This window comes from Oryctolagus cuniculus, chromosome 9, assembly GCF_051225735.1.
Source record: "Oryctolagus cuniculus isolate XC-2025 breed Fujian yellow rabbit chromosome 9, ASM5122573v1, whole genome shotgun sequence".
NCBI classification, from domain to species: Eukaryota; Metazoa; Chordata; class Mammalia; order Lagomorpha; family Leporidae; genus Oryctolagus; species Oryctolagus cuniculus.
Window position 1 is genome coordinate 105,127,448 of NC_142875.1, and position 143,257 is coordinate 105,270,704.

The 143,257-nt window shown below is 44.8% G+C and overlaps 3 protein-coding genes across 18 annotated transcripts; 2 read left to right on the top strand and 1 right to left on the bottom strand.

Moving 5' to 3' along the window:
- Positions 1–6,920: 6,920 nt before the first annotated feature.
- On the bottom strand, positions 6,921–27,009 carry RAD51AP1 (RAD51 associated protein 1). Of its 3 annotated transcripts, none has more exons than XM_008259692.5 (9): positions 26,828–27,009; positions 22,320–22,369; positions 20,697–20,845; positions 16,303–16,412; positions 15,104–15,190; positions 14,510–14,659; positions 11,755–11,916; positions 8,302–8,451; positions 6,921–7,735 (listed from the first exon to the last, which is right to left on the bottom strand). In XM_008259692.5, the coding sequence occupies exons 3-9, from the start codon at positions 20,750–20,752 to the stop codon at positions 7,599–7,601; spliced, it is 852 nt and encodes a 283-aa protein (XP_008257914.1). In that variant the 5' UTR covers positions 20,753–20,845; positions 22,320–22,369; positions 26,828–27,009; the 3' UTR covers positions 6,921–7,598. The 3 variants fall into 3 exon arrangements, 2 of the variants coding, with proteins under 2 accessions (XP_008257914.1, XP_002712873.1); XR_016212965.1 differs by having other exon boundaries at positions 7,400–7,735; positions 11,813–11,916; positions 20,704–20,845; XM_002712827.6 differs by having other exon boundaries at positions 7,400–7,735; positions 20,704–20,845.
- Positions 27,010–27,180: 171 nt separating this feature from the next.
- FERRY3 (FERRY endosomal RAB5 effector complex subunit 3) lies at positions 27,181–73,654 on the top strand. Of its 14 annotated transcripts, none has more exons than XM_051850209.2 (15): positions 27,244–27,364; positions 29,206–29,296; positions 30,552–30,746; positions 34,188–34,362; positions 39,195–39,376; positions 44,654–44,753; positions 44,848–44,969; positions 50,484–50,590; positions 50,932–51,129; positions 52,658–52,786; positions 59,288–59,362; positions 64,143–64,345; positions 71,777–71,834; positions 72,435–72,502; positions 73,110–73,654. In XM_051850209.2, exons 3-15 carry the CDS (start codon positions 30,640–30,642, stop codon positions 73,200–73,202), a joined length of 1,617 nt encoding a protein of 538 aa, XP_051706169.1. In that variant the 5' UTR covers positions 27,244–27,364; positions 29,206–29,296; positions 30,552–30,639; the 3' UTR covers positions 73,203–73,654. The 14 variants fall into 14 exon arrangements, with proteins under 14 accessions (XP_051706171.1, XP_051706166.1, XP_008257912.1 ...); XM_008259689.5 differs by having other exon boundaries at positions 34,217–34,362; XM_089303759.1 differs by having other exon boundaries at positions 27,305–27,579; positions 34,217–34,362.
- A 44,008-nt stretch (positions 73,655–117,662) lies between these two features.
- On the top strand, positions 117,663–133,147 carry FGF6 (fibroblast growth factor 6). The gene is made up of 3 exons (XM_002712836.6): positions 117,663–118,408; positions 119,220–119,323; positions 128,833–133,147. Exons 1-3 carry the CDS (start codon positions 118,063–118,065, stop codon positions 129,007–129,009), a joined length of 627 nt encoding a protein of 208 aa, XP_002712882.2. The 5' UTR covers positions 117,663–118,062; the 3' UTR covers positions 129,010–133,147.
- The last annotated feature ends 10,110 nt before the right edge of the window (positions 133,148–143,257 follow it).

Consider the following 143,257-nt stretch of genomic DNA (forward strand, 5'->3'; position numbering starts at 1 on the left):
GGTGACTAAACCAACTCTGCCAAGAGAGCTGCAGAGGTCTTCACACTTGAGCAGAGAAGAACCATCCTTGAAGAATGTGCAGGACAGGCACGGAGTCAGGGGCAGATGAATGAGGCTGCACAAAGAACAAAAGTATGAAACAGCATTGCCTTTTCCAGAAGTCAGAAGAGGTGATGAGGGCCTCAACCAAGGTAATGATACCGAGGACAGCAGAGAATCAAGGACAAATCTGGGAATTAACTGGGAGACCACACAGCTAGAATTTTGGCCATCAACTAAACATGGGGCTGTGCCACTGTAACACCAGGGGAAGATGAATGCAGATTTCCCTGCTAAGACTGTGCATCAAGAGCTGCCTGCTGCTACTTCCCAGGGCCATGGTAGACTATAAAAGTCAAGGTGCATTTCTCCAAACAGTGGGAACTCGTTCCTCTGTTCAGTTCTGGCAGCTCTATAGGTAAAGAGAAGAAGCAAGCACTGAGAACATGCTGAGTCTTGGAGTGGTCCAGTCTCAGGGCTGCCCGACAAATACTGCCATGGCTTTGAATGAGTCAGTTGTTTTCTCTGTACTGTTTTCCCATTTGCAAAATGCTAAGAATGGACCAGATAATCTGTAAAGTCCCTTCCGTTTATAAATTTCATTCTAATTCTGTGGAAAGATTGTGATAGCTGGGAAAATATTACTCTGCTGGGACTGAATCCGTAATTTCCCTGTCTTGGCTAATTCTATGGTTATCAAAAACTCTGCTGTGTGTCTTTACGCATTCAATCTGGCTTCCAACAATAATATTTAACCCCTACTCAACATCTTGCAAATGCTTATCCTTTACATGTAGTAAACTACATAAGAAAAAATTGAAATATTTCATATTGCTTGTATCTTGTTGCATGAATGAACATAAATAATAAGTCTAGCTCAGAGCTACCGTCAGTGTTGCTTTGGAGAACTAAAATGAACTAAAAATTCAGAAAGCTCATTTTATCTTACATGCAGTTCAGTTCCCACAGCTCTCAACACTGAACTCGACCCACTGGAATCCCACAGCATTTTTGTCTCTTGAGCTCATTTTGCCAGTCAACAGTTTCAGTGTTAATTATCTTGGATGCATGTATTTTTGTCTCATCTTGATTTTAAGTCTCTTGGGGACACGGATGGCAAGTTTGCTTTGAAATTATCCTTTAAGTTACTCAAACACTAGTCTACAATCAAAAACTTGAAATTGTAGTTTTTAGAGTAATTTTGGGAAGTTGACTGATAAACTGGTCGGTTTGCAATCCCCAGGTTCAATTTATATTCAATGTTTGTACTGTATTATTATCAAAAACTTAATACATTTTCATTTCTGTAGTCTGACACAGAGATGAGGCTATACAGTATTTCCCAGCCCTAAGAATATCCTGTGGTTCAAATCTCCTTCCAAGCATTGTCCTTCCCTGTGATGGGTTATGACTAACATTTAACCATGACCTGATGGACTGAGGTCTGGAGGCCCAGCTTACTGGGCAGATCATCAACAGTTAAAGAGCAGACCTGTCTTTTTGCAGAAACCAATCTGATTGGTTTCTGGTTTCTTGGATTGTCATGTGAGCTTTTTTTTTTTTTTTTAATTCCTCATAAGAGTGAGGACAGTGAATTGTTTTGTACAAATCTACTGAAGAAAGAGATCTGAGATAGTTTAGGCTGACCAAAAAATTTCAGAGAATGAACCATATGCCAACTACCGTGCTGAGTACAGATTCAAAGATAAATAGAATAATCTTTGTTTCCAAGAAGCTTGAAGTCTGGAGGGCAAGGCAGACACGTAACAGTGCCACCGTGACTGTGTTGCCTATATTTAAACAGATGCCCTACCCAATCCAGAAAGGAAGTATGTCTCTGAGATTTATCTACTATGATTTCATATTTCTAGGGAAATTCAGTGGTTTGATTTTTATAACATTGGAGGCTGCTTTTGAGGCAGAAAGTGTGACATGGGGGCACCCTTTGCACATCTGTGCACAGGAGGTCATGTATTCAATGTAGGTAAATTATTCCCACAGCTGCTAATAAGAATTCTGGGGCCCCTTTGCACATAGTTTTGAAACTCTTGAGAATTCACAGACTCACAGACTCCTAAGAGCGCAAGAGGTGTTAGAGACCATGTCACTCATTTTCCCGCTGAAGGTGGCAGTGTTCTCTATAGCATCCTGAGAATTCACTCCAGCTGTGCAGAAATACTTCTGCAACAGAATGTGCTGTTTTTCCAGGCAACCCATTATTGTACACTTCACTATTAACTTACGTATAGTTGGTGCTTGGTAAATATTTGATCGAAGACTAAATTATATTGAGCTTGCTTATCTTCTGCAATGAGGAACAAATCTACCCTCTTTCCTACACAAGTGTTCTTGAACGTTCAAACCTTAACTAGCAAAAAAGCTTGTTTCCCTCCCTTGCACCTGCTCATCTTACAGGCATTCTGAGTTGTCTTTGCTTATTTTTGTTTGTTTAAAGATTTTATTTATTTATTTGAGAGGCATAGTTACAGAGTGAGAAGGAGAGACAGAGAAAGGTCTTCCTTCTGTTGGTTCACTCCCCAGATGGCCACAACGGCCAGGGCTGCTCCAATCCGAGCTAGGAGCCAGGAGCTTCTTCCTGTTCTCCCACACGGGTGCAGGGGCCCAAGAACTTGGGCCATCTTCTACTACTTTCTCAGGCCATAGCAGAGAGCTGAATTGGAAGAGGGGCAGCCGGGACTAGAACTGGCGCCCATATGGGATGCTGGCTACACAGGTAGAGTACTAACCTACTGCGCCACGGAGCTGGCCCCTAATGGTTATTTTTCAAACCTTCCTTCCATGAGAGAATGTCCAGGCATGACAGAGGGCCAGTGTTGTGGTCATTTCTATTTTTAATTTCTTTTAACGATTTCTCTTAAAGTAGCTTCAGTTTTCTAAAGTCTAGATTATGTTCTAATCATTGCTAAGTCTGCCAGTAAGAACTCAACATCCCTTGACATAGTCTATTAGCTATTATTAACTATTAATTATCTATTAATATTAATTATAAATCTATTATTAACCATTATAGTTAACTATTAATTATCTATTCATTATTATTTCTATTAATCACAGTCTACATCAGCACTTGCCCTTTATCAGCATTGTCCCACAACACGCTCATGTTGAGTCCGAGGCACCGGATCCTCTGCGAGTTTGAGAAGTGAGCATTTAGCCTGTTTGCCAGAATATGGAGCTGGAGAGGGCCAGCAAGGTAGGCGAGCCTGGCAGACTGCCAGACAGATGGATTCCTGGTTCATCTCATGCTCTTGATGGGGGCTAAAACAGAAGGGAACTAGCCGGCTTCAGTGACACAGCCACCAGGAGGGATCACCCTGGTTTGAAGGATCCCTCGGAACGCCAGGATTCTACTTACCACCCGTTAGTTTCGGCTTTTCCGTCTAAGTGGGTGTGACCTTTTGCCAAGTCTCCACTTAAGCCCCAAGAGTAGGGCTGGAGTTAAGACTGGTGATGTTGTCAGTTATTTCAAATGTCACAGGAGTCTCGTGTGTCTGAAGCCCTGACAGACTGCTCAGGTTTTGCAGTGTCTATATTTGTTTAGGGGAAAAAATTGCTGGTCCTAGGAACGCCCTAGAGTGCGTGGCCCGGGGTGTGAAACAAGCACACCTCAGCGTGCTTTGTTACTTGGCTGAGCACGCAGGTGCCCGGGCACAGGGTGTCCACGGCCTCACCCCCCAGGGCATGGTCGTGGGACCCGCTTGCGAATGCCAAGCGGCCTGGTGGTGAAGGCGCAAACGACAGGAAGTTTCACACCCCCGGTGTTGGCTTTGGCTGGAAGCACGGGTTCAGGGCAGGTCTCAGAGTTCCCTAGAACGGCTTTGGCCCCGGCGGCCCCCTGCAGGCGCGGGCTAAGTGACATTCTATTAACAGGGCAGTGCTCGGAGGACGGAGGACGCGGCACCCGAGGGTGAGCGTTAAGGCAGCCCAGTCCCTCTGTGAACTCACACTTCATTGCGGGAGCTTTCATATCCCCGGCCTCAAGGGCTCCATGGGCCCCGATGGCTAAGACTGGAACACCCGACCCATCCAAGCCCCCTCCCACTCCCAGGTCCTTACTTTGTTCCTGTGGGGGTCGGGGGTGGGAGGAGCTGCATGAGGCTAGCTGAGCGCCCACCCTGGGGCGCCACAAGTCACCTGCCCGGTCCGCGGGGGGCCACACCCCTCTGTTGGTCGCCATGGCAACAACGTCCGCCCTTTTTGTGACTCTGGAGCAGAAAAGGGCTTAGGTTCTGGTCCAGTCCCAAATAAATCAGCTTAAACATCAGCCTAAAGAGCTTGTCTTCTCCTACTTCTGTTCTCTTGCTTCGATCCTTTTCCTCACCCACGTTACTGAAGGCCAAAGACAAATGTCCTATCCACTGGTTCACTCCCCAAATGCCCACAACAGTGGGAACTGAGCCAGGCAGAATCCAGAAGCTTGAAACTCAATCTGGGTGTCCCCACATGGGTGGCAGGAACCCAAATACTTAGGCTATCATCCACTGCATCCCAAGAAGTTAGTCGGGAATCGGAGGAGCCAGAACTCAAACAAGGGCACTTGGGCTTGGGCTGTGGAAGTCCCGAGTGTGGCTGCTGCACCACAGAGCCCACCCCATCCCCTCACTCCCCAGTCTTTAGGGTAAGAAACCACACGAAATCCCAGGACAGACAGATTGACTCAAGTTGGCTAAGCAGACAAGTGGAGTTATCCCCATTCTCTTTTCATAAACAACTATGTGACCATCAGAAGCACTTAGCAAAAATTGTTCATATAAATTTATTTGCTCTCAGATGAACACTTTTGGGCACAGACTCTGCACCAGATTTTCAGGAAGCACAAAAAGGAAGCAAAGTTACAGGTGAATGGCAGTAGCTTGGCTTGGAGTGCACAGCTGACCCAGAGAGCAAACAGACATCCAAGGGAAGCTTTTTGAAAGAGCTGAGTTGAATTATAGTATGCAATAACAAGTAGCAGTTAGCCATGTTAGAAAGCAAGAAAGAACAAATCTGCAGAGCTAGTACCAAGAAAGCTTGGTATCATTGGTGCCAGCACTCAGTTTGGTGGGACAGGGGTCAAAGGTGCACATGGGCAGATGAGACCAGGCTGAAGAAGCAGGTAGGGGCCAGAAGGACAGAGTGTAGCTTGTGAACTACACAGGCTAAGGTGAATGTGCATGGACTGCAAGCAGGGGGTGTTCATGCTCAGGTTTAAACTCTTGATGGCAACCCCAGTATAATGGTGGGCCAGAGTAGGTTAAGAATCAAGGCAAGGATGTCAGAAGTGACAATGTTTCAGAATCAGGAAAGGAAAATGGAAGAGCAGTTTTCAGAAATTTAAGATATAGAATAGAATGTAGTATCTGGAAACAGGGTGAAAGAACAGACTAAATCTCAGGATCATACACCCTGGGCATCTGTGTTGATAGGGGTACCATCTACTAACAGAAAATACAGGAAGATGTTAGGGGCAGTGGAATATGAATTAGTGACCCACTTACTACATCAAATTGTCAATGAACCAGGCAATGGGTCCCATGTCAAAAGCAAGATGTGGTTAAAGACCCTAACTTGAGGGGCTGGCGCTGTGACGTAGCAGGTAAAGCCACTGCTTGCAGTGCAACATCCCATGTGAGCACTGGTTCAAATCCCGGCTGGTCCACTTCCGATCCAGCTCTCGCGTTGGCCTGGGAAAGCAGTAGAAGATGGCCCAAGTCCTTATGCATGAGAGACCCAGAAGACGCTCCTGGCTCCTGATTGTTGTGACCATCTAGGGAATGAACCAGTGGATGGAAGACCTGTCTCTCTCTCTCTGCCTCTCCTTCTCTCTCTCTCTGTGTAACTCTGACTTTCAAATAAATAAATAAATAAATCTTAAAAAAAAAAACAAAAAAAAAAACCCTAACTTGAGAGTTCCTATCACGTAAGTAGGCACTGGAGCTTGAAGTCGCCTAAACTCAAACAAGCTGGGGCGGAGAGGAAGCAGGGGAAGAGAATGGAACTATACACTACGTGCTCCTGCAGTGAGAGAATCGGAGCAGGTGACAGGAGAGATTAGAAAGCAGCAAACTAACGAAGAGTAGGCAGGGAGATGGGGAGAAAAATCAGACAGTGGCTTGTGACCCAAGAAAACAGAATGCCTCAACCACGGTTTGATGAACAGGGCTCATCAGATCAGGCGAAAACCAACAACACTGGGCTTGGCACCATGAAGGCCATTGCTCCTGCAGCCAGGCCAGTCTGAGGTAAGTTTCAGACAGGAAGAAACGATGAATATGAAACAACACAGCAAAAACAGGGTCTCAAGCTGGTGCCAGGTGATTAGTCAATGGTATCAGTACCTTACAGCCTCTTAATGTTTATTGCTGACATGGACCACAGACAGTACCTCAGCACTATGTGACTAGAAAATATGGCTTCAAAAGCTGGGTGATTGGGTAGCTGAGGTGGCAAATAAAATACACTCGATAAGGGGAAAAATGTACAATATCAATATACAAAGGAGAACTTTTAATCATAACTTGAAATTACTTATTTTCAGGTTAAGACAAATGTTTCCATAAAGCAAGAGCTAAGTATTAATGTCTTTAAATGGTTAACATGATTTGAAAATTTTTATTAAAAAGTGACCATTCTTATCATAAAATACTCATTACTGTTTTTACTCAAAATAAATTCAGACAGAGCTGAGTTTCCTGAAAATCTGTATTCTCTAATAGAATAATCAGGATGACCGAGTACTTGACAGCTGTTCTCCAGAGTACTGGCTGAACATACAGTCATTATGAAACTGCTTCTCCCTGGTTATACTTACAAGGTTAATGTTCCTTGCAAGGCTCTCATCTTATCATGAAACGTACACAATCAGAGAAAGATAGAAGAAATAGGGAAAAGAACATTTTCACTTTTATTAAAGGCTTTTGATAATGAAGACTTCATAAAATGTCATTAAATTGTTTGCTATACAATAACCATCTATTTCCAAGTAGGAGACATAACTATTAATCACTTTGATATGTAAAATAATTCTGAATTCTTACTATAAAATGATTTGGGTAAAATATGAAACATTTTTGCAATAAAACTGACAGTTAATATTGCTTAAGTAGCAATATTAATAGTAAGGTTTCAGAAATGTCTCCTGAAAGAAATGGAAATGATTCCCCCAGCCAGATAAAAGCTCTGAACAGTTAAAGCTAAGGTGTCATAAACTAGACAAGGCTAGAGAAGAACAGCACAGTACTAGAACAGCATGTGACATGGACTTCCTCCCTGTCACACTGGCAACCAGGTAATGACAGTGACTTATGATGCATAAGAAGACAGAACACACTCTTCAGAAGGAAATCACATGAGAAGATAATCCATATAAATAAACCTTTTACTGAAGTCTTGAATAGCTTCAGAGGGAACAGAATCACCAAATGGGTAGAGTCCATTTACACAACATGACACGATACATTTCAATGTCCCCCATCAAATATGCATATAAACACAAAGCAAACAGAAACATGCTTGAGACACTGTGATTCTCTCAGTCACACATTCCTTTGCCACCACACTCAGCCAGTAGTGGCACTTGGATGCAAAGGTTTAACTCGTGCTAATCTGGACAAGCCAAGGCGGAGACTCTGATTTGGAGACTTAACTGTCGCTCCTGCCAGGGGGCTGCTCCTGGAGCTGCTACTTCCAGATGCCGCTGAAAGAAAAAATGAAGTGATGCTGATTATGTCTGAAATCTCTTAATATACATTAATGTTTAAAGTAGCAGAAGAAAAAAGCTAGGTAAGCACCATTCTGCTTTCCAGGGTCCATTAACCAATAAACTTGATCTACACAATGACAGTACTAAAGAGCAGAAAGGCTGTGCCGTTGCCTATTTTCAAACATTCCTGGAAGCCAAGGTAATGACATCAAAACTTTAACCATGAAAGGTGAAACAGGAAGCTGGGAGCAAACAACACTGGTTATAAAGACATAAAATCTTACACTAGCTTCATTTATACTATCACCTTATCATAGCAATTCTTTCTGCCTAGCATTAAATTTCAAAATTTGAAACACTGAGAAAAAAAATTAAACAACTTGGATAACAATAAGGGAATGGCTAAATAAATGAGGAATAAATATAGCAACTTAAAACTTGGTTTTCAAGAATATTAATACAGGGAAATGCTCAGATATTTCCTTTGCATCTAGGACAAAAAAATCTACCAGTGGTAACCTTCTAAGCCCTTGCCCTTGATCATACATAACGTGCAGTACCTGGTGGGACCCACTTGGGCCTCTTGCTTTCAGCTGAAGGGCTGCATATCTGTAACGGTTTCCTAGCGGCCTCTGAAGACAAGGAAACCTGTTTTGGTGAGGGCTGAGGTTCTGATTTGACAGCAGCTGGAGTAGAGTCTACTGACGTCACTTATTTGAAAAATACACATAAAAGAGCTTGTCAAATAGAAGAATCTAGTATGTATTTATAAAAATTATAGTTACATAATCTTACACAAAATTAAAAAGGCAGTATCACAAATGTGGAAACATTTATTGAGCACCCAAGAATAACCATCCTTGAAAGGCATTTACTTATATGCCAGCCAGTGTGTTAAACATACCACATACATTGCCTTTAATCCTTTATGACAATTCTGATACACATATTACTGTCCCCTCTGTCAGCTAAGGCAATGGAAAGGCTAAGTAATCTGCCTGTAGTTTGATAGCTAGTAAGTGTCTGAGCCAGGATTAGAAACCACATTTGACTTCAAAGTCCATCCTTGAACAATTATGTGACAGTGTCTCACCAGTAGGTGTCAGCGAGGCAATGTATTAGGTACTAGAGGAACACAGAATAACTCAGGAACTCATGGATCCAACTCCCAAGATTATGGTTCAGTCACTCAACTCCAGTGGGAAGGACAACAAAATAGAAAGATGTGTCTAATGCAGTGTTAAGGGAAATGACAGACTCTAGAGGCATGCCTAGCAGCACAGGAAGTTATAGCCTAGTATGCACGTCTACAGCACAGGGCAGGAGGTGAGGAGGTGAGGATGGTTTGAACCAAGGCTGAAGAGTAGATGAGCTGTGGAAGTTTTCCAGAAGTAGAGCATGCAGAACTGGAGAATGAGACAAGTTCCAGAACCAGTACTGATTTGGTGTGGCTGGAGCAAGAATCTCAAGAAAAGAAAGAGGGGTGTGTGTGTGTGTGTGTGTGTGTGTGTATGTGTGTGTGTCTGAGAGTGAGAGAGAGAGAGGATGCAATCACTTGTGATGAGCTGTGCAGACCAAGAAAAGGAGTGTGTGCTGGTCACAATCAGACCTAAGTTTTATTTTCACAAGTGACCAGCAGTTTACAAACATCTTTATGGTGGCAGTGTAGAGCAAGCAGACTGTCCTGCAGGCCACTGTAGGAATCCAGGAAACAAGTGCTGAGAGCCTGAACTAAAGTGAAGACGGGAAGAGAAAGCAGTACATTAGTTTTATAATGTTTAGTTTAAATGGAGATGAAGAAACGATCCATGACTTGCAATGGCTCCATGGTGCCATTACCTACGGAATGGCCGGCCACAAGGATGAGAGGAGATATAAGAGGACAAGAGAGGAGCACAGGTGGAATATAAATTCACTTCCAGACAATGCTTGCTTTGAGATTCCTAAGGGGCATCCAAATGCATATGAACCTGAGCATTTTTACTACATACTCAACAGTGGTAGGTGCTCTGGGAATCTGCTCAAAAATGCAGGACATTCTGGGATGGGTGTCCAGTTGAGCAGTTACGCCACCAATTGGGATGCCAGTGGGAATACCACATCCCACACTACAACGCCTGGGTTTGAGTCCTGGTTCCACTCTTGACTCCAGCTTCCTCCTAGTGTGCACCCTGGGAAGCAACAGATGATGGCTCATGTACTGGAGTCCCTGCCACCAATGTGGGTTATCCAAATGGAGTTTCTGGCTCCTGGCTTCAGCCTGGCCCAATCCAGCTATTGGTGGGCATTTGAGAAGTGAAAAAGCAAATGACAGTTCCGTCTTGCAAATGAATAAATAAGAATCTTTAAAACAAAACAAAAAAAAGAACCAAAACATCCAAAAACCTCTAAAACCTCTAAACCTCATTAATTCAGAATCTAGCAGAGAAAGGACTATAACTCAATCAGTCTTTAAATCTTAGTGAGTGCCATGCTACTATTTAAGGTAACAACAATTCTTCCTATTAAAAAAGGAAGTCTGAAAAATGTCAAATAGCATTTGTATTAAACATGACAGAACCATGAGAGTATTTCAGGCATGAAAAGCCAAGACACTGAGGCAAAAAAAAAAAAAAAAAAAAAAAAACTAAATGAAAGTTCTCTGTGAGTGAGATCCCAGCGGAAAGAACGGGCCATCAAAAAAGGAGGTACCTTTCTCTGAAGGGAGGAGAGAACTTCCACTTTGACTATGATCTTGTCTAAATAAGATTGGAGTTGGCACACTCAAAAGGCTTCCATAGCCTTGGCAACTAATGACAGGAGCCTAGGGTGATTTCTGACACCATAAACAAGAGTGTCAATTGTTAAATCAACAACAGGAGTCACTGTGCACTTACTCCCCATGTAGGATCTCTGTCCTTAATGTGTTGTACTATGTGAATTAACAATATAACTAGTACTCAAACAGTACTTTACACTTTGTGTTTCTGTGTGGGTGCAAACTGCTGAAATCTTTACCTAGTATATACTAAATTGATCTTCTGTATATAAAGATAATTGAAAATGAATCTTTCGGCCGCAGCGGCCATTGGAGGGTGAACCAACGGCAAAAGGAAGACCTTTCTCTCTGTCTCTCTCTCTCACTGTCCACTCTGCCTGTCAAAAAAAAAAAAAAAAAAAAAGAATCTTGATGTGAATGGGATGGGAGAGGCAGTAGGAGATGGGATGGTTGCAGATGGGAGGGAGGTTATGGGGAAAAAAGCCACTGTAATCCAACCAAAAGCTGTACTTTGGAAATTTATATTTATTAAATAAAAGTTAAAAAAAACCATGACATAAAATAGGTATCAATAAATCAAGAAAATTCAGTTAACAGAAGTTGTATTTTACAATAATCTATCATATGTTACAAACTAAAAAATATCCTAACCTCTTTTACATAAGCAGCAGGTATTTCATGCTCAAGCAGTCTCAAATTTTGGAAATTTTATTGTAAAAATGGTTTTTACTGAATCTGGGGCAAAGAAAAACAAAAAGGTGCCCTACACATGTGGCAAAAGAGTTGTCAAATCAGAGATGAGGTCAAGCACAACAGCAAGGCATTAACACCATGCAAGCATCCTTGTTTAATTACCCAGAGAAAATGTGGCCCAGTGGATTGAGCTTGCCACTAAATGACACACTGGGTTCAAATACCAGCCGCTGCCCCTTCCCCTGTTAGATGTAAAATTCCCCAGTTATTTAACTTCTCAGCGCTTTGTTTTCCTCCCTGTACAATGCAGGTGACCCAGCTACCGTAAAGGGTGGCCGTGAGGCCTGAGGCAGGCGAATGCATGCTAACCGCTAGCAGAGCTCAGGCTTGTCTGCGTTCCTCCCTTGCCCAGCCCTGCCCTGCTTTCTTGTACGTATTTTAACCAGAAATGAACACTGGTAAGATGTGAAGGAGAACAAAGGTAAAGGTCAGAAAAATATAGCCAATAAACCAAACAAATAAACTGCCTTGAGAAAATGAAAATATTTTGGACCAAGCTTACCCAAAGCATTACATTTGGATTTAGATTTCTTCTCTTTCTTTTCTACTGGGGATTTTACCTTCACTTCTTTCTTTTTAATTTCTTTAACTTTACTTTTTCTCATAGTGAAGTCTTCATCATCTTCACTCTCTCCATAATCAGAATCATCTGCAGAATCTTCACCTACAGCACAAGAGCACATACTTCACCTCCGTTCTAGAAACTGGGTTCTGATGCTCCAACTTTACCCACAGCTTTTGCACCACATTCCTGGACACCTCTGCTGGCAGCAGAACGCCGCGAAGGCTGACTCTGTGGGTACCAGGTCTGAATCCCAGCCCCTACACTTTCACACTGTGTAACCTCAGACAGATCCCCTAACCGCACTGTACCTCAGTTTTCTCATATCAAAAAGGGGGTAACTATAAAATCCAAGTTACAAGGTTGTTGTGCAGATTAACTCAACCTACATAAAGTATTTAGAATAACAACTAGTGTATGGCAAAAAAAATTTATAACTGCTGTTACCATGAGTATGATCACTTTCCCATCAGAAATCATTACTTTAGGAGCCAGCACTGTGGCTCAGCAGGTTAAAGCTGCGGCCTGCAGTGCTAGCATCCCATACGGGTGACAGTTTGAGACCTGGCTGCTCCACTATCAATCCAGCTCCCTGTTAACGCGCCTGGGAAAGCAGAGGAAGATGGCTTAAGTTCTTGGGCCCCTGCACCCACATGGGAGGCCTGGAAGAAGCTCCTGGCCTCCTCCTGGCCTTGTCCAATTCCTCATGGCCATATGGAGAGTAAACCAGTGGATGGAAGAGCTCTTTCTCTCTCCCCTCTGTGTTAACTCTGCCTTTCAAATAATAAATAAATTTTTAAAAAGGAAATCATTATTTTAGATTTTACCAGTTTAACTTGGTAACTTCTAAAAAAAAATGGTAGGGTATAACAATAAGTCTTTCAAAACATTTATGGTAATATCTGTATACCGTAATCCCATAAAGTTCAACATTCTAGAATAGAGGTCCATTGGGAATTGAGAAGAGACTAATCACGCCACAACAATCCTCACTGACAGCCTATGAGACATACCTCGATCTCCCACAGGCTCTCCTCTGTGTAATATGGGATGGCATAGGCCAGTGATGTGAGAGAGCAGCTGCTCTGAAAAAAAGCTTTGTCCACTCTGAGAGGTAAGCAATGATCTATTCTGGGGAGGTTTACATCAGAAAACCAAGTCCTGTAGATAATGAACTCTTGAAAGTAAGTGTGAAGGGTTAGTCTTCTATTTACACAAACTTTTTTTTCATTTAAAATTTTGTATACATGCTTATTCAGAAAATTTTCAGTAAAATGAAAAGTAACAAAGCATACTTCAGGAAGTTCATGGGAAACAGAAATTTATTTTGGTGCAAAAAATTTTTAAATCAGTGCATACAAGGAATATTCAGAAAATTCATGGAAAATGTCTATTATGAAAAAGCTATGCATAGACTTCAAATTTCTTTTTCACCAAAATAAACTTATCTTTTAATTACATTTTCCATGAACATTTTGAAGTACCTTCATACTTATTATAAAAAAAAATGCAGGTCTGTGTTGTGGCACACTGGGTTAAGCTGCTGCCTGTAACACTGGCATCCTATATTTGTACCATTTCAAGATCCAGCCTTTCCACTTCCAACCCAGCTCCCTGCTAATATGACTGGAAAAGTAGTGGAAAATGGCCCAAATATTTGGAACCCTGCCTTCTACTTGTAAGACTGGACTAGATTTCAGGCTCCTGGCATTAGTCTGGGCCAGCCCAGGCTGTTGCAGCTATCTGGGGAATGAACCAGCAGATAATCTCTTTCTTGCTCTGTCTCTTCCTCTCTCTGTAACCCTGCCATTCAAATAGATAATAAAATCTGAAAGCAAGCAAGCAAGCAAAAGAGAGGGAGGGAGGGAGGGGAAATTAGGCCATATTTTTTAGAAAGTATTAAAAAGGAAAATTCCGGGTCAGCACTGTGACATAGTAGGTTAAGCCTCCACCTGTAGCGCTGGCATCCCATATAGGTGCCAGTTCGTGTCCTGGCTGCTCCACTTCCAACCCAGCTCCCTGCTAATGGCCTGGGAAAGCAGTAGAAGATGGCCCAAGTGCTTGGGCCCCTGCACCCACATGGGAGAACCAGAAGAAGCTCTTGGCTCCTGGCTTTGGCCTAGCCCAGCCCTGGCCATTGGGAATATTTGGGGAGTGAACCAGCAGATGGGAGGGCTTTCTGTAACTTCTTCAAATAAATAAATCTAAAAAAAGAAAATTCACTCTAATCTTACTACTTGAAGATAACCTTTGCTGTCCTCACATATTAATACTCACCTATCTATCTGACAGAATATATTTTATATAAAAAAGAATACTTCAAACCTACAAAATAGATAATAATATAATAAAACACCACCCAGATTCGATGATTATCAATATTTCGTTACAAGGGCTGGTGCTGTGGCGTAGCGGGTAAAGCAGCCGCCTCCCATGTCAGCATCCCATAAAGGTCAGAAACGCTATTCCATCCTTGCAGTCGGCCTAAATGCTGCTCATTTTATAATGCTTGGCTTAAAGGTTACCTCCTACTCAAAGCTTTTTCCCTAAATGCCATAGCTAATTCAACTGTCCTGTGTGTTCCTCAAGTCTGCATACCCAGAGATGCAGCACAGTGCTCTGAATACATAACTGGCCTCCAAGACCGTTTTACTGGATTCCCTCTGAATTCATTTTTCAGCAGGCTGTAACTCACTGGTTGCAAAGTCCGGGTCAGTGTCATCAGCAGTGTCGCCATCACTTCCTTCCCGAGAAGTCTTCCTCTGCTGCAGCTGAGCTTTGGACGCTGCCTTTCGCTTCCTGTTAGCCCCACAAACACCATCTTCCTCCGTGATCTTATCCAAATCTTCAGAAGATGAATAAAAGTCAGTGGAAGACCTCTTCCAACAGCAAATATTTTGGGAATAGCAGAATGGACACTGTTACATCTGTTGCTTTTATCTGCCCAGGTTTGTCCCTCCCCTGCTTCTAATAATAGATTTTGTAGTCCAATCTGGGTCAAATACCGTACATCAGTACCCTGGCAACAGAAGCATTAGCTCAAGACCCAAACTGAGTTTTTGCCTAAGAATTTTCAAACTGCAACTGGGAAGACGCAGTTTGTTCTGGGGTCAATTACTGAAGGCCAGAAGTGGATGAGAACAAGACTAGAAACAAAGACACAAAGGCGAGGAGGTGAAGAGGGTCTTTCACAAATTTAAATACCTTGGTTCTAGCTAGTTTCAGGAATTTAAACAAAAGTCAGAAAAACAGCGTTGTTGAGAAGAAATCATTAATATAAAAAACTTACCTAAATAATCACTGGTCACACTGCAATTAGAGATATGAGGAGACTTTTTCATTGTTTCTGTTTCACTACTGCCATATTTTTCAATGCCTAAAAACAAAGAATAAAAAAGGAAACTCAGGCTTTACCTTAACCATTATCTAGAACTGGGGTGGGGAACATCTGGCCCTCAGGCTGCATGAGGCCTGCAAAAATCATTCAGTCTGCCCTGACAAGGCAACGGCAGGTGGGACTTGAAATCCAATAAATCTACAGCAAGCTAATTTTTAAGCTGTTAATTTCGTATGGTCCATGAATGACGTTATAAATATCCAAATGGCTCTTGGCAGAAAAAAAGGTTCCCCACCCTTAATCTAGAAGTTAGAAGATTAACATTAAAATATAATTGCATCTAGATAGAGACACATGATCCCACACACAGACTAGCTCAGGGACGGCCTGGAGAGGTTAGCATACGAGCATTCTGGGCTCTGAAATCACTTAGGTCCAGATTCAGGCTCCCACGTAAACTGGCCACGTGACAACAGGCAAGTTGCTTACCTTTGCTAAAACTTAATTTCCTCAGCTATAACATGGAGATAAAAATAGTCACGTAGGTTATTATGGGAGATTAAATATTGATCTCATGTGGAAATTGCTAATTATGGTGCCTAACACACAAGAAATAGATACTAAATTTTAACAGTCACTTCTGTGTAGGCAAATTTATGCTTTTTTTGGAACATAAGGATTCCCCAATTATTATAATAACTTTAAAATAAACTAAAGCATTTTAAGAAGGCTTTAAGTCATGATAATTGGTACTAAATGCCAATGCCAAAAAGTACATCATCCACTGAGTAGTGACACCACTAGGTTATTAACCGATTTGGATTTGGAGAAAGAGCAGCAGATTGTTAGGACTGGATAGATCAATTCATTTGATCAAGAAATTAAATTTTCACTCTATACCAAGATGGACTTTGAACATGTAGGCTCATAGTCCACATCCTCGAGCTCTGAGTGTTAAGCAGAGATGCTTGTATGTTTGTATGAATTTTATGAAGCTGAATAAAGAATTAAATCCAACTGTATGCTTGGCAAATTGATTATTTACAGTTCCAAGTCTTCAAAGCTTGTTCTTTCCCTTGTGAAAACTCATCCAAAGAAATGGTTACAAGAGCAATAAGAAAGCTTTCAAGGTTAATATATAGGAAATTTACTTTTGTCTTGAGACGTCCGCACATCAGTGGTGACTGTCGGATGTTCCTTCACTGATAAGGCTAGTGCAACTTCTAAGTCTCTCTGGTACAGCTTATCATCTAAAGCCATCCTAAAATAGGAATAAAAATAATGAGTTTTCAAAAACATCAAGCTAACTAAATAGCAAAGTTTGAGATTTTCCTAAATAACTATTTAAGAGTTGCTAATTTCATTAAAATTTTTTCTATAAATTTATTTATTTATTTGAAAGGCACAGCAACAGAGAAGGAGAGACAGAGAGCTCTTTCAATCCCTGGTTCATTACCCAAATGGCTGCAAAAGCCAGGGTTGGGACAGGCAAATGCGGGGAGCCAGGAACTCCATCCCGGTCTCCCACATGTATGGCAGAGACCCAAAGACTTAGGTCATCTTCTACTGCCTTCCCAGTCACATTACCAGGAAGCTGGATCACAAATGTAACAGCTGGGACTTGAAATGCACTCTAACATGGAATGGCAGTGTTGCAAGCGGTGCCAGCACCTCACAAAAATGTTTTTATAGATTAATTATTATTAATTGATCTTTTATGGTAAGACTCCTAAAATATACCAACAATGTTCTATATATAGTATAACAGGAGCAGCATGTACCTTCCCCCTTACTATTCCCATTAATTGTAATCTCTCTCCTTAACCACCAGTTCCATCCATGTGGGAAGCACCTGCTCAAACTAAACCAGACTTGCTTCAGATTTCAGTTTCACTTAGGCCTCCTCTGACCTCTCCAGTATCCCTTTAGTTAAGTCTCTTATAAATACTTTAGAAAAAGTGTAAAGAATCATTTGGCCAGCGCCGCGGCTCAATAGGCTAATCCTCTGCCTGCGGACCCGGCACACCGGGTTCTAGTCCTGGTTGGGGTGCCGGGTACTACTCCCAGTTGCTCCTCTTCCAGTCCAGCTCTCTGCTGTGGCCCAGGAAGGCAGTGGAGGATGGCCCAAGTCCTTGGGCCCTGTACCCCATGGGAGACCAGGAGAAGCACCTGGCTCCTGGCTTTGGATCAGCGCGGTGTGCCGGCTGCAGCGCACCGGCCGCGGCGGCCATTGGAGGGTGAACCAACGGCAAAGGAAGACCTTTCTCTTTGTCTCTCTCTCTCTCACTGTCCACTCTATCAAAAACAAAAACAAAAAAAGTGTAGAGAATCAAATGGTGGTTATTAGGGACTACGAAGAGTCGGGGGAGGGAGTATGAGATCACTACCAAAATACAGTGAAATGGCAGGAGAAAGTTTTAGTGTTCTACAGCACAGAAGGGTGATTGGTTTGTAACAACTTCATAAAAATATTTTTAATTTATTTGAAGGGCACTTTTTTAAAGATTTATTTATTTATTTGAAAGGCAGAGTTAGAGAGAGAGACTCTTCCATCTGATAATTTGTTACATGGGTACAATAATGATAATCAAATCAGAGTAGTGAGCATGTATCTCCTTTTCAAAGATTTTACTCTTCTTTTTGTTGGGAACCTTTAAATTCCTCCCTTCTACTTATTTATAAAATACACAAAAATTGTTATAAACCAGGGCTGGTTAAGCCTCCTCTTACAATGCCAGCATCACCTGTGGGTGCCGGTTCACAATCCAGCTGCTCCACTTCTGATGCGCCTGGGAAAGCAGAAGTTGGCCCAACTGCTCAGACCCTTGCACCCACATGGGAGACCTGGAAGAAGCTCCAGGCTCCTAGCTTCAGCCTGGTCCATTTGGGGAGTGAACCAGTAGATAAAAGACCTCTCTCTCTGTGTCTCTACCTCTCTAACTCTTTCAAATAAGTAAAATAAAATCCTTAAAAAAGAAATTCATTCCTTTAAAGTTTACAATACAGTTTTTAGTGTATTCTAAGTCATGAAAAATCACAGATACCAAATTTCAGAACATTTTCACTATCCCCAAAAGAAACCACATAACCATCAACAGTCACCCCCCACTGTCCACATCTCCAGTTCCTGGCAATCATTAACCTATTCTCTATCTGTAGGGATTTGCCTATTCTGAATATTACCTATAAATAGGATAACATACTATGTGATCTTTTGTGTCTGGCTTGTTTCCTCAGTATGCTTTCATGTCTTTTTATGGCTGAGTAATATTCCATTGTACAGACACCCAATTTTGTTTTCCCATTCATGAGCTGATACATTTGGACTCTTCCACTTTGGCTGTTGTGAATAATGCTGATCTCAACACTCATGTGCAAGCTTTGGTGTGGGCATGTTTACATTCCTCTTGGGTTTATTTCTAGGCTGGTCACAGAACAACCCTACGCTTAACACTTTGAGAAACAGCTGAATTGTTTTCCAATTTGTTTGCACCTTTCTATATCCATTCTCATCAGCCATGAATGAGGACTCCAATTTCTCCACATCCTCATCAGTACTTGTTATTCTCTTTTTCACTATAATCACTGAATGGGTATGAAGTACTTCACTGTGGTTTTGATTTGAATTTCCCTGATTGCTAATGATGTTGCATTTGGGTGTCTCCTTTGGAGAAATGTCCATTCAGATCTCTTGTGCAAATCTCTTTTTACTGTTGAGTTCTAAGTTCTTTTAGGGGCCAGCGCTGTGACACAGCAGGTAAAGCCCTGCCTGTAGTGCCAGCAACCCGTATAAGCACCTGTTCGAGTCCTGGCTGCTCCACTTTCAGTCCAGCTCTCTGCTATGGCTTGGAAAAACAGTACAAGATGGCCCAAGTCTTTGGGCACCTGAACCTGCGTGGGAGACCTGGAGGAGGCTCCTGGCTTCGGATCAGCCCAGCTCCAGCCATTGTGGCCACTTGGGGAGTGAACCAGTGAATGAAGACCTCTCTCTCTCTCTCTCTCTCTGCCTCTGCAACTCCATCTTCAAATAAACAAATGAATCTTTGAAGAAAAAAAAAGAGTTGTTTTATATTCTGGATACAATTCTCATATCAGTTATATTATCTGCAAGTATTTTCTTTTACCCATGGATTGTTTTCTCCTTATATTCAAAGTATAGTACAAGAAATTTTAAAAACATAAGAGAAAAAGTAAACAACATGACATGGGGTAAATTTTTCTATGTTGGCCGGGGCCACGGCTCACTAGGCTAATCCTCCGCCTGCAGCGCCAGCACACCAGGTTCTAGTCCCAGTCAGAGTGCCGGATTCTGTCTCGGTTGCTCCTCTTCCAATCCACAGCTCTTTGCTGTGGCCCAGAAGTGCAGTGGAGGATGGCCCAAGCGCTTGGGCCCTGCCCCTGCACGGGAAACCAGGAGAAGCACCTGGCTCCTGGCTTCAGATCAGCGTGGTGCACCGGCTGCAGCACGCTGGCCACAGTGGCCATTGGAGGGCGAACCAGTAGAAAAAGGAGGACCTTTCTCTCTGTCTCTCTCACTGTCCACTCTGCGTGTCAAAATAAATAAATAAATAAAAATCTAAAAAAAGTTTCTCTATGTTAATTAGAGCAACTTGTAGCAATAATATGCTGTTTACTGATATTCCATCTTTTAATATTCCTCTTTTGCCCATCTCCTCTCCCTGCTACAAATTTGGGATCTCTTAGGACTTCACTCACTCTTAACTCCCTCATAGGAATTAAAATAGAATTACAGGTCTAGTCTAGAAACCACAGGACCTTCTCACTGCCAGACAAATGTGGACAAGATAAGGAAAAATATCTTTTATCTACAGGAAAACAGATGTTTTAAACTCTCCAAAACAGTTCTTAAAAATTATAATTTTGAACAGAGTAGAGAGTCTTGTAAGATTTCAGGACTTCAGAGACAGGTATGTGGTCTTATAACAGCCACCCATCACTTCTACACTTTGTAATTATTATTGTTTTAATATTTAAATATGTATCTCATAATTGTAATTTTCTTTTTTTAACTCAACTGGTTAGAAGGGAATCATGGGCCAGCACCGTCGCTCACTTGACTAATCCTCCACCTGCGGCACCAGCGCCCTGGGTTCTAGTCCCGGTCGGGGCGCCGGATTCTGTCCCGGCTGCTCCTCTTCCAGTCCAGCTCTCTGCTGTGGCCCAGGAGGGCAGTGGAGGATGGCCCAAGTGCTTGAGTCCCTGCACCCGCATGGGAGACCAGGAGGAAGCACCCGGCTCCTGGCTTTGGATCAGCGCAGCACGAGCCGTAGTGGCCATTAGGGGAGTGAATCAACAGAAGGAAGACCTTTCTCTCTGTCTCTCTCTCACTGTCTGTAACTCTACCTGTCAAATAAAAACAATAAAAAAAAAAAAAAAGAAGGGAATCATGGTATATCCTTGTTATCCTACATGCACTAAATAAGATGTATGATTCTCTATGAGTTCTAACTTAAACCACAAGAGTATGAATCTGTGTCTGTTTTAAATGAACACATCTATGTCATATACTTACTGTCTGTCTTACCTCTCACCTTTTTTTAGGGGTTTTCTCTTGGAGTGGGATGTCTTGTTTCTGGACATTCTTCAAGTTAGATTTTGGTTTATCTTGTTTTAACTCCTTTGGTGTTGTTCTGGATTTCTTGTTTAAAGGTACAGTTGCCGAAACAAAATCATCTATTTATGTAGGAATTAAAAATAAATAAAATTAATTTCTTGGCAGTTGAAATTCATTACAGTGGATGTTCAAGTTTTCTACAATTTAAAAATCATGGGTGGTATTCTTCTTGTCTTTATTCTAACTCTGCTGTTTTAACTCCTCTTTGCTTTTGTAGCCTTTATTTTTACATACTAATCCATCAAAAACCAATTTACTTTAAAAACGGCAAAGGCAATTAAGGTAGCATCTAAATGTAAAACATATGCTTCATAAAAAACCTATAAAGCCATTAAGAAAATTGTAGAATTTTATCATACTGAAAATGAAAGGAAATTATTTTTATGTCAACTACACACTGCAGTCAAATGTCTGCTTTCAAAGGCCCATTACCTTTTCCTTCTACATGAACCAAGCTATTAAAGTAAGAAGCATCATGAGGAAAGGGACAGACGCTCCTATTCCACAATAGCTGTATTTTCTCTGTCAATTACCATATCGATCTCCCCATGTTCCTACCAAAGTAACTTCTGGTAAAGAGATGTTCCTTTCTAGGTGATTACTGTTTCTTCTAGTTTTGTTTTGTTGTCCTACTAATCCTCAGAACTATTGCAGTTCTTCTCTGGACACTCAACATAAAACTGCTGCTGTGGCTTTTAAACATATATATGACACCTGTATACATACCATACCTTCAGGGCCAATGTAGTTTTAATAATATACTCTAGCATTTATTAATACATGCTGCCTCTTACATGGGTTTCCTATCTAGGGACATATGTTACTTATGACTTTCTGTGCCCTTAAGCTATGCACAGCACCCAGAACATAAATAGCAGTTTATAAATATTTGGTGACTGATGGTGGTAACAAAAAGTTCAGTTACACTCTGCACTATTTTCTCCCACATTGTAGGCATACGTACATAAGTCTGTGACCAAGGCAAAATCAGATTCCTTCAAACCTAGGAATTATTATTTTACATACAGAAAACTCTGGAGGTCTGAGAAAGAAATATACAACTTACTTCAAAGTATAGTGTAATCTGATACAAAGTTTTTCAAAATTCTCAAAGTGCTCTTACAGCAGAGACAAGTAAATACACAATCAATATGGCATAGCTTAAGGCCAACCTTTCTTCTAGGTCTTATTTTATATTGCAATTAATGGAAATTTTTATATAATACCCTGTAATATATTTGCATCACAAAAAAAATGTTTCTTCTTTGGGAAATAGAGGAGACAAAACCTGATCTCAGAAACAGAGAGCAGCTAAGTCCTAAAGTACCACTTATCACTTCATATGTTCATGTATCATTCACCTACACCATTCCTATCAGTGTAATTATCAGCATTAATTATTCAAAATCCTTAGGAAATTCTTTTTCCAACTAACTTCAAATGCAATTGGAGGATATGTTAAATATATGAGCTGTAAATGGCATGTAAATAAATTTGTACATCTGTAAAACAAATGTAAGAAGCTCTACTTACCATCACTGTCGGAGTCCTCAAACTGTGAGTAATTGACTGGTTTCTTATGTCTATGATCAAGACAGAAATGTTTCATTAACACTTGTCAATTTCTCATCCGCATTCCTTAAGACTATTAACAATCTTGAATAAAAATGTGTTTGGATTCTCTTAAAAATACTTAAATCTAAATACTATCTGCATTTCTACAACAGGGATTTAGCATTAACTGAAATAGTTCAAAGGGTACCTTTTTTTTAAAGATCTATTTTACTTATTTGAAAGACAGAGTTACAGAGAGAGGCAGAGACAGAGAGAGAGGTCTTCTATCCACTGGTTCACTCCCCAGATGACCATAATGGCCAGAGCTGTGCCTATCCAAAGCCAGGAGCCAGGAGCTTCCTCTGGGTCTCCCACATGGGTGCAGGGTCCCAAGGACTCGGGCCATCCTCCACTGCTATCCTAGGCCATAGTAGAGAGCTGGATCGAAAAAGGAGCAGCCGGGACTAGAACCGGTGCACATATACATATGGGATGCCAGCGCCTCAGGCCAGGCGCCATGGCTCAACAGGCTAATCCTCCGCCTGCAGCACCGCCCCCCACCCCAGTCCCGGTTGGGGCGCCGTATTCTGTCCCAGTTGCTCCTCTTCCAATCCAGCTCTCTGCTGTGGCCCAGGAGGGCAGAGGAGGATGGCCCAAGTACTTGGGTCCCTGCACCCGCATGGGAGACCAAGAAAAAGTACCCAGCTCCTGGCTTCAGATCGGTGCAGCACTGGCCATAGCGGCCATTAGGGGAGTGAACCAACGGAAGGAAGACCTTTCTCTCTGTCTCTCACTGTCTATAACTCTCTCTCTGTCTCTCTCTCACTGTAACTCTGCCTGGCAAAAAAAAAAAAAAAAGTTCATGTAGGGCCAGTGCTGTAGCATAGCAAGTAAAGCCACCACCTGCAGCGCTGGCATCCAATATGGGCACCTGTTCGAGTCCCTGCTGCTCCACTTCCAATCCAGCTCTCCGCAATGGCCTGGGAAAGCAGTAGAAGATGGCCCAAGTGCTTGAGCCCCTGCACTCGCATGGAAGCCTCGAAGAAACTCCTGGCTCCTGCACCCAGTTGAGAGACCCAGAAGAAGCTCCTGACCTTGGATCAGCCCAGCTTCAGCCACTGGAGCCATCTGGGGAGTGAACTAGCAGACGGAAGATCTCTCTTTCTCTGCCTCTGCCTCTCTGTAACTGTCTTTCAAATAAATCAATAAATCTTTTTTTAAAAAGTTCATAGAAAATGGAGTTAAAGACAAGTTTATTTTGGTGTAAAAAGAAAATTTAAATCTTTTCAGTTTTTTCATAATTTGCATTTTCCACAAACTTTCTGAAGGTACCTGTATAATTATACCTGATTTACTTGATATGGAAAAATTTCAGATAACTTGTAAGAATAACCCACATAATTAACAATTACAATTTATATGCTGTTTAACTGCTATTGGACATTTGTAAGTTCCTCTTGTATGACCTTTTTTGTTTTGTATGTGCATTCTATCTTTCTTAATAGATTACATCTTTAAAAAAAAAAAGATTTTTACAGAGAGAGAGAGAGAGAGAGAGATCGAGAGATCCCCAAATGGCCACCACAACAGCCAGGCTGAAGCCAGCAGCCAGGAGCTTCATCTGAGTTTCCCACGTGGATGCAGGGGCCCAAAGATCTGGGCCATCTTCTACTGCTTTCCCAGGCTATTAGCAGGGAGCTGGATCAAAAGCAGAGCAGCCAGGCCGGCGCCGCGGCTCACTAGGCTAATCCTCCGCCTAGCGGCGCCGGCACACCGGGTTCTAGTCCCGGTCGGGGCGCCGGATTCTGTCCCGGTTGCCCCTCTTCCAGGCCAGCCCTCTGCTGTGGCCAGGGAGTGCAGTGGAGGATGGCCCAGGTGCTTGGGCCCTGCACCCCATGGGAGACCAGGAAAAGCACCTGGCTCCTGGCTCCTGCCATTGGATCAGCGCGGTGCGCCGGTCGCAGCGTGCCGGCCGTGGCGGCCATTGGAGGGTGAACCAACGGCAAAGGAAGACCTTTCTCTCTGTCTCTCTCTCTCACTGTCCACTCTGCCTGTCAAAAAAAAAAAAAAAAAAAAAAAAAGCAGAGCAGCCAGGACTCAAACCGTGCCCACATGGTTTGCTGGCATTGCAGGTGGAGCTTAACTTGTTATGTTAATGCCAAGTCAGCCCTGGTTAGAAACTTCTTGATACTACAATCCATCCTTTTTGATCTCTCCACAATACGAAATAATGTTTTTTATGCAATGGGCTCTTTAACAATGGTGAGTGACCTTGTTCCTGCCACCTGAAATGAATCTTTAAGCTACATGAGGACATTAGAAGAAAATCAAAAGGAAAAAAATAGCATTTCCTTCTTTGTGCCTCTAAGCACTGAATGATACAAATGGTCTTCTAGTCTTGGCTTCTATCTTCTTTCTGTCAAACATCCCAGTGGAACTGCTAGTTGGTCAGTTGGCTGTTCTTTCAAGCAAAAATGACGTCCCATGAAAAAGAAACAAATTCCACTGACAATTCGAATTCACAAATGCTTTTCCTTGAGATAAGCACCCACATTTCAGCATGTAGAATGTAGGTGTAATGCCCACTTCCTCATACCCAATCTTCAAAAAGTGTACTCATGTTACTCTCCTACTCTTCAGTTTTAAAGAATTTCAGAGCTGAATAAAACATAGGACCTCCATCCGTAAAAATCCCAAGATTCAGTAATAGTAAAAGGAAATTGAAAGCCTATTTGAAAAAGAGAGTACACTCAAGGGCTGAGGTACAATGAATACAGTAACTCTTACTGCTTTATCAAGAATATTCTTAAATGAAGCTGAGATTTTGTCCCCACTCTGAATGGTTCGCAGTAAAGAACGCGACCACTGGGAGCAGCCTGACGCCACTGTCTCCACGCGGGCTGAGGTGCCCGCAAGCTTTCTAATCTCTGCCGTGCAAATGACAGAACAGTGAAAAGGGCAAATAAAGTCTTAGGACTGTTAGGAAAATAGCTTTCACTTTGAAGACTGGAGACAGTTTCAGGGACCCCATGAGGTAGCAGATATTTTTTCCTTTTTTTATGAAAGCGAATCTAAGCTTTCATGATATTGACACACAAATGCCTTGAAGTTTAAAGGATTATTTGGTAAATTGTGGGTTTTCTGCTTTTTTATTTTTTTTCCAAAGAATCCTTTTATTTAAGGACTACACACTTCATGCATTTCCTAAGTACAACTTGAGGAATATAGTGATTCTTCCCACCATACCTGCCCTCCCACCACTCCTCCTCCTCCATCTCCCATTCCCAGTCCCATTCTCCACTAAGATCCATTTTCAATTACTTTTATACACAGAAGACCAATTCTATACTAAGTAAAGAGTTCAACAATTTGCACAAAGGAAAAAAAAAAAAAAAACCTGTTCCTCAACAGTCGAGACAACGGCTGGCAGAACATACTTTAACAATCTTTCTTCCCAACAAAGAGACTATCTCTTTGCTACGTGGATGCTTGAAACCCACTTCAAGTTGAGCATGTCTCTAATTCCCCACATGTCATTTTTCTGGTGTTTCCCCTATCACTCAATACAAAAGACATCCATTCAGTGGCTCAGAAATATCAGGGAGTCATCCTTGACTTCTTTTTTACCACTTCATCACAGGGATCATGCTCATGCACTTCATTAGCAAGTTCCACCAGCAGACTATATCCCAGCTTCATCTTCCATTCTGTGTCGACTAATAACACCCCAGGCCAAACCACCGCCCAGTGACCTCACTGGGTCGCTCTACCTGGAGTGCCCCCTACTCTTAGGAGACTAGCTCCTTCTCTTGGCTCGTGTCTATCACACGTCTTCTTCCTGGGAAAGCACGACCTCGCCATCCTACTTCCCTCTTTCCCACTCCATCACATGGCCATGTTTATTTTCGGCGCCCTAACCTCCCCTCCAGCACCCGGTATGGTATAGAAAAAGCAAGTCTCTTCAATAACGCTTTTGCATGAATGGCTGACTGGGGCTTCCAAAAGCACTGGCGTGCATCGAAGCGGAGGAAGACTTTCAAGAATATAATGGAAAGCACAGTACAACGGTCTGGGGTCCGATGATTCAGGGTTGCGCACTGCGCCACCTGCAAGCTGTGTGACCCAGGTAAATTGGCCCAGCTAGTTTGCAATCGGTAAGAGAGGAAGATCTACGCCTCCTGTATGAGAATCGCAGAGAGGAGCAAATGAAAACAACACACAAGCGGGCGTGCGGGGAAATGGGAAGCGCTGTTCACACGCTAGCAGACGGCCTCGTTCGGGTGCGGTGAGCAAAAGGAACAGCAACAGCTGCAAAGGGAGGCAAACGGCGGGGACGCCTCCCTCCGGGCAACCGGAGCTCCTCCCGGGGACTAGCGAGGTCCAACAACCGCCCATTCCACCCTCTCACCCGGCCCTTTCCCTCCATCCGGTGCCGACGCGGTCTACACCGTTCTCCCCACCCCGGCTGGGCGTCAGAAACCACCCACCTCACAGGCCGCACCATGGTCGCTCTCAACGCTGGAAATCCCGCGGCTCTCAGGTTCTTCTAGTCCGCCGCGACGGTTTCAATTCCCGCCCAAAATCAGACATCCCGCACTCCGCCCCGCTGCCAGCAGCCTTCCAATCACCACCAGCCACCCCGCGGCGGCGCATGCGCCCTAAGAAGAGCGCGTGACCTCACGGCCTTCCCCGGGCATCGCCCTAGCATCCGGCTAGCCGGAACCGAGTTTGTGTATTCCCTCAGCACTTTCGTCACGCTGAGGGGCTCCTGCGCTCTTTCTGATATGCACAGTAACGGTAGAAATACACATTATTGCACCTTTCAAATGATTAAACCTGAGAATACTGGAACAAAAGGGGACTTGGACTGAGGATTCTTCTGCAAAGTGCCAGAGAAATGGAACAGACGTGAGTGAATCTGCCGTGGCGGATCTGCTGGCTATAAAAACAAGAGTAAGTCAGCTGACGTTTCTGGTGCCCAGGCTCTCTGACAGCTCGGAGTGAGCGAGCCGCTTCGGAATTAGGTGAGGTGAGCCCTCAGCCAAAAGCTAGGAATACCTTTCCGACTGAAACTCTGTTCCCTCCGTTGGCTGGAGCCCCTGGGCCGGGCAGGCTGCCATCTCGTTCCTTGACCGACCCGAGCCGCAGACTCCGCTCTTGGGCTTATGTGAGCTGAGTCTGGCCCGCCTTCTATTCCAATTTTGTATCTTCTATGATATCACGGCTGCTAAAAAGTGAGGTAAGGGCTTCAAGGTAGACAGACGTAACTAAAATGTGCGTTTTGGAACAGGTGTCTAAACGTTGAATCGGCTGAAGCCGGAGCTAATGATTGGTACCGAAAGCAATGCTTCTGAACTAGTCAGACCAAAAGCCCTTATTTCTGCAAATTTCAATGCCCAGCAGCAGTGTTCTTTTGCTGCTCTGATTTTCTTGTGAGTATTCAATTAGTAACCTGCGGATTTTTTGCTGATGTGTTCCTAGTGTATTTTATTGTTACTGCCTTCCGCGTATTGATCTTACGTTGGTCGGATGCTTTGTGTTCGTTGTTTGACTCGTGTAACAGATCTGCGAGGTACATGACATTATCTCCAACTGATAGTTGTTGAGACGGCGACCGAACGGTGGAGTCAGAATTTGAACTCCTTGAATGACAGTCAGGGACCTGTTCTCCGATCGCGACACTGCCCTTTGTCAGTAAACATTTGCCTGGGGTCCGTGTGCACCCTGGTTCATACGAAGCTGGAGTTGTCGGTAGGGGTTAGATCCTGCGGGGGGCCTTGGATGCCAGGTCAAGGAGTGTTGGGAGGAGGTAGGGCGGGGTTTTAAGTGGAGGGAATCTAAAATATGGAGAGGTGGGGTTGTGTTTCCACTGGCCACAGGGAGTTCTGTTTGGCTGCTTAATTAATCCAGACCAGGTGGTGGTGCTGATGCTACACATGAAGTCAGTGGGATGTTATCTTTTTGTATCATATTCTCCCCTCACTGGCTGAGCTCAGAACTTCTGATGGCACATAGCTCTGGATTCTGCACATTAGTCAGCTTTCAGTTTTAACCATCAGAAAGATTTTTAATGTAAGACCCTTACTTTTCAGTACATGTACATTGCACTTAATAGAATCATACATTTTAACTTTTTAAAAATTGTGTTTTCACGTGTTGCATCATCTTTGAGAATTTACATTTCCCAGAGGTAAAATCTATTTCTTCAGTATAAGAAAGTGTTTTCTCTCCTTCTCTGTCACCCCCACCTTGCCTTTTAAGGTTTATTATTTATTTATTTGACAGGCAGAATGACAGAAGGAGGGAGACAGAGACACCTTCTATCTTCTGGTTCATTCAATGAATGGCTGCAATAGCTAGGTCTGGACCAGGCCAAAACCAGGAGCCAGGAACTCTATCTGGACCGCCACGTGGGTGGCAGGTACCTAAGTACTTGGACCATCCTCCACTACCTTCCTGGGTGCATTAGCAGGTAGCTAGATCAGAAGTGGAGCAGCTGGGACTCTTACAGGCACTCCAGTATGGGATGCCAGTGACACAAGTGGCAGCTTAACCTTCTGTGCCACAATGCTGGCCCCTGGAATGGAGTTTCTGCATCATTGAACATACTGGCTACTGTTGGTAGCTACTGTCAGTTTTATAGAATTGTTGTACATATTTCCATTGCTTTATATTTAATAAATGGGGGTGAACCCATTCTGTGAGTAAAACATACATACTCATTCTTTGTATTAGTATGAAATAGACAAAATTTTTACATTTTTACTTAAAAATTTTATGTATGCATATTTGAAAATATAGTCTGGATAATTCATCAAATGCCTCCCTCAAAAACTCCTTTGTCTGAGTTATTTTTATATTTCAGGTGACCTCTTCTTAAAGAAAAATACGAATAATTGTTAACTTCGTTTCTCCCAGTGAGAACCAGAAAATCAAAACATTGTACAATTCAGCAAGTATGTATAACCATTATATTTCCAACAGCCTGCCTGGCACATGAAATAGAAGAAGAAAGAATTCCTTCCACTGGAAATATATGGTTCTAGCAAGCATGAGAAATAGAGTACCGTAGGAGCCATGATTCCGATACTCACAGGCTCATACTATGAGAGCCTATAATGGGGACCCTATACAGCTTTAGAAAGTTGAAGAAGGCTTCTTGGGGGCTGTCTGAGCTGAAACCTGAAGAATAACTGTTTGTTGTCCAAGAGAAATAAGATGAGTGAAAGTGCTCTAAAGGAAAAGTCCGAAAGCTGGGAGTGGAAAGGGAAGTTTGGTGTTGACAGAAGTTGAATGTGGCTGGCACATAAAGTCTGTGAATCTGTGTGTTGGAGAAGAGGGCTGCAGATGGTGGGAGAAGAGTTTGGAGATTCGGGGAGGGACATTGTCTGCTGGGTTAAGGAGTTTGGATTTTATCCTGAGAGCAATGGAATGTCATTGAAAGATTTTAAGTAGATGAGCAATGTGATGAGATGACTGTATTTAATTTTTTTTAGAAAGATGACTGTGAGTTCACTGTAGAAAATAGTTGAGAGCTGATTTGATGGAAGAATGCCTAGCCACAGGGAGTCCCGCTCGGAGGCTGATGACTACATCTGTAATTGGTGTTGGATCTTACTCCCTTTACCTAGGTTGTCTTTCTGAACAGTGTCCAGTTTGCCTTGTGGAAGGCATCCTGTACTTTGTTTTTCTGAATATCTCCTACTCATTACTCTCCTATGTGGAAGTCTTTCTAGCACTTTCTTACCTGCCCTTTACCAATCAGATCTCAAGACCACAGCTCTAAGACCCTCAAGATCAGGGATTCATTTCTTGGACTTTGTTTTCACCATATTTTCATAAGCTTGGTGTCTGCCTCACCCCTGCACCTCTTCCTAACAATCCTCTTTGCTTTCCTCTCCATGTTCCTTCCATAGTATTGAGCACTCTACTTAAGAATACAAAGTAAGTTATGGGCATGTTTTTTTCTTAAATGAAGTTTGAAAGAAACAGTGTTTTTATTAAAAAGAAGAAGAGGAAGAACTTTGTTTTTATCACAAAGATGAAAATACAGGCATAAGCACTTGGAAAAAACTAGGATAATTGGGTCAGAGCCCCACATATAAAATCTACCAGTGGTAAAACGTTGTCTTAGAATTGATGTAGCAATAATGAAACATGGTGGTTCTTTTATGTATTTATAACCCATTGCTTTTTTTTGTTAATTTATAGAAGTCCTGGCAAAGACTATGAAGAAAAACAGAGAAAGAGTGTGCCACAAAGAAAGGGAATTCGTGTATAAATTCAAAGTAGGACGAGAATGCTTAGAACTGAAGGTGCCCCTCCAATTTCCAGTTCAAGAGAACGTCAGTCATCTGCATGGGCGTCTGATGCCGTTGCACAATCTGCCGTGCTTTGTAGAAAATGGTGAGGACTGGGTTTCTTTAATTAATGCCATGTTATTATTTTCCTATAGTCTCTTTCATTAGACATTTCCTGTTAGAAAGCTTACTCCTGGCCGACGCTGCGGCTCACTAAGCTAATCCTCCACCTTGTGGCGCCGGCACACCGGGTTCTAGTCCTGGTCGGGGCGCCGGATTCTGTCCCGGTTGCCCCTCTTCCAGGCCAGCTCTCTGCTGTGGCCAGGGAGTGCAGTGGAGGATGGCCCAAGTGCTTGGGCCCTGCACCCCATGGGAGACCAGGAGAAGCACCTGGCTCCTGCCATCAGATCAGCGCGGTGCGCCGGCTGCAGCGGCCATTGGAGGGTGAACCAACGGCAAAAGGAAGACCTTTCTCTCTATCTCTCTCACTGTCCACTCTGCCTGTCAAAAAAAAAAAAAAAAAAAAAAAAGCTTACTTCTAAGAAACATTAGAAAGAGCCATGAAATATGAATTGTTCAACTGCTTCTATGAACAAGAAAGGTTCCCCAGACCTTTGTTTTATTGAGTGTTTTCCCTCTAACCCTTGTAGGTCTTTATAAAGCAACTGAGGATAAAAATTACATAATGAAAAATGAGCTACAAAGTCTAGATTGAAACTCTTAACCTCTGAATTTAGTTGGGTGGATTCTTGAGACATTTCAGTTCTGACTAATTTAATCGTAATAGAATTTTATTGTTAAATTGGTTGACTTTTCAATGGTCTGGTCATCAGTTTCTGAGATGACATGGAAGAGTATGTCTTTGCTTTCCGAAATTATTTCTGTAAAGCAATCTGTGGTAAACCATTTTGAAAGGTCTGTGTTCTATCTCACAGACTAGGAAAAATTTTAAATTGAGAATATGTTGGATTATAGAAAGTTAGAAGGGAACCTAGAAACTTTCTAGGATTATCACACCATACAAAGAAGGGAGCTAGATCATGAAGAGGTTAAATTGTTCACCTGAGGCAGGAGTTCTCAAAATGTGGTCCCCTCATCAGCAGAAACAGTATCATCTGAGAACCTGTCAGAAGTGCCAGTTCTGGGGCCAGTGTTGTGGTGAGTGGGTAAAGCTGTCGCCTGCAATGCCAGCATCCTGTGTGGATGCCAGTTCCTGTCCTGGTTGCTCCACTTCCAATCCAGCTCCATGCTAATGGCCTGGGGAAAGCAAAGGAAGATGGCTCAAGTGTTTGGGCCCCTACCACCCCCTTGGGAGATCCAGATGAAACTCTGGCTCCTTGCTTCCATGTGGCCCAGCACTGGCAGTTATGGTCATCTGGGAGGTGAACCAGTGGGCGGAAGGTCTATCTCTCCCTTTCTGTTTCCGTAATTGTGCCTTTCAAATAAATAAATAATCTTTAAGAAGAAACAAAAACAAAAAGGAAGAACTGCCAGTTCTGAATCCCTTCTCATTCCAGCTCAGTCTGGGGGTGGCACTGCATTCTGGTATTTTTTTTTTAAAGATTTATTTATTTATTTGAAAGTCAGAGTTACACAGAGAGAGAAGGAGAGACAGAGAGAGAAAGTCTTCCATCCTCTGGTTCACTCTCCAGATGGCCACAACGGCTGGAGCTGGGCTGATCCGAAGCCAGGAGCCAGGTGCTTCTTCCAGGTCTCCCACACCAGCACAGGGGCCCAAGGACTTGGGCCAGCTTCTACTGCTTTCCCAGGCCGTAGCAAAGAGCTACATCAGAAGAGGAGCAGCCGGGACTCAAACCGCTACCCAAATGGGATGCTGGCACTGCAGATTGTGGCTTTACCTGCTATACCACAGTGCCAGCCCCTTGCACTCTGTTTTAAAAAACACCAAGTGTTGGTTGGCACCACGGCTCACTAGGCTAATCCTCCACCTCCGGCGCCGGCACACTGGGTTCTAGTCCTGGTCAGGCGGCGGATTCTGTCCCGGTTGCTCCTTTTCCAGTCCAGCTCTCTGCTGTAGCCCGGGGCGCTGGATTCTGTCCTGGTTGCTCCTCTTCCAGGCCAGCTCTCTGCTGTGGCCAGGGAGTGCAGTGGAGGATGGCCTAAGTCCTTGAGCTCTGCACCTGCATGGGAGACCAGGAGAAGCACCTGGCTCCTGGCTTCGGATCAGCGAGGTGTGCCAGCCGCAGCGCACTGGCCACAGCGGCCATTGGAGGGTAAACCAATTGTAAAGGAAGACCTTTCTCTCTCTCTCTCTCTCTCTCTCTCTCTCTCTTTCTCTCTCTCTCTCTCACTGTCCACTCTGCCTGTCAAAAAAAAAAAAAAAAACCTCCAAATGTTAAATCCCTCTAGGGGATCTGATTGCTGTACATGGAAAGTTGTGAACTACTTACTTATCCAAAGTCAAGAGAGGTAGTGACAGAGCCAAGGCCAGAACCCAGGAATTAGGACTTCTGTTTCAGTGCTCTTTCCATTATATATGATCTCGAAGAAGTGCCTCTGAGATTGAAATCATAGATCATTTGAATTAAATACATTTTAATATGCTGGTCAGTTTCTCACGCAAAATCAAAAGATGTGGCAACACACCCTTTAGAGTTATACAGGAAACTCTTTCACTTCAATACAGACTCTCAAAATCTATAGATTTTCCTTTATGTGCTTGTACCCTCAAAATCTGTAGGTTTTCCTTTATGTGCTTGTACCTACTGAGTTTTAAACTGAAGTATCAGACTTAGATATTAACATTACTTAATTAGCCATCAACTGATGACTAGATAAAGAAATTATGGTAGATATACACCATGGAATACTACTCAGCTGTAAAATAAAGAATGAAATCCTGTCTTTTGCAACAAGATGGTCACAACTGGAAACCATTATGCTTAGTGAAATAAGCCAGTCCCCAAAAGACAGATATCATGTGTTTTCCCTGATCGGAGGCGATGAATAGAGTACCTGAAATGTATTGAAATGAAATAGATATTTTGATAATCAATGATGGTTTATAGCCCTTGTCTCTTTCATTGAGGAACTGTGTTTTGTTTTGTTTTGTTTTGTTTTCTCTTTGTACTATTTGTTGAACTCTTTTACTTAGGGTAGTGTTAACTATATGAGCATTAAGTGTACAAAAAAGAAGATCATTGCAAAAATTAAGAGTGTAATATGAGAGGAAGGAGAAGAAAGGTTTGGAGCGTGAGTGGGAGGGAGGGTGGGGGAGTACCACTATGTTCCTGTAACAGTATAAAGGAAATATATGAAACTTGTATAACTTAAATAAAATATATATCAAAGAAAAAACATTGCTTAATTAGAATCAGGTTATACATAAGAGTAAAGAATTTTGACCTTTCTCCATGTGATAACTTACAAGAGTAAGGAAAAATAGTTGTGAAATTAGTTAAATGATCCCATAAGCGGATCTTATATTATCTAGAGATTCTTCTATGAGTATAATCTTAACAAAACGAAATTTCATATTGGATTGCTTAGCTAGGTAAAATGTCCTCTACTTATTTCTGGATTTCAGTAACGATGGCTTTGTTGACCCTGTGACAGACCTAAAAGAAGCTCTGAGCCAGTTTATAGAGGAAGAATCCCTGAGAGAATATGACAAAGAGGCGGAAGCCTCCCTGGAAGCTGTGAAGTCAGGGGAAGTGGACTTGCACCAGCTGGCAAGTGTGTGGGCCAGAGCTTACGCTGAGGTGAGCACATGGGTCAGACTGGACATTTCAAGGGTATTCTGGGCTTGGATGAGGGTTGTTGTTTTTTTTTTTTTCTTAAAGAGTTATTTATTTATTTTAAAGGCAGAGTTACAGAGAGGCAGAGGCAGAGAGAGAGGTCTTCCATCCGTTGGTCCACTTCTCAGATGGCTGGGCCATTCTGAAGCCAGGAGCCAGGAGCTTCTTCTGGGTCTCCCATGCAGGTGCAGGAGTCCAAGAACTTGGGCCATCTTCCACTGCTTTCCCAGGCCGTAACAGAGAGCTGGATCAGAAGTGGAGCAGCCGGAAATCTAACTGGCACCCATATGGGATACTGGCACTGCAGGCAGTGGCTTTACCCACTACACTACAGCACTGGCCCCTGGATGAGGATTTTTTAATAGTTAAGATAATACTCAATGGTAATGGAATCTTTTTTCTCCACATACCAGTAATGGACAATCCAGGTTGGAGCTTCTGTGCCTCCTTCCTAGATCAGGGTGAGCAGCTGAGACAGCGTGCGTCTGAGGTAACACCCGTGTAAAGTGGGAGGCTACCTTTGTCTTTGTAGCCAGCACAGATCACCAAATTTATTCACTAAAAACACAGAACACTAAGTTAGATTAGAATTTCAGACAAATGAAGTTTTTTAGTATAAGTATGCTCCACAAATCATGCTTTTCTGAAATTCTAATTTAACCAGATGTCCTCTGTTTTATCCAGCAACCCTAAACCAGCAACAGTAATTTATTTTAAACTTCTGGTTACTTTCATCCATTCACTTATCTTCATTGTTATTATTGTTTATATAATATCATTATTCTTCTGTCTAAATATATACCCTCTTTCATAGAGTCTAAGATGCCGTGATTGTAAAACTCATCACTATTTTATTTATTAAAAAAGAACATTACCAAATAGACTATGATAGAATGCCAAGAGGTCACCAGGTGTAAGATGCAAAATAAAGATTCAAAAACATCAATTTTGTTTATCAAGTAATACTATCTGTGGTGGGATTAGGGTCAATTTCCATGGAATGGTGGGTGCAGAAACTAGATTTCAATGATCCTAAGAATGTGTGGGTATGTGGAAATAGGAAGAATGAGTATAGATAATTCAGGAAGTCTGGCTGTAGAAAGGAGAAAGATGGGGTACTTGCTACATGCCCACCAAGGAACAGAGGTTTGTTTTTGTCTTTAATATGGTACAGTTGAAGACTGTGAGGGATTGAGTCTAAAACTAAAGTGGAGAATTAATCATTTTTTATTTATTTTATTCTATTTTTTTAAGATTCATTTATTTATTTGAAAAGCAGAGTTTTAGAGAGGCAAAGGCAGAGGCAGAGAGAGAGAGAGAGAGAGAGAGAGAGAGGGAGGGAGGGAGGAGGAGGGAGGAGGAAAAGAGGTCCTCTGTCCACTGGTTCATTCCCCAGATGGCTGCAGCAGCTGGAGCTGTGCCTATCTGAAGCCAGGAGCCAGGAGCTAGGAGCTTCTTCCAGATCTACCACATGGGTACAGGGGCCCAAGGACTTGAGCCATCTTCTAATGCTTTCCCAGGCCATAGCAGAGAGTTAGATTGGAAGTGGAGCAGCCAGGACTCGAACCAGCACCTATATAGTATGCCAGCACTACAGGCATTGCTTAACCTACTACAACACTTCACCAGACCCAAGAATTAATCTTAGCTTAGCTTCTTCCATTATAGCAGAAGAGAATTGAGAAAGGTTGGATATAAATTCAGGAAGTTTTACTAATTTAGTAGCAAGAAGTGGACCGTATTCTCTCATTGTTTCAGCTTTCTCTGAGAAATAGGAAAGGCAGATTGTTGAAATGAGGTGGGGTTGGGTAATGATATAATTGGGTGTTTACGGAGATAACTGAGTAAGGAGTTACAGAGTTACAGGCAGAGTTACAGAGAGCGAGGGACAGTCATGATCTCGGCAGGCAGATAGGATTAAACCAATTAGACTCATACACTGGAAGACCACCCCCTTTTCATGATCTCATGTCCCTACCTGACTTTACCTGTACACCCACCTGTCAATCAGACTACGTAACCACTCCCCTTTTGGAAGCAGATAAAAAGCATGGAGCTCTTGGACCTCACTCTCTGCTTTCCTGAATTGTCAGAATTGTCAGACATCTTTGAAGGGTAATGGTGGAGTGACATCAGTTTGCCACCATAAACTGTGGTGTTTTGTAGTTTTTTTCTGCTGCAGTTCTCTACAACCTATCTGTAGACATAGAGAAAAAGATGAAGTTTAGGGTTTTTGGTAAGTGGATAAGAGAAAAAAACATCAATCAAGGGAAATGAGGATATTGGCAGGATGTTGTCCCATAAGGAAGGAAGTGGAGCTAGGCAGGAGCTGATGGCTGATAAGAAATGATAAGGTGGGAGAGTTTGTGGAGGTTCTGATGAGGTTTGAGAACCAGTTGCCTAGGAGTCATTGAGAAGTCTTGCTGGAGGTTTACACAGAGACTTGACCTGTTCCTAGGGAGGATACTGAGTAGGTGGCTGAGGTAGCATGGAGAACTTACTGAAGATCTGAGTTCAGGAAAGAAAGAAGGCAGTCCATTGGCTAGGTTGTCCACGTGGACATCCAAGTGACCCAGGTTGTTGACAGGATGTGGGGCAGAGAGGAAAGCCATAAAGTTGATGCTGAAGCTTTTATTTTTAATACTATGTTGTTTAGTTTCTTTATTTTCAGTTATTTGAGAGGCAGGGAGACAGAGAGAGTACTCTCATCCCCTGGTTCACTCTCCAAGATGCCAAGATAACCTCAGTTTTGTTTTTTTAAGATTTATTTATTTATTTGAAAGGCAGAGTTACCTAGAGGCAGAGGGAGAGAGAAAGAAAGATCTTCCATCTGCTGGTTCACTCGCCAAATGGCTGCAATGTCCAGAGCTGAGCCAATCCGAAGCCAGGAGCCAGTAGCTTCTTCTGGATCTCTTACGTGGGTACAAGGGCCCAGGTGCTTGGGCCGTCCTCCACTGCTTCCCCAGGCACATTAGCAGGGAGCTGGATTGTAAGTGGAGCAGCCAGGACTCGAACTGGCACCCATTTGGGATGCTGGCACTGCAGGCTACAGCTTTACCTACTACACCATGATGCCATCCCCAGGTAACTTCATTTCTAGGTATACAAGGGGTCTTCAAAAAGTTTGTGGGGTATACATCTGATGAAAAAGCACTGTGTGGTTTCAAAATTTTTCACACCCAAATAAACATACTTTAAATGTTTTGAAATTCCTTCATGTACTAAAGCCAGTATTGTGGTACAGTGGATTAAGCCACTGCTTACAACACCAGCATCTCATACTGGAGTGCTGATTTGAGTCCTGGCTACTCCACTTCCAATCCAGCTTCCTACAAATGTGTGTGGGAAGGCGGCCGAATGTGGCCCAAGTTCCTGGGCCCCTGCCATCCATATGGGAAACCAGGATGGAGTTCCTGGCTCCTGGCCTTTTCCTGGACAGCCCTGGTTTTGGCTACTGGGGGAGTGAAACAGTAGATGGAAGTTCTCTTTGTCTCTACCTCTCCCTCTTTCTATGGCTCTTTCTTTCTTTTTTTTTATTAAAGATTTATTTTATTTATTTGAAAGACAGGGTTACAGAAAGAAGTAGAGACAGAGAGAAAGAGATCTTCCATCTGCTGGTTCACCCCCAAGATGGCCACAGTGGCTGGAGCTGCGCCGATCCAAAGGCAGGAGCCAGAAGCCAGGAGCATCTTCCAGGTCTCCCACGTGGGTGCAGGGGCCAAAGGATCTGGGCCATCTTCCACTGCTTTCCCAGGCCACAGCAGAGAGGTGGATCGGTAGAGGAGCAGCCAGGACTAGAACCAGTGCCCATCAGGGATGCCAGTGCCTCAGGCCAAGGCTTCATCCTGTTGCACCACAGCGCCGGCCCCTCTATGGCTCTTTCAAATAAATAAATAAATAAACCTTTAAAAAATTCTATCATATAACCTGTAAACACTTTTCAGCAGTAAATTTTTTATAAGGAAAAGTTTTTCTGATTATGTGATTTGTATGTGAAATTGATTGTGTTATATGTTAGAATATAAAGAAAATAAAGATCATCAGAATTCCCATTGTCCACTGTCCCTAAATAGGCACCATTAGCATTTTGTGGATCATCCCTTTGTTTGTATGTCTCTGTGTGTGTGTGTGTGTGCGTGTGTTATTTCATAGAAATAGCATAATAAGCCGGCGCTGTGGCTCACTTGGCTAATACTCCGCCTGCGGCGCCGGCACACTGGGTTCTAGTCTCGGTCGTGGTGCCGGATTCTGTCCTGGTTGCTCCTCTTCCAGTCCAGCTCTCTGCTGTGGCCCGGGAGGGCAGTGGAAGATGGCCCAAGTGCTTGGGCTCTGCACCCACATGGGAGACCAGGAGGAAGCACCTGGCTCCTGGCTTCAGATTGGCGCAGTGCACTAGCCATGGCAGCCATTTGGGGCATGAACCAACAGAAGGAAAACCTTTCCCTCTGTCTCTCTCTCTCACTGTCTCACTCTGCCTGTCATAAAAAAATTTTTCAAAAAAAGAAATAGCATAATAGCATACTTATTTTTTTAATTGTGAGCAGTTCTGTTCTTCCTCCACATTAATACTTCTGCCTCACCCCTGTCCCTGGGTAACTTATATTAACTTACTTTATATTCCACCCAATTTTTTTCTGTACACAGACCATCCCATATATCAAATATACATATGTATAAATAGTCTTTCTGTCCTTGTTTGACATACAAAAATGGAATCACAACATACATATTTTCTGCTAGTATGTTAAATAAAAATGCCGTGTCATAATTTAAAATGCTTGTGTATCATTCTGCAGACAACATTGGAGCATGCAAGGCCGGAAGAGCCCAGCTGGGATGAAGATTTTGCAGACGTGTACCACGACCTCATTCACTCTCCTGCCTCTGAAACACTCCTAAATCTGGAACACAATTATTTTGTTAGCATCTCAGAACTAATTGGTGAAAGAGATGTGGAACTAAAAAAATTAAGAGAGAGGTATTTCAAATTTCTTGCATTATAACTCAGTGTTATGTTGTCAAAGGTGATGGGTTACAGAATAACTTGTTTTAATTTATTATAAAATTAAAGGGTAAGATACAAAAAGTTCTTTAGTATTAGAACCTAACTTCCTTGCACTTTTAAATGTGTCATTTCAAGCCGGCGCCGCGGCTCACTAGGCTAATCCTCCGCCTTGCGGCGCCGGCACACCGGGTTCTAGTCCCGGTCGGGGCGCCGGATTCTGTCCCGGTTGCCCCTCTTCCAGGCCAGCTCTCTGCTATGGCCAGGGAGTGCAGTGGAGGATGGCCCAGGTGCTTGGGCCCTGCACCCCATGGGAGACCAGGAAAAGCACCTGGCTCCTGGCTCCTGCCATCGGATCAGCGCTGTGCGCCGGCCGCAGCGCGCCGGCCGTGGCGGCCATTGGAGGGTGAACCAACGGCAAAGGAAGACCTTTCTCTCTGTCTCTCTCTCTCACTGTCCACTCTGCCTGTCAAAAAAAAAAAAAAAAAAAAGTGTCATTTCAGCTGGGAGGGTCCTCATGGGATTAGAGAACTTCTCAAGCAATTAGCCTAGATAAATTATGCTGCCGTTACGTAGTCTTGTCTCATCTCAGATAGAGCGACTAGATGGCCACTGTTGAAGGCTGGCTTTGTTCCAGGTGCTGTGTGGACTGCTGCGGGTGCCCTGTCTCATTTGATCTTTCCTGTAATCCTGTTTCTACTGCAGATGAGGAAACTTTGGATAAATAAGTTAGCTAGTCCATTGGAAGCTGGAATTTGAAACTCAGGAAGTCTGACTCCAAAAACAAAATTTTTTTTTTGACAGGCAGAGTGGACAGTGAGAGAGAGAGAGACAGAGAGAAAGGTCTTCCTTTGCCATTGGTTCACCCTCCAATGGCCGCCGCAGCCGGCGCGCTGTGGCCTGCGCATCACGCTGATCCGAAGGCAGGAGCCAGGTGCTTCTCCTGGTCTCCCATGAGGTGCAGGGCCCAAGCACTTGGGCCATCCTCCACTGCACTCCCAGGCCATAGCAGAGAGCTGGCCTGGAAGAGGGGCAACCGGGACAGAATCCGGCACCCCGACCGGGATTAGAACCCCGTGTGCTGGCGCTGCAGGCGGAGGATTAGCCTATTGAGCCGTGGCGTCGGCCCTTTTTTTTGACTCCAAAATTATTAACCACCATTTATTGTTAAATGTTAGAACAGTCTGTTTCACAAAGTACGTGGTATTGTGAGAGGTTGGCACTCCTACAGGTTTGAGTTGTTGACCAGCTGTATTGAGATAGTTTCTGTGTCTTGAAGCTGTGTCCAGGAGGAAAATAAAAACTTGATTTTGTTTCTATTCTTTTTTTATTTATTTGAGAGGTAGAGTTACAGAAAGTGAGAGGGAGAGACAGACAGAAAGGTCTTCTGTCTGTTGGTTCACTCCCCAAATGGCCGCAACAGCTGGAGCTGCGCCGATCAGGAGCCAGGAGCTTCTTCCCGGTCTCCCATGTGGCACAGGGGCCCAAGGACTTGGGCCATCTTCTACTGCATTCCCAGGCCATTGCAGAGAGCTGGATTGGAAGAGGAGTAGCCGGGACTAGAACTGGCACCCATCTGGAATGCGGGTGCCACAGGCAGAGGATTAACCTACTGCGCCACAGCACCAGCCCCTTGTTTCTATTCTTTTTTATGTGACAAATAAAATTGTGAAAGTATTTTTAAAAAAAAGAAAATGAAAAACTAGATTCTTAAAAATATGTGAATAAATACTTTTGTAGACTTAAGTACTTTCTATTAAATTTCATTTGTTTTATTTTCCTACTAGGCTTCAAATAATTTAACCTTCAATTCGTTCTGAACCTGTTCTCTGATCTCAGGTTTTCTGAGCCTTGCACTCCATTCTGCCTACTTGAGTGTGTAGATAAATGCCCATCTCGGCTACCTGGACTTCCTTTACCAGTACTTTCATCAGCTGGTGAACTTCTCTAAGTTGGAGTAGACTTTGCAGCCTACTCCCTACTTTTAGAAAACTCCAAGTCTATAATGGTTCTTTTGCTAAATCAGAGAAAGATTCCTGTTCCTTCTGACTGTTCACCTATTAGAAAACTGAATTAACTAATTATCTGCATTTATCAGCACTTAATTCTTTTTTTAAAAAAAAAGACTTATTTTATTTATTTGAAATGTAGAATGACAGAGAAAGGGAGAGACAGAGAGAGAAAGTGATCTTCTATCTCCTGATTCACTCTCCAAATGTCTGCAACAACTGAGGCTGGACCAAGCCAAAGCCAGGAGCCTGGAACTCCATCCAGGTCTCCCACGTGGGTGGCAGGGGCCCCAGTACTTGGGCCTGTCTTCTATTGCTTCCCCAGGTACATTAGCAGGAAGCTGGATTGGAAGTAGAGCATCTGGGGATTGGCGTCACAAGCCATCATTTGACTCACTGTACCACAGCAGCAGCCCCTAGCACTTAATTCTTTCTCTTTCTATTATCAAAAATTGTTTTGTAGGGATTTGTTTTGGTTTGTAAGTGTCCTTCAGCCAAATTTCTTGGTGGAGATTTGCCTTTTCCCCCCATATCCAGACATATAAATAATTTACAAATGCATCTATTTTTAAAAGATTTTTGTAATTTATTTTTCATATGTCTGACTTATTAGTTTGACAAGAAAAAATGAGCTATATTCTTCAGGCAGGAACTATTTACTGCAAAGGTTATCATTCCTCAAGGTAGTGAAATTCACAGGTGTCCATGAATGCTGACTCGGAATTTTGGTGGTTAATTTGCTTATGTAATTCATGACCACAAGTGACACCTTTTCTTCTTTCTCCTTCCATCTTAATGCCATTTTACATCTTTAAAGGACAGTTTCTTGTCATAGCATCAGCATAATATAATGTTCTTTTTTCTCTAAGTGTTTTCAAGGTAAACCAGTTGCCAAGTCTGATATACTGAGCCGACCTATACCAGTATTTCATCTGAAATACAATAAAATTTGCTTTGGCCTTAATCAGAAGAAATATTTATATCTTTAACTGTGTCTTTTAGCTACTTGCATTTTGGACACATTAAATGTTCATGAAACTTTATTTGTTGGATTCTTAATTTGTCTTTTTTTTCTTTCACGCAAGAAATTTGCTTTTTTCAGCAAACCAGAAAACCAGATTCTAAAATTTTCTTTAAATTTAAAAATGGCAATGATACTTTTTATCCACTAGAGGGAACATGTGTAATGTACAATATTAATATATATTTATATCTGTTTTTATTTATAAGTGTTTAGCAGTAATTTCAATTTGTAAGTCAAAATTTCACTTGCAACAGTAATCTTCACCTGAGCTGTGGTAGTTATTAAACAGTTAGCAGAATCATCCATATTAGAACTAAGTGGATTAAGTGGTACTGAATATTTAAGCTCAGAAGGTGTATTTAGAAATGTGTATATAACTTGTATGAATCTATTTCATTTTTTGTATATATGAACATCTTTGCTACAAATAAAAATTCACTTTTAAGAACAATTAAGTTTTAACTAGAATGATAGTAAAATTCTTTTAGTCTTTGTCTGCATTTTATTCTTCCCCAGTTTGTTTGAAATATATTTTAGAACAAACTTTTTGCATACATTTATATTAGAACATAATTTTTAATTTTTAAATGAACTTTTTCATACAGAAAAGGCAACAAACTGTGGGTGTCCAGGTCAGTTTTCACAAAGTAAGAACGTACATGTAACCGTCACCTAGGTCAAGACATAGAATATTTGCAGAATATTGCAGAAGTCTCCCTCAAGCCTTCCTAGTCACTACACCTGTTCCTCCCTAAATAATCATTATCTGTACTTTTCACATCATTAATTAGCTCTTCCTGTAGAGAAAACTAATTTAAATTTCTGCATATTATTTTTTGGGATAAATGAAGAATGAAGGACAATAGCATATGTCAGACTATACATTCCTCTGTAAAGGTCATTTTTTGACTTTAAACTTAACCCACTGTACTACAACACCAGCCCCTAGCACTTAATTCTTTTCCTTTCCATCATCAAAAATTATTTTGTAGGGATTTGTAACAATTTGACTTACAGAACCAAACTGACAATTTCTGGATATAACATAAACTAATATTCATAAGTTTAAGTCACTTCATATACAAATAAGGTGAAAATCTATTTAAGCTATAGTTGCAGAGTATCTTTGAGGAAATTTGCAGATGAAAATAGGTCTGGACTTTTAAATATTAGCTATAATATTTGGAAGGTCACTTAGATTATGACTGTTTTCATTTATGCATTAAATTTTGATTAAAATGTAGCTATATGGGGGCCAGCATGTTGCAGCAGGGTAAGCTGCCACTAATAATGCCAGCATCTCAAATGAGTACAGATTCAAGTCTTGGCTGCTCCACTTTTGATCCAGCTACCTGCTAATGCACATGGGAAAGCAGCAGAAGATGGTCCCAAATCCTTGGGCCTCTGCCACCCACATGGGAGACCAGCCCTGGTCATTGCAGCCATTGGGGAGGTGAGCCAGAAGATAGAAGGTTTCTTGCTCTCTCTCCTTCATTCTCCCTCTCTCTCTGTAACTCTGGCTTTCAAATAAATAAAATCTTTTTTTTTTAACTTTTATTTAATGAATATAAATTTCCAAAGTACGACTTATGGATTACAATGGCTTCCCCCCCATACCGTCCCTCCCACCCACAACCCTCCCCTTTCCCACTCCCTCTCCCCTTCCATTCACATCAAGATTCATTTTCGATTATCTTAATATACAGAAGATCAGCTTAGTATACATTAAGTAAGGATTCAACAGTTTGCTCCCACACATTAACATAAAGTGAAAAATAATAGATGATTTTTTTAAATGATGATGAAATCAGATCAGACCTATTGTCATGTTTAATCCCAGTGAGAGTCAAGTTGGGAATTGATAATTTCTTTTTTTTTTTTTTTTACAGAAGATCAGTTTAGTATGCATTAAGTAAAGATTTCAACAGTTTGCACCCCCATAGAAACACAAAGTGAAATATATTGTTTGAGTACTCGTTATAGCATTAAATCTCAATAAAATCTTTTTTAAAAATTTAGCTGTACAAATGTTGATGTTATATGACATCATTGTCATCTCCATGTCTCCACTTCTAAGAGTTCCAAGTGCTTTCCAGGTATTATAATGCCTAGAAAATAAAAGTTTTAGTTTTACTTTGTAGGGATTGTTCAACAGCTCTGAAGTGGTCCTATACTTGGAAAGTTTGATAAATATGTCTGATTTGCTTGTTTATTTTTTAGACAAGGTATTGAAATGGAAAAGGTGATGCAAGAACTGGGAAAATCACTCACAGATCAAGATGTGAATTCGCTGGCTGCTCAGCATTTTGAATCCCAGCAAGTAAGTGACATGCAGTGACTTGTAGATACACAGTGCATTTTCTTTTATTTATTTTTGTGAAACGGTTAATCATTTGTCACATTGTCTCTTTTAGGACTTAGAGAATAAATGGTCAAATGAGTTAAAACAGTCAACTGCCATCCAAAAACAAGAGTATCAGGAATGGGTGATAAAACTTCACCAAGACCTAAAAAACCCCAACAACAGCTCCCTCAGGTAGAATCAGTCATGTTTTGCTCTTATTCATATAAAAGTCCATGTAAATAATAGTGTAGTTATTGAAAAATTGAACCTTCTTAGTTGAGTATATTTCTAAGTTTCCAATTAAAATTCTAAATAATCGTATGCTTCTTTTAACACCTTTCCTCTTACTGGTTTTATGTGGATTATTTTGATGGGAGGGGTTTGGTTACTTTAAAATCCCTCCCTAGAACTTCAGCTGTATAAATCTCTTAGATATGCATACCTAAACACCTAAGTATCATCTCTTAGTTCTTTCAATTGGTGTCTGTTCAGTGCAATAAATATAAGTGGAACACCAAACATTCTCTAAGCAGAAAAACAAAAATGATACTTCCCCATGTGGAGCTTATATTCTAGAAAGAGAATGGGGGCCGTCGCCGCGGTTCACTAGGCTAATCCTCCGCCTGCAGCACCGGCACCCCGGGTTCTAGTCCCAGTTGGGGCACCAGATTCTGTCCCGGTTGCTCCTCTTCCAGTCCAGCTCTCTGCTGTGGCCCGGGAAGGCAGTGGAGGATGGCCCGAGTGCTTGCGCCCTGCACCCGCATGGAGACCAGGAGGAAGCACCTGGCTCCTGGCTTTGGATCGGCACGGTGAGCTGGCTGCCATGCGCTGGCCATAGTGGCCATTTGAGGGGTGAACCAAAGGAAGGAAGACCTTTCTCTCTGCAAATAAAATAATACTATATAGAGTGATATGTACAATAAGAGAAACAGGTAGGAGGTAGAGAATAGTATAGAGGATTTGTTGTAATTCATAACCTGTATGACACCATATGAGTTGAATACATAGTATTTTGCATATTGCCTTGGAATGTGACCGTGCTTATATTACTTCCTGGATATATATGTGTATTATTGAGAATTTCTATTTTCTTTTAAATCATAAAGTGTATTCAATTACAAATAACAATGAGTACGGTGTAGTAGACCTATTTGCAGGGTATACTAGTATATGTTCTAAACATTTTTAAAGTGGCATTTTATTTGTGTAATTTGATCCTTTCCATTAGACTTGCCTTGAAAGTAAGAATCATGTCTGGAATGTCTGGGTTTTTACCTCTGCCTCCCCAGCTCCTTCTAAAGTATTTAGCTCTTGATGCTGGCATTTATGCATGGTCAGCAAATATTTATGGGGCGGGTGAGTGGATTGTTGTTAAACTCCTCATTTGATCTATATCACCTTTTATCTAAATAATGTAACCTTTCAATTGCCTCTTTTTAACTTTTTTTTTTAATTTATTTTATTTGAAAGAGTTACAGAGAGAGATAGAGACAGTGGGAGAGAGGTCTTCCATCCGCTGGTTCACTTCCCAGATGGCCCCAACGGCCGGAGCTGTGCCAATCCAAAGCCAGGAGCCAGGAGCTTCTTCCAAGTCTCCCACATGGGTGCAGGGGCCCAAGAACTTGGGCCATCTTCTACTGCTAATCCCAGGCCATAGCAGAGAGCTGGATCGGAAGAGGAGCAGCTGGGACTAGAACCGGCAGCCATATGGGATGCCGGCACTTTAGGCCAGGGCTTTAACTTGCTGCGACACAGTGCCAGCCCCTGCCTTAGTATTTTCTACAAACTGTTGTTTGCAGCATGCTAGGGACCATTCTAGATCCTTTACTCTACAACCAATCTTTAGAAAGAACAATAAAATGATAGGATAGGATAGGATAGGATAGGATAGGATAGGATAGGATAGGATAGGATAGGATAGGACAGGACAGGATAAAACAATACTAGACTGCATCATGCATGAATCTTTCTATAAATGAATGTGTGTATTGAGCCAGAATGTAAAGAATATGCTGTATGGAGCAGTCAAAAAAGAAAGTCACTGACTTAAGGAAGCTGAGAAAGCCCCTTTTACAAAAGTTATCTCTCACTTTGCTACTATAGTTTTAGAAAGTTATTCCAAAGAAGTGGCTACTTCTTTTAAAAACCAAATATTATTATGAACGAATGTTTTGCAGTGACTTTTTTTGCTTTCCATTTTGATGTGTTTTCCATGAGCAGTGGAAGCCTATGTTCAGCACGGCTGTATACAAAACCCCATATGAGACTGATAACAGACATTTTGTTTTTATTGGTTTGTTTTTTGCTTTGTCTTTTTTAAAGTCAGATATATTGCAGGACAAACTATATTATGCAAAATATGCCTTAGTTATATTGCTTGATGAATTTTGACAAACTTGGTTACAAATTATCACCACAATCAAGATTCAGCATTTCTTTTTTATATTCCACAGTCAATCCACTTTTGCCTTGCCCAGCCCCTGTCAACCTGTCAGATTTCTGTCCCTGAAGTTTGCTTTTCTCAAAATATTATATAAATGGAATGAAACTGGCTCTAGCAGTTTGCATCTGCTTATTTAGCTTGGCATGGTACTTTTGAGATTCAGTTGATGATGTTCCATGTGTCAGTGGTTCTTTTTACTACTCTGTTACACCTTTGTCTGTCTATTGACTTGGTGATGGACAGTTGAGCTATTTCTAGATTTGGGTAATTATAAAAAAAATAAGCTGTTATAAACATTCATGTAGAGGCCTTTATATATAGACATGTGTTTTTTATTTCTTTTTTTAAGATTTATTTTATTTATTTGAAAGGCAGAGTTAGAGAGGAAAGAAAGAGAGAGAGGTTTTCTATACGCTGGTTCACTCCCCAAATGACTACAACAACTGGGGCTGGGCCAGGCCAAAGCCAGGAGCCAAGAGCTTCATCCAGGTCTCCCATGTGGGTGCAGGGGCCCAAACACTTGGGCCATCTTCCACTGATTTCCCAGGCACATTAGCAGGAAGCTGGATCAGAAATGGAGTAGCCAGGACTCAAACCGGTACCCATATTGGATGGCAGTGCTGCAGACGGCCGCTTACCCTGCTACACCACAGTTCATCCTATATGGGCGCTGGTAATCATAACCATCTGAAGTCCCTAGTTTATCTTGGGGTTCACTTGTTGTAAGATAGATTTACTTATTTGTTTGTCTTTTTTTTTTTTTTTTTTGAAAGAATGATAGAGGGAGAGAGAGAAGGGGAGGGAGGGAGATCTTTCATCCACTAGTTCACTCCCCAAATACCTACAACCACTGGGACTGGACCAGACTGAAGCTGGAAGCCAGGAACTCCATCAAATGTCTCACATGGGTTTCAGGTACCCAAGAACTTGGGCCATCACCTACTGCTTCTCAGGAGCATTAGCAAGGAGCCAGATCAGCAGCAGAGTTGCTTGCCTTTTCCACTAGATCTTTCAGCATTTTAATAGCTGTTTGGAAGTCCGTTTCTTGAAGTCCACATCAGTCACCTTAAAGTCTCTTTCTCTTGACTACCTTATCTCTTGATCTTGTCAGGTTTTTTTCCTTTTCGAATATCTCTTCCCCTCTTGTCCTTCTTTGTCCGTCCTTCCTTCCTTCCCTCCTTCCTTTCTTCCTTCTCTCTTTTCCTGTTTCTTCCCTCTCTCCTTTTTTTCTCCAACTTCCTTCTTCCTTCTGTTTTTAACTAAGTTCTGGAATTGTGGTATTAGAAGAGTCTGAGATGTTATTTGTATCCAGAGAGGAATAGGCCAGTAATGTGACAGTTGTACAGATTTTTGCAGCACTTGAGCTGAACTTGGTTTTGGTATGTCTATCCATACCTTCAGGATACCTCGGGCTTCATTATCTACTCTCTGATGCTCCTTGGTACTTAGAGTGAGATGTGGGTTTCCAGAGGGTTTTCTCTGTCACTCTTCTCCATCTGCAGCTTCCAGCAGCCTTGGCATGCCTGCTGCAGATGGAGTCTCCTTCTCTGCTGTTTCTCATCCTCCCGGTAACGACTGCTTGTTACTTGGTTTTAGACGGGTCACATTGTCTAGCTATCGTGCAGCTCTGTTGTCTTGGGCAAGCCACATCTAGGCCCCAAATATGAGGCATACACAGCAGTTCTGCCTGTGGCCCCAAGAGAACTCTCTTGCCTTCTTCACAAATCTTTTCTTGGAAACACCTGGTGGATGCCACCAGAAAAGATTTTGCCAGTGATGCATCTGTGATACTAACTACTCTAAATTGACAGACTAGTCCATGTTTGGCCTTTAAGAATCCATTAAAATGTTAACATTTCTTCTTATCCCCTTGTACAACAGCAACCTGTTTCAACCACGCTATGACAGAGATGAAACTTTGTGGGTCCTATCCGTTCTTGGAGGGGGGGTGTCCCCATTGGAATTCCATTTACTCTGTTGCCTTTATTACCTCGAACCTCTTTTGGGCTCCAGAAAAATCCTGAATTAGTAATTATCTGGCTTTTTCTTTTTGTTATGTGGGAACAGTATTCTCCTGAGGCTGACTACATCCTAACATGAGGACGTTTTATTAATATAAATTTATTTTTAAGTTTAAATTTATCATATCACTAATGAAGCCAGTTAGTGAAACTAAAGAGGCTGTTTGGATTCACCTCTCCAAAATGTAGTCAGTGGAATGGATGACTGTTACAGTTTATTATCTTCAGCATACCATGAAATCTGAATTGAATAGTTGTATGGTTTTGACTCCTCTGGGGAGACCTTTACAGGAAATATAAAGAGCAAAATAAACTGAGAAGTCATTTAGTGGGAGGAGAGTGTTAGTGGTAAAAAAAAAAAAAAGGGGGAGGAGGGAGTGGTAAAAATAGAGGATGCATATACATCAAAATAGAAATCATCCTTTTTTTCCATTTATTTTATTTAACTTTTTAAATTCTCCTTTTTTTAATTTTTTTTTTTTTTTTGGACAGGCAGAGTGGACAGTGAGAGAGAGAGACAGAGAGAAAGGTCTTCCTTTGCCATTGGTTCACCCTCCAATGGCCGCCGCGGCTGGCGCACTGCGGCCGGCACCCTGCGCTGATCCGAAGGCAGGAGCCAGGTGCTTATCCGGGTCTCCCATGGGGTGCAGGGCCCAAGCACTTGGGCCATCCTCTACTGCACTCCCTGGCCACAGCAGAGAGCTGGCCTGGAAGAGGGGCAACCGGGACAGAATCCGGCGCCCCGACCGGGACTAGAACCCGGTGTGCCAGTGCCACAAGGTGGAGGATTAGCCTATTGAGCCGCGGCGCCAGCCTAAATTCTCCTTGTTATAATTTCACTTCTTTTCTGATTTTGCCTAGAGCTAGCCCTGGTATAGTTATATATTACATATTTTATAGCACATATAACTGATTTTAAAGTAATATGTTAGTCATTTTATATAATCATTCTCTTAGGCCACTAAAAATATTATATAGTAATCTAATGATTTATAATGTAACTACTAAAACGAATACTCTGCATTATCTACTGTGGGGAACTGAAAGAACGAGTAGGAATTTTAGAATCTTGTTACTTATAGTCTTACTTGTCACCATGGATTAAGGATAAGTTTAGGAATCTATTAAGTACTACTTTCAAACTTCATTTTTCTCTCATTTTACTAAAAATCTTGCTTTCCTTCAAGAAAAGTTTTTCACAAACATGCAAACAAAGCATATCAATAATTTCATTAATTCCAGTGAAGAAATTAAAGTTCAGCCAAGTCAGTTCAGAGAATCAGCAGAAACAATTGGAAGGATTTATGAGGAACAAAGAAAACTAGAAGAAAGTTTCACCATTCATTTAGGTAAGTGTATTCATTTTTTAAAGTTTTAATTTATGGTAAAATCTTCTGATTTATGTTATAATGGAAAAATCCCTAGCATCTGAGTGTACCCATGTCTTTTTACCTTTTGTTCCAACAAAGCCTATAGTTTGTTGGCTTTAAGTTCCCCATTTTAGTTTACATATCTTTTTTTGTAGATAGATAAATTGATAATTGCTATTAAAATGGGAAGTTATAAGGCCGATCTTTAATTATTATGTGTAGCACAGATTTATCTGTGTTCTTGCCATAGACTTGCATGCTATTGTACTGAATTTTTGCAGAAGTTTAAGTATCTTTCTGGGACTGTTGCTTACCCCCAGGAGCCCAGCTGAAGACCATGCATAATTTGAGATTGCTCAGAGCAGATATGCTGGACTTCTGTAAACATAAAAGAAATCATCGAAGTGGTGTGAAACTCCATCGGCTTCAGACAGCGCTATCACTTTATTCCACGTCTCTTTGTGGCCTGGTTTTACTAGTAGATAATCGAATTAATTCTTACAGTGGTATTAAAAGAGGTAAGTTAACATTATATGTATTTTTTTAAATATTTATGTATCTATTAGAGGTAGAGTTACAGAGAGAGAAAGAGAGACAGATAGAAATCTTCCATCCACTGGTTTACTCCCCAAATCACTGCAACAACCAGGGCTGAGACAGGCCTAAGCCAGGAGCCAGGAGCTTCATCCAGGTCTCACGTGGGTACAGGAGCCCAAATACTTGGGCCATCCTCTGCTGCTTCCCCAGGCTCATTAGCAGGAAGCTAGATCCAAAGTAGAGCAACTGAGACTCGAACTGGTGCCCATATGGGATGCCAGAGCTGCAGGCCACAGCTTTAAACCACTGAGCCACAGCAACAGCCCCCACATTATTCATATTTATTTCCTTAAATTTATCCTGGCCGGCGCCACGGCTCACTAGGCTAATCCTCCGCCTTGCGGCGCCAGCACACCGGGTTCTAGTCCCGGTCGGGGCGCCGGATTCTGTCCCGGTTGCCCCTCTTCCAGGCCTGCTCTCTGCTGTGGCCCGGGAAGGCAGTGGAGGATGGCCCAAGTGCTTGGGCCCTGCACCCCATGGGAGACCAGGAGAAGCACCTGGCTCCTGCCTTCGGATCAGCGTGGTGCGCCAGCCGTGGCGGCTATTGGAGGGTGAACCAATGGCAAAGGAAGACCTTTCTCTCTGTCTCTCTCTCTCACTGTCCACTCCTGCCTGTCAAAAAAATTAAAAAAATAAAATAAAATAAAATAAAATAAAATAAAATAAAATAAAATAAAATAAAATTTATCCTCCTGATGCCATTCTTACAAATAAAAGAAGTATGGAAAAACTGAAAAAAATTTAATCACTCCAAGTATTCAAGTAGACCAAAAATAGTTGTATCCGCCATAGCTATTTCATACTTAAGCATTTTTAGTGTGTTTCATAATATTTAATTTTTCTTAAATTTCTGTTGTATTACAAAATCCATTCTATAAGGTTCTTATGTCAGTATAAGGAAAAAGTAATCAACATATAAATATACTTTTCAATTTAGAAGCAGATTCTGGCTCAGTGAATTTTAGTTCATGCATTTTTCTTTTTTTTCTAATAAACTACCTCTTAAATATGCTAGGCAAAATTCTGCCTTCCCTCTTAGTGAAGCACTTTTATGATTATTTATACATTTTTTATTATATCTAAGGTATTGAAATTAAACCTGTCTTTGAAAAAAGCCTGAGTAGAATTTACTTGCCTTCTTGTATGTTGTAGCACTTTTAGGGATATATTATGATCAAAGTATCTGTTATTTAAACATTTGGATTATATTGACCTTGCATTAAAATGTATTGTCTATTAATTGTTTACTCTTGAGTAGTTGAGAGGTTAAGTTTCTGATAAAAGCAAAATTACAATGCCCTAACTTAAAGCATTACTATTGAAAGGATAGATGTAAGAAATCATACTTTGAGTTTTATTTTCTATTTTTCCTATATCTCTGTTTGTAAGAAAAAACTACATGTTTGATAGTTCACACTTATAAGTTTGTAAATGTTCTGGGTTCCTTAGATTTTGCCACAGTTTGCCAAGAGTGTACTGACTTCCATTTCCCCCGGATTGAAGAGCAACTGGAAGTTGTCCAACAGGTGGTCCTTTATGCCAGAACCCAGCGCAGGAGTAAGCTGAAAGAATCACATGGTCAGTAAAACTCCAGTTTATAAAATATTTCCCTCTTAGTATATTCTGTCCATAATCACTAGAGTGAATGGCTTATGGGTCATTAAAATCATATTTTATTTCCAGAAATTGGAAGAAGGAAATTAAGAACAAAACTTAAAATCGTCATAAGGTTGAATCCTGTCCTTAATTTTCTTTTTTTGGGATAATTTTTGTCAAGATTCTCAGTGAAAATTATTTTAAAATTTCAGTACTGTAGTTACAGTAGAAACAGGCACTCTGTGGAAGGTTGGTGATCTTTTGATCCAAATTGTAAAAAGCAGCGTTAAATACATGCTCTTTCTGTGTTCCATCTTTGCTTGACTTGAGTAGTATAAAGTCAGTTACATGAGTTGGTTTTTTTTAATCGCTATGTCTTTGAATGACTGCTTTTTATATGTTTATTCACAATATAACATCTTGCTAATTACACATTGAGCATTCCTTATCTGAAGTACTTGGGACCCCAAGTGTTCCTCATAAGAAATTCTATCTGTGAGTTGAAAAAAATTTATTTTCTTTATCCAGTCATCCATTGATGAACACTTACATTGTTTTCATATCTTGGCTATTATGAATGGTGAAATGAAGATACCCTTCAAGATACTAATTTCAGTTCCTTTGAATATTATACATAAAGATGGGATGGCTGGATCAAGACAGTTTTATTTACTTACTTGTTTGTTTATTTAGAAATGGATATACTGTGAAATGGTTTTAAAATGTAGAGACAGTTCTTGGCATCTTTCTTCAAAAACTTTGAATCTGGCCGGCGCCGCGGCTCACTAGGCTAATCCTCCACCTAGCAGCGTCGGCACACCGGGTTCTAGTCCCGGTCGGGGCACCGGATTCTTTCCCGGTTGCCCCTCTTCCAGGCCAGCTCTCTGCTGTGGCCCGGGAAGGCAGTGGAGGATGGCCCAAGTGCTTGGGCCCTGCACCCCATGGGAGACCAGGAGAAGCACCTGGCTCCTGCCTTTGGATCAGCGTGGTGCGCCAGCCGTGGCGGCCATTGGAGGGTGAACCAATGGCAAAAGGAAGACCTTTCTCTCTGTGTCTCTCTCTCTCACTATCCACTCTGCCTGTCAAAAAAAAAAAAAAAAAAAAACAAAACTTTGAATCTACACATGGAAAGAGAGTTAAAGGAAAAGACTTAGATTTAAAAAAAACTCAAATTCAGATTTTCTTAAATTGAAAATGAAAGCTTAAAAAGCAATTAAATTGTTACTGTAAGTTGTTTTAGTTATGAGCTGAATATCAGGGTTATATTCTTTTAAAATGTTTCAGTATTTTTCTGACACTTCATATATTTTTTAAAGATTTATTTATTTGAAAGCCAGAGCCACAGAGGGAGCTGGAGGAACAGACTTGATTGACTCTCCAAATGGCTACAATAGCTAGGGCTGGGCCAGGCTACAGCCAGGAGCCCAAAACTCTATCTGGGTCTCCATCATGGACGGCCAGGACCCAAGCACTTAGGCCATCCTCTGCTGACTTCCCAGGCACATTAGCAGGGTAGTGCACTGGAAGCGAAGCAGCTGGTACTAGAACCAGCATTCTGATATGGGATGCCAGACAGTGTCACACATGGTGATTTAACCCACTGTGCCATAATGCAGGCCCTTGACATTTCATGTAATATCACAGACTAAAATCATAATACATGCTCTTGCCTGGCTTGAATGAATGCACAGTATATATTTTTAAATAAAAACTTTGTAGTGGTGTTCAGGAGATAAAATATGGGAAGTTTTAACTTTTGGGCTTCTCAGACCTTTAAATCTGCTTCCTGTACTTTGAATACCTTTTTTTTCTTTTATGCAACTCCAGTGTTTCAAAGAAGATGTTGTATTATCTCAAAATCAATTGTTTGGTTTTGTTTTAAAGATTTATTTTATTTATTTGAAAGGCAGAGTTACAGAGAGAGGTAGAGACAGAGAGAGGTCTTCCATCCACTGATTCACTCCCCAAATGGCTGCAGTGGCTGGAGCTGGGCTGATCCAAAGCCAGGAGCTAGGAGCTTCCTCCAGGTCTCCCATGTGGATGCAGGGGCCCAAGCACTTGGGCCATCCTCTGTTGCTTTCCCAGGCACATTATAGCAGGGAGCTGGATCGGAAGTGGAGCAGCCGGGACTCGAATTGGTGTCCAAATAGGATGCTGGCACTGCAGGCAATGGATTTACCTGCTATGCCACAGTGCCGGCCCCTATTCCATAGACTTTTACAAATGTTTTCTAGGATTGGCATTGTGGCACACTGAGCTAAGCTGACACCTGCAATGCTGGCATCCCATATTGGAGCTCTGGATCACTTCAAATCCCGCTCCCTGCTAATGCACCTGGGAAGGCAGCAGAAGATTGCCCAAGTTGAGCCCCTGCTAGCCATGTGGGAAACCCAGATGGGGATCCAGCCTCCTAGTTTCAACCTGGACCAGCCCAGCCATTGTGGCCATTTGATTCAGGATCTCTTTTTCTCTCACTCTCCCTGTCTATCTTTACTTTCAAGTAGGTAAATAAATCTTAAAAACAAAGCAAAATAAAAACAATATTTTCTGTTTTCTGTATCTTTAAAAAGTTTCTTAAATAGGTAAACCATTCTCAAGATTCATGATTCAAGCTGTACAAAAGAGCACACAGTGAGTCTCCCTAGGTCTGTCCCCAGCCAGCCAGTTTCTCTCTCCAGAGGCAGCCAGTGCTGTCTCATATGTGCCTTCCAGATACATGTTTATGTTTCTATTTATGTAAGCATATGTAGGTGTAGATTTATTTCCCTTTTTCACAAATGTGAGCTTTCATATGTACTATTCTCTGTCCTGCTTTTTTCACTGAATAATGTACCCCAGAGCTCATTCCATATCAGTTCATAAAGACCATCCTTAGACCTTTTTGCTGTTGCATAGTAATCCATTATGGAATATCCTATTATTAATCAGTCCCCTCTTAATAAACATTTGATCTACTCCTAATTTTTTATTATTTTATGTAGCAGTGCATGGGTAATCTTGCACATGAATCCTTGGGTGAGCAATAAGCCAATCTGTGGAACAGATCCTTGAGGAGAAGTCCCTGGGTTAAAGGACTGCACTGATAACTTTGACAGTGTTAGCAACTGCTCTCCCTAACGACCCCACCAGCTTTAATCTCCCAAAAGATAAATGTGGCTTTGCCATGGTCATTTGAATTTTAAGTGTCAAAGCCAAGCCAAATATCAGAAAAACCAATAAACAAGTATATCCTAACAAAAACCCTTTCAGAAAATTCCAGTGTGCCTCTTATTTTGCCATCTTCTTCCATGTCATTAAAACTAGTAATGTGATCAGAAGCATTTCAATATTATTCTAAAGATTTTTTTTTATTTGAAAGGCAGAGTTACAGAGAGGCAGAGAGAGAGAGAGAGAGGTCTTCCATCCACTTGTTCACGCACCAGATGGCCGCAACATCTGGAACTGTGCCAATCCAAAGCCAGGAGCCAGGAGCTTCTTCCAGGTCTCCCACATAGGTGCAGGGGCCCAAGGACTTGGGCCATCTTCCACTGCTTTCCCAGGCCACAGCAGAGAGCTGGGTCGAAGTGGAGCAGCCAGGACTCTAACCGGTGCTCATATGGGATGCTGGATGCCAGCGCTGCAGGCAGTGGCTTTACCAGCTATGCCACAGCGGTGGCCCCTCAATATTATTCTTAGTAGAGACTAAAAGCATAAAGATTGAGATCATAATACATGTGGGAGGGGGAAGATTGTAAGTATATTTAAGGGAGATAGAAAGTATACAATAAATGCCAGGAAAGTTTTTAAACACATACTATTGAGGCAGTACGTGTATAACATAGTATTATTTTGTTCTTGTTCAAGCAGCTACTTTGTGTTTAAGTGAGTCAGTGAAGCAAGTAGGTTTATGAAAGACAACTTTCTTAAAAGAACCCGTATGTTGTTATAGAAGAACTTTGTGAAAACACTTTCTCCATCTTTTTCTTCTCTATTCGTGCATACATAATTGTTGTATGTGTTTACATCCTAATATGTAAGCACCTGTTTTTCTCTAAGATATTCCATTATTTTTCTTACTGTGGTTGTTATATTAGCACCTTTATATACTTTTTTGAAAAAAAGTAAAAAAGATAGCCATCTTCTTAGTATTATCAAACAAGCTATTACCGTTAAGATATGAAAGGGAAATGGACTATGAACTACTCTTATTTATTATTTAGCAGAAATTCTTTTTTTTAAGATTTATTTTATTTACTTATTTGAAAGGCAGAGTGACAGAAGAGAAGAGGGAAGGAGAGCTCGAGACAAATCTTTTATCTTCTGGTTCCCTGATGCCTGTAACAGGAGCCCATAACTTCTCCCAGTCCTCCCACTTAGATTTAGATGGCCGGGACCCAAGTACTTGGACCATCATCAGTTCCCTTTTCAGGTGCATTAGCAAGAAACTAGACCAGAAACAGAGTAGCCAGGACTCAGAACATGCGCTCCAGTGTGGGATGAGGGCTTCCCAAGCAACAACTTAAAACCCATAGTGCCCTAACATCCATTGCAGCAGGGTTCCTCTTTGTTCAAACACCCTCTGAACAAAATTAGAGTCCTTATTTATAATCTGTGCTATGATCACTTATGCAAAACCTATTATATGACTCTGTATTAGAAATAAATATTACATTACATCAGGACTCGAGCAACTCAGCCTTCTGCCTCTCTGTGCCTGTATCTCGGTCTCTTGGTTTATAAAATATATGTGTTTAAAAGATAGGAAGTTAGGAATCAATTCATCAAAGTAATCATTAGATGAAAATATGGTTACCTTTTATTCAGATCATTTTGGAAACTCTACTTTGGTATTTGCAGTTTACTTATTTTAAGTTCTGACTGCTTTCGTGTGATTTTCTGATGCTGAAGGCCATTCCAAAATGGATTTCTAAATAGTTGTAATTCAGCTGGAGTAAGTATATGGCCTCCTAAAGCTCACTACTCTAGAGGCAGGCATTGTGGTTAGTAGTTTAATTTGCTTGCAACACCAGCATTCCCTTGTCAGCGTGCCTGGGATTGAGTCCCACCCACCTCCACTTCGGGTCCAGCTTCTGATTTGCACCTGGTGGCAGGGGAAGGTGGCCCAAGTAGTCGGGTTCCTGCCACTCATGTGGAAGACCAGGATGGAGTTCCTGGCTTCTGGCTTTGGCCTAGCGCAGTCCTGGCTGTTTTGGGCATTTCGAGAGGGAACCAGTGGATGAAAGATTGATCAATCAATCTTTCTCTCTGCCTTTTAAATAAATACATAATTAAAAATAGCTACTTTGAAAGCTAATATTCATTTTGCAGTTGTGAGTTCTGATGGTATTCTTCTAAAATTAAAATGTTTCTTATATTAAAAGTATATGTTTGTATGTATGTAAAGTAATTTGCATACATACAAATTGCCTTAATAATGTATGTTCAGTTATGCTTATTTTACCAGTATTTATCCTTCTAGGAAATATAATGACTTTAAAAATGAAAGAAAAAATAAGAAAAACTATTGAATATCTGAAAAAATTTTCTGTTTGAAACAGAGTCTCACCCCTGGAATTAATTATATGCATATATAGTGTCAGATAAGAAATAAATTTCAGGAATGGGCTGACTGTAAAGCAATTCCTGGTGCTTACTAACCATTTATTTGTAGTCCTGAACAAGTTATTATCAACAACAGTGACTCAGATTCTAAAAATAGAGATGGCCACGTTACAACTATCTAATGAAGTTATTTTATGTGTAGTTAGCTTAGTACCCTGATCCTCTCAGATGAAAAGTAGAGTACTGGCATGTGGTGAAGGCCATAGGATTTAGAATCTCTGTGTATGGGTTCAAAATCTGCTTCTACCACTTACCTTTGCATCCCAGATTAAGTTATTAACCTATCTAAGCCTCTGTTCCTTGTTTATAAAAATGAAGGTAATAATAGTACCTAACTCACAAAGTTCCAGTTATAGGGCTGTTGTAAGAATAAAATACTTTGAGGGCCAGCACTGTGGTGTAGTGGATGACGTCGCCGACTGCAGTGCTAGCATCTCACGTGGGCACCAGTTCAAGTCCTGGCTGTTCCACTTTTGATCCAGCTCTCTGCTGTAGCCTGGGAAAGCAATGGAGGATGGCCCAAGTCCTTGAGCCCCTGCACCCATGTGGGAGACCTGGAAGAAACTCCTGGCTCCTGGCTTCGGATTGGCCCAGCTCTGGCTGTTGTGGCCATCTGGAGAGTGAACCAGCAGATGGAAGAACTCTTTCTCTACCTGTGCCTCTTCTTCTCTGTAACTTTGCCTTTCAAATTAAATAAATAAATCTTTAAAAAAAAAAAAAAGAATAAAATACTGGACCATCTATGTAAAGCATCTAGCCCAGTGTCTGACACACAGAGTCCCTTTGGAAATTCTTGCTGTCATCGTGATTGTTTTGGAAATGGGAGTGGTAATGTGTTCTCATCTATTGTTGTCTTCTTTCATATTACATTCTTATGAATAGATTCTGGGAACCAAAATGGAGGATGTGACGATAAAACTAAGAATGCTGAGAGAAACTACTTAAATATTTTACCTGGTAAGTGTTATTTATTTTAAAGATTGTATTCTTATAATCACATACACTAAAATCTTAGATTGAAAACATAAATTCTTATGGTATGCATTATAAAATGTCAACAGTCACTTAAAATAACATCTGACTTTCCATGATACACTTTCACAAATGTTCTCCATTGTAAATCTTTTTAATTCTTATACTAACACTTTTTCTTAGATCTGTACAAAAAGAAATGTTTAATTGCAAAAATAAAAGTTGCATAAATGTCATCGTTATTTTGCTATTTCAGATTTTCTTTTATACATTGCTTCTTAGTTTCTGTGGAATAAATCAGAAATAATTTTTACTTTGAAATATAAACAGTGGCACATAGAGATACAAATTGTCGAACTTGTAGGAAGAACTTGGACCGTCTCATCTAAGGTCTTACTTCTGTTTCCCTGCTTTCCATTTCTTTGATTCTTGGATATTTCTTTTTTAACAATTAGCACTTCAGTCCATTAACCCTCTTTCTGATTTAAGTCACTCTGATGACCCTTAATTGTGTCTGTATAAGAGGACATACCAAGGAAGGCCTATTTGTTTGCTATACAAGTGGGAAGTCTCTTAAAGTGAATGGCAAATTTGACAGTTTCAGAAATAGTCATCTTTTGAATGTTTTCTATTCTCCTTTAAGGTACTCCCCTCACATTTCCTCCCCTACTCTTTGACATGTAGGTCGCATTATATGTCATCTAAGTGAGTATTATGCCCATTTCTGGTATTCATCTTGTCAGTCGTAGCCAGTTAGCCTGTGGTCATCAGCCTCCGAATTTCCTCCCACCTTCAGATAGCCTACCTTAGTGGATAATGTTAGAATCACCACATGCTGTTTCCTCCACTTTGTGGAACAGGAAACCATCCTCCTCTCCATCTAAAAATACCTTCAGGGAAGGATTTATTGTGTTTCTCTTCATAGATCCATAATTTAAATCATCCATATTTTGTGGCTTTCTTAAAATGTGCCAATCTTATTACTATTCTGGAGATCCTGATAACTAGGTTTTTAAAAACTTAATTCTTTATTACTGTGTTTCCTTCCTTATTCTTTTTTGGGGGAAAGTCTATAGGTTAGTATCCCATTACTACTCCCAAACAGGAAGATGTGTCATAAAACTAACTTAGAAAAGGAGTATTAAATTATTCAGTTAGACTTTATAATAACATGTGAATCTCCACTTAAAGAATGTCTACACAACTAGGATTTCAAAGAGATGTAAAGAGATCTAAATCACACATTATTTACACAAATTATTTATATTTTATTACATTAAAAATTGTAAGAAAAAGTTCTGTCTACACAGTGTTAAGCCAACAGTAGCTTACTCTGTCATTATCTAAGTATTTACAATTTATGTCATCTAATTCTCGAGATAACCTTATAAGGAAAGCAGTCAGGCATATTTTTCACATCTCATGCACAAAGTAACAGAAAATCAGTAAGTTGAATTGATTTGCCCAAGATCATTCAGCCAGTAAGTGCTAGAGGCCAGCGCTTCTTAATACCCAATATATTCCTTTTTGTACTGTGTCGTATGAATTTGATTACTACTGCCACCTGCATGACCCCCATTTTATTAATGGGTAAGATGAGGCCAAGAGGCAAGTCATTTAAGGTCAAACAAAGCAGTGCCAGCTTGAGGATTAGGAGCACCTGACTTGTGCACTAAGTCATCTTGCCTCACCATTGGACCATAGCCCATGCTTAATGCAATGACTTCCACCATGTGAGTTATCAGTAGGAGTTTAGGAGGTAAATACATTTCATGGGCCCAGAAGGATTTTGTCTCATGCGATCCCGGTTTCTGAGAAGCAGCCTGTGACTTTTATTGCCTTCCGTGGAAATTTTCACTGGCAGAATTTTGGTGTCTCATTCACTGCTCCTTCTTTAATTTCTTTTTCTGTTTGTCTAGTTCCTTTATCTTTTTTAAGATTTTTTTTTCTTTAAAGATTTATTTATTTATTTGAAAGTCAGAGTTACACAGTGAGAGGAGAGGCAGAGAGAGACAGAGGTCTTCCATCTGATGGCTCACTCCCCAGATGGCCACAATGGTCAGAGCTGCACCAATCCGAAGCCAGGAGCTTCTTCCAGGTCTCCCACGTGGGTGCAGGAGCCCAAGGACTTGGACCATTCTCACTGCTTTCCCAGGCCATAGCAGAAAGCTGGATCAGAAGTGGAGCCACCGGGACTAGAACCGACGCCCATATGGGATGCCAGCACTTCAGGCCAGGGCATTAACCTGCTGCGCCACAGTGCCGGCCCCCAAGATTTTTTTTTTTTTTTTTTTTTAGAAAGCCTTTGTCTGCGGCCTATTAGAGGCAACTACGAGTATAATTTATGTGCACTGGTAAGCTGGAAATGTTAAACATGGTGCTAAAAATCTGTTAAGTGCTTGTAAACATTCTGTGGACTTCTGAAATCCTACAATCATGCCTTTGCAGCAAGGTCAAGCAGAATGTGTAGGGGCAAGGGTTGTAGAAGTGAGCCAGCCTTCCCTAGAAGGACATAGCAGAATTTCCAGTGAGCATGTGTTTTTCTGTTTTTTTCAAGCATGTGTATTTGTAAAAACATACTCTTTATATGTTTTATTTGTATTGACAGAAACCACAGAAAATAAAAGCTGATGAGATTTTTTTCTTGGCTAATGGGGCTACCTGAAAAAAGGAATTGGTGTAGGAAGCAAGGAGTTTAAGATGTGAGAATACTGTCCTAACATTCAGTCTCAAACATTCATTCATTCAACTAATACTTACATTGAATACCTTCTATATGCTAGAGATATAACAGCAAACATCATAGACAAAACCCCACTTGTCATGGAACAGTCATTCTTTAAAGCAATCTACATACAAATCAATTTCAGTGCTAAAAAGAAAATAAGAATAATATGAAAGAGAGTGATGAGGGTGGGGAAGTCTCTTTAAAAAATTATTTATTTATTTATTTATTTATTTGAAAGGCAGAGTTACAGAGAGAGAACAGTACCTTCCGTCTGCTGGTTCACTCCCCTAACGGCTTCAGTGGCCAGGGCTGGGCCAGCCTGAAGGGAGGAGCCAAGAGCTTCCTCTGGATCTCCCATGTGGGTACAGGGGCCCAAGCACTTGGGCCATATTCTCTTGCCTTCCCAGGCACACCAACAGGGAGCTGGATGAGAAGTGGAGCAGCTGAGACTAGAACTGGTGCCCATATGGGATACTGGCTCCACAAGCCACACAGCGGCCCTGGGAAGTCCTAAATCACACAAGATAGTCAAGGAAGAGCTTTCTGAGGAAGTGGCATTCGATCTAAGATGATTGATGGGAAGAAATCAGCCCTGTGAGAATATTGGAAAAACCCTTCCAGGCAGCACCCCTGACTTAGGCACAAGATCTGCATATTTGAAGAACTGGGGTGAGAAAAAAAACTAATTAGACACAGCACATAGTTTGGATTTTTTCCTTTTTTTTTTTTTTTTTAAGATTTATTTATTTATTTGAAAGGCAGAGTTAGAGAGAGAGGGGGAATAGAAGAATGAGATCTTCTAACCGCTGGTTCACTCCCCAAATGGCTGCAGCAGCCAGGACTAGACCAGATCAGGAGCCAGGAGCTTCATCTGGGTGTCCCATGTGGGTGACAGGAACCCAAGTACTTAGGCCATCTTCTGCTGCCTTCCCAGACTTGTTATCAGGGAGCCGGATCGAAAGTGGAGCAGCTGGGACGTGAACCGGCACCCATATGGACACTTAACTCACTATGCCATCATGCCGGCCCCAGAGCTAGGGCTTTTTCCTCCATCTGATGTGAGCCTGTTGGATGCTTTTAAGTCTGAGAGTTATAGAGTCTGATTTATATTGAAATCATTTTGGCTACAGGTAAGAAATGGTTTGGTGCCAGCATCGCGGCTCACTAGCCTAATCCTCCACCTGCGGCACCGGCACCCCGGGTTCTAGTCCCAGTTGGGGCGCCGGATTCTGTCCCAGTTGCTCCTCTTCCAGTCCAGCTCTCTGCTGTGGCCCGGGAGGGCAGTGGAGGATGGCCCAAGTGCTTGGGTCCCTGCACCCACATGGGAGACTGGGAAGAATACCCGGCTCCTGGCTTCAGATCGGCACAGCGCGCCGGACGTAGCAGCCACTTGGGAGGTGAACCAACGGAAAAGGAAGACCTTTCTCTCTCTCTCTCTCACTGTAACTCTGCCTGTCAAAAAAAGAAAAGAAATGGTTTGTAGGTGCTCAGAATGAGCAAAGAATTCAAGGAAGAGCATGTTGACAGATGATGGTAGCGTGAGCAATGGTGATAGCAGGAAAGGTGGAGTGCTCAGGTGGGGTTGTTTGTTGGCGATGGTGCTGGATTGCAGTGTAGATGGGAAATGTACATTGAGGGGGAAAAAGGAATTAAGGCCAGAGTCTCTACTTCTGTCCTGAGCAACTAACTAGACAAAGATTGGTCCTATAAATTGAAATGAGGAAGACATTGAGGAAACAGGTAATCTTATTTGAGTTTTGCATGTTGAGTTGCACACTGAAGCATTTAGATCAAAATAAAAATGATGCGTGATCCTTTGATTTGTTTGCTACCTGGTGGTCACTTCAGACCAATTTATGAACTCATTGAAAAATTGTCTATTGTTTCTTGTCTTTATGACCCTCTTTGCAAGAATTAAGGAGCAGTAATCACAGTTGCTTCCTGAGCGCCCTGTGGGTTCCTGATACATCTCTGCTGGTTCAACACGGATGAGTGTGATGTGCCTTTGAAAATCATGACTGTATTTGTTTTTCCCAGGAGAATTTTACATTACACGGCATTCTAATCTCTCAGAAATCCATGTTGCTTTTCATCTTTGTGTGGATGACAATGTAAAATCAGGAAATATCACAGCTCGGGATCCAGCCATTATGGGACTGCGAAATATACTCAAAGTTTGCTGTACCCATGACATCACAACTATAAGCATTCCTCTCTTGTTGGTGCATGATATGTCTGAGGTAAGTAGATGGAAAATCCCCCTAGTTTTATGATTATTAATTTGTTTATTAATATGTTGTGTATTAATATTATAATATGCTTTAAATTTTAAAACCACTTTTTTTTAAAGATATTTATTTGAAAGCCAGAGTTACACAGAGAGAGCGAAAAAGGTCTTTCATCCACTGGTTCACTTCCCAGCTGGCCGCAACGGCCGGAGCTGCGCCGATCCAAAGCCAGGAGACAGGACCTTCTTCTGGGTCTCCCATGTGAGTGCAGAGGCCCAAGGGCTTGGGCCATCTTCTACTGCTTTCCCAGGCCATAGAAGTGGAGCAGCTGGGACTCAAACCAGCGCCCATATGGGATGCTGGCACTGCAGGTGCAGGCTTTACCCACTATGCCACAGTGCTGGCCTGAAAAACACTTTTTTGTAACTAATGGACCTTGCATCTCCTATCTGGTAAGCAGAATTGGGTGACAAATAATACAAAACTGAATAATTCTTAACCATTGTGTTTGGAGAATGACAGCGTTGTCTCACAGTAGATACACTAGAATATCAAAGTTATCTCTACCTTTGGACATGACATGCATTCCTCTCCTTCCTCCTCCTTTGCTGCCTCTTCATTCTCCCCCATGTTTGTCTTAAGTTGCATTCAATTTACCTCCCACTTAAACTGGACTCAAGCTAACATTATGATTATTTTTATTCTCTAATTATGTATTAATAAATAATGACAAGAGATGCCAGAAGACAGGAAGAAACTAGCCTCAGTTTAACATTTTCTCCAGGATAAAAGTATTGGCTTCTACAATTAACATATGATATAATCATTTACCTACTTTATTACGTACTGTTATTTATCTGACATTTTTTATTTTTAAAAAAATCTTCTTTTCATGACTGTTTTCCATCCTGCTTTCTCTCTTCACTCACATAACAATGGGTAGAGGACATAATTTAACAGAAAGACTCAAGTTCAAGTCTAGAGGAGCAGAGGAGTCTCAAGCCCAGTGGGTGCAGACGGGCAGCCAGCAGTGAACCTGATGATGAAAAGACCAGTATCAGCAATACTGGGCCTGCTTGCTTTAAGGAGGCTATAAAAAATAATTGCTGAATGGTAAAAGTGCAGATTGTGAATATAAGGAAGAAGTTTGATTGTTGATCATTAAAAAGTTACTTACCAAAATAAAAGGTTTATAGAAATAAGATTGTATAGGGCAATGTAAAAGATTTTACACCATACTTTTTAGATTAAATCCCCACTTAGACTCATTGTGTTACAGGAAGCCTCGCTAAGTATCCTATGTAAGAATGTAAACTCATTTCCATGTAAGATGGGATGATTTAAATGATTTCTCACTTGGTTGAGTCCAGTGTATTTTCAGACACATTATTGTTTTGATTAAGAGAATTCTTGTGCCATCCCATGAAAGATGCATATCAGGCTACCTCGTTTCTCAATCCATTCACTTTTGTAGCCTCAGTCATACCTAATATGGCATCAGGGAAGTTGGACAAACATGTTTTTCCCTGCTGTAGCTTTATAAAGTTTTAGTTTCATCAGGAATTTTTAGCTATTGTTAAGTTATCATAAATCACTGGTCCATACAGTCTATAAAAGGGTCTTTGGGGAGTGACAAAGTTTATGATGAATTCCTGCCACAAGGAGACATCCAAACATTCCTGCAGCTGGACTCCTGGTTAACCAGTTTATAAAAATGGTTGTATGTAGGTGGGAAACAACCTCAAAAACAGTGTTTCCAAAAGTCACAAAGTTCGGATTTACTTCCAGACATCTGATACTACTAGCATTCCCTCTCCCACAATGTTGCAAAAGTTACATGTTTTAAATTGGGACAGCCAGCTGCAGAACACTAGGTTTGCTTCCTAAGTGTCCAATTTAATACACAGAAGTTTATTGAGCCAGGATGCTCCCATTTTTCTATTTAAAAATCCATTCAGGTCAAGAAGTTTATTCTGCAAACTCATACAAATACTACACAGGATATAGAAGTAATACTTGGTTTTGCTTTCATGCAAGAATCACAGAGCATTTTCAGGTGGTGTTTTTTTCCTGTAACAAACAGAAATGCCAGACACTCACCACACTGGTGAGTGTAAGATAATGACAATGTCTGAAGCAGTTCATGTCCTATAATAGAGGAAAGAGCTGTAGAAGGTAATTACATTTTAAAAGGGAAAAATATCAGCAAGAGAAAGACACACCAATTCTATTTCTATAGATCTTTGCGATCTGAAGATAATGTCCTATCAGAATCAATCTAACCCAATAGGCAGGAACCTGCAGGTCAGGAATTCTGACCTACTGACTTCCTTTAAGTTTTACTGTTAGCTCATTGAATAAGTTGGAGATTCTAAGCCGCTAGGCTTTAGTTTTGTAGTTGTCGGTGAAGATACTGTGTTTTTTAATGTTTTGTTGGAGTATAATGCACATATATTTCATGTAAGTCCACGGCTCAGATGGTCACAAGCCAGCACCCGGATAATGAAGCAGAACGTTACCCTTGTGCTCCGTTTCAGTCACTTAGGTCACACTTCCTCCACAAGGATGACCACTGTTTGCAACCCAGAAAGCATGGATTCATTATGCTTATTTTTTAGTTTATCTTGTATCTGAATTCTCCTATTCAATATTATGTGTTAGTTTTATCCATGTTGTGTGTGGTTGTAGATAGTTTATTTTCATGGTTATGTTATTTCATTGTGTGATTAAGCCACAACTATTGAGACATTCTACTTACGGACATTTGGGGAGCTTCCAGATAATTTTTTAAGATTCATTTATTATTTATTTGAAAGGTAGAAAGGCAGAGGCAGAGGCAGAGGCAAAGAGAGAGAGGTCTTCCATCCACTGGTTCACTTCCCAAGTGGCCACAACAGCCAGAGCTGGGCTGATCCAAAGCCAGGAGCCAGGAGCTTCTTCCAGGTCTCCCACGTGGGTGCAAGGTCCCAAAGACTTGGGCCATCTTCTACTGCTTTCCCAGGCCATCACAGAGAGCTGGATTGGAAGTGGAGCAGCCGGAACTCAAATTGGTGCCCATAAAGGATGCTGGCACTATGGGCAGCGGCTTTACTTGCTATACCATAGCACCAGCCCCAGCTTCCAGATTTTGATTTTTATAGCTAGTATGCTAGGAACATTCTAGTACATGTCTTTGACATTTCTGTTGGCAGTTTACCTAGGGATAGAATTGTGAGGTCTCTGGATATATACAGATTTAATTTGGGTGGATATAGCCAAATAGTTTTCCAAAGTAATTGTACCTACTCTATTGCTTTTGAATGTGAAAATAATAAACAAAGCCACACTTTATTTTATCCACTTGCAAGGCACACAGTGAAGTCTCCAGAGTACATGCTGTCTAACTCTGTGGTTCAATCGTACCCTACTCAGAAGAATCAAGTCAAGTAGCAACACTTGTCCATTAACTTTAGATGGAAAGTATTGTCTCAGTTATAAACAAAATTGAGTTTTTAATTTCCGTTTCAGAGGTTTAGAATCAATTTTTTTTTCCAAAATGAACTTTTTATTTCAGGAATACAAATTTCATAAGTACCACTTTAGGAATATAGTGATTCTTTCCACCATACCCGCTTCCCACCCACACCCCCACCCCTCCACCTCCTCCCTCTCCCATTCCCAGTCTCAGTCTCCATTAAGATTCATTTTCAATTAACTTTATACACAGAAGACCAACTCTATACTAAGTAAAGATTTCAACAGTTTGTGTACACACACACAAAACTGAGAACTAGTTTTACAGTGAACTCTCATAATACAACTCATTGAGGACAGAGGTCCTGCATGGGAAGTTAGTGCACAGTGACTTCTTGTTGTTAATTTAACAATTAACACTCTTATGTACGACATCAGTGACCACTCAAGGCTCTTGACATGAGCTGCCTAGGCTGTGGAAGCCTTTTGAACCTACAAACTCTGTCAGTATTCAGACAAAGCCATAAGCAAAGTGGAAGTTCTCCCCTCCCTTCAGAGGAAAGTACTTCCTTCTTTGATGGCCACTTCTTTCCGCTGGGGTCTCGCAGAGATCCTTCTTGTAGAACATTTTTTTTTTTTGCCACAGTGTCGTGGCTTTCCATGCCTGAAATGCTCACATGGGCTTTTCAGCCTGACCAGGATGCCTTAAGGGCTGATAGAATCAATCTGTATGTAGTACCCACTTGTTATAATGTATAACAGGAGAGCCCAGTTTTCTGCCTCTGTTCCAAAGTCTAAAGAGTTTTATATGACCCATCAGCTTCTTCAGTGGCTCTCTTCCACAGTCTGTTCTCTCAAGCATGTCACCAAGACATAGTCAGTTTGCCATTACTTAGAACTATGACCAAAAACATTCTAGACTACTACCTGCCCCACTAGGATTTGTATCCCATCTAGTAGATGGTATCTACTAAGACCTATTTGCAGAATGAGCTGTTTGTGGAACTTCTGGCCACATCCCCTGACATCCAATAATAAGTCATGTCTTCTGATGGACTTGTTAGCTTCTAAAGCTTACAGGTTATGTTTCCTAAGTACCTGAAGCCATTCTTCTTGGGTGCTGATGTTAATTAGAGATAAAATGACAGAATAAAACACTGGAAAGCATTTACCTTAAGCTTGAAACAGATTCTCTAGGCATATGGGAAAATGTGAAAACACTTCAGATGTGTGTGTGCATGTACACATATGTGCACATATGGGTATATGCATGCTGCTGTCTAGCATTTCTTTTCAGATTCATATGCTGCTTATCAGCACGAGGTTAAAATTAACTGAATATGAGAGCATATTTCATCTAAAAATTAAATTGACATTTAAATTTATGTATCACTTCAAAGATACTGGGAGCCTGCCATGAATTGATATTTTAGTACAGTCTCTAAACAGCATTGATGAAATTTTATCATCAGCTCACATCATTCTAAAGAGTATGAAGTTCTTAATTTGTCCGATAGATATTGGGTGTATTAACCACATACATTTAAAAGGAAAGAAAATGTAGTATGATTGGATAAAATTTGATGATTTTGGACAAACGGGGCAATGAAAGGACATGATCGTTTTTTTCTATATGCTTTTGGTCATACTATTAGTACCATCCCTAATCTAATTTGTTGTACAGTCTTATCACTGCCAGTGCTATCCTGATCTTAATGTATTGGGGTAATATATAGTCTGTATGTTGGTGTTCAAAAGTTCTAGTCACAGTAATAGTTTTCCTCATGTGAGTAGGAGCCCTTAGACTTGACTTTAGCCTGAAGTAATTCAAAGATTAATCATAGATATCAGTAAACAGCTCTATAGATTGTAAACAGATAATACTTTTTATATAAAAATGAGCACTTTAAAATAATAGAAAAAAGTAATCCTTGATTCCAATTACTAAATGTGGTATTTCAAAAATATTTTTGAGTAGTATCTTAAGAAGATGCAAATGCTCAATTATGGCTTTTGCATTTATTCCTAAGATGACTCTTGAACAAAGTGCTTAAAATAAGTAAAAGAAAAGTAAGTCCTTAAAAAAATGAGACAATGAATGAGAACCAGCAGAAACAACCAAACATAAAAACAGATGCAGAAATACTTGAGGAATTGGAGTTATGACGCACAGAACAGAGTAATTGCTTACTGTATTTAAAAACTTGAAGACAAGCTTAAAATGTCTTCACATAAAAAAGGATGGTATGAAAAATGACCCATCAACTACAAAAAAAGTGGTGAGAGCAATTGTAAAAGACCTAAATAAGGCCGGTGCCGCGGCTCAATAGGCTAATCCTCCGCCTAGCGGCGCCGGCACACCGGGTTCTAGTCCCGGTCGGGGCGCCGGATTCTGTCCCGGTTGCCCCTCTTCCAGGCCAGCTCTCTGCTGTGGCCAGGGAGTGCAGTGGAGGATGGCCCAGGTGCTTGGGCCCTGCACCCCTGGGAGACCAGGAAAAGCACCTGGCTCCTGGCTCCTGCCATCGGATCAGCGCAGCGCGCCGGCCGCAGCGCGCTGGCCGCAGCGGCCATTGGAGGGTGAACCAATGGCAAAGGAAGACCTTTCTCTCTGTCTCTCTCTCTCACTGTTCACTCAGCCTGTCAAAAAAAAAAAAAAAAACCTAAATAAGTGGAAATGTATACCGTTCATGGGTTAGAAGATTCAGCATTAAGATAACAGTTTTCCTAAAGTTGATTTATAGATTTGAATCCCAGTCGGAATTTTAATAAGGCATTTTGAAGATTTTACAAACTAACTATAAAATTTATATGGAAATACACAAAATCTAAAGCAGTCAAAATGGGCAGGTGTTTGGTGAAGTGGTTAAGCCACCACCTTAGACACCTGCATCTCATATCAAAAGTTCCGGGATTCAGGTTCCAGCTCTGCTGCTGATTGCAGGTTTCTGTTAATGTGCATCCTGGGAGACATCAAGTGATGGCTTTAAGCTGGAGGTCCCTGCCACCCACATGACAGATCGGGATTGAATTTCAGCCTCCTGGTTTCAGCATGGCCTAGCCCTGTGTGTGGCAGTCATTTTGGGGAGTAAACCAGCAAATCGACGATCTCTGTCTCTCTGCCTTTCAAAAAAAATACAAATTTTGAAAAAATTTTATGAAAAAACAGTTTTGAAAGCAAAGTTGGGAGGTTTACACCAGCGGATTTCAAGACTTGCAATAGGGGCCAGCCTTGTGGCACAGTGGGCTAAGCCACCACCTGCAATACCGGCATCCTATATGGGTACCAGTTCAAGTCCTGGCTGCTCCACTTCCGATCCAGTTTCCTGCTAATATGCCCGAGAAAGCAGCAGAGGATGGCCCAAGTGCTTGGGCTCTTGCACCCACGTGGGACACCTGGAAGAAGCTCCTGGCTTCAGCTGGGCCCAGCTCTGGCTGTTTCGGCCATTTGGGGAGTGAACCAGTGAATGGAAGACCTCTTTCTATCTCTCTCCCTCTTTGTAATTCTGACTTTCAAATAAGTAAATAAATCTTTTAAAAAAGAAAGAAAGCTTCTAAAAGTGAATGCATTTAGGTAGCTGGGGTGGGGTATTTTATTACATTTTTAATATGTAATATGGTATACAATATTTTAATATGGTATATAATAGAAATATTTTATTGCTTATCCCAATATTAATGCTGTTCCTGAAAGCAGTAGGTGGAATTGCTATGTCACTTATATCAGCCTATAGAATTCATTATCTAAGAAGTTTTAAGGGTATGTTTATTTTTAGTTTATTTATTAGGCTCATTAAATTGGTTCACATTGTAAAGACTGGTGTAACAGCTAGAAGAGGTTCTAGCCTAAGAGTCAGAGGAAAGCCAGTCACAATTATGGTTAGCAAAGAGCAGCCTGAACCCATTCACAGTGTGCACAGTCCACGTTTAGACAAATAAACATCTGCCTATGTTTTGCCTTTTACAAAGTATTTGTTCCATTTCTGTTTTTAGGAAATGACTATCCCCTGGTGCTTGAGGAGAGCCGAACTTGTGTTTAAGTGTGTCAAAGGTGAGCTTCCCCTTCTGTCCACCAACTACCCTCTGTCTCTCCTTCCAAATATTAAACATAAAGCAATGCAGAAGGCCTGTGAATGTTACTCCTGGCCCCTGGGACTTCGCTGAAATGTTTAGCAAGAAAGTACTTCAGAATTGCTTTTAATTTTTTTTTAGTACAAATTGCCAGCTCTTCTGAAATAAAAGATATTTGGATTTATATATAATATATATTACATATTTATATATGTATACATATATATAATTCTGGCTTGTTCTCTACTGTTTTTCATTTTTTAAAAAAAGCAGAAAATAGCCACTTATTTAATTAACGTTTCATCACCTCTGTTACTTCACTTAATGGGCCGTACTCAGTGCACACTAACTGGGAAATCGCAAGGGTGTGTTGACAGAGCTGTGTTAAAGCCTCTGTGTCACGGAGGATTAGAAACTGCCGAAGTCTGTCCTGTAGGCGGAGCCTTCCTGCAGGCAGGCGGCTAGCGGGGAAAGCCAAGACACGAAACCCCACAGTGAAAACGCAGTTTATTTCAGAGCGTGACTGGCAGGTGTGAAGACCAGAACTCCTAATGCAGCAAAGTTTATTGCTCTGTTTTAGGGTTCATGATGGAAATGGCTTCATGGGATGGTGGAATTTCCAGAACCGTGCAGTTTCTGGTTCCACAGGTTTGTTATCTGCATATGCCTCACCCCAGTTCAATGTCTTTTATAGAATATTCCTCACACATAGAGCTAGACACGCTGTCCCAAATTCCTAAAACTAAAATGCTAACACTTCCTCTCTTGTAAGGGGAGAAGCATTTGGATGCCATAAAGCACTTGGTTTATTGTCAGAGATGTCAGCATCTACCTCTCAAGGGATCTGTTATGTAGCCCCCAAACCAAAGTGATTGGTCTTTCCATTGTTTTCTCCCCATGGATGCTGTGTAGATTACAAAGTGTTCACAAGCAGGGCGTTCGCAGAGGATGAGTCTGTCCTGTATAGAACATGGCCAACTTAGTGGTAATGCAATAGGGATAGCACAGGACTTCTGTAGGGATTGTTCTGGTAATCAAGCTTACTTGACAGCAACAAGCTAAGGTCTCAAAAGATGAAGCCAGAAAAGCAAGCCCTGTCCATAGCTGTGCAATTAAATCAGCCATAAAAGCTCATTCTCAAGTATCCCACTCCATATCGAGAAGTAAGTTCATACTTTAAAGTGCTTTTCAAGTTTAAAAATAAAAGTCTGTGGTGATTGAACAAATACACAGTTGTTTTTTTAACCTCCTACAGAGTATTTCTGAAGAAATGTTTTACCAGCTTAGTAACATGCTGCCCCAGATCTTCCGAGTTTCATCCACGCTGACGCTGACATCCAAGCACTAGACCCTAATAGATGGACGTGCTGGCGGAGGAGGATTGTGAAACTCTCCAGGAACTTGAGCTATGCTGCGATTCTGTCAAGAGAAAGATGCCCAGAAAGAGGAGCTGCAGCCCGAGCCACAAATCAAACCACCACACCACGTCTGTTCCACATTCCAAAGCCTTCCATCCCGCACAGAGCCAGTGGCCGGCCCCCGCCTTCCACGTGTAGGCTCTTTCTGAAAGAATCTCTCTCTGTTGTACTGTTACCTCCCATCTTGGAATACTGGTGTGTGAAAACTTGCATAGTATAACCCATGTACAGTTACCCTAGGAGACTGTTTACTGCATTTTTGGGGAGACATTTGATTTGTAACGGGCTTGAGTTATATCAGGTACAAGCCTTTAAATTAAACTTATAAGTAAAATCTTCCTTGTCTATGTGCCAAATCAAAATTAAAAATCACTGAAATATACATTGCAAATATGGATTTCTTGTGAAAATTGTAGAAACAAATATATGAGACAATTGTGCTTATTGTTTTAAATTCTGCTTCAAACCCATGCTTTTAATCTACTCTTTCTAAGGTTGTATGAGTTAGAATCAGAAACCGCTTTGGATTCTTTACCTCTGTCTCAGCTTCCCTCTGTGACCTTGCCTTGTCTATTAATAGCATTTCATGGGCTGGGAAAATAGTGTGTTCTTTTTTGCAAGCCTGATGTAAAGTTATTCTAAACCAGCACCTGGCAGCATTTTTGTCTTATTAACATGACAATTGGACAATGAGGATCATTTTTCTTTCTCTGTCTTTGGCCCTACATTTCAGATCCCTTAACCTTTCCTCTACTCCTTGCCTTTATTTGCTGACAACTATGTCCCCACCTCTGTCTTTACTGTGTAGCTTTCTTTTCCATTGTCTTTCCTTGTGGCGCCACTTTCCCGGACACTACATATCACTCATTATCCCATCTTGAATAGATTTGCTGTGACTTGTGATGACATTAAGCAAAGGCATTTGCCAAAGCACACATTTATAAAAGCAATCGTTTCATCAAACTGTTTTTGTGTGGATGTTGTAGCTGGCCAGTAGAATGAAATGAAGTGCCTTTGGCATTGTGATAAAATGGCATAGCTTGATTACAAGACACAAAAAGCACTAATTCAGTATTCCTAAATGCAATAGGTATTACAGAAACCAGTGTCAATGCAAAGTGCTTTTCCTAACTGAATGCGTCCTGGTTTTCTGCCTAAGGAAGGGGGTGGGTCCAAGCCACAGTGCTAAGAAGAACCCTAAAGAGACACCTAACCCCAGCAGTATGTCCATCAGACACTAACTCTTTCCAAATTCTTTGTCAGAGAGCTGATGATTACCCCAAGTGCAGATATGTATTTTGCCCTTAGAGTCTATACTTTGGCAAGACTATTCTCATTGAGACTAATATAAAACATGGCCCAGGGGTAGGGGAGAGCAGTGTCAGACTGTTTTGGTTCATAGACTAACAGATTGCAAATCAACTTGGAAGTGGGTACAGTGAGATCAGCAAAAAGCATTCAAAAAGAGACATGAAGAATCTTCCTAGGGGACAGACATTTAGCCTAGCAGTTAACATACCAATGTCCCATATTGGAGTACCCAGGTTCAATTCCCAGCTCTGGCTCCTGACTCTAGCTTCCTGCCAGTGCAGACCCTGGGAGGCAGCAGTGGTGCCTCAAATGCTTGGGTTCCTGTCACCTGTGTGGAAAATCTGGGTTAAGTGCCCAACCCTGGCCATTGCTGGCATTTGTGGAGTGGATGGGGTCTTGATGTCTATGTGTGTACGTGTATGAGTGTGTGTGTATATCTTAGCCCCCAACCCATGCCCTACCTGCCTCTCAGGGAAAAATAATCTTTCCACAGAACCCTGTAACTCCTCTAGGGTCAACCACCAATTTGAAAAGTGGCCAGGTATTAGAGCAAATGTTTGTTCACAGAGTGGGTGAATGCTGCTGCCCAGCCCTTACATTGTCACCTCAAGGCTGCTTTGTTAAGTTACTTAGGATCTAGTGGCTTTTACCTGAGCACAAATTTGAGGTACTATTTGGCCTATGAAGTCAAAACACATGTATGGAGTCTCCATATTTTATATAGTGCTGTATTACATTCAGAAGCAGTAAGAACCGAAAAAGCTTGTTTACACTGATGAAAACACCAAACTGAAAACCAGCACATAATTTAAAATGCTAATTACATGCACTTGAGTGGTGATGATTTTAGTGATGCAGTAATTAAGGAAGTCTGAAGTTTTGTATTTGGAAAAGTTGAGGTTGTGGTTTTTTTTCTGAGGGTTCCACAGGGTTTTATTGGAAGGGAGTGATTTCCGACCACTTGTGAATGGTAAGTGAAAGAAGGTGCCCTAGCAGGCTGAGACTGGGGAGGGCATTCACAGTACAAAGTGCAGAGAGGGACAGAAAAGAACAGAGGCAGTGACAGCCGGCCAGCAAGTTGAGAAGAGCTGACCACAAGAGTCTTACGAGAGGACTATTTCAAGGGGCGTAATGTTTTCTACTTGTTTTTTATTTTTAATTATTTATTTGAAAGAGTTACACAAAGAGAGGAGAGGCAGAGAGAGAGTTTTCTATCCACTGGTTCACTTCCCAATTGGCCACAGTGGCTGGAGCTGTGCAGATCCAAAATCAGGAGCCAGGAGCTTCCTCCTGGTCTCCCACACAGGTACAAGGGCCCAGGCATCTGGGCCATCTGCTGCTGCATTCCCAGGCCACAGCAGAGAGCTGGATTGGAAGAGGAGCAACCCGGACTCTAACCAGCACCCATATGGAATGCTGGCACTGCAGGCAGTGGCTTTACCCGCTACACCACAGCGCTGGCTCCTGTTTTCTACTTGTATCAAAAGTTAAGTATTCCTAACAGATGACAGTATAGTCTTCAAAACCTTCAAAGTATGCCAGGGAAATTAGGCAGGGGCACTGAGCCCGAGGTTTCTATTCTGCACTGCTCTGGCCTGCCCTTTTCCCATGTCTGCTCTTAAAACACCAAACCAAGCAAAGCTGTAACCTTGCCACTGATCTGGGAGTGTGGCACCAGCTGCTCCTCTGCATGACTGTGTGACCAGAATGGAAGAAATGCATGAAAAAGAATGTCAATGGGAGCAACTTGGCCTGCCTGGGAGTGCGCAGGGCTCTTCTCGGCACAATGCTCGCCATCCTTTGTGGCATTCAGTTGGATCCCGGCTAATGATCACAAGGAGCAGCAGTGTGTGTGAAAGGAAAGATGAATTCACAGAACACTGCTGTCCTAGCAGCCCTGGGAAAGGCTCTGCAGAGCTGTCTTGGAAGAACTGGCGGAGCTCAGAGAGCAGAGCCTCGTGGATTTTTGTTTATAAGTGAAAGGAATTGCTTTTCTATGCCTTTTTCTTTTTTAAAAAAAGATTTATTATTTATTTAAAAGTCAGAGTTACACAGAGAGAGGAGAGGCAGAGAGAGAGAGAGAGAGAGAGAGAGAGAGAGGCTTTTTTTTTTTTTAATTTGAAAGAGTAACAGAGAGAGGGGAAAAGAAAAGAGAGAGAGATCTTCCATCTGCTGGTTCACTCCCCAGATAGCCACAAATGGCCAGGGATAGACCAGGCTGAAGCCAAGAATCAGGAACTTCTTCCAGGTCTCCCATGTGGGTAGTAGTGGCCCAAGCACTTGGGCCATCTTCTGCTGTTTTCCCAGGCCATCAGCAGGGAGCTGGATCCGAAGTGGAACAACCAGAACACAAACTGGCAACCATATGGGATGCAGACATTGTAGGTGGCAATTTTACTCACTATACCACAATGCCAGCTCCTTTTCAGTGGCTTATTTTTTCCCATTTAGATTAAATTGGACTGCCTAGCTCAAGAGAATCAATAGCAGTGTAAGAAACATCATCAGTATATATTTTAGAAATGTCTTTAAAAAGAACTTCAAACAAAAGCTTATATATTGGTCAGATAATGAAAATGTGGACAAAGGCTTGCAGGAATCTAACCTTGTATTTCTTCTAGGAACAAAGATTTAGTATTCACTCGTTTGATGTTCATTGTAGCTTTTCAAAAGTCAAATTTATTTATTTTCATCTACTTGAAAGAGTGAGAGAGTGCTTCCATCTGTGGTTCACTCCCCAAATGTCCACAACAGCCAGAACTCCCTCTGGGTCTCCCACGTGGGTGGCAGGGCCCAGGTACCTGAGCCATCTCCTGCTGCCTCCCAGGATGCATTAGGAAAAATGCTGGATCAGGAGCAGCACAGTCAGGACTTGAACCAGTGCTCCAATATGGGATGCTGACATAGCAAGTTTAACCCGCTGCACCACAACGCCAGCCCCTGTTCATGGTAACTTTATCAAACACGACTATGTGTTTTCTCCCCTAGGCAAGACCACTTAAGAGCTATCTGCGGAAATCTTTGACGCTTGAAGAATGAAAGCTGGAGGCCGGCGCCGCGGCTCACTAGGCTAATCCTCTGCCTTGTGGCGCTGGCACACCGGGTTCTAGTCCCGGTTGGGGCACCGGATTCTGTCCCGGTTGCCCCTCTTCCAGGCCAGCTCTCTGCTGTGGCCCGGGAGTGCAGTGGAGGATGGTCCAAGTGCTTGGGCCCTGCACCCGCATGGGAGACCAGGAGAAGCACCTGGCTCCTGCCATCTGATCAGTGCGGTGCGCTGGCCGCAGTGCACCGGCTGTGGCGGCCATTGGAGGGTGAACCAACGGCAAAGGAAGACCTTTATCTCTCTGTCTCTCTCACTGTCCACTCTGCCTGTAAAAAAAAAAAAAAAAAAAAAAAAAAAAAAAAGAATGAAAGCTGGGACAGACTCCAAAGAAGTCCACACATCCTTTCTGGAGATGTTTAGGAATTCAGCAGAAACCGCGTTTTCTGTCTCAGGTTGGGGTTGACTACCTCAGGAGGAGGTCGTACTGAGGCATCTCTCCCTCCCTTTTCTCTCTGCAGCCTTCTTGTCTTTTCCTTTCTGTATAAAGATTCCCAGTTTCTCGTTCTTAGCTCAAACTCTCCTCTCTGAGCAAGAGCACAGCATCAGAGATCAAGAATTTTGTCCCTAGAATTAAGCTGGCTCCAGTGCTGGCTCTCCAATTTTGTTCCCTGTGGGTTGTTACATTGGGCGTATTACCTAACCCTCCTAAGCATGTTTTCTCCTCTGTAAGCTAGGAAAACTTAATAATAGGATCTACCTCACTGAGTAGTTGGGAGGATTAACTAAGAAAGTGCACACTACCTGGCATATCGTCGTTCTATAAATATTTGCTGCTATTATCCTTCCTTCCTTCCTGTCTCCCCTTCTTTCCTTCCTTCCTTCCTTCCTTCCGTCTCACCTTTCTCCTTTCCTTCCTTCCTTTCACTAGATAGTAGGGATACTGAGTCACTCGAAACACCATGTCCTCAAGGAGCTCACAGCCTAATTGGGTTGGTAAGAGAACACAGTAGCAGCCAGCGTGCACTAAGCATATACAATCAATGCAGAAGAAAACACACAGATGCGCAGGTCGGAACAGAAGCATTAGCAATGCACCGGGGGCAAGAGAGATACGGAGCCCCTGAGGGAAGACTGCTTAGCTCTGCCTTTCTGTGGGGTATCCTCTGAGAGCCCTTGTCCCGCTTCGCAGGTCAAGCACAAATCCACATGGCAGGCAGACAGAATGCCACCTGTGCCAGTAATGGCACCAGCTTCAGCTACAAAGGACAGGGCAGGTTAGAATGTCAGGAGGAAGTCACAGGGTAGGTGACTAACCCTGTATTTGAGTGGAGCAGGAAGAACTATCATATTTTTATCAAGTGAACCTGGATTTTAGACATAACAATAGTATGAAGTCGTTATGGAATTAAGTCTCCTGCTCCGGTGGCAGCTCTAATGAGGAAATGCTTCCCTAGTTCCTCTCGTGTGCTCTCCTGCCAGTGAACCCATGAGCCGTTTCCTGCCTTAAGGATGACAACCGAACCAAGAGGATGAAAAGCTAGGAAGGTATAGAGACTATGTCCCGAAATGAGAGTCAGGGATTAGAGTTTAGAAGTCACTAGTCTAAATTGTCTGCTTTGGATGGTGGTGATGGAGGGGGAAGGGGGCGATGGAAGAAGCACTTTTCTGTGTTCTTTTGGAAAATCTTCTTGGCTGGGGCTAGCGCGGTGGGCTAGTGGGTAAAACTGCCACCCGCATTGCCGGCACCCCATATGGATGCTGGTTCGAGTCCAGGCTGCTCCACTTCCTATCCAGCTCTCTGCTAGGGCCTGGGAAAGCAGTGGAAGATGGCCCAAGTGCCTGGGCCCCTGCACCCACGTGGGAGAGCTGGAGGAAGCTCCTGGATCCTGGCTTTCGATCTGCCCAGCTCCGGCTTTCGATCTGCCCAGCTCCAGCCATTTTGAGGTCATTTGGGGAGTGAACCAGCGGATGGAAGCTCGCGCTCTCTATCTCTCTCTCTGCGCCTCTCTATAACTCTGCCTTTCAAATAAATAAATATGTTTAAAAAGAAAGAAAGAAGGAAAGGAAGAAAATCTTCTTGACTGTCTTAGAAAGTCCAGCACATCTATTATTCTATCTGAATTTTCTGGTTTTGTGAAATACTTCAAATATACAGAAAAGTTAGGAGAATTTTATTATAACAAATACCCCCATACTTGCTACCTAATTTGTTAAATCTTAACATTTTGCATCTTTGCTCTAAGGCTCCCTCTTTGTTGGCACATAACACATCACTGATACAGGTCAAAGGCTCCCCTTTAACTCCTCACCAGCTCTGTTCTGCATCCTACGTCAGCTGCTTCTGAGCAATGAGCCGCGGGGACACGCGGGACTGAAACAACATGCATTTTATTCACTGTGGCCTCACCGGTCACCTCCGCAGTCCTGCTGTCAGCTGGCCTCAGTTATGAGCCTCCCTTCAGCTGTGGGGCAAGTAGGCCACTCTGGTGATCTTGGCCAGGCTCGTTCTCAGGTTTGGGGGTTGGCTGACAGCTCAGAGGGACAGCTGGACTTCTCTTCACTGGGTTTCATCTTCCAGGAGACCAGCCCAGCCTTGTGCACACAGTGGGTTTGGGAAAGAGAGCATTGACACAGCATCACTTCCACCAAATTGCACTGATTAAAACAAGTCACCACGCCATCCCAGGTTCAGGGGTGGCGTAACAGACTCCACTGTTTGATAAGAAGTGCTACAAAAGTCACATTGCAAAGGGTGTGGACACAGGACAAGAAGAAAAGTTGGGAATATTTTAGCCATCAATGTGTTGTGCTCTCTCTCTCTCTCCTCAGCAGAAACCATTATCTTGATTTTGTTGTTCTTAATTCTCATGGGTTTATTTGTAGCTTTAATGCACAGTGTAGCCATAAGCTGTATATAATGTATTGAAAGCTTTGTCTTCTACATATCATTCAACAGCTTGCTTGCTTTCTTTTGTTGACCCAGTATCATGCTTTTAGGACATAACCATGCTGGTAACCACACAGTCACTTGATTAACCTTGGTTTCACTATATTGCTTTTGTATACTCTGAATGATATGCCTATAGCCCAATTTCATTTCTTATTCATTCTCTCATTTGGTGAAAAGATTTATGTTATTTATTTGAAATGCAGAGTAACAGAGAGGGGGAAAGAGAGAGAGAGAGAGGAAGAGGGAGAGGGAGAGGGAGAGGGAGAGGGAGAGGGAGAGGGAGAGGGGGAGAGAGAGAATCTTCCATCTGCTGGTTCACACCCCAGATAGCCACAATCACCGAGGCTGGGGCAAACTGAAGCCAGGATCCAGGAACTCTATCCAGGTCTCCCACATGGGGGGCAGAGATCCGAGTACTTGGGCCGTCTTCCTCTGCCTTCCCAAGCACATTAGCAGGGAGCTGCATGGGAAGCAGAGGAGCAGGGACTCCAATCAGCACTCTGATATGGACGCTGGCGTTGCACACAGCAGCTTAACCCAATGAGCCACTACTCCAGCCCCCATTCCCTGGAACACTCATTGTTCTCCAAATCCTCATATAAACAAGGCAGGAATTTTTAACTTTATCACCTGATAAATATGGAATAGCATTGCTGGGGTGTTGTGTTTGCCTTTCCCTGGTTATGACGAGCAGCACGTCCTGCTTGTCGGCCACTTCCATCTCCCTTTTCATGAGCTGCCTGCTCAAATCATTTCTCCATATTTTTTTCCCACAAATTGTTAGCCTTTTTCGTATTAATTTTGCAGACACTCTAGATTCTAAATGTTGAGCAATAAACTTTTGGTTTTTTATTTATTTATTTATTTTTTTTTTTGACAGGCAGAGTGGACAGTGAGAGAGAGAGACAGAGAGAAAGGTCTTCCTTTGCCGTTGGTTCACCCTCCAATGGCCGCCGTGGCCAGCGTACAGCGGCCGGCGCACCGCGCTGATCCGATGGCAGGAGCCAGGTGCTTCTCCTGGTCTCCCATGGGGTGCAGGGCCCAAGGACTTGGACCATCCTCCGCTGCACTCCCTGGCCACAGCAGAGAGCTGGCCTGGAAGAGGGGCAACCGGGACAGAATCCGGCGCCCCGACCAGGACTAGAACCTGGTGTGCCGGCGCCTGAGGAGGAGCCGCGGCGCCATCCAGTAAACTTTTGTAAGTTGCTCTTGCAAATCTCCCTTCCCAGTTTATGATTTGGCTTTCCACTTTTATTATCTAGTATTTTTTTTGCAGGATTTCCAATTATAATGTAGTGTGACTGAACGCCCTTTTCCTTTACGGTTTAGCTTTTCTGTACCTCGCTTGGGACATCCTTTTAATTCCCCCAGGAATACTGCTATCACATGTGTGCTCCTAAGATTCCTCATGGTTTGCTTTTTCTTTTTCAGGCCTCTAATCCATCTGATACTTACTTTTGTGTATTAGGAGGTAAGCATCCAATTTTATTTGGGTATCGAGTAATGTAGAGTGAATATAATCATCAAACATATTATGACAAAAATTGTGTAGAACGGATGATATGAATCTCCAGGTTGAGGAAGCAGGTTGAGCTCCGAGTGGAAAAGCACAAATAAACCTACTAGACCTTTCATGGCAAAATGCACAATGCCTAAAATAAATAAATCTTAATTTTTTTGAAATATCAAAGAAAGAGATTTGAATGAAAATTTCAAAGACTTTAAGCTTCTCAGTTATCATCACTAGAAAATGATTAGTGCTGAGGGCAAATAAGTGCCAATCTAACATTTTATACCCAACTACACAGCCCTGTCCATTGCCTCCATTATAGACCACCTGTGACCTTGGGTGCATTATTTTATCTCAGCTCCATGTCTCTAAAGCATGATTAACACCTTTCCCCCTTCTCGACTGCATATACCACACAAGAAAAAAGCAACATGAGAAGAGAGATTATAAAGTTCTAAAAACATATGGATTAACTTGATTCTTGAGAGAAGGGTCACATTAATTATGAGGATCTTTTATCGTTTTTTTTTTTTTTTTTTTTGAGTTGAGGAAAGGCATAGAGGGGTGAATGTGTTACTGCAAAGAAGAATAGAACTCTACCCTAAATAAATATTTATTGGCTATCTTTTGTGTACCACACACTGTTTTAGATACTGGAAACATTACGTATTGGTGAACAAGACAGATACCATCCCATTCCCAGTCCGGAAGGAGAGATATGTATGAGATACATATGTAATTATAGATGAGGGGGTCCTATGAGAAAATCACAAGGGGAACACAGTTGATATAAGAGAAAGCCTCCAGGAGGAAATGACGTTTAAGGTAAGACCTGAAATATTGTTAGTAATTAGCATATGAGGAATAGAGGAAGACACTTTCTCTGGTTGAGAAAAATAAAATAAAACCAACAGTCACAAGAGGTAATACAAATGAGTGGGAGAAAGTGAAGCCATATATATCTACCTAGAAGACTGAAAATGAAAAACAAGGCAAATACCAAGGAAATCAATAAAGACAGAGCATGAAAGCTATCCCATAAAGTTATTTGTGAACTCCTGGGCTTTCCCTAGAGATGCGCTAGTACAGTATGGATCTGATGTTAAAAACGTTTATGAGACTGGCCACGTTGTTCTGAGATGACAGGAATGGTGGGATTATATAACAAAGTCATTAGAGCAGCAATTTTGAAAATGCTTTTAAAATAATTGCAAACTCATTTGAAATGAGTAGGAAGAGGGAAATTCTTAGCAAATTAATAGATACCAGCACCAAATGAAAGTTTTGGAACTAGCAATCTAAAAAAGAAAAAGAAAAAAAATAAGAAGAAAACAGGATAGAGTTAGAGGTGGCATCAAAATAATAAAGACAAGGCCAGCGCCATGGCGTAGCAGGTAGAGTCACCGCCTGCAGTGCCAGCATCCCATATGGGTGCCAGTTCAAGTCCCAGTTGCTCCTCTTCTGATCCAGCTCTCTGCAATGGCCTGGGAAAGCACTAGAAGATGGCCCAAGCACTTGGGCCCCTGCACCCATGTGGGAGACCTGGAAGAAGCGCCTGGCTCCTGCCTTCAGATGGGTCCAGCTCCAGCCATTGAGGCCATTGTGGAGTGAACCAGTGGATGGAAAACCTCTCTCTCTGTCTCTCCCTCTGTAACTCTACCTCTCAAATAAATAAACTTATGTCACTGAAGTCCCAGAAGAAAAGCAGAGAGAATGTGGTACTGAAAAAATCACTTAAAGAGCCATTGGCTTGGGCCGGCGCTGAGGCTCACTAGGCTAATCCTCCGCCTTGCGGCACCGGCACACCGGGTTCTAGTCCCGGTCGGGGCGCCAGATTCTGTCCCAGTTGCCCCTCTTCCAGGCCAGCTCTCTGCTGTGGCCAGGGAGTGCAGTGGAGGATGGCCCAAGTACTTGGGCCCTGCATCCCATAGGAGACCAGGAGAAGCACCTGGCTCCTGCCATCGGATCAGCGCGGTGCGCTGGCCGTGGCGGCCATTGGAGTGTGAACCAACGGCAAAGGAAGACCTTTCTCTCTGTCTCTCTCTTTCTCACTGTCCACTCTGCCTGTCACCAAAAAAAAAAAAAAAAAAAAAATAGCCATTGGCTGAAAACTTCCCCAATTTAGTGAGCAATATAAACCTGTAGATTCAAGAAGTGCAGTAAGCCCCCAAAAGGATAAACTCAATGAAATCTACACCCGTAAGCATTATAACCAAACTGCTGAACTCTAAAGACAACTAAAAACTCCTGAAAGCAACCAGGGAACACCAAGTTGTTACTTACAGTGAAACACTGTAAGCGCCGTGCGCACTCCACGCACGAGTTCTCAGCCAATGACCTCGACGGGCGCATAGTTTGCCTGGACAAGCACCGGGCCTTGGTGTGCATCGTCACTCACGTGGCCTCTCAATGAGGCAGAACGGACATGAGCGACGCTCAGCTCGTCGACCTACACGCGTGCTAGCTACGCTGAGTGCGATTGACGGATCCTGGCCTTCCGCTGCGATCAGGTGGGGAGGCAGGAGCCAGGGAGTAAGGCAGAGATCAAAGAGCCCAACGCTGGCTATAATGGCAAATTCGATGTGTACGGCAAGATCTGTGGGAACGGCGACCGCGCACCTGTGCTGTGGAAGTGGGTGAAAGCGCAGCCCCAGGACAGTGGCATCCTGCGGAACCTCACCAAGGACGGCTGCGTGGCGAAGCGGGACGGCCCTGTGGAGGAGCCCTGATGAGAGAGGCACTTGCCCTGCCATCTCCAGCTCCACAAGCGCCTCCCCCACCCCCACCCCCCACCCCAGGCCCTCACGACTCTCTGCCTGCAAACCAGCCCACCGCGTGCACCCTGCCGGAAGAAGATCCCAGGGGCACCAGGCTTCAGCTCAGTGCCCCCACCCTGGCTGCCTTGTGGGAATAAAACATTGAAATCCGAGAAAGAAATGAAATAGAAAACAAAAAAATTATAACAGTGTCCAATGAAGATACAGTATACATGGATGGAATGCATAAAACAACTACAACATAAAGCCAGGCCTATAGGGTAACAAAGTCTCTACAACAAAAGTTACCAGACTGGGGCTGGCGCTGTGGCACAGCGGGTTAAAGCCCTGGCCTAAAGCGCCGGCATCCCATATGAGCGCCGGTTTTGGTCCCGGCTGCCCCTCTTCCAATCCAGCTCTCTACTGTGGCCTGGGAAAGCCGTTGCGGCCATCTGGGGAGTGAACCAGCGGATGGAAGACCTCTCTCTCTCTGATCTCCCGCTCTCTATAACTCTTTCAAATAAATAATAAATAAAATAAGTATATAAAAAAAGTCACAACAATGAAGATTCTGGAGCATTGAAGCAAATGAAATAAGTCCCAAAGTATCAAGGGACTATGGTATCACAACTGTAGCTTCTTCCTCACCTTAGAAAAATTCCAAATAGAGAGTTGCCTCATGGAGGATCCTTATGCAACCCTGTATCCAATCACAAATCCTCCCTGTTATCTTTTAAATCTGTCCACTTCTCTGCCTCCCCCTGGTACCTACCTAACCAAGACCACCATTTCTTGCTTATAAGCCATTCTGCCAGCTAGTCTCCCTAATCTGGTTTTGCCTCTTCTCCATTCTGAATCCCAACATAATTATCTAAAACTCAAATGCCATCATGTCGCGTCCCTGCCTAAAACATGCCAGTGCTTCCTCTTGCTTTTAAAGTAGAGAGTAAAGGCTCTCAGCTGGTTTTCAAGTCCTTTCATGGTTTGTCTCCTGATTTCTCCCAGTCTCCCCGTTGCCAACCCTCCCACCCGACCCCAGTTTTGATCAAAACAACAGGTGCCTAGCTGGCATAGGCTCATGGGCCATTATTTGGTGACCTCTGCTTTAGACAACTGACCTACAGATTTATGGATATGCTATTTTCTTTCATCTCTTGAATACCACATGCTCTGTCTCTGGAATGTTCCCTCCTTTTATCTGACTACCTTCCATTCATCACCAACTCTCATCTTGGATGCCACTTCTTCAAGGACTCTTGCCCCAGATTCCTTGTTTCTCTACTACCAGTTTTACACTTACCACGCTAAAGTATTTACTTGTTCATGTCTGTAATGATCCCATCACCTGTCTATAACCTTTCTAAGCACAGAAACTGTCATGTCCACATTCTAGTCTCTAAAGCCAAGCAGAGTACTAAGCACTATAGCCTCAAATAAAACTTTTATTTTTTCCATTGAGCAAATGAAAGACCAGAGGCCCTCTGGCTCACCCAGCCCTAGTCTTAAAAATGTAGGGCTTGGGAAACAGTAGCTGGCTAGGTAGTCATATCTCCATGGAAGCTATGATCTGTGTTTTGGGCAAAGCATCCATCTCTTCCCTTTGGCCTGACTTTTTCCTCCAAGGCAACAGAGGTCCAAAATTAAGGACCAACCACTGGAGCTCTGCTTGGGTAGCACCCATCTCCTCCAGGAGGCAACTCGGAGCTCTGAGCTCTGTCTGACCCCACTTCCTGCAGGCACTCTCAGCTGCTGATTTTAAAAATAAGCCTTGAGGGGGAAATTACTACATCTCTTTCCAAATGCTGTTATGAATGCCAAAAGTGGTGGGCACTGAACCATTGTGGTTAAGGGTGGAGCAACCACCATTCAGCCGGGCATCCTGGGGACTCTCCCCGCCTGTTCCGGGTCCTCCCTTTCCAGGCCATCACCAATAAAGTGTAAAAGAGACAGCATTCTCTGCCAAGCCTTCAGATAATCAAGCAGCTGAATGGTCAATGATGGGTCCTGTCGTGAACAGGTGCTAAATCCCGGGCACAAACCTAAACCCTTCCTGCAAGGTCTTATGGTCTAGTTGAAAAAATAAGACAGGCACATGTGAGCCATTTAGAGATGAGTAAAAATGCGATTTCTTCATTTCTTCATGTAGCTTTGTGAGTATTTACTCAGTATCAGACACTGTGTAGGATGCTGGGTTACAAAGATGGAAAAGAAGGATCCCTGCATGCAAGGAACTGCCAACCTAAAGAATGGATGCAGAAGTTGGAAGATTACAAGTGCAAAGAGGGCTTTGAGTGTGAAGAAATCCATAAAGGCTAGAGCTGCCAGAGAGATAGGACTTGGACTGGTCTTGAAGGGAGTTGGGAAAGGAATGAATGAAAGGAGAAAAGAATTCCAGTTAAAGGATTCGATGCGGCTGGAGATGCAGAGGACTGGATGCAGTCAGGAGGGGAGTTGAGGAGTAGGAAACAAAGCTGGCAGGGAGGGCAGTAAGGGATCAGAAAGAGGATCCTCAATTTAACTCCAAGGAGGGGAGAGGGTAACAGCCTTCCTCTTTATAAAAACAGCTACAACGCACACTCCCTAAAACTCAGTGGTTTTCTGTATTTTCACAAAGTTATATAACTTTCACCACAGTCTAATTCCAGAACAGATAACATCCTTCTGAATATTTCGGAACAGAGAATTCATGGAATAAAGTTGTATCTCATGCAGCTTTCTCTGGCTACAAGAGCAGGGACGTGGAGTTGGCAATGGAGGAAGGCTAACAGGCTCAGGGGCTTGGAGACCTGCGCCAGAATAGGTCACAGGGCCATGTGCTTTCTGGGCTTTTCTCATCCCACCCAAGACCACTGGATTTATGACAGGATAGTTTATTGCGATAGTAATTGTTAGCTGTGTTGCCTTGTATTTGCTTCTCTCTCATTACAAGAACATGGCTCTTTGTGTCATCAGTTGGAAGCAAGGCTAAAAGCAAATCACCTGTGGACAACCTCCTTCTCTGATCTCTGTTGTGGGAATTCTGAGCTCTTTGTTGGGGTTGTACTGGGGAAGGAACAGAAAGAGCCTATTTGGAGCAGTAGGAGCAGAACAGAGAGTAGTAACAGAACAGAGAGAAGCGAAGGCAGGGGGAAAGTCTCTAAAACTTTGACCAGCCAAAGAGTGCTTTCTTTCTGGCTCAGCAGGATGGCAGTGTGCTCTCTCCTGGAGGTGGAAGTCCAGGTCCCAGGGTGTCAAGAGGACTCCTACATCCAAGGATGGTACAGCAACCTTCTTGTGGCCCCAAAAGATGACAGGTCTTGGACATGGAGCACAACCATTCTAAATGGACTGAGAGCAGAAGGGGCACCCTTAAGTATTCTACCCCACATAAAACTCCTAGGATTTTTCTCTACCCAGGGGGCTGGAGCACTCCCATTGAGGACTGTGTCACACCACCATCTTGGCAGCATGGAGCTCAAAGTCACATTTAAAGAAGCTAAAGGCGTGTGTACTTTTTTTTTTTTCCAGGCAGAGTTAGACAGTGAGAGAGAAAGAGTTATAGACAGTGAAAGAGAGACAGAGAGAAAGGTCTTCTTTCCGTTGGTTCACTCCCCTAATGGCCACTACGGCCGCCACTGCACCAGTCTGAAGCCAGGAGCCGGGTACTTCCTCCCGGTCTCCCATGTGGGTACAGGGGCCCAAGCACTTGGGCCGTCCTCCATTGCCTTCCCGGGCCACAGCAGAGAGCTGGACTGGAAGAGGAGCAACCAGGACTAGTACCCAGTGGCCCAACCAGGACTAGAAGCTGGGGTACCGGCGCCGCAGGCGGAGGATTAACCAAGTGAGCCACAGCGCTGGCCAGAGTGTGTACTTTCTTGAGAAGTTGTATCACGTCAGGGTCAGTAGCACAGATTCTGGGGCCTGACTCCCCTGTGCATTAGCTGTGGGACCTTGGGCCTGTTACTTTACCTCTCTGTATCTGGGTTCCTCTGCATGGGGATGGGAATCAATTATCACGTGGTGTATTTCTGAGTATTTAATGAATGACCTTTACAAAATACTTCTTCTTTTTTTTTTTTTTTTTTTTTTTTTTTTTTTTTTTTTTTTGGACAGGCAGAGTGGACAGTGAGACAGAGAGAGAGACAGAGAGAAAGGTCTTCCTTTTGCCATTGGTTCAATGGCCGCCACGGCCGGCGCGCTGTGGCCGGCGCACCGTGCTGATCTGATGGCAGGAGCCAGATACTTATCCTGGTCTCCCATGGGGTGCAGGGCCCAAGCACTTGGGCCATCCTCCACTGCACTCCCTGGCCACAGCAGAGAGCTGGCCTGGAAGAGGGGCAACTGGGACAGAATCCGGCGCCCCGACCGGGACTAGAACCCGGTGTGCTGGCGCCGCAAGGCGGAGGATTAGCCTAGTGAGCCGCGGCGCCGGCTTACAAAATACTTCTAACAGTGCCCAGAACACACAGGAAGGAACACACATAGGTAGCACTTAGGTAATTATTTATTACTAATCACTGAGAGAGAAATAAGTCACTGGGGCAGGAGGTGGAATGTTTTCCCATAGGAGAGGAGAACTACTGTGTTGAGCGGAAACAAGAGTGGGAAAATGTGTAGGGAGGAAGAAGTAAAAATAGGAAAGCAAAGAAAATGTTCAGGTTGAGAGACCTTTAAAAATTAATTTGTTCTGAGAGCCAGCAACACAGTGCAGCAGGTTAAGCCACCACCTATGACATTGGCATTCCATATCAGAGTGCTGGTTTGAGTACTAGCTGTTCCTCTTCCCGCCCAGTTCCCTGCTAATGCACCTGGGAAGGCATGGATGTTGGCCCAAGTGCTTGGATCTCCAGGTGGAGACCAGGATGGACCCAGACTGTTGCAACTATTTTAGGAGTGAACCAGTGGTCTCTGTCTCTCCCCCTCCCTCTTTTTCTGTCTCTTCCTCTCTCTCTCTCTCTTTCTCTGATGTTCTGCCTTTCAAATAAATAAATAAATCTTTTTAAAAATTACTTTATTTTCTGATTGACAAGGTTGTATATGTTATGGCATACATATACTATATATATATAGGAAATATCAAATCAAATCAATTAATACATGCATTATCTCACATACTGATCCTTTTTGTGATGAGAACATTTAAAACACTCTTACAGCAATTTTCACTATAAAACACATTTTTATTAACTATGGTCACCATATTGTATAATAAATTTTCTGAATGTATTCCTACTAACTGAAAATGTGTCCTTTCTCCAAAATCTCTCCAATTCTTCCCTCTTCCTAGTCCCTTGATAACCACTCTTTTACTTTATGCTTCCAAGAGTTCAACTTTTTGGATTATACATACAAAGGGACTCCAAAAAGTTCATGGAAAATGGAATTAAGAGATGTTTATTTTGGTACACAAAGGTTTTTGAACTCCAGGCATAATTTTTTAAAATATGCATTTTCTATGAACTTTTTGAGGACCCTGCATATGCATGATTTTCAAATTTTTACACCAAAATTAACTTACCTTTGAATTTCATTTTATTTTTAAAGGTACCCCCATATAAATAAAAATGTGCTGTTTTGTGTTTCTTTGCATACTGTCCTCCACAATCACCTATGTTGTTGCAAATGATTGGATTGCCGTGTTTAAAAAATATTTATTTGAAAGACAGAATTAGAGAGAGGGAGATAGAGAGAGGGAGAGGGAGAAACAGAGAGAGAGAGAGAGAGAGATCGTCCATCCACTGGTTCACTCTCCAAATGTCTACAATGGCTAGGACTGGGCAAGGCTAGAGCCAGGTGTTTCATCTGGGTCTCCCACAGAGAAGCAGGAGCCCAGGCACTTCCATCATCTTCTGCTGCCTTCCCAGGTGCATTAGCAGGGAGCTGCATCAGAAGTGGAGCAGCTGGGACACCAACTGGTGCCCACATGGGATGCCTGTGTTTGCAGGTGGAGGCTCAACCCGCTGATCCACAACACCGGCCCTGACTACCTTCTTTATTAAAGACTGACTAGAGGCTGGCGCCGCGGCTCACTAGGCTAATCCTCCACCTTGCAGCACTGGCACACCGGGTTCTAGTCCCTGTTGCCCCTCTTCCAGGCCAGCTCTCTTCTGTGACCAGGGAGTGCAGTGGAGGATGACCCAAGTGCTTGGGCCCTGCACCCCATGGGAGACCAGGAGAAGCACCTGGCTCCTGCTTTTGGATCAGCGCAGTGCGGCGGCCACGGCGGCCACTGGAGGGTGAACCAACGGCAAAGGAAGACCTTTCTCTCTGTCTCTCTCTCTCACTGTCCACTCTACCTGTCAAAAAAAAAAGACTGAATAGAACGTCCTTACCCTTTCCTCTGGTAATGGACATTGAAAGTTGATCCCGTATCTCGGTTATTGTGAATGGTGCTACAATAAACACAGAGTGCATGTATCCCTAATTTTATTTTATTTTCGATATATAAACAGAATTTTATTTTATTTTATTTATTTCTTTTGGATATATGACCAGACATGAAACATCTGACTAGGTTGGTTATTCTATTTTTAATTTTGTGAGGAAGTGCCATGCTGTTTTCCTTAATGATTGTACTAATTTGTGTCACCACCAATCATGATCATGTACAAGGTTCTCTTTCCTCTATTTCTTTGCCAACACTATCTCTTGTTGTTTTGTTAAGGCTATGTGAGGTGCCATCTCACTGTGGTTTCTTTCTTTTTTTTTTTTTTTGACAGGCAGAGTGGACAGTGAGAGAGAGACAGAGAGAAAGGGCTTCCTTTACCGTTGGTTCACCCTCCAATGGCCGCCACAGCTGGCACGCTGCAGCCAGCGCACCGCGCTGATCCGATGGCAGGAGCCAGGTGCTTATCCGGGTCTCCCATGGGGTGCAGGGCCCAAGCACTTGGGCCATCCTCCACTGCACTCCCGGGCCACAGCAGAGAGCTGGCCTGGAAGAGGGGCAACTGGGACAGAATCCTGCGACCCGACCGGGACTAGAACCCAGTGTGCCAGCGCCGCAGGCGGAGGATTAGCCTAGTGAGCCACGCGCCAACCTCACTGTGGTTTCAATGCACTTCTCTGATGAACAGCGATGTTGAGCATTTTTTTTTCATGCATTTCTTGCCATGCTTTCTTTTGAGAAATGTCTCTTCAGATCCTTGGCTCCGTTTTAAATTGAGATATGTTTTCTTACTACAGAGGTGTTTGCATCCTTTATGTATTGTGAATACTGATCCCTGATCCAGTGTTTGGCTCCCAAATATTTTCTTCCATTCTGTAGGAAGCAGCTTAGTTTGATGCAGTCCCGTTTGTCTATTTTTGCTTTTGTTGTCTGTGCTTTGGGGTCAGATCCAAGAAATCTTTACCCATACCAATGTCAAGAAAGTTTCCTGTTGTTTTCTCCTCATAGTTGTACAGTTCCAGCTCTTACATTTAAGCCTTTAATTCATTTTAGTTGCTTTTTGTCTATGGGGTGAGATCCAGGTCCAATTTCATTCTTTTGCATGTGGGTGTTGAGTCTTCCTAACATCATTTATTGGTGAGGTTATTCTTCCCCTATTGTGTTCTTGGCACCTTTGTCAAAGATCAGCTCATCGTGCATGTGTGCATTTGTTTCTGGGCTCACTCTAATGCTATTCTTAGCTATCTCTAATGCTAACCGCGTGGTGCTTCCTCTGTTCTATTGATCTGTGTGTCTGTTCTTGCACCAGTACCATGCTGTTTTGATTACTATAGCTTTGTAATAGATGTGATATCAAACAATGTGTTGCCACCAATTTGTTGCTTTTACTCAAAATCACTTTGGCTATTCAGGGCCTTCTGCAGTTTTGTGTGAATTTTAGAATTCTTTCCTTCTATACTGGAATTTTGATTGAGATTGCATTGAGTCTATTGATTACTTCCCATGCTATGAATATATTAACAATATTACTTTTTCCAGCCCATGAACAAAGAATATCATTCCATTAGTTTTTGTTTTCTCTTTCATTTTTCTCATCAGTATTTTATAGTTTTCAGTGTACAGATCTTTTACCTCTTTGGTTAAAATTATTCCTAAGTGTTTGTTTATTTTTATGCTACTCTAATGGGATTGTTTACTTTATTACTTTTTGGATAGTTCATTGTTAGTGTACAGAAATGGTATCAATTTTGTATTCCACAGCTTTATTAAATTTGCTTGTTAGTTTGAACAGCTTTTTGTGGCATTTTTAGTGTACATATATATATATATATATACACACATACTCTAGTATACATTAGTGTGTGTGTGTGTATGTGTGTGTGTCCATGTCTTTACAAACAGACTAACTTCCAGGCATGAAATGGTTAATATAAACAGCATTTATACATAAAAAAGAGGACAAGAAAATAAACACAGATGATGACAGACATTGTGGTGCAGCAGGTTAAGCCACCACTTGTGATACAAGCACCCTGTGTCAGCGCGCTGGTTCAAGTCCTGGCTGCTCCGCTTCCTACCCAGTTCCCTGCTAATGTACCTGGAAAAGCAGTGGAGAACGGCCCAGGTGCTTGAGCCCCTGCAACCCATGTGGGAGACCTGGATGATCTCCAGCACTGGCTGTTGTGGTCATTTGGGGAGTGAACCAGTGGATGCAAGATCTCTCTCTCTCTCTTTCTCTCTCTCTCTCTCTCCCTCTGATTCTCTTGCCTTTCAAATAAATAAATAAATAAATAAAATAGATGATAAACAGGGAGGAGAAATATATGAAATAAGGAGATAAATGACAGGCAGGAAGTAAAACAGATTGAGAAGTAAATAAATCGCATAATAATAGAGAATAATTATATATAGAGAAAAATGGTAACATTATACAAGTGAGAGGGACCAACTCATGTGGATGATAAACCCAGGGTGAAATATAAAAATTGCATTAGATAACAGAAAAAACAAATGGAAGACACGAAGGAGCGGGGTGGTAGGAACTAGGTCAGCGGAAATGGAGCAGCTTCCAGCGTGTGGCATGGAGGGCACTCTGTCCCAGCCCTGCCCCTCCTCCCTGCCCACCCCACGCCTACACTGTGCAGTGCCATGAACTCTGACTTCCAGATCATGTTGCTCTCTTCCTCTGCTTGGGAACTCCCTGTCCTCTGTTCTGAATGGTACAGAAATCTATTTTCCTCTGTTGGTTTTCTGGCTGTTTTGTGTATGTAAGTCTTGTCTCCATTCCAAAAGCCTTGCATCCCGGGAAGAGTGGTCTACCCCTCCCTTGCTGGCATGCCACCCAGCGTGGGGCTAGGAGGAAATGTATTGAAAAGCGGCCATGGTACAGAGCAGCCCAGCCTCCAGCTGTCACTGTCGCCACCCACCCTGCAGGACATCACCGGTCCCCCCACCAGTGCCGTTCCTAAAAGCAAAACCTCAGGGGGCCGGCGCCCCAGCTCACTAGGCTAATCCTCCACCTTGCGGCGCCAGCACACCGGGTTCTAGTCCCGGTCGGGGCGCCGGATTCTGTCCCAGTTGCCCCTCTTCCAGGCCAGCCCTCTGCTGTGGCCCGGGAGTGCAGTGGAGGATGGCCCAAGTACTTGGGCCCTGCACCCCATGGGAGACCAGGATAAGTACCTGGCTCCTGCTTTCGGATCAGCATGGTGCGCTGGCCATTGGAGGTGAACCAACGGCAAAGGAAGACCTTTCTCTCTGTCTCTCTCTCACTGTCCACTCTGCCTGTCCACTCTGCCTGTCAAAAAAAATTTTTTAAATAAAAAAATTTAAAAAAAAAAAAACCTCAGGGGAACTTGTCTGTCCTGCCTTGACACAGGGAAACACACGCAGGATCTGATCACCCCTCCTGGCCTGTTTTTCCTCAGGGCTTAGACCTCTGCAGCTCCTCATTCTCCTACAGAACACGGGTCTCCCCCACAAAACCATGAGCTCCCAGAGGGCCAACACTTTGTGGACAGACTTGCAGAAATGCGTTAGGATGGGCAGGAGCTAATGGTCTGCACCCATCACTTCTAGCCGTCTGGAAATGTCCACCATCTTGTAGTCATGGGCTTGCTCCCACAGACGGAGATGATGCGCGAGCAGGAGGGAGACTTGGGCATAACAAAGGAGACAAAGGATCCCCATCCCACTGCAGGACTGTCAGGTTCCAGGGAGACTTTTGGTCATCTCGGCCAAATGAAACTCCCCCAGACTGATCTAAACCAGCTCTTTTCCTCCTAGACAAGAGGAAGGAAAAGCCCCATTCGCAACCACAGAGAAATGAAAGTCTTCCTCACTGATTATATACAATTTACAGCCGAGTGTTTCATTTGGTGCCCAGGAGCCTGTAATAGCTGGAATTACTCTTGTTCCTCTTCCTCTTTGAAGGGCCAGAGCTGAGAAGTGCTCTGTGATTATATGTCAGGGAGTGAACCTCCGTGCCACACTTGCCCGGCCGTGTGTGTGTGTGTGTGTGTGTGTGTGTGTGTGTGTCTGCTTCCAGAAGCAAAATCTTCCCATCTCCTTGCACTGACTCTCAATTCATGTGTAATAATATATTTTTAAGATTTATTTATTTATTTCAAAGGCAGAGTTACAGAGAGGCAGAGGCAGAGAGAGAGAGAGGTCTTCTATCCACTGGTTCACTACCCAGATGAGTGCGCTGATCCAAAGCCAGGAGCCAGGAGCCAGGATCTTCTTCTGGGTCTCCCACTCAGGTACAGGGTCTCAAGCACTTGGGCCCTCTTCTACTGCTTTCCCAGGCCATAGCAGAGAGCTGGATCAGAAATGGAGCAGGCAGGACTTGAACCAGCGCCACTATGGGATATCAGCACCATAGGTGGCGGCTTTACCTGCTACACCACAGGTGCCAGTCCCTTTGTGTAATGAATTGAAACGTGAGGATTGTGTTTGTGTGTGTATGTGTGTGTGTGTGTGTGTGTGTGTGTGATTTTACCTAACCTTTTCGAGGAGAAGGAAGGAAATAGGGAGGGGAGGGAAGAAAAGCAGGGAAAAGAGGAAGAAGTAGGCGCGCACCTGACAAGTCCCCGTGAGAACTCCAGCATGAACAGAGCAGGGTAGCGGGTCCACCTGTGAGGGCACTGATGGTTCCCACAGGGCAGAGGTGAGGTGCTGGAAGTAAATGAGGGTGAATGCCACCCCATAAAGATGGGCTGTGCCCATTTCTCTGCAGGAGTTTTGTAGGGATGGAACGCAATATGAAATATCAGAAATCCTAAGTCTTGGATCGCAAAGTCTTCCGGTAAAGGGCAGTATGGTTTCTGTTCCATCCACTCAACCCTGCCCTTACCCTGCAAAAGCAGACAGGGAGGGTGTCACAATTAGACATGGCAGTGTTCCGATAAAACTTTATTTACAAGAGCAGGTAGAGGGACAGACTTGGCTGGCAAGCCACAGTTGGCTGAGCCCTGTCCTGCACGATTTAATACTGTGAGAATCTTGTTTTGAAAAATCTCGAAATGTGTAGGCCAAGTGCAGAATCAGGATGGATAATGGAAGGAGGAGGAGGAAGTGGCAGAAAAGGAGTAGAGTTGTTTTTAGAACAGAAACAACATGGGAACATCTGGGTACTCAGAGGATACAAATCCCAGTTTGAGTAATCTGTGGGTGAGCTTGGGAAGCCTCAGGCAGGGCCCTGGGCACTTACCAGGCGCACAGCTGGCAGCAAGAATGAGAAGCTCAAGCACAAAGGATTGGCTAACTCTGTTGGTCTTCTAGGTAACACATTCACATGGAACTTAGTGACTTCAAACAAGAGTAAGTATGCATTCTAGTTAATGGTTTCTCTAGATCAGGTTCACAAGGATGTCTTGGCCAGGTGGTCAGGTTCATGGTTCATGGTTTCACACGAGGTCCATTCAAGGTTCAGCTGGACTGCAGTCATCTGAAGGGTGGACAGGCTTGGATGACCCACACCACATGTCCCCTGAGCTACCCCGGCTCCTCGTGTGAGGTCTCAGGTCTTCTCCACGTGGGTGTCTCTGCAGCTGGCTTGAGTGTCCTCACAGCGTGGCAGCCGCTTCCCCCTAAGTCATCCCCAACAGAACAAGGTAGACACTTCGATCCCCTTCATACACAGTCATGCCATCCCCTTCCACTGTCCACTCTAGTTCACAAAACCCAGGCCTGATGTAGTCTGGAATGTGTATGTAACAGCAGGCACGTAAGAGTTAAAGGGGCGAGAAGTTGGCCAGCCACTACCATCATGACAGAGAACTGGGGGCAGGCATGACCTCACTGAAACTGCTTCATTGGAACTTCCCATCCAACAAAACTAGAGTACCCGTATGTTCAAGGGCACATGGTGTGTTTACCAAACTAGACTATGCCTTCAATGGCATTCCTACTCTAACCAGTTGTCCGTCATCATGCAAATCCATTTCAGAATTCCATTTACTTGCACCAATCTACGTATCTGTCTTACCCCAGCATCACACCCTCTTAGAATTCTGTAGGTTTAGAGAAGACTTAACATCAGATTATATAAGTTTTCCAACTTGGTTCTCTTTCAAAATCGTTTTGGCATTTTTGGATCTTTCCATTTTCTATAAATTTTGGTATCAACTGTCAATTTTTATAAAAATCTCTCTTGGATTTTTAGCAGCTTTATAATATGTATAGTATAAAATGTATTATTATTTGATCAGCCTGTTATATGTAATCTGTGCATTATAAAATGTCCTTATTTTAAGTGTAAAATTAAAGATGCTATCCAGAGCACAAATTTCTCTTCTTTTAAACAACAGTGTAATTCACTTTATTTTACAATACTAAATCCGCTTTGAACTTCCAGTGCGTTGGTGGAGTAATAAAAAAAAAAAAAAAAAAAACAAATTAAAGGTGCTGTTGTAAATGGAATTAGTTTATTCTTGTTGGTGCATTGTGAATGGAATTGTTTTATTTCGTCTGCAGCCTGCTCATTGTTAATACACAGAAACACAAATCAGGTTTGCATGTTGACAATGCCTCTGTGTGGATTTATTTGCTGGTTCTAGATTTCTGGTGGCTGCCAACTCCTTAGGATTTTTCTCAGTGCTGATCACAGGACATTCAAATAAAGACAGTTTTACTTCTTCCTTTCCAGTCTGAATGGCTTTCATGTGTTCTTGTTTAATTTCACTGGCTAGAACTTTCGTTACAATGTTGAGTACAAGTAGTGAGAACAAATGCATTTGCTTTGTTCCTCATACTGGGGTGAAATATTCAATTTTCACCATTCAGTATAAAAACAGCAGAGGCCCTTTACCAAGTTGAAGAAATTCTGGTTTACACTCAGTTTTCAAAGAGTTTTCGTTAAAAATGGATATTTATTTGGTTGAGGACTTTTTCTGAATACATTGAAATAATCTTTATAGCTTGTTGAAGGGAGAACTCCATTGATTTATTATTGAATATTAAACTGAGATTACATTCCTGGGAAAGATCCCACGTAATCATGGGGCATTCTCCTTTTATATGTTCTCGCAATTGATTTGCTGTGATTTTTGTTAAGACTGTTTTCAACTATGTTCAGGTGGATATTGACCTGTAGTTCTTGCAATTGTAATGTCTTTAAGGGGTTTTTAGAAGGTGAAAAATGCTGGCTTCCTAGAGCAAGGTGGGAAGTAGCTCCTCCTCACGGATACTCTGGAATACTTGTGTAAGATGGATGTTATGTATTCCTCCAATGCTTGATAGAAATTGCCAGTGAAGGCAGCATCTAGTTTGGTAAACACACTATGTGCCCTTGAAAACCTGGGTGTTCTGGCTTTGTTGGATGGAAAGTGCCAATGAAGAAGTGTCTGAGAGGTCAGGCTAATTGGTAATGTCGTTCAGGTCTTCTCAATCTTTCGAGACTTTCAGTCTAATTGTTCTCAGAATTGTTGGGAATATTGAAACCTCTGAATGTAATTCTGCCAGTTTATTGGTATCCAACAAAATGTCAGTATATCCTGCAAAACAACCTGCTGCCACCTTATCTTTAGTTCTATGTGCTTTTCCTTTGTTTGCTGTAAGATTTGTTGTTGTCACTATTTTTTGTCAATGTGATGTTCCTTGCAGTTTTTTTTTTACGTGTCTTGTGTTTGTGGGGTTATTGAGGTTCTGAGATCTGTGACTTTATAGTTTATCCTCAAATTTGAAAAATTGGGGTGATTATGCCTTTAAACTCTTTTTTAAATCAGTTTCCCTGTTCTCAAACGATGCTTTGTTCATTTTCTTTTAAATCAATGCACCTTACTTTTTAAGGAGTAGTTCTAGGTTCACAGCAAAACTGACTGGGAAGCACAGACTTCCCATCTGCCACCTGTCCCCGCACAGCTGCATCCCACAGTGCAGTGATGTGCCACACCTGCTGAACCCATGTGCAACATTTAACACTGAAACCACAGCACTGGGTTTCATTAAAAGTTTAAACTTCTGGGGCCAGCGCTGTGGCATAGCGGGTAAAACCACCGCCTGCAGTGCGGGCATCCAATATGGACACTGGTTCCAGTCCCAGCTGCTCTACTTCTCATCCAGCTCTCTGCTGTGTCCTGGGAAGGCAGTGGAAGATGGCCCAAGTCCTTGGGCCCCTGCACCCATGTGCGAGACCCGGAAGAAGCTCCTGGCTCCTTGCTCCTGGCTCCCAGCTTCAGATCAGCACAGCTCCAGCTGTTGCAGCCAACTGGGGAGTGAACCAGCAGATAGAAGACCTCTCTCTCTCTCTCTCTCTCTCTCTCTCTCTCTGTCCCTCCTTCTCTCTATGTAACTCTGACTTTCAAGTAAATAAATAAAAATCTTTAAAAAAAATGTAAACTTCTGCAATAGGAAAGAACACTGAGCTAATGAAAAGACAATCTGCCTACTGAAAGAAAATACTACTAAAAGAAACATCCAGCAAAGCACTGTTTACCCAGGTATACAAAGAAATCTTTAAATTGGATAAGAAAATAAGCAATCTGATTTTTAAAAAATGAGCCAACGACTTACTGAACACTTCAGCAAAGTTAGCACACGAAAGGATTTTCAATATCAATTCATTAGGGAGTTGTAGGTTAAAATAACAATGAGATAGCACTACATATATTAGAATAGTAAAAATCCCAAACAGTGACCACACCCAATGCTGGTGGAGAGAGAGGAGTGAATGTTCACTGACGATGGAAATGGAAAACGCCATAGCCACTGTTTGTAAGTTTCTCAAAGAAAAAAAGCTAAGCATATCCTTATCACTTGATTCAGCAATCACATTCCTTGGTGTTATCTCCAATGAACTGGAAATGCCTAGCCTGCCTATACCAGCTTTATTCATAATTGACAAGACTTGGTGACATCCTTCAGTAGGTGAATGAATAGATAAAATGTGGTTCATTCAGACAAGGGAACGTGAACTAAGAAAAATGAACTATCAAGCCAGGGCAGGACACGGAGTAAATGTCAAGCATATTGGTAAGTGAAAGAAGCCACCCCTCTTATACTATAGGTTGCACTTATACGACAGAGGCAAAACTGGAGATGGTCAAAAGATCAGGGGTGCCAGGGTGTGGAAGGATGAACAGACAGACAGAAGACAGCAGATTTTTAAGACAGGGAAACCACTGTGTATGACCCTATGATGTCATCACACATTTCTCAAAACCACCAGAATATATACCACCAGGAGTGGTTAGAATGATGCATAAATGTTGGTTCATCATTATGGGATATGTACTCTTTAGAATACTACACCGCAGTAAGAAACAACGAAATCCAGTCATTTGCAACAAAATGGAGGAATCTGGAACACATCATGCTGAGTGAAATAAGCCAGTCCCAAAGGGACAAATACCATATGTTCTCCCTGATCAGTGACAACTGACTGAACACCAAAAAGGAAACCTGTTGAAGTGAAATGGACACTATGAGAAACGGTGACTTGATCAGCATAGCCCTGACTGTTAATGAACAACTTAATACATTATCCCTCTTAGTAGTTTTTTTTGTCTGTTCTACTTAGTATGACTGGTTTAATTCTATAATTAATGCACAGTTATTCTTAAGTGTTGAAATTTAACTGAAATGTGATCCCTGTTAAACATAAGAGTGGGAATAAGAGAGGGAAGAGATGTACAATTTGGGACATGCTCAAGCTGACTTGCCCCAAATGGTAGAGTTAGAAACATACCAGGGGACTCCAATTCAATCCCATCAAGGTGGCATGTACCAATGACATCTCACTAGTCCAAGTGATCAATTTCAGTTCACAATTGATCATAATGAAAGGACTAAGAGTCAAAGGGAGCACATAAACAAGTCTAGTACCTGCTAATACTAACCGATAGAATAAATAAAGGGGAGAGTGATCCAACATGGGAAGTGAGATACTCAGCAGACTCATAGAATGGCAGATGTCCTAAACAGCACTCTGGCCTCAGAATCAGCCCTAAAGGCATTCCGATCTGGCTGAAAAGCCCATGAGAGTATTTCAGGCATGGAAAGCCAAGACACTCTGGCAAAAAAAAAAAAAAAAAAAAAACAACTAAATGAGGGATCTCTGTGAGTGAGATCCCAGTGGAAAGAATAGGTCTTCAAAGAAGGAGGTACCTTTCTCTGAAGGGAGGAGAGAACCTCCACTTTGACTATGACCTTATTTAAACAAGATAAGAGTCGGAGAACTCAAAAGGCTTCCATAGCCTTGAAAACTCGTGACTGGAGCATAGGGAGATTACTGATGCCATAAACAGGAGTGTCGATTTGTAAAGTCAACAACAGGAGTCACTGTGCACTTACTCCTCATGTAGGATCTCTGTCCTTAATGTGCTGTACATTGAGATTTGATGCTATAATGAGTACTCAAACAGTATATTTCACTTTGTGTTTCTATGTGGGTGCAAACTGTTGAAATCTTTACTTAATGTATACTAAACTGAACTTCTGTAAAAAAAAAAAAAGAAATTATCAATTCCCAACTTGACTATCAATGGGATTAAACATGACAATAGGTCTGATCTGATTTCATCATCATTTAAAAAATTCATCTATTATTTTTCACTTTATGTTTCTGTGTGGGAGCAAACTGTTGAAATCTTTACTTAATGTATGCCAAACTGATCTTCTGTATATAAAGAGAATCGAAAATGAATCTTGATGTGAATGGAAGGGGAGAGGGAGTGGGAAAGGGGAGGGTTGCAGGTGGGAGGGACGTTATGGGGGGGAAGCCATTGTAATCCATAAGCCGTACTTTGGAAATTTATATTCATTAAATAAAAGTTAAAAAAAAATGTTGGTTCATCACTGTCACAAATTACCACTGCACTGTGGGCTTTGTCCTGAGTGGGGCGCTATTGGGAAGTGGTAGATTCTGCAGGAGGTGGGGCCTGGCAGGAGTTCCTTAGGCCATTGAGGGCTTGCCCTTGGCGTGTAGGTGTCCTGAGAGGGTTGCTATAAAATCTGACCTTGGCCCCACCCCATCTCAGCTCCTAGCTGATGACAAGGCCCCTTCCTCCAACATGTGTCCTCTCCATGCCTTTTTTTTTTTTATTTGACAGGTAGAGTTTATAGACAGTGAGAGACAGAGAAAGGTCTTCCTTCCGTTGGTTCACCTCCAAAATGGCTGCAATGGCTGGAGCTACGCTGATCCGAAGCCAGGAGTCTCCTCCTGGTCTCTCATGCAGGTGCAGGGGCCCCAAGGATTTGGGTCATCCTCCACTGCCATCCCAGGCGACAGCAGAGAGCTGGACTGGAAGAGGAGCTGCCGGGACTAGAACCTGGCGCACATTTGGGATGCCGGCACCACAGGCAGAGGATTAACCTAGTGAGCCACGGCGCCGGCTCCCGCTCCATGCCTTTTGCCACTCTCCAGAGGCCAAACCAGCAGAGCTACAGGATCTTGGATTGGAACCTCCAAAACTGTGAGCTAGATAAGCTTATCTTTATAAGTGAGTTGCCTCTGGTATTTCATTGTGACACAAAGCTGACTAATACACCCAACTTCCCGATTATTTCTTTCATGGATCTTGTGTTTTGTGTGATATCCAAAAGTCACCACCATATCCAAAACCATCTAGATTTCTTCCTATGTTATCTTCTAGGAGTTTTATAGTTTTTGCATTTTACATTCAAGACTGTGACACATTTTGAGTAAGTTTTTGCAAAGAGCATATCATCTGCCCAAATTCTTTTTTTTAAAATCATGTGACTGTCCAATGTTTCAGCACAATTGATTGAAAATAATGTCTTTCCTCCATGGTGTTGCCTTTCCTCCTTCGTCAAGAGCAGTTGACTAGATTTGTGTGGGTCTGTTCCTGGGGTCCTGATTCTCTTCCGTCGATCTACCTGTCCATTCTTTCACAAATACGACACTGTCTTAATTAATATAGCTCTACAGGAAGTCTTGAGTAAAGCACCATCAGTTCTTTGCTCTCTTCAAGTATTGCATTGGCTATTCGGAGTCTTTTGCCACCCCAATCAGACTTTAGAATAAATTTTTAGAGGCCAGAGTTGTAATGAAGTGGGTTAAGCTGACATCCTGAATCAGATCGCTGCACTGCTTCTGATCCAACTGCCTGCTAACGCACCTGGGAAAACAGCAGAAGATGGTTCAAGTACTGGGCCTCTGCCATTCATGTGGGAGACCAGGATGGAGTTCCAGTGTCTTGGCTTTGGCTTGGCCCAGACTCAGCTGTTACAGGCATCTGGGGAGTGAACCAGCAGAGAGTGGATCTCACTTTCTTTCTGTTTTTCTTTTTTCTCTCTCTTTGTCATTATGGTTTTCCAATAAATAAAGTGATCTTTTTTAAAAGAATAAGGTTTTGAATATCCTTCAAAATAACTTGCTGAGATTTTAACTGACTTTGCATTAATCTAGAGATCCATTTGGAAAGAGTGAATATCTTGACAGTACGGAAGCTTCTATCCATCATATGGATTGTCTCCATTCATTTAGCTCTTCTTCAGTATCTTTCATTAGAATTTTATGGCTTTCCTCATATAACACTTGTAATATTTTATTGTACCTAAGTATTCCATTCTGAGGGGTGATAATATAACTTGTAATGTTTTGTTCATTTCAAGTTCCGTGTGCTCTTGGTTGGCATAGAGCAAAGTGATGGCTTTTTCGTTAACCTCATGTCTCATATCCTGCATGCTTGCTGTAATCATGTGCCAGTTCCAGGAAAGTCCTCTTTTTGTCAATGATTTTGCCTTTTATCCATAGACAATGTCATCAGCAAACAAAGACAGTTTTATTTCTTCCTTCCTCTGTCTCCTCTTTTTACATTACCTAGGAATTCCAGCCTGATGTTGAAAGCAGTGGGGAAATGAGATATCCTTGCTTTGTTTCTGATCATTAATGGGAAAGTTTCTGGTTTGACACAACACGAATGATGCTGGCTATAGAGTATGTAACTGTTCTTTATCAACTTGCATAAGTTCCCCTCTATTCACTCTGCTGGGAGTTTTTATTATGAATGGGTGTTGGGTTGTGTCAAATGTTTTCTCTACATGCATTGCTCTTACCTTGTGATTTTTCTTCTTTAGCCTGTTGATATGATGATTACATTAACTGCTTTTTGAACACTGAAACAGATTAGGACACCTCAGACAAATCCCACAGGATTGTGGTAGATCATTCTCTTTGTACACTATGATTAGACTTGCTAATGTTATATTGAGGCCTTTTGCATCTGTTTTCAAAAGAAATCTGTAGTCTTCTTATAAAATCTTGGTCTGACTTTGGTGTTAGGTTAGTGCTGACCTCACAGGATGAATTCAGAAATATTCTGATTCTACCTTATAGAAAAGATTGCTGTGCATAATTTCCTTTTTTTTTTAAGATTTATTTATTATTTGAAAGGCAAAGTTACAGAAAGACAAGGAGAAACAGAGAGACAGAGATTTTCCATCCACTGATTTATTCCCCAGAGGACCACAGTGGCCAAGGTTGGGCCAGGAAACTCCATCCAAATTTCCTACCTGGGTGCAGGGTCCCAAGCACTTGAGCCATCCTCCTCTGCTTTCCCAGGCCATGAGCAGGGAGCTGAACTGGAAGTGGAGCAACCAGGACACAAACCAGCATTCATATGGGATGCCAACACTGCAGGTAGGAACTTAACCCACTGCACCACAACACGGGCCTTAAATTAATATAATTTCTGCCTCAAACATTAGAGAGAATTCACTAGATGAATCTGGGTATTGTATGTTCTGTTTTGAAAAACTATTAGTCTTTGACAACTTCTTTTAGTAGACACAGGCCTACATGAATTGTCTACTTCTTTCCCTGAGTCTGGGCAGACTATGTCTGTGGGGTGCTTGGGTCATTTCACTGAGGTTGTCAAATTTTTTGGTAAAGAGTTTGTACTTCAAAAATTCTGTGGGAAGGAGCCAGCATTGTGGCATAGCAGGTACAGCTCTCTGTGACTCTGGCTTCCCGTATGGCACTGATTCAAGTCCTGGCTACTGCACTTCCCATCCAGCTCCTTGCTAACAGCCTGGGAAAGCAGTGGAACATGGCCCATGTGCTTGGGGCCCTGCACCCACATGGGAGACCCAGAAGAAGCTTCTCCTCCTGGCTTCGGTCTGGCCCAGCCCTGGCTGTTGCAGCCATTCGGGGAGTGAACCAGAGGAAGGAAAAATCTCTCTCTCTCTCTCTCTCTCTCTCTCTCTCTCTCTCTCTGTAACTGTACCTTTCAAATAAATATAATAAATCTTAAAAAATATATGAAAATTGAATTAAAAGGTAATTTTATTTCAGCACAAAAATTTGAAATTCAAGAGTACTTTATTCTTTGAAAAAAAAAGTTTATTTGAAAGGCAGAGTTACAGAGAGAGAGAGCAAGAGAGAGAGAGAAACTTCTGTCCTCTGGTTCACTTCCTAAATGACTGCATCGGCCAGGGCTGGGCCAGGCTGAAGCCAGGAGGAGGAACTCCATCTGGGTCTCCCACTTGGGTGCAGAGGCCCAAGCTCTTGGGACAGTTTCTGCTGCTTTCTCAGGCACATTAGCAAGGAGCTGTATTGGGAGTAGAGCAACAAGGACTTGAACCAGTGGCCATCGTAGATGCTGACCCTGATGACCTTAACTACTGTGCTGGCCCCCAAGTAGTTTTTCAAAATGCACGTTTTTATAAACTTTTTGAAGTACACTCATATGCATGGATCTCAATTTTTTTGCACCAACATGAACTTAGCTTTTAATTTCATTTTTTCACAAAAATGTTGAAGTGTCCTTGCATTCCTTTAGCATCCTTTTAACGTCCTTGGAACATGTAGTAATATGTCCTCTTTCATTTCTGTTAGTAGTAATTTGTGTCATCTCTTTTTAGGATTTGTTTATTTATTGGAAGGCAGACTAACAGGGAGAGGGACAGACGGAGAGGTCTTCCATCTGCTGAGTTCATTTCCCAAGTAGCTGCAGGGGCAGGGGCTGGGTCAGGCTGAGACCAGGAAGTGGAGCTCTACTGGGGTCTCACATGTGGATGGCAAAGGCCTACACCCTCAGGTCATCACTCTGCCGCTTTCCCAAGTGCACTGGCAGGAAGCTGTATCAGAAGTAGGGTAGCGGGGACTTGAACTGGCACTCTGATATGGGATGCTGGTGTTGTAAGCAGCAGCATAGCCCACTGTTCTCCAATGTGGTGACTCCCCTCTCTTTTTTTCTTAGTTAGCTTGGTAAGAAGCTTATACTCATGCACGTCACTGATCTTGTCAAAGAATCAACTTTCCTTTTTTTTCCTACTGATTTCTCACTTCCAGTGTTATTGTTTCTGCTCTAATTTTTATTATTTCTTTTCTTCTTATTATTTTGGATTTAATTTGTGTTTCTTTCTAGTTTTCTTAAGTGGAAGGATAGATGATTTACTTCAGATCTTTCCTTTTTGCTGTATGTTAATCCAATGCTAAAAATGTCCCTTTAAGCTCTGCTTTTCTTGCTCCTACACATTTTGCCAAGTCATATTTTCATTTCATTTCATTCAACACCTTTGTAATTTTCTCTTGAGAATTCTTTAACTCATGCATTACTTAGAAATGTTTTGTTTAATCTGCAACTATTTGGGATTTTTTTTGTCTATAATTCTGTTGTGGATTTCTGGCTTAATTCCACCACAGTCCAAGAGCAGACATTGTATGATGTATAGCCTGTCTAACTTGGAAAGGTGTGGACAATAGGCTAATCCTCCACCTAGCGGCACCAGCACACCGGGTTCTAGTCCCGGTCGGGGCGCCGGATTCTGTCCCGGTTGCCCCTCTTCCAGGCCAGCTCTCTGCTATGGCCCGGGAGTGCAGTGGAGGATGGCCCAGGTCCTTGGGCCCTGCACCGGCATGGGAGACCAAGAGAAGCACCTGGCTCCTGGCTTCAGATCAGTGCGGTGCGCCGGCCGTGGTGGCCATTGGAGGGTGAACCAACGGCAAAGGAAGACCTTTCTCTCTGTCTCTCTCTCTCTCACTGTCCACTCTGCCTGAAAAAAAAAAAAAAAGAAAAGAAAGAAAGAAAGAAAGGTAGGTAGGTGTGGAAGCTGTGTCTCAGGGCCCAGGTGGCAGACCAGCTTGGTCACTGCTCCTCGTAAGATTGAGGGGATTTCTGTTCGGCTGCTGTTGGGTGACGTCTGCTATGCCTGTAGTTTACTAATTGAGGAGGCTGGTGACCTTGACCATGTCCGTTCTGATCTTCTGCCTGCTGGAACTCTCCATTTCTGATAGAGGGGTGCTGAAGTCTCCAACTGTGATAGTGGATTCATCTCTTTTTAAAAAGATTTCTGTTGGAGCCGGCACTGTGGCCTAGTGGACTAAGCCTCTACTTGCAGCACCACCAACCCATATGGGCGCCAGTTCGGGTCTCGGTTGCTCCTCTTCCGATCCAGCTCTCTGTTATGGTCTGGGAAAGCAGTAGAAGATGGCCTAAGTCCTTGGGTCCCTGCACCCACGTGGGAGACCCAGAAGAAGCTCCTGGCTCCTGGCGTCAGGTCTGCCCAGCTCTGGCCATTGCTGACATTTGGGGAATGAAACAGCAGATGGAAGATCTTTCTCTCTGTCTCTCCCTCTCTCTGACTGTAAGTCTACCTCTCAAATAAATAAATAAAATCTTTTTTAAAAGATTTTATTTATTTTTACTTGAAAGGGGGAGGGGGAGGATGAGCAGGAGGAGAAAGGAGAGAGAGAGAGAGAGATCTTCTTTCAGTGGTTCATTCCCCAATGACCACAACAGCCTGGGCTGGGGCCATTTGAAGCCAAGAGCCAGAACTCCTTCCAGGTCTCCCATATGGGTGGCTCAAGTACTTGAGCCATCTTCCACTGCTTCTCAGATACATTAGTGAGGAGCTAAATCAGAAGCAAAATAGCTGGGACTGGAACCAGCCCCCTGATATGGTATGTAGGTATCCTAAGTCGCAGTTTAACCACTGTGCCACAATGCCCAATCCTGGATATATCTATTAATGATTGCCATGTCTTCTTGGAATAGTGACACCCTCACTATTCTATTATGTCTTATTTTATCTCTAATAAATTTCCTTGCTCTGAAGTCTGCTGTGTCTGAAATTAGTATAGCTATTCCCACTTTATTTTGATTTGTGTTAACACAGTATGTCTTTCTCCATTTCTGTTCTTTTAATCAATAGCTGTCTTTACATTTAAAGATGACTAATGTTTGAGGCTTGTTTTTAGATCCATTCTAACAATTCTTGTCTTCTAATCGATGCATTTAGACCATTGACATTTAAAATTATTTTCATACAGCTGGTTCATATCCTCTATTCGTCATTATTTTGTATTCACTACCTTTGTTCTTTGTTCTTATTTTTGTCTCCTCTTTTGATGACTTTTATAGTTTTAACCAATTTATTTATATAATTCCATTTTGTGTCTTTAGCATATCAATTGTACTTCTATTTTGCTTTTTAGTAGTTGGCCTTTAGTTTGTAATAGACATTGAGAACTAATCCAAGTCTACTTTTAAATAAACTTCTACCACTTCACAGATTGTACAAATGCCTTATAATAACAAAATATTCCCAATTCCTGTCTCCCATGACCTGTATCAACGCTGTCACTCATTTCACCTGTACGTACGCATATTATATGCGTCAGTATACATGCTCGAATAAATTTTTACTACTATTATTTTGAAAAAATTGTTATTGTTAAATCATTTAAGAACTAGGAAAGGGGCTGGCACTATGGTGCAGAGTAGCCCTGGCCTGCAGCACCAGCATCCCATGTGGGCACCAGTTCGAGTCCCGGGTGCTCTACTTCTGAGAGTGGGAGAGACAGAGAAACGGATCTTCCATTTGCTGGTTCATCCCCCATATGTCTGCAATGGCCAGGGCTGGGCCAGTGGAAGACAAGAGCTCTCTACTATGGCCTGAGAAAGCAGTAGAAGGTGCCTCACGTCTTTGGGGCCCTGCATGCATGTGAGAGACCCGGAAGAAGCTCCTGGCTTCAGGCTTCAGATCATCTCATCTCTGGCCATTGCAGTCCTTTGGGGAGTGAACCAGTGGATGGAAGACCTCTCTCTTGGCAGGCGCCATGGCTCAATAGGCTAATCCTCCACCTAGTGGTGCCGGCACACCGGGTTCTAGTCCCGGTCGGGGCGCCGGATTCTGTCCCGGTTGCCCCTCTTCCAGGCCAGCTCTCTGTTGTGGCCCGGGAAAGCAGGGGAGGATGGCCCAAGTGCTTGGGCCCTGAACCCCATGGGAGACCAGGAGAAGCACCTGGCTCCTGCCTTCGGATCAGCGCAGTGCGCCGGCCGTGGCGGCCATTGGAGGATGAACCAACGGCAAAGGAAGACCTTTCTCTCTGTCTCTCTCTCTCACTATCCACTCTGCCTGTCAAAGAAAAAAAAAAAAAACCTCTCTCTCTCTTTGGCTCTACCTCTCTCTAACTCTGTCTGTCAAATAAATAAAATAAATCTTAAAAAAAAAAGAAAAGTATGTCTAGCATTGCATTAATGTGACTACATTAAAACTAATGAACTCTTTCAATTAAAAAAAGAACAAGGAAAATTATTTTTTAAATTTTGTCATTATTTATTTCTTCTTTGGTGCTTTTCCTTTCTTTATGTAGATCCAAATTTCTGATCTATATCATTTTTCCTTCTCTCTGAGGAATTTCTTTTAAATTTTTTCACAAGCCAAATCTACTGACAACAAATTCTCTCAATTTTTGTTTGTCTGAGAAAGTCTTTATTTCTCCTTCATGTTCTTTTTTGAAGATGTGTTTATTTGAAAGGCATTGTTACAGAGAAAGGGAGGGGGGAGAGAGAGAGAGATCAGAAAGAGAGATCTTTCATCCAGATCAGAGAGAAATCTTCCATCTTTATCAGAGAGAGAGTTCTTCCATCCAATAGTTCACTTCCCACATGGCCACAATAGCCTGGGTAGGGCCAGGCCAAAGCTGGGAGCCAGCAACTCCATCCAGCTCTCCCATGTGGGCAGCAGGGGCTGGACCAGACGTGGAGCAGCCAGGACTCAAACCAGCACCCTGATATGGGATATGTTTCAGTTGGTGGCTTAACCCACCGCACCACAACACCAGTCATTCTCCTTCACGTTCAAAGGCTAATTTATCAGGGTACAGAATTCTAGTTTGATGGATTTTTTCTCAACACTTTATCTTTTATATTTTATCTAATCTATTTGAAAGAAAAACAGAAATAGAGAGATCTCCCATCTGCTGGTTCACTCTCCAAATGCCTGCAACAGCTGGAGCTGGGCCAGGCTGAAGCCAGGAGCCGGTTATATCAGCTCAGGCCTCCTTTGTGGGTGGCAGGGACCCATCCCCATCTGGCTCCCAGATGTGCATTAGCAGGAAGCTGGCACTGGGGGCAAAGCTAAGACTTGGGTTCCGGATTCTCCAATAGGAGAGTCTCCTTTCTCCAGGACCACTGTTGTTTGCTGTGAAACATCGAATGTCTTCAAAATATTATTTGAAATAATATCTCCAGCTCTTCCGTTATTTGGGGCAAGAGAGTATGAGGGTACTTTAGAAAAAAGTTCAAGCGGAAATAGAATTTTAAAAAAATAAGTTTAGGGGCCAGCATTGTGGTACAGTGCCTGGGATGCCGGCATCCACTTCACATCCAGCTCCCTGCTAATGCACCTGCTGATCCAACTCCCTGCTGGTCCAGCTTCCTGTGGTCCTTCTGAGTTCCTGCTGAATATTCTCCACTGAGAACATCCAGTTCTCCCCACGCAGCTCAAACTCCCCAGGGTGTGCTCTCAAATGTGCTCCACTGGTGATGGTTTTCCTGGTCTCAGGGTTTCCCCCTATACTTGTGAGGCTTCGTGTGCAGCAGCGACCTCAAGGGCAGATTCCTGGAGTTCGTTCTCTGCATTACCCCCTCTTCCTTGGTCCTCTGCCCTGCAAATTCCGGGCACTCGGCCTCCCCAAACTCTGAACTGCCAACTCGCTAGGACTGCTGGGCTGCAGTGCGTGTGCCTCCAGGCAGAGAGAAGGAGCGGCCACGGGCTGTGCCCTACTGGTTCTTGGTTTTTATCCAGGGATCGCAGTCCTGTGCTGCCTCCAATCCGGTGTCTAAACACAGTTGGTTCACAGATTTGTCCTGTTGTCTAGATGTTTCCTGCTGTTTATTCTAGGAGAACAAGTCCAGTACAAGTTTCTCTCTGAGAGCAGAAACACAAGCCTCTAGCATAACAATTTCTAATGACATAAGGCAAATCCCAACAATGAAAGTGTTGGTTGCAAATTAATTAGCTCTACCTGCACCAAAATTGTTTCCACTCCTCCACAAAAGGCTCAGCCATTGTTTCAGAATCCCTTGTCTAGTGAAAACCAGAAAGACTTGAATTCAACAAATATTTCCTGGAGCGTGCTGTGTGGCAGATGGATCCACGCTCAGTCCTGACATATCAGGACGCGCACGATGCCATCGCTGCCTTGCGCTCCCACCGTCAAAGCGAGTAGCTCCTTAGCTCTCATCACCTGGTGCAGCACTGCAGGAAACATGTGCACAGCATTAATGCAGCAGGGGTGGTGAGGGGGGGGGCAGGGCATCAAATCCAGCTCAGAGACAGGTGGCAGGTCGTCAATGGTTGCTTCCGGAGGTGACATTTAAGCTGAGCCCTTGAAGATGGGAAGCAATCCACCAGGCAGAGAGAGAGGACGGCTTGAGCTAAGACACGAAGCAGAGGCAGCACAAAGCGTGCCTGAGAACAGCAGGTCATTTGAAGTTGCTGAAGCAAAAGTTCCCAGAGAGGGAGAGGCAGGGGACTGGAGCTGCAGAGGCCAGAGGAGGTCAGGACAGGGAGGGGCCTTTCGTGCCACACTGGGGAGCCTGCCATTAAGGCCTGAGTCTTTTACATAACTCTGCGCGGTCGCTGGCAGGGTGCGTGCCCGCCTAAGCACGCAGTAGGTATTATTAGATGATGACCACCACAGGCAAATCTGAGAAACCACAAAACTCTTGAGCAGAGCCAAAGCCCGGAGCTTCCAGAAAGTTATCTGAGTCCTCTGCCCCTTTGCAAATTCAGCTGAGATGTGCAGCCATGGTGGTCAGCCAACCCTGATGTGCTGCCTCCTTGGCAGTTGGCTACCCCTCTAGGCTTGAATATATGGGGACTGAGAAAGCAACAGAGAGAAAGAGAGAGAGAGAGAGAGAGAGAGTATGTGTGAACCGGGTGGTGGGAAGTCACACAGCAAGCTGGGCGCTCAGGTGGAAAGGTTAGACCATGAAGCACACTATCCCAATGATGATTTCTAGGGTGGGGATGAGGCAGTGGCCCTCTTCCAGAAAACTGCAGACCCTTGGGCAACCAGCCCCCAAAGCTGTGTGTGTCCTGGGACTCCTCCTCCCCACATTGTGGGGCTGTAGCCTTTGGAGTGAACTCAGGCTGTATATCAGACATACCCAGACAAAGCCCAACTGGCCCCACAGATGCCCATCTGTCTGAGGGTTGGGGAGCCCCGGAGAAAGCATAACCTGGAAGGAAAAGAGAACCCAACCCGATGAGCCTGACCCATCACCAGACTGCGTCTCTCCTGGCAGCACGTCTGAAAATGCAATTCAGACAAGTCAGTCCTTTCTCAGGCAGAGCGTGCAGAGGGGTCTAAAGGATTCTCTCTGGCTTTGAAATTCAACAGAAAGCAGCTTTGATTCCTTGAGGGCTTCCGTTTCCGAGCTGTAGTAAGAAAGGTCATGGCCATCGGCCATCCGGCAGCAGGTGGAAGGGCTGGTAGACAAGATGGTCCATGCAGATGCTCTGTGGGGATCCAAGGCAGGAGCAGTTGCATGTTCACAGCACCCGTGAGACGGGTTCTGGAACTTCAGGAAACCCTGCGGGTGATTTCTTGTGGGGTGAAGTCCCTCGTGAGTTGGTGGAGGCAAGAACTAGGGAGACAAGGGTTATGGCTGTTCATGGGCTGTCACTTACATCTGTGAGAGCTGGGGGTGGTTGAGTTTCACTGGGGGAGTGTTATCGGTCACATTGGAGAGGGTGTTTGCTGGAGCGAGTTTCGTGAGTTTTTTTCCTTGGCTCAATACAGAAATAAAAAGCCAGGAAACAGTTTGCAAAGAAGCACAAACTTTTATTTGATTGGCAAAGGACAGAAAAAGCATCTGTCCCAAGAGAAGATCAAGTGGAGTGCCCGAGCGGACCACTGGCTTTGAGGAAGTACCCAGGGTTTTTAAGGCATCACTATCTCTTTATTTGGGTCATTCTACTTGGGGGTGTCCACTGGATGGAGAGGGATGTTCACATACTATATGTTGATTGGCTTGGGGTTCATGGAGATAGCGGGGGTCTCCTGGAGACAGCCCGACTCTCCCTAGGGGCTCAGCCCCCTCCTCTGCCAGCTCTGGGTAGAAGATTGCACCCACCCTGAAGGCATGATTTAAAACCGCAAGGTCACACATGCGCCACTAGAAGCTATTAGTGGGGGAGATGCTGGCCAGTCTGGAGACGGGCTTTGCAGCCACAGCAGGCAGCCTGCTTGTGACAGACACTGTACCTACATCTGAGGGGCCCACAGACCCCCAGCCCCACTTGCCGGCCTTAGGAAGAACAAAGCTCGTGTAGGCTCCTGCTCAGAACAGTGAGCAAGGCAACAGCCAACTCAGCCCTGCAGGGGATGGTCGATGTGACCGGATTCTCCCCCCTTGAATTCTCCCTTTTGCAGCAAGTTTCATGAGCTTTCCATGCCTGCCTTTGCTCAGGTCTGGGGCAGGGACTCTTCTTAGCCACTCACCTCTGCCCTTCGTCCATCCCATACCGATGAAGTCCCGTGAGCAACCTCCACCATGAAATAAGGGTGTGGAGGTGCCTGTGCACACAAGACCAGGGGAGGGGACAGAGGGAGGCATCGAGGACCCTGTGTCAGAGTGGCCAAGGACAGGCTTTGACACCAGGGTTATGATGACACCCAGCACAAGCAGCAACCTTACTTGCTACCTTGGAGTTTTCTCTGTTCTCCGAATATCCACAGAGGAAGGCAAACCTCACTTTCTCAAAACCTAATGGAAGAAATGCCCAGTGAGCGCAGTTCTCCCCAATCTACACGTTTATGTCTCTTCGTGCACCTGCCCCTTGGGTCACTCCAGAGGTGTTTAAACTTTATTATGCAATAAATAGGAGTCATAGAGGGTAGCCTGCCTGTTGGAATCAGAGATGTTCTGCCGTGCAGCTGATAAGAAAGGTGGGTGCAGCTAAGCCACCCAAGTGGACTGATGTATCCTTCACGGTGCCCTGTGCGGGAGGGAGACAGACATTAATGTGTTTTCCCATTCACCTCCACTAAATCTTGGCTCATCCAGAGAGAATGATTGACAACCCCCAAAGGCTGCTGGACAACTATTTGAAAGAGGGGTCCACGAGGAGGCCTCTTCCACCTGTTACTCTTTTCTTTATCACTTCACATCCATAGGGGTCCCTAAGCCCCAAGAGAAGGGTCAAGTGCAAATCTGGTAAACCAAGAAGCCCTAGCAGTTGTCAACTTAATTAGTCTCCAGGAGAAATCTATGGATATACGAGCACAGTGGGGTTGCCATGGAGACAGGTACAGAGGCGCATTTAGAACAGGGCCTCATCGCATCACCTGATAAAAATAAGACCCAGGCTTTTTAATAGAATGAATTACTTAAGTTTTATATTTAACAGGGGACGACACCGAGGCTATTACTGGTTTTCAGAATATTTTAGGAATCTGGGCTGCCTGCTCGTGCATATGTTAACAGCCATCACAACATATGCTGTGCTGGACGGCAGCTAAGACCTGCAGGCCCACGTGCCCCTCCCACTCTCGGGATGAGAGCTGGTCCTTGCTGCTTGCGGTGACAGAGTTCCAGTGTATTTCAGAGAACGGGTTGTGTGCTCCGCTGGCCCTTGGCATACATTATCACTAATCGCCTATAACAACCTCACGACGGACTGATCTTATTTTGCAGAGGAAATCAAACAATGAAGCCCAGAGAGGTTCAGACCTTGCCCAGAGCCACACAGCTAAGACATGGTGGAGCCAAGATTGAAGTCCAGGTGCCACCATGCACAGCCCAGGGTTTTATAAGGCATCACCCACACTCCCTGTGACAGAGAGGGATCTGAGTGAGGCGGAGACTTACCATTCTCACTGATGTGCAGCGTGGACCCTGTTACAGTGCAATTCTTCCAGGGCTGATCCCAAAGGGATGGTTACAGGAAACACCCCAGGGTCTGACCTCTCCTGAAGAGCCCAGCTGCAGTTATCCAAGGTCAGCGTCAATACCTGGCTAGTTTCTCCTTACATCCATAGTCCTTCAGGATTGCCTCTTCCTGACGTCAGTAGAACACAGAGTTAACACAAGATGCCAAACCAAACACCGCTAAAAAAGTGTGCCCATTGCTGTTGCACACACGAATCTTAAATATACAAAAGCAAGCCAGAAAGCCAAAGGAAAGTCCTTTTCCTTGACCATGTTGTCTTTGGATTATCCTTGGCCCACCCACTCTGCAGAAAGATGCTTCCAAATCCTCTTGTGTGTTTATGTGTGTGTGTGTATGTGTGTAATGATTTCCCAGCAATAAGGCCTCACCTGTGCCCGCAAGTCTCCAGTCTCTCCTTGTGGTGGGGACGTGATGGCAATGGAGGTGACAGAACTAGGATGGTTGGGAGGCTGGGCAGGGCCCTGGGTGAGGGTACCAGCAAGCAATGAAGCCCAGTTGTCTCCCCAACTCTGTTTCCCAGCGGAGGGCAATGCCATGCCCTGCCTTCAAGGGTTCAAGGAGAGCACGCATAGGCGAGACTGACATACACAGTGTGACAGAGATTCAAGCCAAAGCATCAGTCCAAGTGAGCGAGCCAGATGGGCAGGAGGAAGGTGAAAGCCACAGACCAGAGGCAGGGACCCAGGCACGGCAGGAGCTTCAGGCTCAGAAGGGAGCTAGGGACTCGCCCATGGCTTTCCCAGGCTGCCTGCAGTGTGGGTGTGGCACGCAGGTGAAGTCTGTCAGCTGGGTCAGCTCCTGCCCGCACACTATGCTCAAACCCGTGTCTACTGCCCCTGCCGCCACCCACACAGCCCTCCCCATCAGTGCTGATGAAGACCTCGGGTGAAAGGGAAGAAGCCTAGATTTTAAGCTAGAGTTCATTTCCTGCGTGGCCCTTGTTAAGTTATTTCACTTTCATGGGACCCGTGTTGTGTGCAGTGCATTAAACTCCAGTCTACAATGCCGGTATCCCCTATAAGAGCCGGTTCAAGTCCTGGCTGCTCTACTTCCCATCCAGGACCCTGCTAATGTGCCTGGAAGGCAGTAGATGATGACCCGAGTGCTTGAGCCCCTGACACTCACATGGGAGACCAGGATGGAGTTCTGGGCTCCTGGCTTCTGCCCAACCCAGCCACAGTTATTGCAGCCATTTGGGGGATGAACCAGTGTACGGAAGATCCATCTCTCTGTCTCTCTCTTGCTCCCTCCCTCTGTAACCCTGCCTTTCAAATAAATAAATTAATCCTTTAAAAGAATCATTTTGCCTTCAGAAACATAATTCCTTCTTTCTTACATTTGCATAGCAATTGGTAGATGAGGCTTTTTTAGTAGCTTTTTGAAAAAGGGATTTGTTGCATCAGTTAGACATGTAATCTATTTAAAAGCAATACGGGAGAAGAAAATTGAGTGTAGGCAAAACTTGTTAGCTGCAGTGTTTTTGCTACTTTCTGTCTGTAATATCAGCCTGGCATATGCAGAAAATACCAGGCACGTCAAAGGTCCCCGGGAAGGATCTTTAAAGAAACGCGTCATTTTGTGCTACTGAAATAATCCCACGATGTACTCCTGGATGGAGTGAGCTAAACCCACTCGGCGGAGCAGCCCGGAAATCGACACGCTGATTCTAGGGATGATCACGCACATACCTCCGATTTCCGACCTGGCTGCGTGCAAGCTGTGGTAACGTGGGCAAGACACTCACCATCCCTAAGCCCTAGCCTCCTCCCTTGTATGATGGGAATAACACAGGGCAGAGCCCAAGGAGGAGCGCAGGTAGGGGAGTTATCAGTGAGCTATGTCAAGTCCAGATACAACATCCCCCCTGTGGGGTGACTGCCTTAACCAGGATGGTGAGCAGGTGGACTGGGCCCAGCCTTCCCGCCCTCCGTAACCCGAAGACGCCTAAGAGCGGCCCCCAACCAGAATCTCCATGCCCTCCTGCAAAAGGGCTTGCCTTCTCAGCTCCCTCCTCACCATGAGCTCTTTCCATGAAAAGTCTCCCAGACACTTGTAGGCTACTGTCACCGTCTGCCTCCACGCCTTCTCTCATCCCTGTCTTTACCGTTTGCCCTCTAAATAAGGAAGTTGGCACTGCCAGCCCAAGAACTCTTGCCCAATTTGGGTCCTGGGTGGCCTCTCGCCTCCCTCTTCCCCCTGGGCCCCCAGCCAGCTGCCCCTCCCCCCACAGAGATGCTCCCTGCTAACCTCATTCCTGCCTCATAGTTGGAATGACAGTGGCTCCCAGAATCCCTGGGGAGTGGGGAGGGCGATGGGGGTCTGGGGAGGCAGCCAGGCCCAGGGGCAGGTTAATGTTACAGGGCTGGGCAAGGGACCTGGGCCGGCTGGCGTCAGGGTGCTGATGGGTGCAGGGGAGGGCCGGGCTGCCGAGCTATAAAGATAGATCAAATCCAATATAATCAGCTCGGGACACAGCAAGCAGGCCACCTAGAGAGCGTCCCCAAGCCATGGTCCCTACCGGCCGCGGCTCAGCTCCGGTCCCGAGGCTCTCAGCCCGAGTGCCCGGAGCAGGCTTTGGTTTCGTGTCAGCAGCCTTCATCTGCCTTCCAAAAATAAGCCCCTGCCGCCATGCTGAGGGGAGAAAAACAAGAAGGGGGGTATTTTTAGGGCCATTAATTCTGACCACGTGCCTGAGAGGCAAGGTGGATGGCGCGGGGACAGAGGCTGTTCATCACTATGTCCCGGGGAGCAGGACGGCCTCAGGGCACGCTGCGGGCTCTCGTCTTCCTCGGCGTCCTAGTGGGTATGGTGGTGCCCTCGCCGGCCGGCACTCGCGCCAACAGCACGCTGCTGGCCTCCAGAGGCTGGGGCGCCCTGCTGTCCAGGTCCCGCGCTGGGCTGGCCGGAGAGATCGCCGGGGTGAATTGGGAGAGTGGCTATCTGGTGGGCATCAAGCGGCAGCGGAGGCTCTACTGCAACGTGGGCATCGGCTTTCACCTCCAGGTGCCTCCCGACGGCCGGATCAGTGGAGTCCACGAGGAGAGTCCCTACAGTGAGTGCCCTTGCAGCCCGCGGGGACGCGGGGGGCTCAGGCTGGAGCATGGCCGACAGACCTGGGGGCCTTGCTGTGGTGGGGGGGATGTTACCCCTCGAATGGCTCCTTCTGATTCTGCCTGGACGCAGATTACATGGGGTCGGGCCCAAGTATCCAGGTGTCCTGTGGGGTCCATCGGAGGCCTGGTAAGAACCATCAGCTGTGGATGCCGCAAGCTGGGGTGGGGAGGATGAATCTGGACCCTTGGACCAAATTAGACACCGGCTTATTTTTACTCAGGAGAAGGAAAGGCAAGCTGCAAAGTTTCTGGCTGAAGCACACCCTTCGTTTTCTTTCAGCCTGCTTGCTCGGTCCCCAGGTCTTTAATTTGAAGTCGAGAGGTTGCTGCATGGATGGTCTCCTACCCCGGGGGGGAGCATGGGGGCTGCAGGACCCTCGCCAGTGTTTGTGAGCTTAGAGGGGACGAGATTGGTTGATGCATGTGAGCTGGACGTTAAATGATAATGATAATAAACAGGAAATGTGTGGTTTTGCCCACAACAAGGACCTGCCTGATTACGGCAGGGAAATCTCAGATTTAAAACCCACCTCAACTAGACGCAGAGGGGTGTGCAGAGCTTCTCCCTGCAGAACTGAACCTGTAACGGTGTCGTGGCAGGACTCGCACCCAGGATTCCTAAAGCTAGAGGGATGGAGAACACAGGTGGCGAGCGTCTGACTTTCTAGGAGCAAGGGGGGCGGACGTAGTTGCTCCTGGCAGGCTGATCCGCACACGCCCTGGGTAACGTGCTCCCCATCTCTTTGTCAGGCCTGCTGGAAATTTCCACAGTGGAGCGAGGCGTGGTGAGTCTCTTTGGAGTGAAAAGCGCCCTCTTCATTGCCATGAATAGTAAAGGAAGACTGTACACGACGGTGAGTTCACCGGGCAGGGGGATGCGCCAGCGTAGGGGAGGCCTGGCCTTGCCCCATTGAAGAAAAGAACACAGAATCCCAAGTTGAGGAGGGAATCGTTATCTCAGATGAGGAAAGCAGGAGCCGTGCAAGGAGCCTGAGCCTTGAAGCTTCCATCTGGTCAGCCTTGGCCTTGGGCCGTGATTTTTCTGACCCCGCATGCCAGGGCCTCTGCAATGAATCAGAAAGCACAGCTCAGGGAGCTCTGGGTTGCAGGGCAGCCTTGGTGCTGGTGTGAGGCTGTTCCCCGGGGCACAGGTGGGGCTGGTTCCCTGCACCTCCGTACGTGCTGAGCTCGGAAGTCCCCTGATGCATCTCCCTGTCGGGCTCTCTGGGCAGCCCCGGTCCAGCTGTCCCTGCACCACCTGGGTCACACCCAGGAAGGCACATACCACCATACACATTTGCCAAAGCCTCTGGCTTCTGAGCCACTCATGCCCAGGGTTCTGCAGTCTGAGATTTGGCGTATTCCAGAAACATGGGCTGGGAAGACATCCCTGCAAAGCTGAAGAATCTGTGAGTACAGAAATAAGGAGGCTAAAAAGGACAGCCCCAGAACAATCCTCAAGGAATACCAAGCAGAGTTATTTATGGGGAGGGTGTGGAGGGCAAACTGACAATCGGGGACTGAACAAATAGTTCTGGGATGGGTGTCGGGCTCCAGGCACTGATCTCAACAGAGGAGGGTCAAGAAACGTGTGAATGGTTGACCAGGTGGCCCGTCATCCTAGGGCTAGCATCTCTGGTTGATTTGCATGAATATGTAGTGTGGAGGAAATTCAGTGGACCTGCCACACAGTTCTGTGGACAGTTTGCATCCATATCACTTTGGTAATCTGTGGAAGTACAGGTATCCCGGGACCTTCCTCAGACACCCTGACTCAGTAGGGCTGGGATTAGTTTAGAAATGTCTGCTTTTTTTCTCTAAACATTTATTTTATTCACTTGAAATGCAGAGTTAAGGGTGGGTAGGGGGAGGGAGAGACAGAGAGACAGACAGAGAGAGAGCTCCCACCTGCTGGTTCACTGCCCAAATGGCCCCAGCAGCCAGGCTGGGCCAGGCTGAGGTCAGGAGCCCAAGTCTCCCATGTGTGTGCAGGGGCCTGAGCACTTGGGCCATCTTCTGCTGCTTTCCCAGGCCATTAGCAAGGAGCTGAATCTCAAGTGCAACAGCCAGGATTCGAACCAGCTCCCATATGGGATACTGGCACTGCAGGCGGCAGCTTTACCAGCTATGCTATAATGCTGGCCCCAAGTGTCACTTTAGTTTTTAAATGTCTCTTGTGTTTTGGGACACAGGCAGGCTTGGGGACCACCTGGAAACAGGACTCCTGGGGGGCAAGGAATCATCTCGCCCCTGGGGTACACCTGCCTCCGTGGTACACCTGCCCAGAGATGAAACCTAGCCTGTCACTTGGAGTTCTCAGACACCCTTTTGACCACTCTGGAAAGGCGATGAGATGGTCAGGAAGCAGCAGGGTCCAGCCCAGGCTTTGGGGGTGCAGGGACCACCCTCTTGGCAGTGACTCCTTCCACAGGGCCCCTTCTCAGCCGCCTGTGCAGCGCCAGGAATCGCCCATAACTGGTGGGCTGAGAACTTGGTTTTTGCCTACAGGACTCCATTCAGTGGGCTTGTAGCAGAGACATTTCTCGGAGGGAAACACAATTACATAACCTCTTCTCCAATGCGAGGTTTAATGGGTAGAGAAAGCAACCAGAGGGCAAAAAGCAGAACAGCAAAGAGGAAAGGAGCCATCCTTGGAGTGTGAGCTGCGTGGACGCCCACCAGACACGGGCCTGGCGCTCTGCTGTGTTGCTGGGCTGATGCTAGCAGGGTCAAGTGGGCAGATGAGTTCAGGGCTCCTTAAATGGACAGAGTCCAGGAGAAACAGGGGGAGGGAGAGGAGGAGGGGGAGGGCTTTTCCAAAAAGAAGCCCCCTTCCCACCCGCACCTTCCTTCCCCTCCCTGCCACACAGCATTTGGCTACAGAAGCGACCCCAGGGCTGGGCAGTCCTGGGTGCAGAGAGCGGGGCTGGGCAGCTGTGGCCCAAACTGGGGCACCTGGTGTGGCTGAGGACCAGGTGCCCCTGCCCAAGCCCACCCCTCCTACCCCCCCGCCCCGCCCTGCCCTTGCTGGGGCCCTCAGAGGCCCGTCCCGTTATCGCAGTCTAAAAAAACAATTGCCAGCTGATCCCGGAGCCAGGAAGACTCCCACCGGGTGATGATTTCATTCACACCATTTCTCTGTAAGCCCCCTGAGCTGCCTCATCTCCTGGCAGCTCAGCTGCTGCTGCCGCTAAGTGGGCTTTCTCACGGGGAGGAGGGGAAGTGTGCGGGGCGCGGGTGGGGGTGAGGAGACCTGGCGGCTATTCGTGGTCAGAGAGGGAGGGACGAGGAAACCCACCCAGAGGAAGTGGCCTCCCACGTCTCTGGGCAGCTTAGCTCCCTCCTGAGGCCAGGCAAGTGCCGAGCACCTCTTGTTTGTGGAGCTCCCTGCAGAGTGCTTTCCAGGCATTGGTTCAGGGCGCCTCTGGCAGGTGCATTTGGTCTTTAGCCTCCTCTTGCAGATGGGGACACTGGTGTCCGGGGTCTCCCATCCAGCCCCAGCTGCGTGCAGGCCTGCCCCACAGGAGCATTTGACATAGCACAAAACAATTTCCTCTACAAAGGCCTTTGGTCACTGCCTTGGGAGCAGAGGACCAAGAATAATAACTTCTCGAGTCCCAGATTCTGCCTGCTCCGGTGTAGATGGAGGCTGAAATCAGTGAATTGCAACCCCCTTGTTCCCCTTGAAAACTAGGAAAGCAACACTTCAGGGGTCTCCTCCACCTGCTGGCAGTTTTGCTAGAATCCTTGGTTTGAGAAAAACACCGGTATGGAAAATATTGATGCCTACTGACAAAATGATCTGGGACTCAGTCACACTTTTAAATGATTTTAGTGTTGGGGTCATGACGGCAGGTGATCACGGGCAGTCCTATGATAAGATCAAAGTACGCAATTGGTTTCATCTGCAGAGGCCTCCATGCCTAGAGCATTCGCCTGTGGAGCAGAGAACTGAATCTTTCTCTGCTCTGTGAGCTGCCTTCTTATCTAGCAGAGAGCAGCAGTCTCTGGGGAAAGACACAGAGGCCCCCCCACCCTGGGGAAGTGCAAGGGGCCATGCGTGCTTGCAGTAACAAGCGGCTTGAGGCCCTGCACGCAGATCTCTGCCTGCTACAAAAAGTCGAAAGGCTGACCTAGCTGCTGAGAACTTTCCCATCGTACCTAGCTGACTATGCAATCGGGTGTTAGGAAAAAGACTTGCAAGCCTGCAGGCGTTCTCAGAGCTGGGAGACTTTCCTGCATGTCTGTTACACAGAAAAAGAGGCAGGTAAGGGCTGCAGAAGGGAGAGTCCTAGCAGGAAGTGCTGCTTTTCTTCTCTCTTCTTTCCTCCTTGTCACCTCCTTCCTCTGCACTCTATTCCAGGACCCTGTGCACCACCCCCACCGCACACACACAGCCAGGAGTAGCAGGGGCAAGTGGTCAAAGGAGCCACAGAGTGAAGATCTTGGGAGAAGGAACTAGACCTCCATCAGTCCCCATGACTCAGCTCAGTCTAAAGACAAGAGGATGGGTGTCTGTCGTCTCGGGCTTCTGGGCATTTCTGCCAGCAGCCTTGCACCCTGAGCCACCCTTGGCTGTCTGTGCCCCTCTGAACGCATTTCTTTTGAGTGGAGTTTGGTCCCACATAAGTCTGGTTGGACCCACATGGAATTTCAGACATTGTCACGCTGCGGCTCAAGCGTGGCAGACCCGGGAAATGTGACCCAGTGGAATTACTTTCATTTGTTCAAGTAATAATATACGGTAGCTGCTTTTATTAACACAGCATTCACTTGGCTCGAGTGCTTTTCTCACCAGAGCTGAGGAGCCAACATTCCTGAGCCATGAGAACTCCCAGCTCAGGGATTTGATGGAGAGGAGTAGGCGCTGGGTCTGGAGCATCACGCTGGCCAGTGGGAAAAATCCTGCCAGTCTGGAGCATTTGGGCCGTGTTCAGGGGAAACGTGGTGCTCCCCAGCGTGCCATGGGCCTCCTAGCAACCGTGCTAGTCTGTTGTCTGTTACTATAAGGAAATACCGGAGACTGGGTACTTTATAAAGAAAAGGGGTTTATTCTCTCACAGTTCTGCAGATTCAAGAGCATGGGGCTGGCTTCTGCTCTGTGCTGGCAAAGGCAGCCTCGAGCCAGATGACGTCACAGAGGCAGGAGTGCATGCACAGGGCAGAGATCGCATGCAGAAACAAAAGCCAGGGACAGCAGAGACCAGGCCTGCTCTTTTTGTAGCAACCCCCTCGTGAGAGCTAGCTGGGACCCCACAAAAGTGACAGCAGTTCCATCCGGGGACAGCACCCACAGGGACCTTAATGCTTCTGGAAAATTCCATGCTGCCTCCAAATACTGCCACCCTGAGGACCAGGCTGCCAGCACACAAACCCCTGGGGGACATGTCCCAGCTACGGCACCACTGGACCCCATCCGTGGGTGGCGGGAAGCTGAAAGGAGCCTGCAAGGGAAGCAGAGGGCTTCTCAAGTGGACTCCGTCTCCCTCCCACCCTCGCCCCTGAGGTTGGTACCGAGTCACAGGGAAGGCTAAGGGTATGAGACAGGCCAGAGAAAAGGAACAACACAGAGCGAGACAAAAGCAGTAAACAAGCAAACAAACAAAGATGGGGGGACTCGAATACTCAAAATCCGAAAAGCGGACACAAAACGTAAGGGCGCCTCACAGAAGTTCATGGAAAATGAGAACAGAGGGAGGCGCTTATTACAGTGCAGAAGCAGAACTAAATCCATGCGTGCAAGCACTGCACTTGCATAGATGACAGTCCGGGAGACCAGGTGCCTGGGAAAGGCTGGGTCTTAGATGGACACGTCCTAGGCAGCGGGATGCGGGCAGTGCGTCCAGGTGACTCAGTGCCTCCCCGTCCCTTGCCTCTGCCCCACACCCTCTGCCCCAAGATTTGATTTCTTCTCTTGGGTTTGCAAACAACACACGGAACCTCTCCCTTAACCACGGTCCAGGTCAGAAATAAATAAATGCTCCTGGAAACTGTCTGGGCGGGGGGCGTAAAGTTAGAACAAGGGGGCTGGCAGGCCTGAGGAGGGGCCGTGCAAGCGGAGACCACCAGTGTGCTAAGGATGCTCTCTCACTCCATTTCCTGGCAGTAGGTAACAGGTAACCCCTGAACAGTTTAAGAATAGAAGACACAGACGATTATTCTACGGAAATTTCGGGCTGCCCCTACATATGTCTTGAAGTCACCGAGTTCTTCCCACAAGGCAGCTCCTGTTGCTTGTTCCTTATTCCAGGGATAACCTGTGTGTGTGTGTGCACACATGTGCACACCAGGACGTTGTTTAAAAGTCACACCAACAGGAGCGTGCTGCACACACCACTTAGCCCTCTCTTCTTCACTGAGCTTTGTGTCTTTGGGGCCATTTCACGTGCGCGGACAATAGAGATCTGTGTTTCTCACGGCTTCCTGTACTGCACTGCCCTTCTCACGACTCCTCCTCGCTTTCCAGCTGTTACTATTGGAAACAAACGTCGCTTCAGTAACTTCTGTGTGCAGGGGAGGTGGGGGGAGACCAATTCTTTTTATTTCTTTGAAGATTTTTATTTTATTTGAAAGAGTTACTCAGAGAGAGAGAGAGAGAGAGAGAGGAAGAAAGAGAGAGAGAGAGGTCTTCTATCCGATGGTTTACTCCCCAAATGGCCACAACAGTCAAGAGCTGAGCCAATCCAAAGCCAGGAGCCAAGAGCTTCTTCCGGGTCTCGCACGTGGGTGCAGGGGCCCAAGAACTTGGGCCATCTTCTACTGCTTTCCCAGGCAATAGCAGAGAGCTGGATCAGAAGTGGAGCAGCCAGGTCTCGAACCAGCATCCATTTGGGATACCGGCATTGCAGGTGGCAGCTTTACCAGCTAGGCCGCAGCGCCAGCCCCTAGGAGGACCAATTGTTACAAGTGAGATTGATGACCAGTTGCTATATTCATTGTTTTTCTGGTAGGTGGTTCTTTTTTTTTTTTTTAATGGTCAAATGGTTCTTTATAGGGGTTATAAGAATACACATACACCAAAAGACATTAAATGAGAATTCCTAATCTCTCTGCCTTCATCAACGAAAGTTTGACAAGAAATGCTTTTCTGTCTGCAATCTGACTATTGCAAATGTAACCTCATGTATATATATTTATATATATTTATATTTTAATATATAGGGCAATTTATATTTTAATATATAAGATTTATATTTTTCCTATTAGGCATATTTTCTTACATTTGTATGCCATCTATATCTCCTTTTCTGATGATATTCACTTATAAATGCCATTAACTTTCCAGCAAGTTAAGGATTCTGAATAACAATGGGCTCTTTAACCTATGTATATTGTAAATTTTTTATCCAGTTCACTATTTATATTTTCATTTGGTTTAAGCTAATATTTTTCAATTAGAAGTCAAATTTATGAGGTTTTTTATAACTACTGATTTTTTGTGTGTTTTGCTTAGAAAGATCTTCATGATTCCAAGATTTAAAAAAATTTTTTTTTCTGGATTTTCTTGGTTCTCTTTTTTACATTTAAATCTTTGCTTCTTTTGGAGCATATTTTGATTTAAAGAATGAAGTCATAACTCATACTTTATTATTAAAAGATATTATCGGCTGGCATTGTGGCTCACTAGGCTAATCCTCTGCCTGTGGCGCTGGCACCCTGGGTTCTAGTCCCATTCAGGGCGCTGGATTCTGTCCCGGTTGCTCCTCTTCCAGTCCAGCTCTCTGCTGTGGCCCGGGAGTGCAGTGGAGGATGGCCCAAGTGCTTGGGCCCTGCACCCGCATGGGAGACCAGGAGAAGCACCTGGCTCCTGGCTTCGGATCGGTGCAGCGCCGGCCATAGCGGCCATTGCAGGGGGTGGGTGAACCAACAGAAGGAAGACTTTTCTCTCTGTCTCTCTCTCTCACTGTCTAACTCTGCCTGTCAAAAAAAAAAAAATTATCCAGTTGTTCTAACACCTTGTTTTCTCCGGTGAGTTGAAATGCTGCTTTATATTCATTTCAGATTTGTTTTTATTTTATGCTCACATATGAGGATATTTCAAACTTTTCATTACAAGATAGAATTAAAACTTGGTCACAAGCATTTTTGCGCTCCATGCATGGTTTCCTCCCAATCTGTGTCTGCCGTGATCTATCTGAAGACGGCGTGCGTCGTCTGGACTCTGTTCTGTTGGTTGATCGGAGCCAGGCCTTTACTTAGTGTTGCTTTAATTCTCAGTTAACGTTTGCACTTGAGATTGAGCCTGATCTTCCATCCTGCTGCTGCTCCTGAGCCTGACCCGTTAACAGTCTTCACTCACTGGAGTCCCTGCACACCCCATGTGCAGGTTCAGAAGCCAGGGCCGGGGCCTGTCCGTGGGGGTTAGCCCAGTGCCAGGGCTGGCGTGGCGTCTCCGTGCCCCTGCATGCCAGCTCATGGTCTCCCAGCCACGCAGTCAAGGACTGCAGACCTCAGCCCACAGCGAGACTTCAGGATCCAGCTGGAGAGTGAGAATGGCACTGATAATAATATCTTGTTTTATTTTGTTTTCCTAAGTGACAGGTGTTGTTTCCAGAGTTTTCTGTGCACTGTGCATATTTCATTTTTGCTCCAATTCTATGACATCACCATTCTTATGGCTCCCACTGTATAGGTGAGGGAATTGAGGCTTAGGAAATAAGGAACTTGGCCAAGTGCACATTGCTAACTTAAAGAGTAACCCTCAGTAGTCTAACCTCATGCAAATGTACTCTTTCTGGAATTTCACTGGGCTATTCCCACCATTAGAACAGTTCCTGGCTCATTCATTTACTGATCACCCACAACAAAGGAGGCAGATGGAAGATGGAAACTGCCTGGTGTGGCGTCCAGGAGCCAGCTGGCCTGGCGGCAAAAGCTTAGACATCCACCGCCAGCCAACCCACACAGGTGAAGGCGCTGTGTATAATAAGGGTGGAGCCTGTGGATGGGAAAGAAGACAGCGTGTTCTGCTGGGGGGAGGGGGGAGGCCACTCGCATGCTGCACCAGGAGAGACCCCAGTGTGAGCGTGTCCTTTGCTTCAGTGTTGTCTTCCTTCAGTCATCACGTGTTCAGCCTCACTTGCACACCAAGACACAACCCTGGTTGGGGATCCTGGAGTCTGGGGAGAGATCATGTGCAGAGGGATCAGCGAGGGCTACTCACAGGGTTCGTTCCCATTCTGTCCAGAAAGCTCTCGTCCACCCCGCTGCCTGGGGAGGCTGCCACGCCCGGGGAGGATTCCTCCGGCAGCAGGACATGCCTCCTTGAGTGGGATTTTCTTAGAGCTTCCGGTAGCTGCAAACAGTTGGAAACTATGCCCCACCTCTCTCTGTCTGATTCAGTTCTTTCTTTTCTTAAAAAAAATTATTTATTTATTTGAAAGGTAGAGTTACAGACACAGACACACACACACACACACACACACACACACACACAGAGAGAGAGAGAGAGAGAGGTCTTCCATCTGCTGGTTCACTCCCCAATTGGCCGCAACGGCTGGAGCTGTGTCAATCTGAAGCCAGAAGCCAGGAGCTTCTTCCAGGTCTCCCACACAGGTGCAGGGGCCCAAGGACCTTGGCCATCTTCCACTGCTATCCCAGGTCATCAGGAGGGAGCTGATCAGAAGTAGAGCAGCTGGGACTCAAACTGGTGTCCAGACGGGATGCCAGCACCACAGGCAGGGAGGCTTAATCTACTACACCACAGCACTGGCCCCAGCTATTTCTTTTAAAGGACTCCTTGGTGCCACTGGTGACATCAGGAACCAGGTTCTTTTTCCCTGAGAAAAATTGCAGCTCCTCACCTCTCTGTCCCTGCTTGTCCCTACAGAGGGAGGAAGCTCTCTTCCTGCAAGACACGGTTTGCAGAAACGGAAATGGGCTGAGAGGGGTGGGACCTCCCCAAGGTCACACAAGTAGGAAGTGGAGAAGTCAGTGACAGGAACCCCGGGTCTCAGTCCTTCTCCACTGGGCTTCCTCTCACAGTGGACTTGAGAAACCAGCTCACTGTATTCTTGCTTAGGACTTTTCTCCGAATGGGGCTTCGTGGATGGACCCTGAGCTTTGCGTCAGGAGATCTGAGGAGCAGAGGTGGCTTCAGCTCCACCCACCCTATGTGACACAAAGCATCCACTTACATCCCCGGCCCTTGGTTCCCTCTCCCTAAGGAGCCACAAGAGTCCTGAAGTCTCCTCCTGCTCCCGCCTTTGCTGATTCTGGCTACCCAGGACGGCGTGGATCTTGCAACGGTTGTCCTGCAAAGAGGGGGGAAGGGGCTCTTGGCCCTCCCCACCCCTCTCGGCTGGCATTTGCAGCCCGTCTCGTTCCTAACTGGGCCTCTGCTCTTTGTCCGTCTCTTTTGCAGCCCAGCTTCCAAGAGGAATGCAAGTTCAGAGAAACCCTCCTGCCCAACAACTACAACGCCTACGAGTCCGACTTGTACCGCGGGACCTACATTGCGCTGAGCAAGTACGGACGGGTGAAGCGGGGCAGCAAGGTGTCCCCGATCATGACCGTCACTCACTTCCTTCCCAGGATATGAGGACCCAGGCAAGAAGGCTCGCGGGGTGAAAGCTGCATCGTTTCCTGTTGGAATTTGCACAAGTGAACGATCCCCCTTGCCCCTCTGTGGCTTCTGAGTCCAGCTTTATCTTGAGCTCGGGGAGATGGTTCTGGTGCCCCCTGACTCCAGACCCCATGGTATGTCACACACCCAAGGGAGGGGCTGCAGCCGACCTCTTAGAACGGCAGCAGATCCTGTGTCCTGCCCTCACCTGAGGAAGCAAGGTGGACATGACCCTCGTAGCGCGTGACCGTGTGCACAGAAGGCCAGGGTGGGAGTATGTATGTGTCGATGCAGATCCATACGTCTTTATAGAGATAGCCTCAGAGCTCAGGCATTTCAAAGCATCGGGTTTCTTCCTCCTGGCATCACTGCTGCAGGAACTGGCTTGCAAGAATGTCACTTGTCAAACCAGTGGGATGGATGGGTGCGCTCCCTTTCTGCCTCTTTCCCATTACCTTTCCACTCGGAGGCCACCGACTGAGCAGGGGTGCCGGGCAGCAGCTGTCCCCTAAGTGCCCAAAGGGCCGGGGCAGAGGGTAACAGATTTCATTGCAAACCAGAAAGAGGGTGACCAGGCACCCCCACACTTCCTGCCTGAGAGGGCTCTGGGGACCCTCTGATGCCTTGTCAGGGAAGCCAGGGTTCGGGGAAGGGGTCCCCTTCTTGCAGGAGAGGGGTGGTTCGGCTGAGGAAGGGCTGCCGGAGGCGGCGGAAGGGACTGGATGTTCTGAGGAGAGCCACTCTGCCTGGAGCACTCAGCGCTACGTGTGGCTCCGAGAACTCAGGGGCCAGGCTGCCTGCCCACAACTTTTCCTCACTTTGAACTGGGTCTTATTTTAACCTCAGATGACAAGGATCCTAATAATGGCAACCTCTTTGGCGAGGGGCGGAGGGGTGGGGGTGCAAAGCAGGGCATGGAGGAAGTAGAGAGGCCTTGGACTACGGATGATAATTCCTCTCCAACTGTGTCCAGGAAACTCACCCAAGTTCTCATCTGATACTCTCACTTCCTTTCGTCCTCATGTCGCACACACACTGCGGCCTGGATGCAGTCGAATGGGCACTGTGACCTCCTGCGTTTCCCCCTCTTCCTCCCTACAGTAGGAGAGGAGTGATAATCCCATGAAATCAAGCCGCCAAACTGAAGCAGCTCCCCGCTGCACAATGCCTTCTTGCCGTCTGTCCTTTGCGAGTATTTAAAGCAGAGGTTCCCCAAGTGGCTATAAATGTTGTCTGCTGGAGCCTTCAGATTCCTGAACCACTGGAATGTTCCTAAATCTGAAACCAGAGAGATCCGTAGCAGAGTGCAAATATCTTTGGCATATGTCAACCATCGAGTTACAAAATGACCTGACACCCTGTGCTACTCTCAGGGGCCCCGGCCTGCAAGACAATCCCTCATCTGTTGCGAATGCCTTCATCTTCAACCTGTCTATTTGCAGATGCACCCATCTATAGATAGATCTGGGCTGAGGGGTTCCAAGCTGAAGATGGAGCTTGGCGATCCAAGAGAGGGACGCCATGTTGGCCACCCCCTCCACCCTGCTGGTGTCAAAGAGGGCGTGTGCTGGGCGAGGAGCACGCAAAGGCCAAACCAAGGTGAGCGGAGACCGAGCAGATGGCAGGAGCTCTGGATCAGGTGTGGACATGGTCAGGCCTTGGATGGAGACGAGCAGGAGCCGGGGCCTTGGATCACGCGCAAGGGGCACAACGTTGGTCCCCGCCCCCCTTGACCGCTTGGAATATGGAAGGGCAGGGGACAAAGCTGATTGTTTTTCAGGACCTTGCCCAGTGCGCTCGGTCTCTTTAATGGACTCCATCGGAAACAAAGGCACTTGCAATCTGAGGTGGATATTGATTCCCAACAGAACTGGGAGTGGAAGGTGGCGAGGTGGGCAATTGGACTGCAATCTGGTCAGGGGAAAAAAAAAAGTTTTAGGTTCCTAAAGCACTAGTTCCTTTCTTCCTCGATCTTTGAGCTAATTTGATGTGAAAGGAAGTGACCTTCTAAAGAGAGTCCGCAAAGCCTTGGACAGCTAGACCTTCTGTACATCTCTCTAGGGGCTCAGAAAACTCCAGTCCCAAACAGGAGTTTCCCCAAATGTCCACTCCCACTTTTCATGCCAAGGGTGAGAAGGAGAAGCTATAAAATGTCCACGCTCAAGCAGGCTTGATGCTCAGCTGCTGTGTAGTGATTATCTCCGACAGGCACGGGTTAGGAGAAGCAGGCATCTGCAATAACTGATATCAGGACCCATGCTGTGCTAGTCGTTAAGGGTTTGAAAATGACTGACTCCTTAGAACCCTTCCCATGCAAGGGAATCATCTCAAGGGATTTCTCGTTGGCCTGACAGCATCTCACGCTGAGCAAAGCCAATGCCCATCCAGAGAAGTGGGCTTAAGAACCAGAACAGAGTAAGATCAGTCTGCCAGCGCATCAGACCCTTCTCTCCCACTACCGTGCACAGGCATGAGAAGCTGTTTCCTCCATGGCCACAGGTCCACCAAGCCCTGCACTCAGCTGTCAGTCCCACTGAATCCGGCGGTTACAGAGCACGTTGCCATGGACAGGGGAAGAAGAGGGAGCCCCTCCCTCCCACTGAGGATGTGCTAGGAGTGGCCTGGGTCCTCCCTCCCCCAACTCCTGGGCAAAGACCCTGGTTTGTAGAGTTGTGTGGCTCGTTGGCCTCTCTTCTATCCTGGATCTTTTCTGGCAGCTCCGTGTGAACTTGGGGTTCCAAAAGCCAGCAGGCTGCCTTCGTCCTTCTCCCAAGAGCAAATGAGACTTCTCAGCTGGAAAAGCTTAGCTCAGAAATGAAGGGGAGCCCAGGCTCCTTACGAAGTCTCCACCACCTTCAGGGCAATGAATGGACCTCAGAGGAAACGAGAGAATTCCAAATGCCTTGTTCGTGCCTCCCACCCCTCCTTCCTTCTCACTTCCCATACATCTGTGAGCCCCTCTTGGAAATCAGCATATAATTTCATAATTAATACCTCATCATCATCCTCGCCAGCCTTCCCCTCTGCCAGCACGTCTCCTCACACCTCCGACACACCCTCCCTAACCCACATGTCCAAGCCCTTGGTCAGGGCCATTCTCTGCCTTAAGAAAGAGGACATTTGCTCTGGTCCTCTGAGTCAGGGTACAAACCTCTCTAACCTTTTGAGGTTTCTCCTGAAATTCTCTTCCCATCTCTGTCCTACCCTGGAGAGTTTGGGATTCTTCCTTCCTTTGTGGGCTCTGAACCCCTTTCTGTACTGAGACCCCAAATCCTTTGAGTTCTCACTCCCTGCAAGTCTTGATGGAAGAAAGACATGGAAGACCCCCAGAGTCCAGTCCTGTGTCTGACATTGTTTGCCTTTGCTTGTGTTGTCCCACAGTCACCCGTGCAAACATACCTCCCGGATGTGACCGCTGGCTCCCAAGATACCCAGATGTCTTTTCTACCCTCTGTGCCCTTTTTACCTTTTGCATGTGGACACAGCTAGAGAACTCTTCTCATCCCTATGCATTTCCCCAAAGATGCGGGTCAGGGGTCACCAGGGAGTGCCACTTGACACTCTTCTGCCTGTAAAGTGCATCTCCAAGATTGCTCCTCCCCCTTCTTCCCCTTCGAGGAGCCAACCACCCAAGCTGAGAGCTCCCAGAAAAACTCCAAAGATAGGAATGCTTGGGACGAGGTCAGAAAAACAGGTAGAAGTACTCACTTGGTGCTTGCCTCCTAGACAGCCCGAGGACGTGACAGTGCCCTCGGCAGATCCCGAATCCAGTCCCTCCCGCAGATAGCCAATACAGAACCGCGTTTGTATACCTCATCGAACTACTGAAATTCCAGCGTCAGGCAGCCGTGTCCTGATGCGGTCTTCTCTCTCTGTACATCATTAGGAACCTCAGGCTGGGTCCCGGTGCAGAGCTGTCCTCAAGTTTGGGAGCAGCGGACAGGAAACCCAGAAACTGTTCAATCGTGTGCTTGTGAAATGTGATGCTTCTATTTTTTTAATATGTATGTGCTATGCACAAACCATATCATGTTCCAGCCCTAAAGGATAAGGTCTTTTTATACGTTTCTCTAAACTGTTTGCCTCTTCCTCTCCTATTAAAACTGACAACAAAGCTCTGGACTGTGGTTGACATTTACCTTGATTCTCTCCCTCCCTCTCAAAGCAGGCAAGGCAAGAGAAGAAAGCAGAGACCCATGGTGCTGCCACTTACGGAGGCTCCCCTAGCCCAACCACCCCATCTTATCAACAGGGGATTTGGCCCAGGAGATGAGAAGAAGCAACCCTAAGCCTGAAGGAGGCAGCAGCTCTTCTCTCTGCCTTAGTCAAAGTCAAATAAACATATTCTTGTGCGTGTAGAATCCACTAATTCATCCGCCCATCCATCCAGAAAGACCTATGGAGCACCTCACCACTGCACTGGGCTAGGTTTGGGGGATACCTGAGTGGACAAGGTGGATCCAGCCCCCATCCTCCCACAAATTTTCATTTAAAAATAATTACTCACTGCCCAAGACTCGGGCCCCAGAGGATGGAGTGGGTCCCAGGATTCACACTTACAACTTGCGCCCCAGGCAGTTCTGACGTTGAAAAGCACTGCCCAGTAGGATGGCCGTGAGTCCAGAACATTTGAGCTTGGGGAGACTCCACAAATTAGAAGAGCTCCTTTAGAGATTGGATGAAGATGACCCAGAGCTGAGTTCCTTCCCGGGATCGCAGTCTCCTGAGCTTCCTCCCTCCTTTCACCCTTCCTCTTCCTCGGCGGGAGATGCCTCCGCCATGCTCCTGCTCCAGCCCCACCCCCCATGCCCCTCCTCATGCCCTCCCTGGGGAGATGGTCTTGCTCCTTCAGTCAAACAATGCTGGGTTCTGAATGAATCTATGTGCTCCTGGAAGGGCTGCCTGCTCCTTTGGCCTCCACCTCGTTCCTGCATTCATTCATGCAATTCGGAGTTCTAAGCTCCTACTGTATGTCAGGTGCCACATTGGGGCCCAAGAATATCCCTACAAGCCTATAGATTGGCAAGAAATATGGGTGCCAAATAAATGATGAGAGTAAAAGGTGAGGAGTGGGGTGAAGGAGAAAGTTCGAGTGCTCTGTGGAGCACAGAACAGAGTTTGGTGCTCATCTGGGTGGATAAGAGGAGCCAGTGCAGAGCAACTGAATTAGCTGTAAGTGAAGTCATAACCATAAATCAGTTATGACATTTTCATTGCTTCCTTAAGATCCTTCATGCACATTTACTCTTTTTTTTAATTTTATTTATTTGAAAGACAGAGTTACAGAGAGAGGTAGAGTCAGAGAGAGAGGTCTTCCATCCACTGGTTCACTCCCCAGATGGCCACAACAGCCGGAGATGCACCAATCTGAAGCCAGGAGCCAGGAGCTTCTTCTGTGTCACCCACGCGGGTGCAGGGGCCCAAGCACTTGGGCCATCTTCTACTGCTTTCCCAGGCCATAGCAGAAAGCTGGATCAGAAGAGGAGCAGCTGGGACTAGAACTGGTGCCCATATGAGATGCCGGTGCTGCAGGCCAGGGCTTTAATCCACTGCGCCACAGCACCAGCCCCCATTACATTGTTTTTGCAAGGAACACAAGAGTCCTCCTGTCTGGTGTTGGTGGGAAACTCTCCATCCACACAGACCTAGCAAGTCTGGGGCTATAGAGAGCTGTCCTTGCTTCCATAGAAGTGCATTGAGTGCCTGATTCAGACCGCTCACAAAGCCATAAGAAGAATCCACAGCCTGGGGCCAGCATTGTGTTGTAACCAGTAAAGCTGCCACCTGCAACACCAGCATCCTATATGGGTGCCAGTTAGAGTTCCAGCTACTCCACCTCCAGTCCAGCTCCCTGCTAACGTGCTTGGGAAAGCAGAAGATGACCCAAGGCCTTGGGCCCCTGCCACCCACATGGGAGACCCAAATGAAGCTCCTGGCTCTTGGCTTCAGCTTGGCTCAGCACTGGCTGTTGGTGCCACCTTGGGGGGTAAACCAGCAGATGGAAGATCTCTCTCCTTCTCCCTGTCCATCTCTCTTTGCAACTCTGACTTCAAATAAATAAATATTAAAAAAAAAAATGCTGCTGCAGACTGAGTGACTTCCACAACAGACTTTTGTTTTCTCGCAGCCTAGGAGGCAGGAAACCCAGGGTCGATGCCTGGCAGGGTGGGCTTCAGGCAAAGCCTCTCTTCCTGACTTCTCGCTCTGTCCTTATATGGCCTTGTTTTTGTGCACAAGGAGCGAGAGGGTGTGTCCTGTTGGGGAGACACGGACACTCAGTCTGCACCAGCGCCCACTGCCACCCGGGGAAGCCTCGCTCACACATGGCGCTGTTCTAACGCCACTCCAGGAAGGGCTCACGGCTGGCTGGTATGGGGGATCTGCTGTCATCACTTTTGTCTACTCCGTTCTCAGGCTCTTAAAAAACCAGCAGTCCAGAGCAGGTACTGAGAACATCAGTTAACAACTCACTTGGGACGCCCACATCCCACACCAGAGTGCTTAGGTGCAAGTCGCCAAGTGCCCACCACAGTCAGAGCTTGGTCAGGCAAAAGCCAGGAGCCAGAAACGCAATTCAGGTCTCCCATATGGGTGACAGGGGCCCAAATACTTGAGCCATCACCCACTGCATCCCAGAATGCACATTAGCAGGGAGCTGGAGTCAAGAGCGGAGCTGGGACTTAGACCCAGGCATTCTGATGTAGGATGTGGGCATCTCAGCTGATGCCTTAACTTATGGGCCAGAAACCCACCCCAGAATCTCACAAATTCCTGAGCAGAGTCCCAGAGCACCTGCCACTGCTCTGTGGCTTCCTGTTCCTCCAGGATCAGCTATGGGTCCCCCCAATCTCCAACATCGCTAGGAAAACGACATATCTCAAAAGTTCTGTGCCTTCCTATGCATTTTTAACTGGAGACAATGCAGCAAAGCAACAGTAACAAAACATGAAGACTAAATAGCCCATAATTTGAAATTTAAAACCCATGGGTGACAATTAGGAGAAGGGAGAGAGAAATGACAAAATCTGGGGAGAATAACAGGAGGTAGCATTCATTATTTAGGCCTCTTTATAGATCTAAATGCATGTCTTCCATAATAACACAGACTGTGCTGTTTCCTGGTTTGCTAATCAAATTATGCTTATAAAACTCAAGATGTAACGTTTGTAAAGCAAGAACAAAGCATATTCTGCAGAAAAAGCTATATTTGTGGGGCCGGCGCTGTGGTGCAGCGGGTTAATGCCCTGGTCTGAAGCGCCGACATCCCATATGGGCGCCGGTTCTAGTCCTTGCTGCTCCTCTTCCAATCCAGCTCTCTGCTATGGCCTGGGATAGCAGTACAAGATGGTCCAAGTTCTTGGGCTCCTGCACCCGCATGGGAGACCTGGAAAAAGCTCCTGGCTCCTGGCTTCGGATTGGCACAGCTCCCACCGTTGCAGCCATCTGGGGAGTGAACCAGCAGATGGAAGACCTCTCTCTCTCTCTCTCTCTCTCTGTCTCTCTCTCTCCCTCTCTTCTCTCTGTGTAACTCTGACTCTCAAGTAAAAAATAAATAAATCTTTTTTTAAAAAAAAAGCTATGTTCATTGTGTTTTCCAAATATTTTTTATTTTAATTTTCAAAAGTTTTCAAAGTCTCCGAAATAGCATCCTGTTCCTGCCTTCCAGTCCTCCCCCCATGCTGCACAATGCTGCTCCTTCTCTGACCGAGCACATTTCCATCATTTTCTGCTTTGGTTCCTCTGCCCCCGAGGGCCGCTGTTTCAGCCGCGTAGGTCTCTTAATCCAGACACCTGCTCCCAGATGGAAGAGGAAGGGCCATTCTGCGCCGGACCCGTGGGTAGTGCCCCCTTGTGGTTATTTCCTTAACGACGTCTTCATCCTTGGATGTCATCCCTAGATGTTCAAAACAGATGCACTCAATCCCAACTGTGAGTTGGAATTTGGATGCTGATTTTACGAAAGAATGAGTCAAGATCCTTGCCTGGAAAGAGCTCACAGACCTGGGTGGAGGACAGTGCCTGTTCAGGTAATTAGAATACCTGCATTCAATTAGAAATGCATGTGAGGGGTCGGTGCCGCGGCTCACTAGGCTAATCCTCCGCCTTGCGGCACCAGCACACCGGGTTCTAGTCCCGGTCAGGGCTCCGGATTCCATCCCGGTTGCCCCTCTTCCAGGCCAGCTCTCTGCTGTGGCCCGGGAGGGCAGTGGAGGATGGTGCTTGGGCCCTGCACCCCATGGGAGACCAGGAGAAGCACCTGGCTCCTGCCATCGGATCAGCGTGGTGCGCCGGCTGCAGTGCGCTAACCATGGCGGCCATTGGAGGGTGAATCAACGGCAAAAGGAAGACCTTTCTCTCTGTCTCTCTCACTGTCCACTCTGCCTGTCAAAAAGAAGAAGAAGAAGAAGAAGAAGAACAAGAACAAGAAGAAGAAGAAGAAGAAGAAATGCATGTGAAACTGCAGAGGAGAATGTGGCTGGTCAGAATGGAGAGGGTGCAAAGACTCAGGAGGACGGGCCAGTAGAGCTGGGACTGCGAGGGTGAAAGCACAGGGGAGGTAGGGCTGTCCCAGGCTGGAGGAAGGCCTGAGCGCGGCCCTAGCCCGAGCATCAGAGCACAAGCGGAAGGGCTGAGGTCATGGTGCAGCGGGTTAAGCCACTGCCCACATGGGAGGACCACTTCAAGCCCCAGGTTTTGGTTTAGCTTCCTGCTAACGAGTGTAGGAAGGCAATGGAAGACAGCACAAATATCTGGGCCCCTGCCACCCATGTGGGAGATGAGGATGGAGTTCCTGGCTTCTGGCTTTGGCCTGGTCCAACCACACCTTGCAGTTTGTGGCCATTTGGGAAAAGAACCAGTAGATGGAAGTTTCTTTCTCCCTCTCTCTCTCTCTCTCTCTCTCTTCCTCTCTGGTGCTCTGCTTTTCAAATAAATAAATTTTCTTCAAAAAAGCACAAAATGAGCTGAGAGTAGGGGTTACAGTGTGGATGTGGATGCAGATGGATAGGGGTCCAAATTTGGGGGGTTCTATTGAGATCTGCGTGATCTTAAGTTATTGACGCCCCAGCCTCCTCTTCCATAAAACCAGCATAATCGTAGTATCTCACAGAGTCCTTGTGAAGATGAAGTGGAATGACACACACCCAGTGCTCTGCACGGGACTTGGCCCATAACGAGCGCTAGTGAATTCTAGATGCTAATGGCAAGCAGGGCAGGTGTCAGAGGATGGCTGGCACGGAGGGCTGGGAGGGGAATGCAAGTTGGAAACAGGTCTCGAATGCCAAGCTGAGGAGCTCAAAATTTCCTTGCAGACAGTGGTAAACCACTGCCGATTTTTGCAAAAAAGTGGTGTGGTCAGGTCCTATATTAAGATGAGAATCCTGTGAGCATGGGAAGGAAGGGAGTGGCTAAGCCACGTATTAAGTAAATATTTATTTTAATCATACTGGTTTTCAGTAATGATGCAGTGAACTTGAGCCACAGCAGGTCCCTGCCCATGGGAGCTTCCATTCGTGTCCAGCAGTCACCACACACAGGGACATCAGCACTCATGACAGGTGGGCTGGCAAGAAAACAATCATGGGGCTAGAAAATGTCCATGGATAAGTGAGTCATGCAGGCTCCGGGGCCTCGATTTCTTCATCTTCCTCTGTTTGTTTGCTTGTTTGTTTGTTTTGGGTGTATTTATTTGAAAGGCAGAGCATCAGGGGCATGGGGGAGAGACAGATCTTCCATCCACTGCTTCATTCCCTAAGTGGCTACAACAGCCAGGGCTGGGCCAAGCTGACCAGGAGCCAGAAACTGTATCCAGGTCTCCCACATGGGTGGCAGGGGCCCAAGGACTTGGGCCACCCTCAGCTGCCTTCCCAGGTGCATGAAGCAGGAAGCTGGATCTGAAGTAGAACGGCCAAGACCGGAACCGGCATTCAGTTACAGGGTGCCAGCGGGGCAAGCGTCAGCTTGACCTGCTGCAACACGACGCGGTCCCCCAGTTTCTTCATCTCTTACGGACAGATTACTCTCCTGCCCTGCTCGTCCTGCAGAGTCAGTGGGTGGATCCCAATGAGGGGCTATGCTGGGGAGAGTTTTGTGAAGTGTCAGTCACTGCAGAAGTAAGAATGATGCTGGGTTCTTGGGCAAATCCCTAGTGGTAACGGATTCCCAGTGTGTCCCTGGGGTCCCCTCCCAGATGGCTCATCTGATTTTCCCTTAGCTTGTCCACACAACAAGGCAGACAGAGGTACTCTATTCTATCCCTTTGCCTTGCCCCCACCTTTTAGAATCATGTGGAAAGATGGAAGGGAAGGAAGGAGGAAATATTTCTGAAAGTGCCAGGCACTTTCGCAACTGTTAAACCAGCGGCTGTCAGTGGATGTGGGGTTGGCTGAGTAAACTGGGGAGTGCTGCTGGCACTCGTGGGCAGAAGCCACGTGCAAGGGACATATGCATCAGGCAGGACTGTCCCCTGGCATGCAGACTTCTCCTGCACTCTGCTCAGTTTTGAAAATGTCGGGTAGATGAAACACCATTTTTAAGTCTGAATCTAGGATCAACTGGGCTTTCCATAAAATAGGAAGTGTCTCTCTCTCTAGATCAATATGCAGTGAGTTTTCCAACTAGGGTGTAAATCTTGTTTTGCTTGAATCCTTCCAAGAGCTGTTCAGCATTTTGAAAACGCACTCTGTGTTAAAGGCACTGAGTTGCCAGCATGGCTGCCTTGGGAGCCCTCTCCTTCACAATGATCCTCGCTCTCCCCGTACATAGAGCTAGACGGCGGTACTTATTTAACTCCTATTTCAAAGATCAGAAAGGATGCAATTTTTATACGATTTCCTTTTTCTTAATTTGTGTTTTTTTAACTTGAGAGGCAGGAAGAGAAAGATATGGATGTTGGTTCACTCCCTAAATGCCCACAACAGTCAGGGCTAGGCCAGGCTGAAGCCAGGAGCCGACACTTATTCAATCCAGGTATCTCACATGAGTGGCGGGGACCCCTCCCGGGGTGCTTGGGAAGCTGGATCAGAAGCAGAGCCAGGGCTCAAATCAGGCACTCAGGGGATGCAAGTGTCCCAGAGAGCAACTTACTGCTATGCCAACCACCCACACCATAGAACATTTTCTTGCTGTTCTCGAATCCAAATACATGTCATATAACTGGGTACAAGCAGCTGACTATGCTTTTATTTTTCTTTATTCAAGAAACGAGTGGTGGGGGGTGGGGGTGGAGGGATCCCATCTTCAGATTCACTCTCCAAATGCCCGCAAAGGCTAGGGCTAGGCTGGAGTCAAAACCAGGATCTGGGAACTCAACCCAGGTCTCCCATGTGGGTGGCAGGAACACAACTACTTGAGCCATCGCTGCTGCCTCCCAGGGTCTGCATTAGCAGGAAACTGGCGTCCGGAACCAGAGTCAGGAATTGAACCCAGGCACTCTTGACATGGATGTGACTGTCCCAACTGTCTTAACCCATTTGGCCAAATACCCACGCCACCACTATCTTTTAATGTATCCATGTCTGAGCATTTAAATACTGAAACACAGAGTATCTTAGGCTACTTTCCTCTTATTCTACCTACAGTTTAGGCTTTATATTGATGTTTAAAAGATAGTACAGGTAACTTAAGTTATCCAAGGGGTCCATAATAGGCTTCTCTGCCTATTATGAAAAAACCATACCCAGATCTCATTGTTTTTGCATCAACATAATTTGTCTTTTAATTCCATTTTCCATGAACTTTAAAAAGTGTCCACCAATTAATCTTGATTTTTTTTTTTTTACAGCCAGAGTGGACAGTGAGAGAGAGAGAGAGAGACAGAGAGAAAGGTCTTCCTTTTGCCGTTGGTTCACCCTCCAATGGCCGCTGCGGCCGGCGCATCGCGCTGATCTGAAGCCAGGAGCCAGGTGCTTCTCCTGGACTCCCATGGGGTGCAGGGCCCAAGCACTTGGGCCATCCTCCACTGCACTCCCTGGCCACAGCAGAGAGCTGGCCTGGAAGAGGGGCAACCAGGACAGAATCCGGCACCCCGACCGGGACTAGAACCTGGTGTGCCGGCGCCGCAAGGCGGAGGATTAGCCTAGTGAGCCACAGCGCCGGCTAACCTTGATTTTCATTTTAAACAGTCAAGATGTTGTTATAAAACATTTGCTTTTAAAAGTGTCATGGGAGTGATGGGGGAGAGAATTGCCACGTTCACTTAACTAGTTCACTTAACCTCACTAGAGACAGGGAGGTTAAATCGCTCCAAAGCCCTGGTGATCTGTGAGCATGTAAGGTTGGAGCTCCCGAGAGCCTTGGCGGTCTGTTACCACAGCAGGGGGAGCACTAGCACTGAAATGGCTTCCCACGTGCCTCCCTGGCCTTGCAGCGGCCTCGTGGAGTCCGAGCAGCAACCAGCTCCGTCTGGGCAGGACTGGGCAGTCTGGGCACCTCAACTACGGACTGGGGAGGACGTCCTAATATTTGAAGATACAGATGCACACTCAGCTCCCAAAACCCTTTATTAATCTCTGCTGCTTCCATGTTGTGATGGGGGCAGGATAAGGCCCAAAGGGTGAATTAAAAAAAAAACAATATTCTGGTGGTTATTCCTGGGGACAACTCCCAGGGCTGTCGCGGTCAGCAAGCTGAGTTGTCTGGACTAAATTGAGGTCCCCCGTGTGGGTGCTCTGGCGATCTGCCCATCACCCCTGAGGCGGGGTGAGGGAGAGACGCTGTATTTATGGAGCATCTTTCTGAGAAAAGCTCCAAGATCGTAGAGATCAGCTCCTCGTGGCAGGGGCGGAGGGGCGAGGGAACAGGACGGCCACGCGCACCTGGACCTCTACAGCAGAGGAGTGACCCCCGCATTGCAGGCTGGGAGATTTGGATTCCCCAAGCCTCTGTCTGCAGTGTGACCTCAGCTGAGTCACACGAACCTCTCCTCTTCTTGGCTGGAACGATGCTCCTGAGGTCTCTGGCAAGGAGAGGCCTTAACTCCATGTGTGTTTCCATAATTTTCAGGTCCAGAGCCACCCAGGTGCCAGCTGGTGGGACTCTCTGGAGCTCCTCTGAGACCTTGTATTGAATTCTTAAAAAAAAAAAAAAAAAAGAGTGATAGAGGCCAGAGTTGTGGCTTGCCACGTGGGCATCCCATTCAAGTTCAAGTCCTGGCTGTTCCACGTCCCATCCAGCTCCTTGCTAATGTGCCTGGGAAAGCAGCAGATAGCGGCCAAGAATCTGGCTCCTGCTGGGTACTAGGGAGCTGGAAGGACAACAGGCAGTGAGCGGAGGCTCACAGAGCCCTCCCCAGTCAGCAGCTCTCCTTCTGTGGCCAGATACGCACACCTAACTGCTCGGGCTCTGTCCTGCCCAGCTGGGGCATGAGGCCTGGAATCCAGACCCTAAGCTGCCTGCCTGTTTGAACCATTGCTCCCCTTCCCTTCCCATCTGTTCCCTTCCCTTCTCTTTCCTTCCCTCCCCCCAAACTTTTTTTCCCCCTTTCAGGGTCAGTGAGCTGACAGGTAGCAAGAACTGTGCTAGGGGAGCCACTGGCTGGTGAGGGAGTGGAGAGACCTCACCTCCCCCACACCAAGGTCAAGGAGGAGGGGCCAGGGCCGGTGCTGTGGCGCAGCAAGTTAAAGCCCTGGTCTGAAGCGCTGGCATCCCATATGGGTGCCAGTTCTAGTCTCGGCTGCTCCACTTGCAACCAGCTCTCTGCTGTGGCCTGGGAAAGCAGTAGAAGATGGCCCAAGTGCTTGGACCCCTGCACCCACGTGGGAGACCTGGAAGAAGCTCCTAGCTCCTGGCTTCAGATCTGCACAGCTCTGGCTGTTGTGGCCATCTGGGGAGTGAACCAGCGGATGGAAGACCTCTCTCTGTCTCTACCTCTCTCTGTAACTCTGTCTTTCAAATAAATAAAATAAATCTTAAAAAAAAAAAAAAGGATGAGGGGCCATGGGTAGCTGGTTACGGGGAGAACGTGAACATTTCAAGCAGGGGGTGGCTGACCACGTTTCCAAAAACAGCCACGGCAAGAGCCGCCACCCCACAGGCCAGACGGAAACCCTCCTCCTATGGTGTCTGATGCCCTCCACCTGCAGTGACTCAGTGTGGCCTCTGGGGCTGCATCATAAACAGTGACCAACTTCCCCATTGCCCTCCTGGGATCTCGTCCTAGGAACCCAGCTGCCATGCTGTGGGGGAACCCAGGCCACCCGGAGAGCCCACCTGCTGGTGCTCTGAC

Excerpts from the sequence above, each read along its gene's own strand:
- FERRY3 (XM_051850206.3), top strand. The coding sequence starts at position 30,569 with ATGAAGAAAAACAGAGAAAGAGTGTGCCACAAAGAAAGGGAATTCGTG. Across the intron at positions 64,346-71,776 it reads TGGTGCATGATATGTCTGAG|GAAATGACTATCCCCTGGTG; the intron begins GTAAGTAGATGG and ends TTCTGTTTTTAG. Across the intron at positions 72,503-73,109 it reads TGCAGTTTCTGGTTCCACAG|AGTATTTCTGAAGAAATGTT; the intron begins GTTTGTTATCTG and ends AACCTCCTACAG.
- FGF6 (XM_002712836.6), top strand. The coding sequence starts at position 118,063 with ATGGCGCGGGGACAGAGGCTGTTCATCACTATGTCCCGGGGAGCAGGA. Across the intron at positions 118,409-119,219 it reads CCACGAGGAGAGTCCCTACA|GCCTGCTGGAAATTTCCACA; the intron begins GTGAGTGCCCTT and ends TCTCTTTGTCAG. Across the intron at positions 119,324-128,832 it reads AAGGAAGACTGTACACGACG|CCCAGCTTCCAAGAGGAATG; the intron begins GTGAGTTCACCG and ends TCTCTTTTGCAG.
- RAD51AP1 (XM_002712827.6), bottom strand. Across the intron at positions 16,413-20,703 it reads GAGAAAACCCCTAAAAAAAG|GATGGCTTTAGATGATAAGC; the intron begins GTGAGAGGTAAG and ends TTCCTATTTTAG. Across the intron at positions 14,660-15,103 it reads TGTGACCAGTGATTATTTAG|ATTTGGATAAGATCACGGAG; the intron begins GTAAGTTTTTTA and ends CATCTTCTGAAG.